This window comes from Calliphora vicina, chromosome 3, assembly GCF_958450345.1.
Source record: "Calliphora vicina chromosome 3, idCalVici1.1, whole genome shotgun sequence".
NCBI classification, from domain to species: Eukaryota; Metazoa; Arthropoda; class Insecta; order Diptera; family Calliphoridae; genus Calliphora; species Calliphora vicina.
Genome location: NC_088782.1, coordinates 32,336,974 through 32,458,869, shown reverse-complemented (window position 1 = coordinate 32,458,869; position 121,896 = coordinate 32,336,974). Strand labels below are relative to the sequence as shown.

General features: G+C 29.8%; 2 protein-coding genes across 2 annotated transcripts; both read left to right on the top strand.

The window, feature by feature from the left end:
* The first annotated feature begins 15,627 nt into the window (after positions 1-15,627).
* Positions 15,628-78,990, top strand: LOC135955381 (band 7 protein AGAP004871-like). The gene is made up of 9 exons (XM_065505732.1): positions 15,628-15,684; positions 22,047-22,143; positions 61,164-61,276; positions 61,381-61,453; positions 61,554-61,636; positions 72,150-72,353; positions 78,335-78,390; positions 78,535-78,715; positions 78,799-78,990. The coding sequence occupies exons 1-9, from the start codon at positions 15,628-15,630 to the stop codon at positions 78,988-78,990; spliced, it is 1,056 nt and encodes a 351-aa protein (XP_065361804.1).
* A 17,358-nt stretch (positions 78,991-96,348) lies between these two features.
* Positions 96,349-116,089, top strand: LOC135955380 (band 7 protein AGAP004871-like). The gene is made up of 9 exons (XM_065505731.1): positions 96,349-96,505; positions 96,645-96,656; positions 105,925-106,034; positions 106,168-106,240; positions 114,776-114,858; positions 114,979-115,182; positions 115,543-115,598; positions 115,680-115,860; positions 115,949-116,089. The coding sequence occupies exons 1-9, from the start codon at positions 96,349-96,351 to the stop codon at positions 116,087-116,089; spliced, it is 1,017 nt and encodes a 338-aa protein (XP_065361803.1).
* Positions 116,090-121,896: the final 5,807 nt, after the last annotated feature.

Here is a 121,896-nt window from a genome sequence, read left to right as displayed (position 1 = left end):
TTACAGGATGATACTCACCTATTTTTATTTGCTTGGACCAGTACTCAGGGGATGACCTTTATTTATGCAATGCAATGTGTTGGAACTAGGAAAATAGGTTGTGGGAGGCAGGATAGAAGGAGTAGTGTTTGTGAATATTTGATTTGAATTTTCCTATGTTGAAAGTGACAGTAAAGCCTTCAGCGGGAAGCTTATTCCACATACGGACTGTATGGCTAAAGAAGAAATTTTCCCTGTAATGCGTTTCACTATCCACTGTCCAGTCGACCACGAATGGATGAGCCCTTGCCGAAGAACGTTTCGGGAACGAGTTCCCCAATTTCTGCAGAGCACATTCCATTGTAGTATCAGTAGTGAAACACAAACCACATTACGACGATGTTACAGTGAGTCAATAGAGCTGGATACCCTACTGTCACCGTTAAGCACCTTTGCCCTCTCCTGTACGCGGTCGAGTAAGAGAGAGTTGTATTCCGTTTTAGAAAACCAAGATATGGAATGCTTTTTACGACATTTAAAAAATGTGTTTTTGGTCCAACGGGTGGTGTAATAATGCCCGTAATTTTAATAAATAGATATCTATCAGTGCTTAGTTACTTACGGAGTAAAAATATTTGGTAATTTTTACCCGTAGATATTGCATTGAAATTAATGCAAAGTTACCTTTTAGGTAAATTTATCTGCTGTGTAATTTACACATTAAGTCTTGCGTGCATTAATGTGAACTGTGTTCGCACAAACCCATTCGGAGATTGTCACAAGGTCCCGATTAAGGCAATCATTCATGTTTTGAATCATTGCACCAATCTCAGACAGGACTGGGGGTCGATTCTGGTTCTGTGAAACGGTGAAATGAAAAGTTTTTTCATTATTTCACAAAGTTTCTGATTCTCGTTTTTGTTTTCATATGAAAAGAACAAGTAGAATAAAACAAATTGAAGAACGGGAATCGCAATTTGTGTAATTGTAAAAAAAGTTAATATGAAAAGTTCTTATGAAAACGAAAATGAAAAGTTTTTTTTCATTTCATCGTTTCACAGAACCAGAATCGACCCCCTGGTCTATAATTGAATAAATATGAATGGCAAATGTTGCTGTCATCTGTAAAAGAATAGATAGGGTTTGAAGTTTGATGTAGAAGGTCGTTTAGCCCTTCGTTACTCGCAACTGATCTAGTTGATATAGGCAAAATTGTTTTTATTGTAAATTTGTTTAAACACCCTAAATTTTAAGCTATCTTTTGATAAAATAATATTTTTACTGCATTTTTTTTTGTATTACTCTTTTAAATACATTGCATTTAATATTGTTTTTATGTTTTCGAAATAAAAAATGAAGAGATTATTTTCAAACGCGCCTTTCTTTTATTGATATCAATTTGATACATTGCGACTAGTCTCGATTGAAAATGATTGCGACTAACGGAGGGTTAGAAAGATTAGAAATAGAGTAGTATAAAGAACGGAGCCATGCGGTACCCCTGAATTAATCTTGAACTCATTTGAGTCCCTTCTACAACAACACTTATAGTGCGACCTCTGAGAAAGCGCACCATGCCACAGCCTATCGAACACCTTAGAAATGTCTAGAGCCATCATTATACTTCCGCCAAAACGATGAATGGAACGACACCATTTTTCCGATAAAAAGGCTAGCAAGTCTCCAGCAGTGCGTCCTCTACGAAAGCCATACAGCAGGTCGCTGAGTAGATTGTCGGACTCTAAATTTTTCACAAGATTTTGGTTAACCATACTCTCCATAACTTTGGAAAGCGCAGAACAAATTTCTATTGGGCGATCATATTCAGGGTTGTTAGCCTCTGCCTTTTTAGGAATTGTCGTTACATTAGTAACCTTTCAACATACAGGAAATTTGCCGGCATAGTAACTGATACTCCTTTGATCTCGGGTAGTGATTGATTGCTTTCTGGTAGGTTCGAATTATTTGCAAATAATTCAGCCAAAATGTTAGGTTTGTCAACCGGGTCAGTGCATGTTTGGCATTTTTGATATTACGCCAGATTCTGAATGCTGCCTATCTGGTAGGGTATTCGAATTATTCGAATAAGAGATTTTAACTTGTTCGAATAATTCGATCACACGTTTAAAATTAATCGAATTATTCGAATAATTTAATTTTTTTTTAAAAGTAAAGAATGAAGTTTTGATTTCGGTTTTTTAATATTTTATTGTTAAAGAAAAACCAAAAATAATGTTAAAGTTAACAATTCAAGTATTGATAATGTTGAACATTCGAAAACGAAGTCCATTATTAAATTTTCAACAATAATATTCCGATCAGAATAACTCCCGAACAATCTACAATACAATTGACTAGCAAACCCTTTAGTTTCCGTTTTGGAGCTATGCTTTAAAAAATTTGAGCTAGTTGGACATGATCCTGAATTCAAATACAATATAAACGTATTAAGAAATTTTTTATGTCGTTCATTAATTCGTTTTTTAAATTGAGTAACTAATTCTTTAGTAAATTAATTATACACTATTTCTAAATTATTTACAACAAATTGTATTATACATCAAGCTCTATCAACGTTGCCGAATCTTTGCTTAATAAAGTTGGCTTGGGGAATTACACAATAAAGGGAATCTGTCCAAAGTTTGATATCATTGTCAGTGAACGTGGCTAATTTGAAGTCAGGCAGTGCATGATTGACGCATTTACAATGTTAGACAAAGACGAACTCCATGCTTTTCTTGCAACAAAACATTAGTTTGCAATATTTGTCTTTATCATTCGATTTATACACTTACGTATATATTTTAAGATCATGGCCTTCATGTATTTCAATGTAATCATTATAAATATCATCCTCAATATCATTTTCGACGTCCGTTTCAAAATCACATTCTGCATCACATTCAACTCCACTTTAATCTAAGTTAATATTTTGATTATTAATTGCAAATCTTCTAATACTTCGGCAGCTAAATAACAAATATTTTATTCCGTACCTTTTATTTTCATTGGATCAAGTCCTAAGTTAAAAATTGTGAAAGATTTGTTTTTTGAATTGTAACTTCTTGCAGAAATATTTATATATTTATAGAAGGAGCTATCGGAACACTCATCTACAGTGATCGAAAGTCCCTTTGTTTTTAGTTATTTGTCGAATTTCAGAGTAATTTTTGTGAGTTATTTAAATTTGAAATTATGAAAAATGTTAAGCAATTTAATAAATTTAATTATATATGAACATTCGTTTTATTCGATTATTCTACATAGAATTGTTCGAATTATTCGTTATTCGAAAATGACCATTTTTAAATTGTTCGAGTAATTATTCGTAAGAAATTATTCGATTAATCGAACTATCATTAGTCGAATGAATACCCTACTATCTGGACATGATTCCAATTTTGCACTTCTGATTAAACCAGGATTAATCCATAGTTTTAATCGAATTTTTTTTAGTTGGAATTAAGGTTTTTATCCCCATCAATTTCTCCGCTTTTTGATTAATCCTGCTTCTTGCAAACTTTTTGAAATTATAGCTTGAGTGATATATGTAGGTTAAAAAACAAGTAAGAAAGTATGGTCGGTCAAGCCCGACCATATAATACCCTACATTAAGTAAAAGAGTAAAAACATTTTTCTTTTAAAATTTCAATAATTTGTATTATTGAGTGATTTTCGGAAGTGGGCCTTATATGGGGGCTATGACCAATTATGGACCGATCACCATGAAATTAGGTCGTGTGATTTGTGTCTATATGAAAGTATACTATGTTGAATTTTGTGAGTATACCAACATTTTTAAGCGATTTATGCACGTTAAAGTGATTTTCGGAAGCGGGTCTATATGGGAGCTATGACTAATTATGGACCGATCGTAATAAAATTTGGTGACATGAATTTTGTATATATAAAACTTATTTGGAGCGCAATTTGTGGAGATACATTTATAAATTAAATATTTATGACCGATAAAGTCCAATTTCGGAAGGACATTTGTATGGGGGCTAGGTGAAATAATGGACCGATTTCAGCCAGTTTCAATAGGCTTGGCCAAAAAATAATATGTACCAAATTTGATCGAAATATCTTCAAAAATGCGACCTGTACTCTGCGCACAAGGTTTACATGGACAGCCAGCCAGCCGACCAGACAGACGGACGGACATCGTTTAAAGTGATTCTAAGTCGATCGGTATACTTTAAGGTGGGTGTTAGACTAATAATTTTGGGCGTTACAAACATCTGCACAAACGCATAATACCCTCCCCACTATGGTGGTGCAGGGTTTTTAGCTTATTTTTCAGCTATTTGTGGGTCGATTATTCCAGAATTTATTTAGCAGTGTTAAGGGTATATATAAGTTTGTCATTCCATTTGTAATTTCTAACTTTTTAATTGCGATACCATAAAATAATTTATATATTCTGGTTCCTTATAGATGTGGTGTCCGTCTGTCTGTTGAAATCAACTTTCCGAAGCCCCCTAATAACTTACAAACATGTTGTAGCACACTGTAATTATAAAATAAAATGCCTGATGAATTTATAACTCTAATAATGAATTTCTGCCAGATTCGCTATCAAGGATTAGTTTTATTTAATGCTACAACCTGATAAAACAAAACAATTTGCCAACTAAAAATCTTTAAACAAAAACATTATGTTTATACTCGTGTACATTTTTTTCAACTTGTATTTCCCATTTAAATCATTGGCACCACTTCCACCACATTAAATCTATTAACACTGTCGTACTTTCACAACAACAACAAAAAAAAAACGTAAAGAATAAAATGAAAAACTTCTTCTCAACTTTTACCTTGTGTTGCGCACCTTGTACTTTTTTTTTTTAAACGTTTCTAGTTTTTTGTGTGTGTTGTTTTCTTTGCCAACATGCCAACTTTATACCAAGTGCACTTACCTTTAATGACACAATCGTGTACAAGACCCGTATTGGGAAATAATGTCTAATAATACTCGTACGGTAAGAATGTGTATGTATGTTTGTTAAATGAACCAAATACGTTGGAGCAAAAAAATGCGTCATTGCAATCAACTTCACAGACTCGCATAGACACATTGGTGGAGATTGCCCTGCAGTTCTGATGACTGCTATATAAGTGTCGACAAAGTATTTCTATTTTCTATTGAGTAAAGTAGATTATCTTATATACACCAAAGTATACTTTAGGTAAAATAGAAAAAACTTTGTTAAAAAAAATATTTGGGCGCCACCGTAAAATGGGCGTAGCGCTTGGAAAACCCTTTAGATTAAAAATTTAACCTCACCTAGGTCTTTAGAAGTCACATGATTTTCGTTTTTAAGTTAGTTTTCATAACGTTCTGATATTGGTGTGTTAATCCAAATTCTATTGAAAAATTAATGTAAAAAGTGCTGCATGGTTCGAAACAACACAGCTGCATGCACTACATACAACAACACTACGTCATGGACTTTAACAACAAAAACCAACAACTACAACAACAACGACGGCAGCAACAAAACCATGTTGAAAAATAAATATTTTTAACCTAAAAATCAGTGATGCTATTAAAGTGAATGGTTCGTGAGGTCACAAAATGACGTTGTTTAAAGGAAATTGAATGAAACTTTTTTCACTCTTTTATAAGTTTGAGTGTGTGATTGTGTGTGTGTTTTAGTCAACACATTGTGTTGCACACTTTGTACACACACACACATTCACATACAAGCCCACCACGACTACACTCACACAATTCTACTTAGTATAACATTTATTTTAAAAATGGCTTAAAAATTCAAGAGTAAAATGGAAAAAAAAGGGTTAAAAAGAAAACAAAAACGACAATAACGATGATGCTTCGTTAAGCAAATATTTTGTACGAGTGTTTGCGTGTCTGTTTGTGTGGCAAATTTATAATGAAATGCAACAACAATAAAAAAGCCGAATTTCTCTTTTTTTGTTATTCGAATAGGCAATAAAGCACGTGTTATTTGATACCCTACATGAGGTATTAAGTGAAAATGTAAAAAATATTTTTTTATTTCAAATGAATAAATAAATAAGCTCACTTGGATCCATTCAAAACTGATCTCATGGTGATACCAAAGAAGTAAACAGCAGGATACTTATCCAACATCCGCTGTTTCCAATATTCTCTGATGAAGGAATAGATTCGTCTCATATTCATGATTGATAACTCATCTAAACACGAGAGGAAAGGGTTCCAAGGATACGTTCTCTCAAGTTTGTTAGAGCCGGGAAATTTCAGAATAGGAGGGAAACACAGTTTCCTTCTCTTCTTCGTTTCGACAGTTTCTACAATAGTCGGTAAACCATAGGCCCATTCTTCTAGTATGTCCTGAAATAAAAAATACAATTAGCCTTGTTTGCTCACGAAGGATTTCTATAAATAGATTAGTCCTGTCGGACTAAGATTAGACGTAACAGATCGACCTCGCAATAATACAGGTGGATTCATTAATCCACCTACTCTGTGCAGTATCGTATAGTTTCTGCTGTACAACCATCTTACATTTTCCAAGGAAAATAATAGAAAAGGATGAAAAGGAGTCAGTCGCCTCCTCAGCCATCATATTTCCACTTCTGGTCAATTCGTCTGCTATACAAATATTTTGATTAAAGGTAATGAATCGCAGATTCTAAATGTTTTTTCCGCTTTTCGTCAAAACAGGATATAGCACAGAAAAGTATCCTTGAACAAAGGATATCAAATAAAGTTAATAATAAAAATTATTATTAACTTTATTTTCAAAACAAGCCTTTAGATAAATGCTCTATAATTATATTAGAGAATTTATATGATGTCGCGATATTTTCAAGATGCAGGACTTTTTAAACATTTCTAAGTTCGAAATTATAAGAAATTGCCGCATATGAAACTTGAATTGATTTTTTAAAATTCTTCATGATTTGGAGATTAGTTTAACAGCTTTCAAAAAAATTTCGAATTTCGTATCGAATTTTCGAATATAATATTCGATTGTCATCAGGTTCATGCATGATGCAGAGTACATTTAAACGTTTTTTAACAAACACAAACTGAGAAGCAGATACACCCAGAGTCTATGGCGTCAATCGAACCCGCAACCCATAGATTTATAGGCCAGCATAGTATTGTCTAGTCTATCGAATTTTCGAACATAATATATCATTGTAAACAGATATAAGCAAGGATATTCAATTAATAGGGTTTCTGGTTTAATCGGTTAATCGAGCAAATAACTAATCGGGGTTTTGATTTAATTGGTTAATAATCGGTTAATTTTAAATTATTCGATTAACCGAATAATTTCTATTTATTACTTATTTAAATATTTTATTAATAAAGAGAACAAAAACTTAAAAAAACAACAAAACTAAAAAATAAATAATTTTCTTTAGTTTTAATAAAACTTGTCTTGGAAATAACTCTTTAGCTGATTGTAGATGTTGGAGAAATTGAAAGTAAGGCATGATAAAGAATATTCAATATCTCAGTTCTTTTTTTATTGAAGTCGCTTTTGGATTTTTTTTTTTAGATTTTGATAAAATACTCGTTTAAGTAATGTCTGCTGTTTCGTCAATTATAATGTCCTCATCCGACAAATACATGTAAATTAAATAAGTCAGTTGTTATACTCGCTAAACATGTTTCTTGGATGTTCGAAAAATATGTAATTTTACTTTGACATTTGTATTTGAATTAGAAAAAAAAAATATGTTAAAGTGCAAAAAAAGGAATTTCGGTTAATCGACACAAATTAATCGGTTTATTTGCTATTTGAAAATCGTCAATTTTGAATGATTTGAATATTATATCCTTGGAATATGATTGTTAATGGACAATGCTTCGGCTCTCGGTCTGCTAACGACTTATTATGGGAATGCAATTCGAGGAGATGAAATAATTGCTTCCAACGAGTCAACGCATTGGCTCTATTAGTTAAGGCTAGCTAATTAATACAATCAGACAAAATAAATGCTTTATCTAACGACTAATCATGGGTAAATATAGGTAAGGATTCAATCCACTCTCGTCGGCTAACTACAACTTATTGGCTATGACTAGCTAATGAGTACAACACGACGAGATAAATGCTTCGGCTCTAGGTCGGCTAACTACGGTACTTCGATTCTTGCTCGGTTTGTTCACGTTTTTCTTCCACATCTTATATTAAAATTCACTTAAACTCTTTGGGAATTATTATCAAAAATATTATTTGAGCAAAAAAAATTAAAAAAGGGCCCATTTTAAAAAAAAGTTTTTGGTTTTTGGCCAAAAAAAAGACAAAAATTTTATGTTTTGAGTTACAAAATATTTATTTTGATAGACACCCCACTAAGCGACCAAAAATGTCTTCAAGTAAAAGAACTAAGCTTTCTTTTGAGAAAAAGGGACCATTTTGAAAAAAAAGTTTTTGATATTGAAAAATAAAAAAATTCTTTTTTTTTTAATTTTTTTATGGAAAATTGAAGAAATTGCTATCTAAGCTATTTGGTATATATTTTGCTAAGAACAATAGGTAATAAGTTACATGGATGATAAAAAACACATCGAGCCCTTAGCGCCAAATTATCGTAAGCGACAAAACACAAATTTTACAGGAGAAGGTTTTATTTGATTATTTTGAAATTTATACATAGAATTAAAAATGTTATGATGCGATATAATATAATTTCGTTCAGGCTATTTGTCTATTTTTCAAAAATATTTATAACTTTTGACAATTAAAAATTCATGGAATACTTTATTGAAAAATATGACAAAAATTTTTTTTTTATTGAATTTTTGCATAAATACCAATTTTTCGAATTGAAATTAAATTTGTATTAATAAATAGTTTTTAATGAAATTTCACAATTATGTAGATTTTTCTATTCAAAATGGAAAAATAAAAACGAAATTTGAAATTTATTATCAGTAATTCTGCAATTCCCAAAAAAGTGTTGAAAAATTCCAAAAATGGTAATTTTTAGTTTTTTGGCTATAATATCCATATTAGGGTCTGAGTAATCGGAATCCTTTACAAAATAATTTAAAGCATATTGGGCCATCCAAAATCGTTTATTATATTTTGATATCGAATATGCGATTTGAGAATTTTTGCCCTATAGTTTTATTTTACATAAAAAATAGGTTTTTTTTGAAAGGACCTGTCCCCTCGGTAACAACAATTATGAAATTGGTTTTCCTTTAAAATATTTTATGAAAACTTAGCTTTCAGAAAGTAGAAATTCCTTATACATCCTCTTAGACATTTTTTGCGATAACTTAAAATGAATTAAAGTCCTTTTTCCCAAAAAATTAGCTAAAAATCGTTTTTTAAAAATTTCTTAAATTCAAATGCATATAACTTTGGACTTAGTCATTATTTTTAAACAATTGTTTTTCCATTTGACACATACATTTGTTGTTAGTCCAATAAAGGAAAACTGGAGAAAATCGGGAAATATTTGGATAAGCTGTTATCAAAAAAATGAAAATTTAATTTTCAAATGCGAATATCTCCTAAGCTATAATAGATAATTGATAGCTACGACAAGGTTTTTTGTAGTGCTCGATGAGAAGATTCTACTTGTATTATGTTTTTGAAATCGGAACTCAAACCAAGAAATAATATCGTTTTAAAAATGTAACACACCCGAGGTGTCCTACTTTGAGGGCCCTTGGTCGCGCCCCTGGTGGGCCCATGAGGTCCACGTTCAAAACTTAAATTCGATAATACTTCTTCTTTGCGCATGTGAAATTTCATTCAAGCCAATCTAACCATTTAGAAGTTACAGATTTATTTCCTTATTTTTTTTCTATCCACTGTGTGTCGCTTACGATAAAATTAGTTTACTGTAAAATATAAACATTGACTTACGATAAAATCTTACCCCCTATAATTTTGATATTCTGAGAACGCTAAAACATCAGTCGGTCCATAAAATTTTAATTTCTGCAATAAAACAAAAATTTTAAAAATGTCGCTTACGATAATTTGGCGCTAAGGGCTCGATATGTTTATCATTTAATTTAATCAATTTCGGGCATATTTGCTCATTTTGTAGCTGAAAATCATAAAAATAAATGAAAAATTTTCCAAGGAAAATTTCAAAGATTTAATTTGAAAACATAAAATATGAAAAAATCTTATTATTTAAGAAATTATTTATAAATGTCATGAATTGAAATCAATGAAATCAAATCATAATATTTATGTTGAAAAAATTGAAGAAATTGCTATCTAAGCTATTTGGGATACATTTTGCTAAGAACAATAGGTAATAAGTTACATGGATGATAAAAAACACATGTTTGACCAAAATGTCAAAATTTGACACCTTGATTTCAAAAGTTGGTTCACTGAACATGAAATCCACATATCGATGGAAAGTTCGTATCTGTTTTTTTTTTTCAAAATCGGGCTTTTTACATAATATGGTAGACAAAACTCAAATATACCTCCCTTAAAAATTTCAGTTTCCTATGTTGACGAATAACAGATTTACAGTAATTATAAAAAAAGCCCTAACTCATTAAAAGAGTCGTTTGAAAGAAAAACCCCTAACTCATTTAAAGTTGAAAGCATATTTTTTGGTTTTTATAAACAAAGAACTTTTCTAAAAATATTTTTTGATATAATATCAAAAATTTTAGTTGTTTCTCCTGTAAAGTAACTAAAAGTTGAGATACAACCTTTCTATATTAAGTTATTGATATGTATATTTTTTAATAAGAAAAAAATTCTATTTCAGTAAAATTTCTATTTTGACATTAGCAGAGCTAAACAAATTAATAAGTATGAATATAGCCAACTTGCTTTAACATCCTGTAAAATACCAATATTGTAGATACTTTTTCAAAACAAAAAATCTTATTTTATTATAAATCTATAGTTATTTGTTAGAATTTATTTATTGAGACATAGTAATAACTTCCAAAATGCTATACAATCTAACAATAACGAAAGTCTCACCGTAGTGCCCATAAAAATGTCAACAAATTGCTCAAATCCAATGGCTTAATCCTGTACAGCATCCGTTTGTCTTCGATGGCCAATTGTCGTTTATTTAACATTAAAGGATTGTTTGCCAATTTTTCTACTATGTAGTTGTTGTTGTTGTTTTTATTATTGTATTATTGTAGCTGTTGTTGTTGTTGTTGTGAGCCAATACTCGTACGAGTGAGTACTACTTACTCATTTTCATTTTCATTTATATTTTTTGTTTTTGTTGTTTTGGTTTATTTGTTCGTTTGTTAGTTCGTTCGTTCATTCGAATTACGATGCTCTCAATATTACAACAAGATGTTTATTGGAGAGTGTATTATACGACATAAGTGTAATTGTATTGTTCATACAAAAATGTACAGGGTGCGAGTGTATGTTGTTATGTTTGAGTTTATGCCTGATAAACCGATATATTTATACATTAGGGTGTCCTCTATTTTGTACTTTTGATTTTTAATACTCCCTATTGATACCACATGTCGATGGTGTCCATATCGTCCAACTAGGGTCAAAAGAAGTTGGTAATCATCGACCTATTTGCTAGAGATACAATTTTGAAAAAAAAACATGGTTCCAAAAATGTGTTGCATGCATTTTTGGGCAATTTATGACATAAATGTGAGCAATATTTTACAAAAAATTTAAAATATTTCTGGATTATTTTACAAAAATTGGAAATCTTTTCTGGAATAATTTTAAATCATAAAATCTATTAGATATACCTTCTTCCACGGATTGTGAGCAATATTTAACAAAATATTGAAAAAAAAATTCAAAATATTTCTGGAATATTTTACAAAAATTTAAAAAAAATTAAATCTTTTTTGGAATAATTTTAAATCATAAAAGCCTTTAAAAAGAAACATAAAAAATCAAAAATTTTAAAAAATATTTTATTTTACTTCCCATAAAATTGATTTTTCCACAAATTTCAATTTTGCTAACCCATAAGTAGGCACTTAAAAGGCATAGAACCCTTTTCAAACACTTATTTCATAGGTTGGTCAGTACATGCCTTTTAAATTTTTAAATTATCTCATTTGGTTCAAAAGTTATGATTTTTGCAACGAAAAACTTCAAATGGCACCACTGTGCGTCGTTCTCAAAGAAATATGAACCGATAACGTTGATAATTATCGATCTATAGAGCTTTCCGTTGACTGTGATTGCCTGGCCAACGTCGCACAGTGGTATGAGAAAAAAAAAAATGGAAATAAATCTGTAACTTCTAAACCCTTAGTCCGATTTTAATGAAGTTTCACAAGCGCAAAGGGGAAGTGTTGTTGAGTTTAAGCATTGAATCTGGACCTCATGAGCCCACCAGAAGCTGAGCCAAGGGTTCCCAAAGTAGGACACCTTGGGTATGGTCAATTTTAAAAATCATCCTATTTCTATTAAAAAATTCATGGAATACTTTTTTGAAAAATATGACAAAAAATGCTTTTTATTGAGTTTTTGCATAGATACAAATTTTTCAAATTGAAATAAAATTGTTATTTATGAATATTTTTTAAGGAAATTTTACACTTATACAGATTTTTTTATTGAAAATAGAAAAATAAAAATTAATTTTGAAATTTGTAATCAGGAATCCCGCAATTCCCAAAAAAAATATTGAAAAATTCCAAAAATGGGATATTTTCGTTTTTTGGCTATAATAACCATACCAGGGGCGGGGTTATCGGAACCGTTTACAAAATATTTAAGAACATATTGGTCCATCTAAAATGGGTTACTATATTTTGATATTCACTATGTGATTTGAGAATTTTTGCCCTAAAGTTGAATTTTACATAAAAAAGAGGCGTTTTTGGAATGGACCTGGTCCCCTCGGTATCAAAACTCAAAACTTCTTTTTCATTTAAAATATTTGATGTAAAGTTAGCTTTTCAAAAGGTACAAATTCATTATACATCCTTTTAGAAATTTTTTAGATAACTTAAAAAGAATAAAAGTACTTTTTTCCCAAAAAAAATAGCGAAAAAGCGCATTTTTTTATTTTTTTAAATTCAAATGCATGTAACTTTGGACTCAGTCATGATTTTTAAACAATTCTTCCTTGTTTTTGATATATATATCTGTTGTTAATCCTATAAAGGAAAAATGCAGAAAATCGGGAAAATTTTATAACCGTGGTCATCAAAAAACTGGAGTAGGGTATGTAAAAAAGTTAAAAATTTAATTTTAAAATGCGGATATCTCCTAAGCTATAAGAGATAATTGATAGCTTTATAGTTTTATATAGTGCTCGATGAGAAGATTCTATATATGTAATTTTTTAAAAATCGGAACACAAACGAAGAATACGATCATTTTTAAAATTGACCATACCCGCAGTGTCCTACTTTGGGGACCCCTGGCTCAGCTTCTGGTGGGCTCATGAAGTCCAGATTCAAAACTTAAACTCAACAACACTTCCCCTTTGCGCTTGTGAAACTTCATTAAAATCGGACTAAGGGTTTAGAAGTTACAGATTTATTTCCATTTTTTTTTCTCATACCACTGTACGTCGTTTTCAAAGAAAATGTGGGCCGATAACACCGCCGGACGAAAATCCACACCAAACTGTAACTTCTTCATGATGTATTGGACGTTCTTGGATCTCTCGCGGATTGGCTTCGTTCCAAATTCGACAATTTTGTTTATTGACGTATCCATTCATCCAGAAATGTGACTCACTGTAAAATGGGAGAAGCATGTGGAACGTTGTTTGAATAGAACATCCATTTTGATAAAACAATTTTATCATTTGCACATGTTGTTGAACGTTAAATCCATTCATTTTGATTTGGAAAAACTAACTGAATAAATGACAGCTAATTCAACGGATGTAGCTTCCACAATATGGCCGATATCAGATGTTAAAGTTCGAAAGTCACTATTGGAAGATCCTTTATTAAAAAAGAAATATTTAGTTGTCAAAACTATAATTTTTATGCCCGTATTGACCATTGATAACACGCGAATATTAAAAATAAAATTGACAAACGCGACCCCTATGGGGCCCCGGATCCCCTGTTGATTACTGTTGCTCTAAGGGCCTGATTCAGAAATACGAAATCATAGAGAGTAGACATAAAGCGGAAACTCTCCTGTCTAAGACCTAACAAAAAAATTACTCAAAATAATCACACATACGAGTGTTGTTTTTGTTTTCACATAGTTTTTTCTACTAATACATTCTCACCACTTAGGTTTCTGACAACTGAGTTAGGTCTTTGACAGGAGAGTTTCCGATCTATTGGTATTCTCTATGGTTTTAACATTTTTGTATGAATAACTCTCATAAATTATTTGAAAACTGAGTGATTTTCATACAAAAAATTGTTTTCCTTTTGTGTTTCTGAATCCGGCCCTAAATGTTCTCCGATTTTGCTCAAATATTCTGCAATTGTTTTACACATGACGACCAAAATTTGGAAGCAGCGAAAGTCCAAAAAGTGCTAAATAAGGGCCACTCTATTAAACACACAACTATATTATATAGACGAACAATACAAAAACCGAATGAATACTTGGGACATTAATACAACGACAGTCCTACAAACAAACACAAACTGCTAACAGCATCATTGGCGCTGCTATAGTCACATCCTCATCAACACCACTAGAATATGGTGTTTCAAACTATCAGATTCAGTTTGTTTCGTACTGTGGCAGTGGGCACTTTTCTGAGCCATTTAGTTTTTTTTGTTCAGTTTTCCATTGAAAGGAAAACGAACCAGGAACAAATCGTGCTCATCGTAGTTTTGTGATGTGATTTTTGTGTGCTTTTGTTTGGATTTGAAAAATTTCTTCAATTATGTTCCTCTATATAAATGTAGTTATTGCAATAACTCTCTAATATTTGTATTAATACACATGTCTATGTGTGTAGTGCTTCCACTTAATACTTTAACAGTTTATATGTCTATGTATCTGTGTTTCTCTATGAGAGTGTATTCATTTGAAAATTATTTCCTTATGTTAAGTTAATACTTCCTGTCATTGTACGCAATTTTTTCCTTTATTTTTTTCCGTGTTTGTGTGTGAATAATGATGTTATTATTTTCGTGTTCTGTGGTCGATAACGTGTCATTATGATTGTGCATGATTAACCTCTGTCAAGTTGACATTTAAACAACATGCTGCGGGTGTTTTTGTTTTTATATTAACTGTGTAAAAGTGTGTGAATTTATAACTGTGTTAGAGAACATTGCTGCTAACACACATTCGCCGGAACATTCGCAATTGCCAATTCAAGTGAATTAAGTGAGTAAGCAGCCAGACAACCAGACAGTAAACCAGCCAGCCATTGAATCAACCAACAACACCAGCCAATAACAACAACAACAAAAGCAGTCATACCAAACAACAAAAACAAATATTACAGTGTGTGTTTTGTAACGAGTGCAAAAGTGCTATGAGAGTATTGTAATTCAAACAATTTCACCTACACTTTACTCAGACACAAACACACTCCTACAAACCCTCACACACACTCACACATACATATGTATGTGTGTACATAAATTACCGTTAGATCAACAGGTGGCATAGTCTGTGTGCCTCGGAGAGAGTGCATGTGTTTAAGTGTTGCGTTTTCCATCTAAAATCTTCACCGCTTCGAACTACAACATGTTGTAAAATTATTTTTTCTCGTTATTTTCATTTCCATTCCATCCAAACTAATATGTTGGAAGAGTTTATTGAAAAATTACCCAATATTGACAGTGATAAACGTTACGAGGTATGTATACATCTATGTATTTCTATTATATATGTATGTGTGTTTGTATGTATTTAGTGTATGTGTTTGTGTCGTTTTTAAGCTTTATAAATCATTTCAAGTAGTATTGTCTTTAGTTTTGGTTGTGCATATGTATATGCAGGACCATGCATGTCTGCATGTATGTAATAGAGCGATTTATTCTAATCGATGTTTTCTATTTTCTCTATTACCTATTGCCGATGTATGTAGTTGTAGCCAGTAGCAATGAAAGTGATTTATTTAAATCACCTATAAAATACAGTGAGTGACAATGCAAGAGAAATAAAAATAATTATTGTAAGCAATTTACAATATTTAGAGATTATTAAAGAATTAAAACAAGTTTTCTTTCGGTTTTTCTAATTTGAAATAAATAATTCTAAACATATCATTAATTCTATAAGACATCATCAAAACAAATCGACTTTGGGTCTTCCGATTTTTATCATATTCGGTAATTACATATTCCTTAGAGTCATTTGGACATTTACATTTTTATTTCCTTTAATTTCGAAAAACTATCGCTTTAATTCGCGATTTTAATTTTTGGAAAAATTAAAAAAAACAAGTAATAGAGCTATATTCGAATCTTATATACCCTTCACCAAAGTATACCTTAACCATAAAAGCCTAACATAGATTTTAAAAATCTGTCTCTCCAAAACGGCTAAAATTTTTAGTCAATTCAGTAGTCAACTCCAGTTTTTATACCCTACACCACCATAGTGGGGAGGGTATAATGCGTTTGAGCAGATGTTTGTAACGCCCAAAAAATATTAGTCTAACACCCACATTAAAGTATACCGATCGACTTAGAATCACTTTCGATAAAACGATGTCCGTCGGTCCGTCCGTCTGGCTGTCCATGTAAACCTTGTGCGCAGAGTACAGGTCGCAATTTTGAAGATATTTCGATAAAATTGGGTACATATTATTTTTTCGGCCCAAGGTCCAATCCTGTTGAAACTGGCTGAAATCGGTCCATTATATCACCTAGCCCCCATACAATTGTCCTTCCGAAATTGGACTTTATCGGTCATAAATGTTTAATTTCTATATATTTATCTCCACAAATTCCGCTGCAAATAAGTTTTATATATACAAAATTCATGTCACCAAATTTTGTTACGATCGGTCCATAATTACTCATAGCTCCCATATAGACCCGCTTCCGAAAATCACTTTAACGTGCATATATCTCTTAAAAATATTGGAATACACACAAAATTCAACATAGTTATCTTTCATATAGACATAAATCACACGACATAATTTTGTGGTGATCGGTTCATAATTAGTCATAGCTCCCATATAAGGTCCACTTCCGAAAATCCCTCAAAAATATAAATTATTGAAATTTTAAAAGAAAAATGTTTTTGCTATTTTACTTAGTGTAGGGTATTATATGGTCGGGCTTGGCCGAAAAACAACTAGTAGTGTTATATTCGACTGTGTCAAATCTTGTATACCCATCATCAATATGTAACAATAACATTTTCTTGTGATATAAGGGTTGTATGGGTCAATTATGGGCCGGTCCACAAAAAAGTTGGTAGAAAGCTTTGTTTCTGTTCTATTTTATCACGATATTAATTATTATAAGATAATTATGAATGCTCATTTTACATGTGTAACAAAAACAAAACACATTGTACACTCAAAGTACACGCTTGTATGCACATACAATTTTCAGAAAATAAACGAATTCACTTAATTGTGAATAAATGCGAAAATAATCCATCGATTTTTATGATCGATATCTTATTTTGTTCCTATTAAATGTGGCTTTGCGATGAAGCAATAAATCTAAACAATTTCTGCCGTTTTCGATTTTTCATGATTTTTTTAATACGTAAAAAATATGTATATTTTTTTTGCTTCAATTTGTTTTATAACTCCGAAACTACTGAGCCGATCAAAACGCAATATATAAACAGACTTAATGCTACGTAAGTTTGAACTTTTCTAAGTTTACTTCAATATTATCGAACAAACCCTTTTTGAGTTATCATAGATTATGTGGAGAAACATCTAAAAAAATTTACAATTTTAGAGAAAAAATTTTTTTAAAAAAATATATCCAGAGAATTTAAAAATTTTACCATTATAGTACTTAGGTAACCATGATGCATCAAATCTATATAGTGGTTAGTGAAGCCTTTTTTTGCTGTTGACCTGTGTTATTGATAAGATGAGCAATGTAGAACATAATTTTTTTTTAAATTTATATGGATCTTAATCAATCGGATGGAAATTGCAAATTTTGATATTTTTTGAATTTGATTTTACCATCAATTCTAATTAATATATTATGGAATGTATACACAAAATTATTAATTTCATAAAAAGAAACATCAGAGATTATTTTTTTAAAATGAAAGTTCTTCTTAACTGTCCCATCATCCAACTGTCACAGCCAGATGATTGTGGTGTTTTCCACCCTACAAATAATAGACTTTCTGAAGTGTAAAAATGTCCCAATGTTTTCAAAATTAAAACTAATTTGAGAGTTTTTGGACCTTTTTAAATAGAAGAGTTTTTGTAGATTATTTAAAATAAAAAGCGAAAAAAATAAGTCCATGAAACTCAAATAAGAGCTTAGAAAAGTGGAAACATCGGTATTTCCAACACCTGTATATAAATTATAAATGCGATACAATAACCGCTTTAGTAAATTAAATTTCACATACAATAAAATTAACTTAGTAATATCATTCTTATATATAAAGAAAGTATGTACTTTTAAGTATGTTATTGTCCACCAATATTGATGAAAGATATATGGTTTAAAAGGTTATTTTCTCTAGATATGCACAATATAAACAATTTTTTAAAAATAATTTCGAAAAGGAGTTGATATAATTTTTGCTTATATGACCAGTATTTCGATATATTACAAACGGAATGATAAAATCAATGTAAACCACATCTTATTTGTTTATGATGCAATATTTTAGAAATGATCTTACCGCAAAATTTAAAATTTGTTCAAATACACTAATACCTAGGTTTGCGACGCTAATTGGGTCAGGAGAAACACGACGCAGATCGATTTCCGATTTTCCATACATTTGTATTGACTTTCATTTAATTGGTTCCGAGATTCATAATTTTAGCTGAAAAAATTGATTTTTCGATACAAAAATTTTTATTTTAAGGACGCAAATCGAAGTACAAAAATGTGAAATTTAATAAAAATCTGCACAAATTTTTTCTTATCCAAATGTCAAGAAATTCTTTACAAAAAGTTACATGCTTTCAATTTCATATTATTTCTCTTATAGAAAACTTAACTTAAATATGTACAGAGAAAACAGATTCATGATAGCAACCGAATTTGTTGCCTATCGAATGATTCTACATTAGTGACCTAATTTTGTAGTTGTGGCTACAAAATTTTAGAAGGGTTAATAAATGTTAAGTTGCTTCAACCGAAATTCTTCTGTATCAACTGACTTTCTTTCTGTTGATAGAACCGACAAATTCTATGTTTGCAACCGAATCATTCGGTTGCTATTACGAATCTGTTTTCTCTGTGTGTATATATAAAAATTAACTGATGTAAGGAAATCCCTCCAAATTTGTACAATTTTGAAGAAAAATTTCAGATTTATCTAAAATTTTCTAAAAAAGCAAAACCACGATTATAAATACACTAAAAGTAAATAAGTGAAGACAATGGCAAAAGTTATCAGCCCATTGCTTAAAATATTGTTCGATCTATGTATATAAGTTTGAAAGCTTATTATGATATATTATACCGTAGACTGACGATAGAGCTAATTTGTATTAACAGCACACTAATGTGAATTAAAATTTAACCCTGACAGACGACAGTTTTTGCATTTAGTAAACAATTGTTTGTTTGGAAACTGTTTAATGTTGAAAAAATTTTTTGCAAATCGGTAAATTATCTGCTAGATGTTAAGCTTTTCCCAATTAATTGCTACATAAAAAACTCAAGGTAGACGTGATATATATCTCAGGATAGGGGATTTTGTCTTTTTTTCCAAAATATATATAACATTTGACAATTAAAAAATTCATGGAATACTTATTTGAAAAATATGACAAAAAAATGCTTTTTAATGAGTTTTTGCGAAGATACAAATTTTGCAAATTGAAATTAAATTTTTATTTATGAATACTTTTTAATAAAATTTTAATTACATTTATATAGATTTTTCTATTGAAAATGCAAAAATAGAAACAAATTTTGAAATTTGTTATCAGGAATCTTGCAATTCCCAAAAAAGTGTTGACAAATCCCAAAAATGGGATTTTTTAGTTTTTTTTGGCTATAATATCTATACCAGGGCGGGGTTATCGTAACCTTTTACAAAATAATTAAGAACATATTTGGCCATCTAAAATGGGTTACTATATTTTGATATCGACTATGCGATTTGAGATTTTTTGCCCTAAACTTGAACTTTACCTAAAAATAGGTGTTTTTTGAATGGACCAGGTCCCCTCGGTATCAACAATTTTCAAATTTTTTTTCATTTAAAATATTTGATGAAATATATTAGCTTTTGAAAAAGTATAAATTCCTTATACATCGTCTTAGAAATTGTTTGCGATAAAATAAAAAGCAAAAATGTACTTTTTTCAAAAAAAAAAAAAATTAGCGAAATTGTTTAAATTTAAATGCATATAACTTAGTCATTATTTTTGAAAAATTCTTTTTCTATTTGACACTTACATGTCAGTTCAATAGAAGAAAATTGGAGAAAATCGGGAAATACTTGGATCCGCTGTTATTAAAAAACTGGAGTAGGGTGGCTAAAAATTTTTAAAATTTAATTTTCAAATGCAAATATCTCCTAAGCTGTAAAAGATAATAGAAAGCTACAAGGAGGTTTTTTATAGTGCTTAATGAGGACATTCTATATATGTTATTTGCTTGACATTGGAATACAAAGGAAGAAATAGGATCGCTGTAAAAATTTACCATGCCCGAACTATCCTACTTTGGGCACCAGTGGTCGCGCCCCTGGTGAGCCCAGGTGGTCCAAATTCAAAACTTAAACTCTACAACACTTCTTCTTTGCGGATCTGAAATTTCATAACCAAGCGGGCTAACAGTTTATAAGTTACAGCTTTATTTCCCTCTTTTTTTCTATTCTACTGTGTTACGTTTCCTTTAAAAATAGTAAATAATTTTCCTACAGCTGATTGATTTAGACGGTATTGCCATATTGAAATCGCTATATTAAGTATAAATTCAGTTTGATTTTGTGTATTTACGTCAAAGCTAATGCGCATTAGGATGGGGATAATTCACAAGTTAATTTGAATTAAGATTGCTAATGCATATTAACGCTGTCGTCTGTCCACGCTATTAATCCGTTTGTTTTTTACTCTAATTCGTATTTAAAATTTTTTCTTTAAAAAAATCACTAAATCATTAAATTTCAGTTTTATGGTAAATGTTATTCTGAAAATTTATGGAATAAATTGTTTTCTCTCAAATATTAATCTTCTAGACCTAATTAACATCAATCCTTCAGGAGTCTGACAAACCGTGACTTCTCTTGAAATTTGTAATGCTTTTATTGTCTCTGTAAAATTACCCAGTTAAAAATGTATTTTTAACAGAAACTTTCGTATGAGATTTTATTAAATTAGGAGCAGTTTTACTAATATTACTTTCTCACAAGCATGAGTAAACAAGAGTATACTTGTTATGATAAATAATTACATATTAATCATACGCATAGATGGTCGATGGGGAAAATACTAGAGTTAATTTTAAAATGTAGATAAAATAGCTATTTCCATTGCCGATTTAAATGAAATTTACCACAGACCACAATGTATGCATCATATCATTGGAAATTCGATTGGATATCCTCTCAGATCCACAAACATGATGTCTTGAATATTGAAAAATAAAACTGCAAAATTTTATAAAAGTGAATATTTATAATTGTCCATAACTTGAAAACAATACAATATACTACTCTAGTTTTGATTTCATTTTAAAGATACAGATATTAGCTTTAAGGGAAATGTGCAAAATTTTTAGGAATATATATTTTATTAGTCTGTTTTACATTGTCACTTACTGTAACTCACTGCAAACGAGTGGCTGTTTGAGAAAAAAAAGAACATTAAACTAGTGTGTTTGTCTGATAATGTGTGACTGTTAGTGTATAAGTCTGTGTATCTGTGTGTTTGTCTCTAACACTCATTGATTACAAAGATTAATGAATTTATAAATTGTTTGTTTGATTCTTTTCTTTATATAAGTACATTTATTTTGTTTCCTACTTCTGCTATTAATTTATTTATTGTTTGTGTATTTTTTTCATACCTTTATTATGGTTTCTATCAAGGATATTTCACCAGTGGAACAGCACACAATGGCATCGAATGGTATTGACAATATTGCCATGAGACGTGATGATGAGTACCGGAATCGTATAATGAGAAGTAAGTGTATGCTAACAATGTCTTTCTTGTAACTACAAGTATTTTATGATTATTGACAAATGTCAGATAAATAAAACATATAAAATAAAAACACAATCATAATCCTTAATTGATGATTGTACTACAATTTAATTTATTTTGTAAAAAGAGGAGAGGAATTGATTAAAGAAAAATATAATAAAGGAAGTTATAAAGATAAACGAGCGAGTAATTTAGATTTTGTAATAAAAATAAGTAATAATTTGGTTTAGATGGTTTTGGGTATAGGTAATAATAAAAATAACAATAATGTTAAGAAATTTATAATATATTGAAGTTGTAAGACAATATTTGTCAAAAGAAGTAGATATTATCGGATCAAAACAATGGAATATTGACATAAATAATAAAAACAATGCCAGTTAGCCCATGAAATTATCGGAATCGTATAATAAGGGAAATAGCTAGACTTTATGGGGAATAGATTCAAGGTTAAGGAACTCCTATCTAGCCAGACGGATTATAGACCTTGATAAATATCTATTTTAAAAATATGGAAATGGAAATTGTATGTTAACGAACACATGAATTTTAAATTTGTTTAATAAAAAATTTAATTCAAATCTTATGGCAAAATATCAATAAATTCTAAATAATTCAGTAAATTGTAAAAACCCTTAGGGCCAGCCTCACAGTCAAAAAAGTCTATTGAGCACAAATGTTTGGCTATGTATAAAAAATATGTATGTCCTACTTTTGTCACGCTCAGTGGTTTTGTATACAAAGGATTTTGAAAGGATATACATGTTGGTTTGAATAACAACATCTTCTTAAAAAATATAAAGACAGTATGTATTTCTTATTTATACATACAAAATGTCATCTTATTTATTATGTCTCAACAATGATACGTTTACTATGTTATATTAGGGTGGCTTTTAGTTTGCTATTTTTGGATTTTCAATGCTTCCAGGTTCACAAATTGTGCTCCTTCATATAACAATAAAATGCTGAAAATTTGAGCAATAAGTAATATTAAATACGGATTAAAAGCGTTAATTTTTACGTTTGTATCAATTATGGGTTACTAGGGTATTCGACTAATGATCGTTCGATTAATCGAATAATTTCTTACGAATAATTATTCGAACAATTTAAAAATGGCCATTTTCGAATAACGAATAATTCGAACAATTTTATGTAGAATAATGGAATAAAACGAATAAATGCTCATATATATTTAAATTTATTAAATTGCTTAAAATTTTTCATAATTTCAAATTTAAATAAGTAATAATGACTCACAAAAATTTTATTGTTTCTGAAATTCGACAAATAACTAAAGACAAAGGGACTTTCGATCACTGTAGATGAGTGTTCCGATAGCTCCTTCTATAAATATATAAATGTTACTGCAAGAAGTTACAATTCTAAAAACAAATCCTTAAAAATTTTTAACTTAGGACTTGAACCAATGAAAATAAAAGTTACGGAATAAAATATTTGTTATTTAGCTGGCGAAATATTAGAAAAAAATTTTAACTTACATTAAAGTGGAGTTGAATGTGATGGAGAATATGATTTTGAAACGCTCGTCGAAAGTGATATTGAGGATGACATTTATAATGATTACATTGAAATAGATGAAGGCCATGATCTTAAAATATATGTATATAAGTGATGTTATTAACCGCGTACTTAAGTGTTGCAAAATATTTAATAAATTGAATGATAAACACAAATATTGGAAACTAACGTCTTGTTGCAAGAAAAACATGGAGTTCGTCTTATACATGATTTTGAACATCGCTGAACATCTTTGTCTAACATGGTAATACACTTTTTGCGTATATGTAAATGCGTCATTCATGCACTGCCTGACTTCAAATTAGCCACCTTCACTGACAATGATATCAAACTTTGGACAGATTGCCTTTATTGTGTAATTCCCCAAGGCCACTTTATTAAGCAAAGATTCGGCAACGATGATAGAGAAATTTGTTTTAAATAATTTAGAAATAGTGAATAATTAATTTACAAAATAATTAGTTACTCAATTTAAAACCCGAATTAATGAACGACATATAAAAGTTCTTAATACGTTTATATTGTATTTGAATTCAGGATCATGTCCAACTAGCTCAAATTGTTTAAAGCATAGCTCCAAAGGGTTTGCTAGTCAACTGTTTTGTAGATTGTTCGGGAGTTCATCTGATCAGAATACGTTGAAAATTTAATGATGGACTTTGTTTTCGAATGTTTTTTAACATTATCAATACTTGAATTGTTAACTTTATCGAAATTTTTTGTTTTTTCTTTAACAATAAAATATTAAAAAACCGACATCAAAACTTCATTCTTTACATTTTTAAAAAATTTAAATTATTCGAATAATTCGATTAATTTTAAACGTGTGATCGAATTATTCGAACAAGTTAAAATCTCTTATTCGAATTATTCGTTTTATTCGAACAAGAGAAAAATCGAATAATTGGAATACCCCATGGGTTACCATGGGAATCAATTTTGGCAGATTTTGAGGAAATTGAATTATTGATCACAAATTTATTAATATTATGTCTTAAAAAGTAAGATCGTTATATTCGGCAGTGCCTAATCTCATATACCCACCATCAATGTGTGACAGTAAAATATTTTTTTTTATATATTTCTTCAAAAGTTGGTAGAAATATTTAGGTTCATATAAAACTAGCTTATGTCCAATTTCATCACAATTTATAAGACAATTATGAATATTCAAGTAATTTTTTGAGGGGACCTTGTATGGGGACTAGGACTGATTTGTGAAAAAATTTTATCTGAATTGCCGCATAATCAACATATTTATGACTGCTCAAATAGTATTCCGGGGGACATTTGTATGGGGTCTAGGTGAAATCATATTGCCCAATTTCAATACAAAACAAACTTTATCAATAGAGAGTATTTGTTAGCCAGCTAGCTAACAAATCGTGTCGTGTTTTCTGCAGACAGACAAACGGACGGACATATCTAAATAGTCTTACAATCTTACGATGACCCAGGAAATATATACTTTTGTTGGTCTAAAATGAATATTTCGATGTGTTACAAACGGAAAGACAAAATCAATATTATTGGATGGTGGGTATAAAAATACATTACTCCAATATTTCGAGTAACGTAAACTCGAAGATTTTATCATCACATTATGAGGTCTACGTCAATTTCTACTTCATTTCGCATTAAAACTATTATTCAGGCAAGGATCCCGGTCAAACATTTGATGGAGGGAAATAAAGTAAAATTTGTTTTACATTTTTCTTTTTATACCCTTGTATACCAAATTTTTCATTTGCGATCCCACAAAGTATATATATTCTGGATCGCTATAGATAGCGGAATCGATATAGCCATGTCCGCCTGTACTTCTGTATGTTGAAAACAACTTTCCGTAGCCCCCAAAAATAATTTAAAGACATGATTCATACATCAATATATCGGGAATTATTCCGGCTCGGTTGCTATTTAAAATCGACAAAATTGGCCCACAAATTGTTGAGACTGGGATAATCTCGATTTTTGGCCTATATTTGATCTATATCTGGAATCCAGATTCTGGATTACTAAGTCATTAAGACAATATGGATATCCAATGATTGATATTTAAAGTCCATTGCAACGAAGTATATAAGGCTATAGTAAGTTGGACCTGCATAGGGTCAAAACCGGGAAAAATATTTTTTAACCCGAATTTTTTTTCACAAAAAAAAAAATTTGTCATAAATTTTTTTTTCAATAAATTTAAAAAAAAATTTTATAAATTAAAAAAAAAAATTTCAAAATTTTTTTAAAAACAAAAATTTTAAAAACTTTTTTTAAAATAAATTAAAAAAAGATTTGGAAAACAAATTTTGAAAAACAATTTGGAAAAAATTTAACTTTTTGTTTACCAAAAAAATATTTAAAAAATGTATTTTAAAGTATAATTTGGTGAAGGGTATAAAGATTCTGCACTGCCGAATATAGCTATCGTACTTGTTTATATTAAAACTTTTTGGGAGGCAAATTTCCTTTCCCACCTGGATTTAACTAGACTATAAATGTATTGTTCCCATGGTATACCTAAACGATGCACTACTTTTCATAGAAAATCCTGGAAGTTGTTGTTGAATCCATGGGAACAATAATTATAATATCCTTTTTTGAGATATCCAAAGATCCAAAGGTCATTACCAAATATTGGATGTACTTTTGCTGAGAAGATATTTACACCATGTTTGTTAAAATCTAAATATGCGTTCCAAAGTTATTCAATCCTGAACATTTCTAATTTTTCACAAAAATGTAAGAGATTTCCAAATTTAGAGGGCAATAAAATATGAATATAAAATGCATTTAAGAGCAGAATATGTGCTTTGAATTTAAATAAAATCAGAGATGGTAAAAATCCAACCTGCATCGAAATAAAATTATCCCCAGATAAGGGTTATCAATGTTCTAGATATTTTAAATGACGAAAATGGAAACTGCAAAGCCAAAGAAACAATTTGAAATTAAATATTAGAAAATAGGTTACGAAATATTATTTTAATAAACCTTTTATCAAATTTGTAGCCAAAATCAAAATTTGCTCAAAATCCATCAATTTCAAATCGGTCCCGACTTTAACCCATTATACAATACATCTGTTAAAATGTGCGTTTTTGTTTCCCATTTAGTGTTTATTATCAGTGACATAATAAACACTAAATGTTATCAAATAATAAAATTTGAAATTTGAGAAATTTTTTTTGTTAACAAGTTATAATGAAGGGCAGAATTTATATTAAAAACTAACAAAATAATCACACATACGAGTGTTGTTTTTGTTTTCACATAGTTTTTTTTACTAGTACATTCTCACCACTTAGGGTGTTGACAACTGATTTAGGTCTTTAACAACAGAGTTTCCGATCTATGTATCCGATCTATTTATTTATCTATGGCTAAAACTATTTTTAATTGGATTTTTTTCAACATTTAAGTTTTTAAACTTTTTCTTCAAATAAATTTTGCTGAAATTTTCAGCAATTGCTTTTTAAAAGACGTAGGATAATTTTTGATCTTATGAGTTTCGAAATTTGAAAAGTGTTTGTGCCACCCTATTGTATTTTTATTATAAAATCCATGAGTAACATACCAAATTTTAAATGACCTTATTAAAGGATTTGTTTTTTATTCTTTCCACACATTTTGTTTTATCCTTGAAAAGTCATCAATATATGAACATATACATATATTGACCTCATAATATATGTGTATGTATGTATATAAAAAAAAGAGTTAAGCTAACAACATGTATGTATTTTATTATAGTGGAATTAAGGAAAATAAAAAATATATAACAAGGGGCAAAAAATTATAGACTATCGTTGTGACATGACAAATAAATAAATGAATCGACCAACCTCTAGCAATTTTTGTCACGTACTCATACATACAAGAATTTTAAATACTCAAATAAATAAAAAAAAATAAATAAACACAAACACAAATGTATAGCAAACTTATTGACAAAATATTAAATGTTAACTATGAAAATAAATAATAAATGTGTGGCACATACAGTAGTATATGTATGTTCTAGATGAGTGTTTGTATTTTAAATTGAAATGTTACAAATGACATTTTTTTCTGTCGACGTTGAAATAAATCATTGAAAAGCAATTTGTGTAGTGTGAAATGTGTCAAAAAATTTATGGTTTGCAGTTTTGAAAACAAGCTGACAAAATAAAAGGAAAATTTGTTTTAGATTGATCAACATACATGCATACAGTACATGTTTGAAAATGTGTATATAAAGCAGGCTTGAAAAAGTTTACCACTTCATCCAGATGAAAGAAAATTAAGATTGGTTCAATTTAAAATTCCATTCGAATTTTATAGGGATAAAACGAAAAAATGTCTATAAAAATCAAAATTAATTTTACTCTTCTGAATTTGATAATATTTATTTCCATATTTATCATACAAAACTCAAACTTTTAAAAATTTCGAAATTCGCTTTAGTTTAGTTTTTATATAGATTCAAAGTTCATGGTTTTGAATAGAAGAGTGCTTTTAATAACTTTAAAACCGTTTGTCAGATTTTATAATTTTTAATCTCATATACTCATAGAAAAACCATCGTTCCAGTGATGAATTTCGTCATTGAATCAATGAATTATTTCATTACAGAGTGTTTCAAGGACTTTATATTTTATGAAATTTATTTTTAGCTTTTATTATATGGAATTATTTTATTGATGGAATGAAATTAGTCATAAAATCAATCAAAATAGTTCACAAATGCAATGAAACATGTTCATTGCACAAACTAATTTATTTCATTAAAAACATGATACTGTTTCATAGATTCAATGATGAAACGAAATTTGTTTAATGATGCATTTAATGATGGATTTTCATGTATCTTATGAACTTAGATCATTGCAGTAAATAATTTTTTCATTATACTAATGAAATATTATTGGGTTTATTTCTAAAAAAAATACGGGATTTACAATAGATTTACTAATATGGCATTTTCAAAGTTACATTAGGGTGGCCCTTAATAAACAAAAGTTGGATTTTTGCCAAAATCACGGCCCAGTTTGGTGAACATTGGTCAAAACAATCAACCTGAAATTTTGAGATGCAGGGGAAAAAATGCAATTTTTTAATTTTTTGTAAATTTTTGCCATTAAAAAATTACTTTTCGCTGGTTTAACATGCAAAAACTCTAAGTCCACTTTTTTTATAAATTGAGATTTTAATGCAGTAATGTACAATAAGTAAAAATACATTGTTTACAAAGAAAAAAATTGAAGTTATCTCGCTTTTTGTTGTTGTTTTGTAATGATGAGCAAAAGCGCTTAGTCCAATTTATCACCAGAAAAAGTCCCTATAAAAAGCACAGTTCAACCATTTCTGTCAAATTGTTCAATGACATGTATTAAAACAAGTAAGAACAAGTAAGAGAGCTATATTCGGCTGTGCCGAATCTTATATACCCTTCACCAAATTATACTTTAAAATACATTTTTTTAAATATTTTTAGTAAACAAAATTTAATTTTTTTTAAATTGTTTTTCAAATTTTTTTTTTTGGAAATAGTTTTTTAATTTTTTTTTCCAAATTTTTTTACATTTTTTTTTTTGGAAAAAAAATTTATGACAAAAAACATTTTTTGATGAAAAAAAATTCGGGTTAAAAAATATTTTTCCCGAATTTTGACCCATTGTAGGTCCAACTTATCGACATCGTTGCAATGGACTTTGAAATATCTATCATTAGATATCCATATTGTCTATATTAATGACTTATAATCCAGATATACAGTGGTGGCCACCAATTTAAGACAAATACTTGAATTTTTTTCATCAACTGAATTTTAAGTGCGATAGAGCCAAAATAAAAGGACCTCTAAGGGTATGAAATTTATTATTAATGTTTCTAGTTTCTGAAAAATGTTTGGAAAAATCGGTAAAACATATATGGACAAAGATATGTGGAAATACGTTGACCCACCTCAGCGAACATCCGCTGTTAATAACATGATATGACCGAAACTAATGGAACTAAAAATACGAAATTTGTTCCGAATATTTTATAATAATAAAATTATAATGATATAAATGTGAGAAAATATGTTTATTTAAAAAAAAATTTTTTTGGTAAGTTGTAGAAAAATTGTATGTGTTCGTAGTGAATATGTATGAATTGACACAGTTGAATAAAACACACTTGTGTGTTAAAACAGTCCTTATGCATACATATTTGTGGAAATATTTGGAAAAATAATTGAGGTTGTCCCGGTTTTTTGCTCATATCTCCGTTATTTATGGACCGATTTTGCTGATTTTAAATAGCAAACTTCTCGAAAGCATGTCTGACAGAATTATTGAAGATTTGGATCCCGAAGATATCTGGGGTCTTCAGAAAATTGATTTCAACAGACAGACAGACATGGCTTAATCGACTCCGCTATCTATAAGGATCCAGAATATATATACTTTATAGGGTCGGAAATCGGTAGAAATTACAAACGGAATGACAAACTTATATATACCCTTCTCACGAAGGTGAAGGGTATAAAAATGGTCTGTCTACCCTACACTAAGTAAATGAGCAAAATAATTTTACTTTTAAAATTTAAAAAAGTTATTTTCGGAAGAGGGTCTTATTTGGGTTATTAGTCATAGCTAATTATATTTGCATTGAATTGTATGTGTAACCAACATTTTTAAGAGATTTATGCTCGGAAGCGGGCCCATTAATTATGACTAATTATAAACCGATCGGCATGAAATTAGGTGACATGATTTCCATAGTATAAGGTATTTTGGGAGGACATTTGTATGGCAGCTAGGGGTAATAATGGATCGATTTCAGCTAGTTTCAATAGGCTTCGTCCTTGGGCCTAAAAAAGTGTATATACCACATTTTATCGAAATGTCTTCAAAATTAATCGACTCATTAAGTGATTCTGAGTCTATCGGTATAATTTAAGATGGGTGTTAGGCTATTATTTTTGGGCGTTACAAACATCCACGGTGCCGAATCGTATATACCCAAAATTGTACTTTAAAATTCAAATTTAAAAAAAAAAAAATTTAAAAATTTTTTTTCTAAATTGTTTTTTTTTCAAGTTTTTTAATTTTTTTTTTAAATTATTAGTGAAAAACAAGTAGGAAAGCTATATTTGGCTGTGCCGATTCTTATATACCCTTTTTAAACAAGTTGTTTCCAATTTTTTAAATTTTTTTTAATTTTTAAAAAATAAAAAAAAAAAGTATGACAAAAAAAATGTTTTGATGAAAAAAAAAATCGGGTTAAAATATATTTTTCTGATTTTGACCCATTGTAGGTCCAACTTATATACATCTTTGCAATGGACTTTGAAATTTCTATCATTAGATACAGTGTTTAAAAAACTAGACTACAAGTAGCAGTAGCAACGAAAAAACACAAGTAGTCTAGTTAAAAAATTAATAAAAACTCAGTTGAAGTAGCAGCTAAGTAGCAGTTGAGGTAGCAATAAAATAAGTCAAAAATAAAAATCTTCAGCCAAAAAAGTATATTATGTGTTGTTGTTGTGAATGTGTATGTTGGTCGTGTTGTAAACAAAAGTTCGGCTTTTTTGTTATACACACAGAAAACACGATCTTTCTGTTAGCAACCGAACATCTGAGACGAATAAAATCGAATAATTCTTTCAAACTCTCTCAAAACAAAAACAACACACAGTGTTTAATTCTGTCAATTTTGGTGTTATGACTGAAGATTTTCTTTTTTGACTACTTTTATTGCTACCTTAACTGCTGCATCAACTGCTACTTTACTGCTACCTTAAAAATTAAAACTCGATATAGAGCAGTAGCAATGATTTGTATTTTTATGCTACTACTCCATTTACAATTCATGTTTTATTACTACTGCTCTGTTAAGAGTTTTATATTTTGAAGGTAGCAGTAGTTTAAAAAAAAACAAGAAAACGAAAAAAGACAAATGCTACTGCTACCGCTACATACACTTTTTTGAAGCAGTAGTTGTAGCAACAGTTAAAAATTTGTTAGTTATCGTAGCTTTTTAAACACTGATTAATGACTTAGTAATCCAGATATAAAAACTAGTAAATAAGAAATGAAAGACAAGTTCTAAGAAAAAGACCTAAGTCTATAAAAAAATACAAACTAAGCAATAGAAAAAGCTCTAAGTCCAAAAAAAATACAAAAAAGGCCATTAACGTGTGTCAAGCCACTAGAACAAGAAATGTATGATAAAAATTAACATATTTTGAGAATTATTTTAGTTTAATAATTCTCATTTTTACTTAAAATATATTCATATTTACTTGTATATGAGTTTTTGGCTTCGCAGGATACCGTTAAACTATTCGCAGGTATGACCAAAAAAATTTATTTTTTTGTAAACTCTATTTTCAAATTTTGTTAAACAAATTTCAGAATTTTTTGCTTATCACATTATGATTTATTGAAAATATAATAGAAAATAAAAATATGAAAAAATTTTGAAAATATTTCCTATAGCTTTTCCTTACCTGCGATTTAAATTTTCAAGTAAAACCAATTACATATTTGAACATATTTTGGCGAATGAGCTGAATTTCCTTACTGTTTTTTAAGTAGAACCTATTCAGAATATTAGAGTACAGATAATTCTAAACATACTGTGACAGTTTTACTAAAATTGGAAAACGTCAAGCCAAAGGTAAAATTGTTCATTACTTAGAATTTCTAATGGAAATATAGCGAAATTGTATATATTTTTGGGCCGATTTTTGATGAAACTTAAGAAAAATATACCATGAAGTCTAGTATTTATAATAACAGTTCAAAGATGGAAATTAAACCTTAATGGAACTTGGGGTTAAAATGCCACTCAACTTTCACCCGGTACATAGATTTATTCTCACTTAGTTAATGAACATTATAGTGTAAACAACAAAGTTTTTTTTGATACGAAAATGTAGAATTTTGTGCCAACAAATCGTCATATGCGGGAAGTTTTGTTTTACTTCTTTAATTTGAAATAATGTGCCGCTGAAGCACACCGATTGCTCACCAAAGCTTATGGTGAATGTGTTCCTTCAGTTTCAACGTGCGAGCGATGGTTTGTTCGGTTCAGAACAGGTGATATTGACACGGCCAAGAATTGGAGGGATACGCCGTGCAAAATCATTGGGAGCTACTTAAGCAGCAATTCAAAACGTTTGCGAGCTGCAGGATTTATCCAAAAGCAGGGAAATTGGGTATTGAAGACGAGAGATCTTGAAAGACGATTTTCCATGTCCGAAATGATGTTTGAACACTATAAAGGAAAATCATTTTTGAACCGAATCATTACTTGCGATGAAAAATGGATCCATTACGATAAGAGATCGTACATGAAGCCCGGCCAACCTAAGATAATGCTCTGTATATGGTGGGACCAAAGGAGTCCTATCTACTATGAGCTGCTGAAATATTGCCAAGCCATCACATTGAACCTGTACCGAACGTAACTGATACATTTGAAGCGAGCATTTGCGAAGAATATGCGGCCAGTCATGAAACCGTAATATTCCATCATGGCAACATTCGGCCACATGAAATGTTTTAATTTTCTTCATTTTTATTATTTTGCAATCAGATCAGATCTGTGATCCATTTTTGATAGATTGCAAATTGATGAAATGAAATTCATAGTAAATAATTCTTAATAGGGGATATGTCCATTTTGTGAGTGACTTTCTCATATCTTCGATTACCGAAAAGGACTTAAACTTCCGATATTGTCGACGCACAATTGTGTGCAATTTAATATACACAAATATGTTTTATTTCTGACGACGAATAGTCGTTGCGAATAATTTGTTGGTCGTCCCATTATTTTGAGAGATATTGCAACTTTAACACCTTTAACCCTCTATTGTGTTACAATTGTATCTATACCTTTTCAAACAATAAACTGAAGTATAATCTGCACTTTATCTACCTTCATTACAATAGTTAGTTTTAGCATTAAATATAAATACTGCCTCAGGATTTAAAAACATCAAAATAATATTTATTTAACTGTTTTGGCACTTTTTAGTATTTTAGCTTAATTTCTTTAATAGCCGCAATGGAACAAATAACCTAAATTCTATTTCAACCACTTACAATAAAAATTGTGTCGGTATACTTTTGAAAAAAAAAAACAAATATGTTCATAATTTCTAGCGTTTTTATTTGACTTGAATATTAATAATATCCTTTTCTATTATTTTGCTATACTTTTTCTTTCATTTGATGAATAAAAATAGGTTTCAATTCAACAGAAGTCACATTCATACAGACAAGCAAATATATAGAAAGAAACAAATAGACACACTTACACATAATGTACATATTGCTTAAAGGAAAACTGTTTATATCCATGTTTGTATGTAGATATGTACGTATGGGTATAATTTAAACAAATGTTTAAATAAATATTTCTTTCCAAAATAACTATGCCTGAGTACATGAGTTTAGAACATGTTTGTGTAGAAATTTTTGCTACTTTGCCACAATCCAATTTTTATAAACCAACACCTTTGATGTTATTTATGTTTAGTTTTTTTTTTCTTCTTTGCTTGCAACACCCATCTGTTTGTTGGAGTGTGTATCTGTGTTTGCATATGTGTGTTTGTTAGCTACATACCAGTGGGAAAATTTTGAAAGGGCTTCAGTTTGTAGGCCTTTAAAAATACCTGTATACATATTCTATAAGAACCGATACTAAGTCCACTCTGCTTTTTCTCAGAAAATGTTCTAGAAGGACTTTGCTTGCCCTTCTATAAAACTGCATAAAATAATAAAACGTAGAACACAAGCATAAAAGGAAAAAAAATTATTTAATTTCAATGTGTAATTTGTTTATATAGTAGATCAGGATTAAAAACATTCATTTAAAATATTATCGTTAAAAAAAACGCAAAAAAACATTCTTTTTAATTTTGATTTTTACAAAAAAGTACTTTTTTTTCTTTATTTTTTAACAAAAGGTTCTTTTTCCAATATTAAAATGGTTTTATATCAAACATCCTTAACATTTAATGTGACGACTTATGGCAGTTAGATGTATCTATTGATAAGTAAGAAACTTGTTACCATTTCCAGGTTCATGCAGTTTGTTAAGGGGGCGAAATAAATAAAACTCATTTTCCCAAAAATTTTAAATGTGCGAAAAAGTACCTTTTGTTTTGCGGCTGCAGATTTGCAGATGTTTGTAACGCCCAAAAATATTAGTCTAACACCCACCTTAAAGTATACCGATCGACTTAGAATCACTTTCTGAGTCGATTAAATGATGTCCGTCCGTTCGTCCGTCTGGCTTGTCGGCTGGCTGGCTGTCTATGTAAACTTTGTGCGCAGAGTACAGGTCGAGATTTTGAAGATATTTCGATCAAATTTGGCCCAAGGACCAAGCCTATTGAAACTGGCTGAAATCGGTCCATTATTTCACCTAGCCCCCATACAAATGTCCTCCCGAAATTGGACTTTTTCGTTCATAAATGTTTAATTTATATATTTATCTCCACAGGTTTCGCTCCAAATAAATTTTATATATACAAAATTCATGTCACCAAATTTTATTACGATCGGTGCATAAGTAGTCATAGCTCCCTTATAGACCCGCTTCCGAAAATCAATTTAACGTGCATAAATCGCTTCAAAATATTGGTATACACACAAAATTCAATATAGTTAACTTTCATAGACATAAATCACACGACCCAATTTCATGCTGATCGGTCCATAATTGGTCATAGCTCCCATATAAGGCCCACTTCCGAAAATCACTCAAAAATATAAATTATTGAAATTTTAATAGAAAAATGTTTTTGCTCTTTTACTTAGTGTAGGGTGTTATATGGTCGGGCTTGACCGACCATACTTTCTTACTTATTTAAATCTAATAATTTTGAATAAACAGAATTTTTACTTTTATTGAATGCGTGAAAGTCGCATAGAAAAACTGCGGCTTAAAATATTATCAAATTAATATGTATATTAATCTAACCAGAATTGTTTAGCAAAATGCCAATAAACTATGTTTTGAAGACTATAGATAAGGTGGTTAGTAAAATGACCACTAAACCGCAAAGAGTTAAACGCTAGCTTCAGTAGACCATTAATTAAGCATTAATTTCCAGGCCTTTTAATAAAAGTTTTTATGCAGACATTTTATGAAACATTTCACGGTAAGTCTCCCTACAGGCCTTCAATGTAAGATCTTTTTATATTCCTTCTTTAGTAGGCCTTCTATCAATCTTCTAAAATCGTTGATAGGAGGCGCTAGATTTGCCTCCCATGATACTCCATGTAAAATTTAAACTATTTTGCAATGCGTAAGGGTATCCTTGTGTCTGCAAAATAAGGCCTTTAGGAAGGCCTCTTTACCCGTATATTTTTCCCGCTCGGTTTTATTTTTGTGCTGTTTAAAAATGTCAGCTTAAACATGTACTTGTCACATGTTTTTTTTTTGTTGCAGTAGTAGTAGTAGTATTAGTTGTTGATGTTGTTGCTTATTACCATTATTCTTACGGGTTTTTTGTTGTTTTTTGTTGTTTTTTGTTGTTTTTGTTGTCTTATAAAAGTCTCAGCCTTTCATTCCTTTTGTCCTTCAAGGAAAACAATTTTAAACTAAAAATGCTATTGTAAGTAATATATGTATGTATATGTATTATACAGTAGTAGGAGTGAGTATGGAAACGAGTTTAAAACAGTAAAAGCTTTATAAATAGTATGGAAAAAAAATATATATTTAAGAGAAATATTGATCACTTGAATTTAAACAATAAACGATATCAGCTTACCTTTTAACAATAGAACAACTATAGCAATTTAGGGGGCTCTAGAATTTGAATTTTTATATGGATAGTGAAGTCGAAGATGGGGTGTTCTCCCCTCTACTGCTGCTGATTGTTGCTAACTCGATTCTAGTCAGCTTCGGTTTTAACCCCCACGTTTTACCAACATTTGAGAATTCCAAGTAAGAGTCCTATCAAGTGTAATCCCAAGATATTTTACCTCCTTAGAAACCCCAGTAGTTAAGCAATTCAATATAGGCTCTATGAGTCTAATAACTCTAACTTTTACGCTTAACATACTACTAAAACAAGTAAGAAATATCCCTATAATACCCTACACTAAGTAAAAGAGCAAAAACATTTTTCTTTTAAAATTTCAATAATTTATATTTTTGAGTGTTTTTCGGTAGTGGGCCTTATATGAGGGCTATGACCAATTATGGACCGATCACCATGAAATTAGGTCGTGTGATTTGTGTCTATATTGAATTTTGTGAGTATACCCACATTTTTAAGCGATTTATGCACGTTAAAGTGATTTTCGTAAGCGGGTCTATATGGGAGCTATGACTAATTATGGACCGATCGTAACAAAATTTGGTGACATGAATTTTGTACATATAGAACTTATTTAGAGCGGAATTTGTGGATATACATATATAAATTAAACATTTATGACCGATAAAGTCCAATTTCGGGAGGACATTTGTATGGGGCTAGGTGAAATAATGGACCGATTTCAGCCAGATTCAATAATCTTGGTCCTTGATCCAAAAAAATAATACGTACCAAATTTCATCGAAATATCATCAAAATTGCGACCTTGCCAGCCGACCAGACGGACGGACGGACATCGTTTAATCGACTCAAAAAGTGAATCTAAGGCGATCGGTATACTTTAAGGTGGGTGTTAGACTAATATTTTTGGGCGTTACAAACATCTGCACAAACGCATTATACCCTCCCCACTATGGTGGTGGGGAGGGTATAGAATGAGAATGAAAACAAGGAACAAGTGTTTAAGATTTCTTGTTCTTGTTTTTCGCTCTAAAGGAGTACAAATGTCGCGTTCTGCATCGTGTAAATACCCATATTTAATTAGCGTGTGTTAGTTAAAATTGTGTTTACTGTTTAGTACATATTTCAGCTTTCTAAGTACATACACTATTCTTTATATATATATACACATCATCATTAATATTCACACACATTCAGTTTTTAAATAATATATAGGCCTACAGCATTCATACAACATTTTGTTGTTGTTGTTTCTCAAAATGACTTAATAAAAAATTATAGGACATTTACCTCAAGTTAAAGGAGACACATAAGAAAGAACCAGAATTCATTTAATAAAAAGAGAATTTTCTATGTAAAATGTTTAGTGTTTTGCTTTTGTTTCTACAGACTGTTTCATGTTATCGGGCATACCAGAATCTTTTTTTTTTTTTTTGCTCTCTCTCTTCATAATAATATTTCTACTTTAGTTTTGCTTTAATGTGAGCATCATTTATCCTTAAGGCTGTGACAGTGTTTTATTTTCTTGTTTTAAAAAGAGTTTCATTTAGTTGCTATTTAGTTTAGAGAAAGGAGTTAGGGAAAAGGAGTATTGCTTAATCCTTTACAACAGTTCATAGCAAAGACAATCGAGTCATTGTTTTATGAACCTTTGCTAAGTTTAGTTTTCTTTAGAAAAAAGCAGCAGCAGAATATGAAGAAATTAAACCGAAGAACAAAAAAAAAAAAAGAATAAAAACAGTTGGCAAAGTATTTATGAAACTAATAAAAGTATATTGCTGGAAAAAGTTGAATATTTAAGGTAAAGGAGGTAGGAAATAATGTTGATAAATAATACAATAAATAGTTTATACAGTTAGTTTTAACTGGAGTTTGGGTAATATAAATTGTTAAGTTTTAGAAAAAAAAATGTTGATTTTAGAAGAAATGTAATAAAGTGTTTTAAGTATCAAATGCACTCTGTGTAAAGAGCTGATAAAACCTGGAAACCTTTAAATTTTATGATTATTTTCAAAAAAAATAAAAATCAAATAAATAATAAGCTTTGCATATTAGTAGAAGATTGAAACAAAAAAATACATGTAGGAGAATGTTTCATGCAGTTGCCCTGTAGTATACTGCCCAGTAGGGTGTATTCCACTTTTTTTCGAATTCGGCATATGAGTGCTAAATAGGATTTTCATTGCTGAACTACACACAACCTCAAAAATGAGTAATCCATCGATTAAAATTTAAAAGTTTTTTGAAAAAGTCAAGGATATTTTATAAATTTGTAATGCTAAATACACTGGCCGTACAAAAACAAACCGTTCAAATTTAAATATCGAAGCAGAGCTTTAATGTGTTGGTGAAAGTTTAGGATCATCAGTTCGACTACGTGGATAAGAATTTCAAATTTCAAGAAGCTCGCTACAGCGTATACTCATTAAAGATCCATTATTTCACCTAGCCCCCTTAAAAATTTCCTCCCGAAATAGAACTCTATCGGTCATAAATGTTTAATTTATGTAGGTATCTACACAAATTCTGCTCCAATAATATACACGGAAGTCATGCCACCTAATTTTATAACGATCGGTCCGTAATTAGTCATAGCTCCCATATAAGGCCATCTTCCAAAATCCACTTTAACCAGCATAAAGCTCTGATGTCGGTATCCACATAAAATTCAATAGAAATAAGTCTCATCTATATAAATAAAAATCAAATGTCGTTCGTTGGTAATTGCATCACTACAGAACGACCAGATCGATTTAGATACATTTTTTTTAAAATGTTGGTCGTAGCCCAACTTAGGTTTTTACGGAATGAAAAATTGAAAATGCCCACTTTTATGCCCACTTTTTTCAATTTATCTGAAATCGGAAAACGGCTACATCGATTTGGCTAATTTTTTGTTTAAATGATCATAATAATATAATTTTAGTTTTTACTGAATGAAAAATTTACCACCCCAATTTTTTTTCGATGTATAAATAAATACGCTAATAACTTGGCCAATAAGCGTTTAATCAAGAGAATATCTAAATTCGCTAATAACTTGGCCAATAAGCGTTTAATAATGAAAAGGAACTCGATCTGTGATCACTCATATTTCTGAACAAAAATCGATTTTTTTTATATAAAATCTCAAAATATCTAAATTTGCCTATATGGGGGATTTCATGTCAAGTGAACCAACTTTTGAAATCGATGTCTTCCGATCGGGATGAAATTTGCACCAAGGTTAGCTCTATTAGATAGTAACTCAGACACAATTTTTCAACAACATCGGTCGAGAACTCTCTGAGTTATAGGGCTATTTCTTCGATCTTTCGAAAAAAAATATTTAAAAAAAAAATAAAAAATTTTTAATATTTTTTTTCCGAAATCAAAAACTTTTTTGACTTTTTTTTAAAATATCCCACTCGCATCCCACTAAGGGACTAAAAATATCTTAAAGGAATGGACCTAGGCTTTCTTTTGAGCAAAAAAAAAAAATTAAAAAAGGGCCCATATTGGAAAAAAATTTTGATTTTGCAAAAAAAAATTAAAAAATTGTATGTCTTGCGTTACAAAATATTTATTTTGATAGATATCCTACTCGCATCCCACTAAGGGACTAAAAATATCTTAAAGGAATGGACCTAAGCTTTCTTTTGACTACAAAAATTTTAAAAAAAGGGCCCATTTGGAAAAAAAATCGTATTTGCAAAAAAAAAAAGTCAAAAATTGTAAGTCTTGAGTTAAAAAATATTTATTTTGATAGATATCCCACTCGCATCCCACTAAGCGACCAAAAGGGTCTTCAAGGATAATATCTAAGCTTTTGTTTGACCTAAAAAAAAAGATTAAAAAAGGGTCCATTTTGAAAAAAAAAAGTCAACAAAGTTTTTGATTTTGCAAAAAAAGTCAAAAATTTTATGTTTTGAGTTACAAAATATTTATTTTGATAGATATCCCACTCGCATCCCACTAAGCGACCAAGTAGGTGTTCAAGGAAAATATCTAAACTTTATTTTAAGAAAAAAAAAAAAAAAAAAAAGGGCGTATTTTAAAAAAAAGTCAAAAAAGTTTTTGATTTCGGAAAAAAAATATTAAAAATTTTTTATTTTTTTTTTTAAATATTTTTTTTCGAAAGATCGAAGAAATAGCTATCTATACTATTTGGGACACATTTTGCTAAGAACAATAGGTAATAAGTTACATGGATAAGAACAAACCCCTGTTTGACCAAATTGTCAAAATTTTACCCCTTATAACTCAGAGAGTTCTCGACCGATGTTGTTGAAAAATTGTGTCTGAGTTACTATCCAATAGAGCTAACCTTGGTGCAAATTTCATCCCGATCGGAAGACATCGATTTCAAAAGTTCACTTGACATGAAATGCCCCATATATAAAAACTCAAAATATCTAAATTCGCTAATAACATGCCCAATAAGCGTTTAATAATGAAAAGGAACTCGATCTGTGATCACTCATATTTCTGACAAAAACTCGATTTTTTATACAAAAACTCAAAATATCTAAATTCGCTAATAACTTGGCCATTAAGCGTTGAATCAAGAAAAGGAGCTCGATCTGTGATCACTCATATTTCTGAGCAAAAATCGATTTTTTATATAAAAACTCAAAATGTGTACGTTGATTTACATGTATTCTGTTGTTGCAAGACTTAGGTTTTTGACAACAAACTATGTACTGTATGAATAAAAATTATCATTAAATTATACGTTTTTTTTTCTTTTTAACTATTTTTACCCTTTTCAAACCGCTTCTCACAAATTCACAAATCGAACACAAGCATTTTTTTTAACTTGGACAGGACAACGTCTGTCGGGTCAGCTAGTATAGAAATAAATCACACGACATAATTTAATGGCGATTGGTCCACAATTGGTCAAAGCTACCATATAAGGTCAACTTCCGAAAATCATACACGAAAATAAATTACTGAAATTTGTTTGCAAAAAACAGTAAAAAATATTGTGTAAACCAACACACTTTAAACGTTCAACTTGTAAACATATGTCACGTAAATTAGACCTTGGGTGCTTCGAGAATCGTAAATGCTAAAAATAGGGGCCGCCTTACTAACCATGCACAGCGAAGAGTTTTCGTTAGATGGATTATTTAACCTCAGCAATTGAACTATCCACAACGTGTCACAGTTTTGATCAGATTTTGGGCTGGTGGTATCATTGGATCATAATTTGTATGACATGAGACTGGTGCTCGACGTGATAACAGAGTTCTTTATTCTTGAAAAATAATAAAAATCAATATCCTTTGATGTTGATTGCAAAATAGATGTTAATAAGTATAGATGTTCTGAAATGTATTTCTGATTTGTTCTTGTTTTTATACCCTTCACCATGAGTGGTAAAGATATACAGTGAGCCTCAAAAGTGAGTAAACACCAGTGAATTCTTTGATTTTTTTAAGATCATAAAAATCATTATATTCCGACTTAAATCTTCTTTTTTCAGAACCGATTCTATTATTCAACTCAATCTCCATCAAATCGAAACTTTTAAATTTTAATCGATGGATAGATTTTAGGATTTTTATTATCTTAAAAAAAATCAAATAATTTTTGGTGTTTACTCACTTTTGACGCTCACTGTATGTATATAATTGGGTCATTCTGTTTGTAATTTCTACATTTTTCATTTGCGACCCCATAAAGTATATATATTCTGGATCGTTATAGATAGCAAAGTTGATATAGCCATGTCCGTCAATCCGTCTAAGGAGTGAGATCGAAAAATTCTTAACATACATATATGTTTATAAAAAAGAAACCACTAAACTTACAGCTTTAATTTTTTTTTTATTTGATTGAAATTATTATTACAATTTACAAAAAAAATTATTTTTATAGTTTTAATCACTAGTGATGAAATTTTGAACCTTTTTCGGAAACCCTTCCATTAACGTTTTTATAGTGCTTTCTGTCACTTTGCTCGAACATGTAGTCCATCTCCGTTTAAAATCTACCACACTTTTGGACACCTTTTTTGTACTCTTCAATTCTCTTTTAACAAGAGCCCAATATCTCTCCACTGGCCTTAGCTCCGGGCAGTTTGGAGGATTTGCCTCTCTTGGTACAAATACCACATTATTGTTCTTGTACCACTCAAGGGCTTGTTTGCCATAGTGACAGGATGCCAAGTCAGGCCAAAAATAAGTGGACACATTATGAAGTCTTATGAATGGAAGCAGCCTTTTTTGTAAACATTCCTTGATGTAAATTTCGGTATTTATAGAGCCCGTTGTAACAAATGAGTGGCTTCTTTTGCCGCAACTGCATATTGCTTGCCATACCAAGAACTTTCTGGGAAATTTTGTCTGCTTTTGGGTCCTAAACTTTTCTTCAACATTCCCTCGAGCATCAGCAACATAAAATTTTTGACCTGGAAGTTGCGAAAAATCTGCCAGAACATACGTTTCGTCATCCATTATGCAGCAAGAATATTTTTTTATAAAACTTGACTTCAATTTCCGTGCTCTGTTTTTGGCCTCTAAATTTTTAGTAGCGTTCCTGTCAGGAACTTTTTGAGCCTTGTATGTTTTTAAACCTGCATTAGCTTTAACTTTTCGTACCAAATAGTCCGAGCACTGAGCTAACCGGGCTGCTTTCCTACCGGATGTGTTGGGAGCTCTTTTGAAAATGCGTTCTATTTTTTTGGCTTTAGAAACATCATGTGGACCATTCCTTCTACCTGAACCAGGTTTTCTATCAACTGACAAGTTCTCCCGGTACTGTTTAATAACATTGGAAACAGTTTGACGGCAGACCTTTGTATGCTTGGCCAACTTTTTGTAAGACCAAGTTGGGTTTTGTTGAAAATATTTAATAATTTCAGTACGCACTTTTTTCTGGTCACTCATTTTAATCAGATTAACAAAAAAATTAATATAATTGACATTACACATAATAACTGACATGTTTTTCAAAGGTAACTTGATCAAAAAAAAATTCAAATAATACTTGGGATAAAAAATGTAATGAAAAACGTGTGTTAAGAATTTTTCGATCTCACTCCTTATGTTGAAATCAACTTTCCGTAGCTCCCAAATAACTTACAAACATGATTGATACATCAATATATCGGAATGCTTTCGGCTCGGTTGCTATTTAAAATCGTGAAAATCGGCCCACAAATGGCTGAGATATAAGGAAAACACCGGGTCAACTTCGATTTTTGGCCCATTTTTGACCTTATCTGGATTACTGAGTCATTAATATAGACAATATGGATATCTAATGATAGATTTTTCTACGATGCACAGTGGGTTGAATGGTACCCAAAGTGGCGATTAATTCATAGAAGCCGTAGTTTTAAAATATTATATTTTTTATTGATGAGTTATTATAAGCACATAAAAACACAGCCTTTTAGAAAAAAATTTTTTTAAGCGCATTATTGTTTTTTGGAAAAAAATACCTTTTTCACAATTTATGCTGTAACTTTGGAATGGAAAGCGATAAATTATTGAATAAAATTGGAAATTAAAGAATACTTAATGTGCTATAAAAAAATTCAAAATATAAATTTATTGTATGTATTTATATTAGTATAAATTTAATTTAAAATCCAATTTTTGTTTTACACAAAATTGTATAAACTTACAAATTTTTTCAAAAAAGTCATAAAAGAGAATATTATAATTTTTTAGTACTGAATAATCATAGATCCATAAAAACACAGCACTTTAGAAAAACAAAAAGTTTAAAAAAAAATATTTTTAACCCGTTAAATGCATTATTGTTTTTTTGGAAAAAAAAGACCTTAGTTCACAATTTATGCTATAACTTTGGAATGGAAAGCGATAAATTAATGAATAAAATTGGAAATTAAAGCATACTTCATGTGCTACTAAAAAATTCAAAACATAAATTTATTATATGTATTTACATTAGCATAAATTTAATTTCAAATCTAATTTTTGTTTTTCACAAAATTTTATAAATGTACAATTTTTTTTTAAAAAAAGCCACAAAAGACAATATTATAAATTTTTGTAATGAACAATCATAAATACATAAAAACACAACTTTAAAAAAAATGTAAGAAAAAAATGTTTTAACCTATTTTGTATCAGAATATGTTTTTTAGCAAGAGGAGTTCTTTCACTATAACTTAAATAAGTAAAAAACCTCAATAAACCCGCACGATTTTTTTTCTGTATATAGAAGCTGAAAGTTCATATTTTAAGAGCATTTAATGGAATTTACCCGATCTCGGACTGATTTTTTTTAAACTCAATCTATATATCGAAAAAACCCCAATAATGGAGAACTTTAAAAAAAATCTTAAAAAATATTTTCAAAACATTTATCTAAACAAAAATTATTTATTTATGTTCTCAAATACCTGAAGTTGATGGTTCCATTTTAATATTTCTACTTTTAACAGATTTAACAAAAAATATAAGCTCTTGAATTATCACAATTTTCAAAAATTTGTAAAAATTATTTGACTTTGACCGCTCACTGCCAATAAAGTAAGTTACTCACAACTGTAATTTTAGCAGTTTGTGATGTATTATTTAATGCACTTTAACCCAATACCAAACATGACTGAAACAGATAAAGTTCAGCTGTTGAATTAATCGCCACTTTTGGTACATTTCAACCCTCTGTGCGATGTATATACATAATTCTAAAGTAATTTGGACCTACAATGGGTCAAAATCGGGAAAAATATTTTTTAGCTAGATTCTTTTTACCAAAAATAATTTTTTGTCATACATTTTATTTCACTAATATATTTAAAAAAATAAAAAAAAAAATTTTGGAAAAAAATTTTGAAAAAAAAATTTTTAAAATTTCAAGAACAATTTTGAATTTTTCTTTTTAATTTTGTATACCTAAGTATATTTAAAATTTGTATTTTAAACTAAAATTTTGTGAAAGGGATATAAGGTTCGGGACAGCCCAATATAGCTCTCTTACTTGTTTTTTTTTTATTTCCCAAAACTTCTGGACAAAATTATTAAAGAGTAATATTTTCTAAGACATTTCAAAGTCATAAATATTTCACTTTATTTTAATTTAGAGTTTTTAAATGATAAATTAATTATTCAACATATAACGAATAATTAAAAAAAAATCTCCATAATTTTACGAACATTTCTGTTCCGAAATTGTTCGCTTTTGCGAAATTTCATAGAAATTTTTTATAGTTTTACCAATTTTAATTTTTAATTTAAAAAAGTTGTGATATTTTTATATTAAATTTATAAATCTGCATTTATTACTATTTCATAAATTCAGGGCTACAACATTTTATATATTTTATGTATATGAAAAATCATAAAAAATATTATTCTTCAAAAAGTAAAGCCATATTTCATTGTTGCGAAATAACAATCAAACGGAAGACAGAAAGACATAAGCAGTTAAACTGCACAGTGGCTATAAAAAAGTATATTATATAAATTTAAAATTATGAAATATACATACATATATTTCACAATATTCATTTGCAACAGATTCTTGTAGTCCTAAAATAAATTAAAAACATGATTAATAAACGGTCTTCCAATAGGGACTACCGAACTTTGACAGATGATAGCTCATGTCACATTGGAAATTCTGCAAGAGCGATTTGAGGGCATGTTCATCTCACTTGGAGGTGATGTGAACTGGCCACCGAGATCATGCGATTTGACCCCATTAGACTTTATGTTGTGGGGTTTTCTTAAGTCTCATTTCTATGTGCATAAGACAAAATCACAGGGGCCCTCAAAGCCAACATAATCCATAGCAAAATGACATCGATAGACCTTTGAAACGAATGAAAAATGTCGATGATATTCCAGGCACACTAACTTTCATTTATATTTTTAAAGATAGGAAGCGCTTCATGATATACCCTTTAGCTTAATATATAAGAATATACTTCCGAGAATTATGCTACTTTAATTCAGAAAACAAAATGTTTAAATAACTGAGACAATGAAGCGCATTTTTCCCCTTCTACCATATACAAAATTGTTTATTAATGTTTTAAAATAACAATAACATTTTCATGTTTCTCACCACTGTAGCGTACGTGTATAATAGTGATTTATTCTATCAAGCCTTAGACAAACGTATGAATCTACTCTTTTCTTCCTCCAAACAATTGTATGAATACAAGTAACTATGAGTGCAGCAAACAAACAAAACAAAAAAGAAGACAAAAAGTAATGACAATCATTTTCTAGTGAATGTTCATTTTATAGTTGAACATTTTTTTTATGCTCTACATCACTGGTTAGAGGGTACATTAATTTCATCCTTCCGTTTGCAGTACCTTGAATTGAATATGTGAATGAACGTTTTTCAATTTGATGATAAAATAATTCAGACAAATAATAGAAAAGAACTAAAAAAGTTTTATATTGTGCTTGTTATTTTGTTAATTCGAAAAGTTTATTACTGATGTTTTTAATTGATTGTAATTTCAAATGTTTTTTTAGGGAATTTTAAATTAGTTAAAAGATTATAATAATTTAATAGGAACTAACAGGTTTAAAATTAAAGTACATTTCCTTTATTGGGCTTTTAAGAAGAAGGTCTGATGAAGAAGGCCATCTTCATTAGATGATATGTAAATCGATGAAGAAACCAGTTACTGTTCAGAATAAATTAGTTTGTTCTTTCCAACTTCTATTTGTTCTCATTTGATTTTTAAACTTCACCTTAAGATAAGAAAACAACTGCTGTTTATTTGCATTTCAGCATATATCTAATATGCAGTGTACTCAAACTCTTATTCGCATTTAATCGAACCTATACTATAATCCCATCATGTAGCTTCAATTATAATAACACGTTGTTTTTTCTTGGTTTAATATTCCATTGTAATACTCGTCTAGTAATTATAAATGTTACAGAAAATTTCTTAGATACCCACATAATAAAGTGATGCTTAAATTTTCTTCTTTAAATGCTTGACTTTCAAATAACCCCCCACCACAACCACGCAAACTATAAAAATTATAGTTAAATGTCGGTTTCTTGTTCAAATCTGTTTAAACAAGCACTCATAACACATCAAATTTATAGAGCCAGAGCATTTAGCAAATGGACTGAGTGCAGTTAAATTAGTGCAAACATTTGCACTGGTAAATTATTTAACACGCAGTTACTGTCACTGATAACTATAAGTTCTTAAATAGATTGGCATCGCACAGTCTTCTAAACTACTACACCATTTCCAATTGTATTTCAGAAGTTTCTAATTGTATTTCAGAAATTTCCAATTGAATTTCAGAAATTTCTAATTATATTTCAGAAAATTCCAATTCAATTTCAGAAATTTCCATTTATATTTCAGAAATTTCCATTTATATTTCAGAATTTTCTAATTATATTTCAGAATTTTCCATTTATATTTCAGAAATTTCTAATTGTATTTCAGAAATTTCCATTTGTATTTCAGAATTTTTATTTTATACTTAAAAAGTTTCCAATTGTATTTCAGAATTTTCCAATTGTATTTCAGAAATATCCATTTGTATTTCAGAATATTCTAATAGCAATACCAATGGATATTTCTGAAATACAAATAGAAAATTCTGAAATACAATTTTAAAATTCTGAAATACAATTAGAAACATTTTAAATATAAATTAAAAATTCTGAAATACAAATGGAAATTTCTGAAATACAATTGGAAAATTCTGAAATACAATTAGAAAATTCTGAAATACAATTAGAAAGTTCTGAAATACAATTGGAAAATTCTGAAATACAATTAGAAAATTCTGAAATATAATTAGAAATTTCTAAAATATAATTGGAAATTTCTGAAATATAAATGGAAATTTCTGAAATATAAATGGAAATTTCTGAAATTGAATTGGAATTTTCTGAAATATAATTAGAAATTTCTGAAATTCAATTGGAAATTTCTGAAATACAATTAGAAACTTCTGAAATACAATTGGAAATGGTGTAGTCCGATTGCAAAATGATGTATGAACGAATCGCAGAGAGGAAGATATGCTTTAATAAAATAAAAGAATACAAAGTGAGATATAGGGTGTCAAATTTGACCACATCGCACAGTGGAAAATGTTTGTCATTTTCGGATCAAAAATCTCTAACATTTGAATGGATGAGGGAGGATTTTTGTAAGATTTTTTTTTGTTTAATATTTGGGACTTTAAGCTTTAATATGTATTTTTAATCATAAAGATCGTATTACTATAAAAAAAAATTATGAACGGTTAAAAATACATTTTTAATTATTTTTTTTTAGTTTTTGTATAAAAGTAATTGTACTATAGTACCTCTAACTCACATATTTTTAGCCCGATTTTAAACAATTATGGAGAGGCATCGAATAAATCTTTCATAGTTTTTATAAAAACTTTTACATTATTTTTTTTATTTTTTTAAATTCAACAATGTTATTTTATTTTTTTTCTATGAAACCTTATTTTTTCTGAACAGTGTTTTAAAGATAATTTTATATAGCCAAAAATGAGACATTAGTTGTTTAAATCGGTTCATATTTGCAAAAGTTATTAAACTTTTTCGAAGAAATTTACCTTGTAAATTAAAAATTGTACAAAAAAATTTTTTTATACATAGTTTTTTGTTTTTATACCCTTCACCTTCGTGAGAAGTGCATATATAAGTTTGTCATTCCGTTTGTAATTTCTACAATATAATTTGCAACGACGAATATAAGACCATAGTATGTTGGACCTATAGTGGGTCAAAATCGAAAAAAAAAAATTTTAAATTAAAAAACAAAAAATTTTTTTTAAATTTAAAATTTAATAAAAAATATTTTTTAAAATTTTAAAAAAAAATTAAAATAACAATTCGAAAAAATTAAAAAAACAACTGGAAAAAAATTAAATTTTGTTTACCTAAAAATATTTAAAATTTGTATTTTGAAGTAAAACTTGGTGAAGATTCGGCACAGCCGAATATTAAAAACATAAAAATTTTGCATAAATTCAATAATTGTACGAAAAGTATCACCAAAAAAGTCTCCGTACAGTTAACTATTTTAAGGCAAGGAATCCCAATATTAATCTTAATTGCATTTAATATTTGGTAGGTGCTCCTTTCTGAACAATTGCTTCATTTTAATGGCTGTGCATGGAATGGACCAGCTTTGTTGTTGTTAGGAAATCTATTTTATACCACTCTTCCATTATAACGCCTTTTAGCTGATCTTTACTCGTTATATTGTGCTGCCGAATCTTTCTTTCCAAGTGATCCCATAGATGCTCAATCGGGTTGAGATCAGATGATTTAAGTGCTTAGGAACATTATGAATAAGACATTCCTTTACTAATCTAGAGGTGTGTTTGGTGTTCTTGTTGAAAGCAATACAAACGTCCCAAGCCTAATTTTTCAGAACTTTGTTTTAAGTTTTCTTTTAATATATTAAGGTATGCATATTTATCCATCGTCTTTTTAATAAAATTAAGATTTCCCACCCCAGATGAAGCCATGCAACTCCAACCAATTACGTTACCTACTCCATGCTTTACGGTTAGCGTCAAATGCTTCGGATCCATTTCAGTATTTGGCTCTTTCCATACCATTTTTCTTCCATTAGAACCAAAAATATTAAATTTACTTTCATCGCTAAAAATAACTCGATCTCAAAATAAAAAATCTTTATCAATATGCCCGATAGCGTTATCCAATCTATTTTTCCTGTTCACTTTTCGAACAAGGGGCATCTTACGGCTTACTCGACCATTGTATCCATTTAGTTTAAGAGCGTTTCTTACAGTTTGGGGGTTTACCGTTAATTTATACTATGAGTGTGTCTGTACGGAGACTTAATTGATTCAGTGTAGCTCTCTTACTTGTTTTTATTCATATGAGCTGAGAGAGAAAATACTATAAAAGGTGTTAATGAAAAGTTGAATTACTTTTACAATTTTCATCCCGTGACAAAAATTAAAACACTGGTTTGTTAAGAACTAAATTTACTGTTGATAATATTTTTTCTTAAATTTCTGAGTTGCTCAACATTTTTGCTTGCCATTTGTTTATAGGCACCAAAAGGCAGCTAAAAAATTAGCTGTCTTTTAGATAATAGGTTAAACTTGAATTCTATTTTAAAACTAGATCGGTGGAAAACGGAGCCGTAGTTAAAATCCTAGTCAAAGTTGAATAGGTAAGCCAAAAAGCATTATATATTTCAAATGAATAAATTTAAAATCTGCCAACAACATATACAAAACTCATAATAAAAATAGAATTTGGACAAGATGCCCTTTCAACAAGGTATAATAATTCTAAAAAAAATACTTATAAATATTAAAAATACGTCCTTGAATATGGTATAATTTTAACTCTTCAAATCTTTAAAATCGAAAGTAGTGTGTTCTATCGCAATTTTCAAAGACTTCTGTTGACATAATAACTATAATTTCGGCAAATAATTATTGCCTGACATCTTAACTTTACGATACAACTTATTTTATGGTTAATTTCAATAATTTTCAAAAATCAATCATGAGATGCATACACCTTATATAATCCACTGTTCATCGGGTTAATAAATCTATGTACAGTTTGTAAGTTGTGCAAATATGATCAGATTTCAATGAATAAGACTTTGTAGTAAAGCAAGTGTGAAGGTAAATTAACTACAGTTTATTGACCCCTTAGCCCCATTTTCACAATGTCTGGTTATCGTTATTCGTAACGTACTTCCAATTAATATAATTATACCCTACATCACCATATTGGGGAGGGTATATTGTTCTAACACCTTAAAGTATACCATTCTACTCAGGATCACTGAGTCGACCTTCGGTCCGTCCGTCGATATAAACCTTGTAATCATAGCTTAGGTTTCTATTTGAAGATAATTCGATAAAATTTGGCACAAACTTTTATATTGCCCCAAGAAAGTTGTCAGTGACTGAGTCCTGGCTGGATCCTTTCAACCCGTTGATACAATACATGCTATTTTTATTTCCAAGATCCTATAAAATATTAAAGAGCTTTATTGGTGCTCAAATTTGACTGAACTCATCTCTTAGATAGTAATAATACAAACTCACTTAAATGCATACAATGTGTATCTATGTACATGTGGATATAATACATAGATTGTTCTGTATGAAAAAGGGATGGGGTACATGTTTTATATTGTATTTATAGCAGATACAACACAAATAGATGAAGAACGGAAGGACGGACGGACAGACACACCGACATAGTGGCGTGTATTTAATACTTTTTTCATTGCTACGTGCTTTGCATCATAGAAGTATTAATATTCTTGTCTGCATTTGTGTTCGTGTGTATCTGTGAGTGTGTATTAGAGTGTGATTGCATAAATGTTGAAATGTATGTGCATTAGGGTGGGCCTAAATATAGCACTTTTGGAATTTTGCTGCTCCGTTGTCTGAAAATCAAATGCTGATCAAATTTGAGCTAAATCGGATAACGTTTAGAGGCTGCAGATTTTATTTGAATTTTCGTGTTTGAGAAAATTCAATTAAAAATAGTTTTTGTATTTCATTTATCCATAGATGGTTAAATATAAAAATTCACTGATATAACTTGATACAAAAATTTTTCTTTAAATAAAATTTAAAAAAATTAAAGAATTATTTTCGATTCTAATAACCACTAAAATATTTAAAATGCAAATATTAACGATTGTACCTATTAATGGTTAGGTGTGGAGCGATTTCTTAAAAAATAGTGGGTTTGCCTCATTGCAAATATTTAATTTCAGATTGATTCATTTGATGGCTTATTTATGATTTTGTAATTTTAAATTTCTAGGACATTGTGAAGACATAAAAGTAGAGGTCTACACTAAAAACTATTTGTATTAAAAACAAGTATGAGAAATATATTCGGCTGTGTTGAATCTTATATACCCTTCACCAAATTATACTTTAAATTAAATTTCTTTTAAATATTTTTAGGTAAATAAATTTAATTTGTTTTTTTCAAAATGGTTTTTAAATTTTTTTTAAAAAAGTTTTTTCCAATTTTTTTTTGTAATTGTTTTCAAATTTGTTTTTAATATTTTTTTTTTGTAAAAAAAATTTATGGGAAAAAAATTTTTTGATGAAAAAAAAAATCGGGTTAAAAAATATTTTTCTCGATTATATATATATCGTTGCAATTTACCTTAAAATATCTATCATTACATATCCATATTGTCTATATTAATGACTTAGTAATCCAGATATAGAGGTTGTCCCGGTTTTTTCCTTATATCTCAGGCATTTGTGGGCCGATTTTGCCGGAAGAATTCCCTATATATTGACATATGAATCATGTATGTAAGTTATTTAGGGTCTACGTAAAGTTGATTTCAACATACAGACGGACAGACATACGGACATGACTATATCGACTTCGCTATCTATAACGATCCAGAATATATACCCTTGCCAGTCATGGTGAAGGGTATAATAAAACAAGTAAGAAAGTATGGTCGGGCTTGACCGACCATACTAAGTAAATGTGCAAAAAAATTTTTCTTTTAAAATATCAATAATTTATATTCGTGACAGATTTTCGGAAGTGGGCCTTAAATGGGAGCTAAGACCAATTATGGACCGATCACCATGAAATTAGGTCGTGTGATTTATGTCTCTATGGAAGTTATTTATGTTGAATTTTGTGTATATACCAAAATTTTTAAGCGATTTATGCACGTTAAAGTGATTTTCGGAAGAGGGTCAAGCCCGACCATATAATACCCTACACTGATTAAATGAGCAAAAACATTTTTCCTTTAAAATTTTAATAATTTATATTTTTGAGTGATTTTCGGAAGTGGGCCTTATATGGGAGCTATGACCAATAATGGACCGATCACCATGAAATTAGGTCGTGTGATTTATGTCTATATGAAAGTTAATTATGTTGAATTTTGTATGTTTACCAACATTTTTAAGCGATTTATGCACGTTAAAGTGATTTTCGGAAGCGGGTCTATATGGGAGCTATGACTAATTATGGTCCGATCGTAACAAAATTAGGTGATATGAATTTTGTATATATAAAACTTATTTGGAGTGGAATTTGTGGAGATAAATATATAAACTAAACATTTATGACCGATAAAGACCAATTTTGGTTGGAAATTTGTATGGGGGCTAGGTGAAATAATGGACCGATTTCAGCTAGTTTCAATAGGTTCTTGGTTCTTGTGCCGAAAAAATAATATGTGCCAAATTTTATTGAAATATCTTCAAAATTGCGACCTGTACTGTGCGCACAAGGTTTACATGGACAGCCAGCCGACCAGCCAGACGGACGGACATCGTTTAATTGACTCAGAAAGTTATTCTAAGTCAATCGGTATACTTTAAGGTGGGTGTTAGACTAATATTTTGGTCGTTACAAACATCTGCACAAACGCATTATACCCTCCCCAATATGGTGGTGTAGGGTATAAAAATAGATGAACTTGTTCGTTAATGTATTGTTTTGCACTCTATTTTCACCAGAAGTTTTTAAAGCAATTTCATATATTTATTACTTATGTATCATAGAGTACATATCTGTCATTTATTAGCTTTTAGTACTTAAATATTATAGTGTAAACATAATCACTTTCTGATATCTGTCCGTCCGTCTAGCTGTCCATGTAAACCATGTGCGCAAAGTACTGGTCGCAATTTTAAAAATATTTCGATAAAATTTAGCACATACAATTTTATCGGCCTAAGGACCAAACCTATTCAAAGTGTTGGAAATGGGCCCATTATTTCACCTAGCCCCCATACCAATGTTGTCCCGAAATAGGACTTTATCGGTGATAAATGTTTAATTTTTATAGGTATCTACACAATATTTGCACCGAATATGTTCTATATATACGGAATTTGTGTCATCTAATTTTATGATGGTCGGTCCATAACTAAGTATAGCTCGCAAGGTCCTATACTATTTAGAAAGAAGTTATTGGAAAGTTTTGTCTCACCCGCCTTATAGTCCAGACCTTTCCCACGCACGACTAATATTTGTTTTGATCGATGTAGAAGGCTCTCTCTGGAATACACTTCACTTCAGAACAATGTATCCAAAATTGGCTTGATTCGTTTTTGGCCTCAAAAAATGAGCTGTTCATTTGGCTCTGAATCCATATGTTGTCAGAAGGATGGGAAAACAGAAAGATCGCTAACAATTGCCAATACTTTGAATTAATTTATATTGTACAAATGTTTCAAGTTATACACCCAATATAATGATTCACCATTATAATGATTGCCATAAAAATATATTTATTTACTACAATCATATACATATATGATTTTTACAATCATGTGGATATTAAATTAAACATAGTATGGTTGTTGCAATCATATAAATAACTATATTTGTTCTCTATCTGCACTTTGACCCAAAACACGAAACAGTAAATAAAATGTGCAACCTCAAAATGTTATTCGTTTTAAACATTTCATTTTTAGATAACTGAGATTAATTTTATACCTTGATTTTATCGAAATTGGCAAAAGTGCAAATTAAGGGCCGCTCTAATGAGCATCTCCGCTTTTAGTGTATGTGTGTATTTCCTTTTTTTCGTTTTGTTTTATTGTATTACTGTTATGTAGTTGCTGTTATATTTTCCGTTATTTTTTTTGGGCTTGTTGTTGTTGCTGTATTTATGTGTGTGGTGTTGTTGTTGTTGTAGTTGGTGAGTGTGCGAGTGCTGTTACAATTTCTGATAACTGTAACTTTTGTGCATAATTAAATAATGAAAAATCAGTTGTTTGCTGCACACAGTATTGTTAGGATCTCTCAACCGGAAATCACAGTGACCGAAATACTTTTTTAGTTTAAAAAACTTTATTGTTATGTAGTTTTTTCTTTTGTTCACTTGCTGTGAATTTAATTTGAATTGTTCGTTAAAACTCAATATTTGTGTGAGGGTTTAAGGGGATGATGCCCAGTTTTGTTTTGAAATAAATATTTGTAATAATTGTTTGTTTGCTTGTTTGTTTGATTGTTGAGAGTTGTTTTCATAAACAAATAAACACATTCATACATGAGTGAATTGAATGATTTTCGAAATGTGTGTGTGTGTGTGTTGATGAATGTTGATTGTTTTTAAATAAACGGAAATGAAAAGGAAACAAAATAATAAAAATTATGGTGATTTAATTGTTTTATATACAAAAATCCATAAAAAAGTGATGAGCACTTTTGGCACCAGCACTTGAAACCCCAGCCGGTAGGCACTTAACACTTTAGCAATTTAAGTGGAATACGTATAAAATAAATTAAAAACAAGTTGACCATAGATTGATACATATGACTGCCGTTATGGGTAATAAGTTTGGTGAGTTCAAAACACATAAATCTGTATTGAAGTTTATTTTTGCTTTAATTTTATGATTTTTATTGTTTAAATTAAAAATAATTCTACTGAATACTAGAAAAATATGGAATATTGTTATGAGTCTTGCAAAAATAGAAATAATCATACGTGCTTTGTTAACGATTTATTATTTCATTTATTTATTTAAAATTTTCTTGGCACTGAACTATAAATGTTCTAAATTTTTAATGGAATACAATGTGAACGCTCTTAACAATCAACACACATGCAGTTAAGTGGTAATTGCTTTAGAAAGCATAAATTTCAATTTACGATAACAGTTTGATGCTGTACAATGGGTCTTATTAACAGAGTATGTATGTTGCGTTGTGTTATGTATTCGCACAGTATGTGACCAAAATCATATGACTGCGTAACTAATGGAAATGTTAACAAGAATTTTGTGCAAATTATTTCATACTGGGTTATGTTGTGGTTTAATGATGTTGGAAGGGCTAGTAAAGTAGTTAAGTTATGAGGATTTAGGTAACAATTATTAAGTTTTTTCAAATTTCGAATTTAAATCCGCCTAATTGTAACAAATTTCGCAAAGAAAATGTTTTGAAAAAAATAAAACTTTTATGATGTTTTCTAAAAGTTTTACCGAGAACACTTTGTCTTTTATATTTCAAAAGAAATCATCTTAAACATATTTTTTGGCCAAATATTCAAAGCATAAAGCAATAAACATGGAGCGGAAACTAGAAAAAAACTGAAACACAAATATTAGTAAAATAATCACACATGCGATACATCACTTAGGATTTTGAAAACTGAGTTAGGTTTATGTTTCAGAACATGTGTGTGAACTTCAATTTAAAGCTTGTTAAATATTTAAATTAACGTTTCCTAATGATTTGAGGTCAAAGTAAAATTTTGTTAAAGAGTTTTGAATTTTCCACAATCTATTTCAGATTTATGTTTACTATCCTTTACCTAACAAGGTTAAGGTGTACTTAAATATTAAATTGGTATACTCTTCACCATGAGCAGTTTTCGCATTTTTCATTTGCAATTATATATAATCATACAAACATATTCTGGATGGTTATATACAGCGGAATCTATATAGACATGTCCAAATGCCAGAACGATTTACATGTTGTTGAATAAAATTTTAAAACAATGTGTACAATTTTTTTATTATGAAAAAGTGCAATGCAATTTTTATAAAAATTTTAGTTTTAGAAACTCAATAAATATGTAATAAACTATTTATTTATTAACAAAACTCAATGAAATTTTCAACTTTTTTTAAATTTGTCATTCTAAATAACATATTGTAAATAACTTTGTCAAAATATCAATGAGAATCCCGCAATTCCTAATAATTGGAGCGAAAATCCTAAAAGCATTATTATTATTGCATGTAAATCTACTACTATGAAATAAGTAAGTTTTCATGTAAAATTACATAATATGAGTAAATTTAAGCATAATATGTTTATCAAAATCAATTACATACTATTTTCAGCAAAAATACAAACAAAATGTTGTATTTTAAATTTTTATAATATAATAGGCATTTTATGTTTAAAATTACATATATTGTGCATAAATAGGGTAAAATAATACATGTTGTGTGTAAATTCAAATATTTGTTATAAAAAAAAAATTTTTTTTTTGAATTTACACACAACATGTAATTTTTTACCCTATTTATAGAAGGAGAAAAGTTTCCTATTATTAATGTAGGAAATTTACATGAAAATTTATTAGAGTGTATAGGGTCTACATTACATTCGGGTCTGTGAAAATAATTTGGCTGCTTTCAATTTTCTGATTCCAGCTTTGGGATTTTAGAACATGTGTCCCAAAGTTGAAATTTTGATAAAAAAATAGGTTAAATTCCGAAGGACGTAGGTGCGACATATTCCAAAATAGGACATGTTTTTTATACCAATATGTTCTCCGTAACAGAAAAACATAAAATTGTTATATGTATGTTCTTAAAGAAAGTTTTTTTTTTAATAAAAAAAAAACTTTTTGTATTTTTAAATTGAAAATTGTTTATTTTTATATTCATAATTAATATTGCTCTGAAATCTTTTGAATATTACTGGTAATTTAGTTGTCTAACTAACAAAAAATAACGGTCCAAAAGTACGACTTATAATTTTAACAAGTCAAGCCCGACCATAAAATACCCTACACTAAGTAAAAGAGCAAAAACATTTTTCTTTTAAAATTTCAATAATTTATATTTTTGAGTGATTTTCGGAAGTGGGCCCATATAAGGGCTATGACCAATTATGGACCGATCACCATGAAATTAGGTCGTGTGATTTATGTCTATATGAAAGTTTACTCTGTTGAATTTTGTGAGTATACAAACCTTTTTAAGCGATTTATGCACGTTAAAGTGATTTTCGGAAGCGGGTCTATATGGGAGCTATGAGTAATTATGGACCGATCGTAACAAAATTTGGTGACATGAATTTTGTATATATAAAACTTATTTGGAGCGGAATTTGTGGAAATACATTTATAAATTAAACATTTATGACCGATAAAGTCCAATTTCGGAAGGACATTTATATGGGGGCTAGGTGAAATAATGGACCGATTTCAGCCAGTTTCAATAGGCTTGGTCCTTGGGCCGAAAAAATAATATGTACCAAGGTTTACATGGACAGCCAGCCAGCCAGCCAACAAGACGGACGGACATCGTTTAATCGACTCAGAAAGTGATTCTAATTCGATCGGTATATTTTAAGGTGGGTGTTAGACTAATATTTTTGGGCGTTACAAACATCTGCACAAACGCATAATACCCTCCCCACTATGGTGGTGTAGGGTGTAAAGAGATAAATATCATACGCAAGCATACCTAGCCGAACGCTTTCCAAAAATATAAAAATCTTTGAAATCATATGGGAAACAAAAAATGGCCCAAAAAGAGGCCCATTTATAGATGAATGGATACGTCAACAAACAAAATTGTCAAATTTGGGACTCCAAGATGAGATCCAAGACCGTCCAATGCATTTCAAAAAATTCACGGTTTGGTGTGTATTTTGGGCTGGCGAGAGAGGTCTGTTACTGACTTCTTTTGTCCAGAGTTGGATTATATGATAACCAACGACATGTGGTCTCTACAGGACGGCGCACAGTGCTTTGTTCAATAAACAAAAATCAAAAACAAGATCATGTCTTTGATGTTAATGAAATTTATATTTTTCAATAGACAACTATATAACTCATTCGTGTAAAAAATACTTTTTTATAAATATCTCTTTTTGTCGTCACTAGAGGTCGCTAAAGTTAGTACATTTTCAACATAAATTTTATGGAGAAAAATATATTTTTTTTAAGGTTAACTAAAATCATTGTTAAAAGTTCGTTTTAAAAGATATAAACTCGCGATTGGGTGCAAATGAAAGAATATGAATGTGGAATTATGGAAAATTACTGTTTTTGTCAAAAAAGGTTTAACAGTTTAATCTGCGCAATTTTTAATAATTAACATTTTTTTTATTGTAAGCCTGAAATTCTAAAACTTTGTTGGAATATTTGTAAAATACGTGTTAATCTATTTTGATTATGTTTTACTATAGAATAGCCATAAGTATTATCTATAAGAAAATGTAATCATTAGTTGTCCTTTCGTATGAAAACTATTAAAATTTTGTTTAAATGTATAAATTACCATTTCGTAAATTTTCAATTTGATGGTTTGGGGAAATAGCTCCAGATTTTTTGTTTTTTATAAAATAATACCGTTTTTTCTTTTAAATAACTAAGAAATATTGCATTATTTAACAAAAGCAGTTTAATGGCATAAAGTGTATTAATAGGTCTTTATTTGGTTCTTGATGTATGTTTTTTTGCTGAAATCAACAAAAAATTCCAAAGTTTGATTTAATTTTGAAAAAAAACATGTTAATCAATTTTAATTTTTCTTTAATTTTATCTAATACCTATCTCTTATTTATTATAATGTGAAATCATTATTTGTTATTAGAACTTTCAAAAAAATTAGTTTTTGATGGCACCCATAAATAATACATTTTTACCGTAAATGTAAGTAACTCAATAATTGAATATAACCTACATATCCTTAGATTGAGATATTAATATGAGCTTCTGCTGATATTATGAACACTTAAAGTATAATCCAACATCCAGTTTCTAATATTACAGCTGAACCATAAGGCTATCAATATTTGAAAATGTCCGTCCATCCGTCCTTCCGAATTTAGAAAATATATAAAATATTTCAGTATTTTTTTTAAAAAAGGATATATGGCAGTTATGTAAATCCTTGCTAGAATTGAAATGTTAATAACTAAATTAATCTGATATTATAAGAGAACAATAATTTCTGAAAATGAATTATTTTATTCAGGTTCATAGGTTTTTTAAGGAAAAGGATGTATGGCAGCCACCCGAATCCTTGCTGCGATTGTAATAAAAATTTTCACAAACAACAATAACTTTATTAAAATGATTATAACCAAATTGGTTCCAAAATAAGAAACGATTTTTACGAATTTTAAAAAAAAAAAATTAGATGTTATACAGTATATTGAAATCTTGATGTCTTGGAATTATAAATATCCTTCCGATAAAATTTTCCTAACTTTGCATCTAATATTATAAGAGAAAACTAATTTCTGAAAATTAATAATTTCATACAGGTTTATAGGTTTTTTAAGGAAAAGGATGTATGGCAGACACCCGAATCCTTGCTGCGATTGTAATAAAAATTTTCACAAACAACAATAACTGTATTAAAATGACTATAACCAAATTTTAAAATGTTAGGAGTATAACTGTGAATTTTATTCAAAATTATATGTTCAGGATATATGGGAGGTACCCGTGTCCTTTCACGGATTTTTTCAAGAATTATATTTTTTCTTAATCTTACCAAAAGGTAATATTCCACTAATTTTTATTCGTCTCCAATAACTCCTTCTATTTTTGTCCATTGCCTATATGAAAACAAAGCACTGTGCGGCGTTACATGCCACACAGATCATGCCCCATTATACATTCTGCACGAGCGAATACTAAAGCAAACATTGATTTGAAAAACTCAGTCTGTCCTGCAAAACGCTTAAATACTTTTTTAAGTTTTGTTTTGTAACACGGTGTTATATTAATCATTCGTCCATTAAAAATTTATATAAACCAGCATAACACTACGTATGATTATTAAAAATATTTTAAATAATAATCATATGTCATGGTGTTCTACAATGCTTAAAGAATATATTAATAATAAAAAAATTGTAAAATTACTTGCAAAAGAATGCAATTTTAATTTCATATAAATATTAACTCTATAAAAATATTCATGCTGAAAAACATGTTTAATTTTACACCTTTTATTTCCCCCCTCATTTTCATTAACAGTGGAAGAAGAGTTGCAGGAAGATAAAGGCTCAACATGCAGTACACTACTGATACTGCTGTCCGTAGCTCTGGTCATTTTAACTTTACCATTTAGTCTATTTGTGTGTTTTAAGGTAAATATCAGTATCCTATCATGCATATTGTCATATGGAAATTAGCATTTATTTAAACAATTGTTAAATTTCATTTCGTTCGTAATTATGATTGTATGGCAAAGGTGGTGCAGGAATATGAACGTGCGGTTATATTTCGTTTGGGACGTTTAATGGCCGGTGGTGCTAAAGGACCTGGTAAGTGCATTTGTTTTATTGTTGTATTAAATAAAGTTTACTTAATAATAATTGCAATTAACACTTTATATACTTAAATGTTTAAAATTTAATTTTATAGGCATTTTCTTTATACTGCCCTGTATTGATTCTTATGATAGAGTGGATTTGCGTACCCGCACTTATGATGTACCACCACAAGAGGTAAATTTCTTTTAATTTGTATTTAAATCTATATTTACGTTTGAGTAATCAAAGTTTAAAGTTTTGTGTTTAAGGAATTATGTTGGAGTTTTCACTTCATTTAATATTAACCAAGTTTTTTTATTATTTTTATTATTATTATTTAAACAATCATTTATTTGTGCTGTGTGTTTTGTGTTCTTAAAAGTTTTGTTTTACAGTTTCTGAGCTGTTGCAAATCCAACAAATGTTTGTCTGCACTACTTATTTCCATCTTTTCATTAAATCAAAATCTGGGCTTGTGTGCCATTTCGCTTAACTTTTTTGTTTTTGTTTTTATTCACTTCATAAATATTCACCAAGTTTTTTATTTTTCCCTTGCCTTATTGTTTGTTTGTTATTAAAGTTGTTTAATATATTTTTTTTGTGATTCTGTTGTGGCTTGTTTATATTTACAATTTTTATTAAAGCCACACTGTCTACTGCCATACATACATTCTGTATCGCTTGTTTCCGTTTTTACGCATATTTTTGTTTATTTTCTGGTGTGTACAAAAGTTTTCGTTGATTTATGGATTTTTGGTATGAAAAACTATATAAAAAAATTTAATATTAGGGATAATCTTTCACTGGGGTCAAGGTTCAGCTAAGAGATGGTTTAATCTGTATTTATGTTTAGTAGACTATAGAAGATTTACAGTGTATTGAAAGATAAAAGTTGGTTTTATCGAAGCAAGAGCGATTTATAATGTGGGTGATGAATATTTGTTAAAGTAAAACTTTTTTAAATCAATTAACTTTTAACAACTTAAATTAAAAGCTTTTTTAAATTCACAACTTATACGTAACCTGATTTTCACAGTTCATTTAATTTGAAACTTTCTAATGGATTTTAAAAGAGTAATAACACTGTGCCAGTGGAAAACTGTCAAGCTGGATACCCGGCGGATTAACCTTAGTCGAGTAATTTGAAGCAAGTGGTGCTAACATGCTCTTGTTTTCGAGATATACCGTTATTTCGAAAATGGAAGAGGTTGATAAACATATATTCGCGTAACTCAGAAACGGTTTAGCTTATTGAATAAAATAAAAAAACCGAAATTCTGCAATAAAATTTCCTTTAAGTAGGACTCAAACATTTATTTAATCTTCGTGTCGATTTAGAAAATTATTTTGAAACTTTCGAATTTTTTGTTTTTAAAACGGCATAAAAAAAGACCTTTCTAACGAAATTTCTAAAACAAAAAATATATTTTTAAAACGACAGCGCAGATTAACAGTTTCAGTATAACTTATAGTTAATTTTATTGTGGAATTTCGTTTTTTTAGTTTATTCAATTAGTTAAACCGTTTTTGAGTTACGCGAATATATGTAGTGCAACCTCCTCCATTTTCAAGATAACGTTATATCGAAAGCTGACATAAAAAAACGATTAGCACCACCGGATTCAGTGTACTCGAATTAGGTTAACTCGCCCGATTGACATTAACAAAAAAGTGTCAATTTAGAGCACAGTGTAATTAATAGTGATATAGAAACTTCTTCTTCTAACCGTTCTTTTTATACCCTACACCACCATAGTGGGTAGGGTATAATGCTTTTGTGAAGATGTTTGTAACGCCCAAAAATATTAGTCTAGCACCCACCTTAAAGTATACCGATCGACTTAGAATCTTTATGAGTCGATTAAACGATGTCCGTCCGTCAGGCTGGCTGTCCATGTAAACCTTATGCGCAGAGTATAGGTCGCAATTTTGAATATATTTCGATCAAATTTGGTACATATAATTTGTTCGGCCCAAGGACCAAGCCTTTTGAAAATGGCTGAAATCGGTCCATTATTTCACCTAGTCCCCAAACAAATGTCCTTCCGAAATTGGACTTTATCGGTCATAAATGTTTAATTTATAAATGTATCTCCACAAAATTCGCTCCAAATAAATTTATTTATATATACAAAATTCATTTCACCAAATCTTGATACGATCGGTCCATAATTAGTCATAGCTCTCATATAAACCCGCTTCCGAAAATCACTTTAAAATATTTGGATAAAATTTGGTACATATAATTTCGGCCAAGGACCAAGCCTATTGAAACTGCCTGAAATCGGTTCATTATTTCACCTAGACCCCATACAAATGTACTCTCGAAACTGGACTTTATCGGTCATAAATGTTTAATTTATACATGTATCTACACAAAATTCGCTCCAAATAAATTTATTTATATATACAAAATTCATTTCACCAAATTTTGATACGATCGGTCCATAATTAGTCATAGCTCTCATATAAACCCGCTTCCGAAAATCACTTTAACGTGCATAAATCGCTTAAAAATGTTGGTATACTCACAAAATTCAACATAGTAAACTTTCATATAGACATAAATCACACGACCTAATTTCATGGTGATCAGTCCATAATTGGTCGTAGCTCCCATATAAGGCCCATTTCAGAAAATCACTCAAAAATATACATTATTGAAATTTTAAAAGAAAAATGTTTTTGCTCATTTACTTAGTGTAGGGTATACTTTCCGACCATACTTTCTTACTTGTTTAATATTTTAAATGATTTAACTTGAAATATAAATAAAAAAGTTATCTGATATGCTTCTGAGTGATGTGAGAATGAAGAATATGAGACTTAATGGTATTAAAAATATAAAAGGGAATAACTAATGGTACTTTTTTGTACTTATAATGGTACTTATTGAATTTTCTGCAATAATGGATCTGGAAACGTGAAATTAAGCATCACACCCTGAGTGAGAATCTAAGGGGCAGACTTTACGGTACTTTTTTCTTTATTCTTCTGGTACTTTTTAAATAATTTATTGGGTGTATAACTTAAAAATGAGGGGATTTTTATTTTGGAACATTTATCCAATATAAATTTATTCAAAGTATTAGCCATTGTTAGTTATGATCTTTTCCCATCTTTCTGGCAACATATGGATTCCGAGCCAAATGAACGAATCAAGACAATTTCGGATATTCTGTTGTGAAATTAAGCGTATCCCAGAGAGAGCACTCTGCATCGATCGAAACTGACCACTTCATTCTAAATACTTTTAACAGGTATTGCAACATGTGGCCGAGCGTTGTCATGATGGAATATTACGGTTTCATGTCTGGCCGCATATTTTGATAGTTTTTCGGCCAATTCTCGCTTCAAACGATTCAGTTGCGTTCGGTGATGGTCTGGTCAGATTTCGGCTGCTCATTATATATAGGACCCCTCAGCGCCATGGATTGGCAGGAATTCCCATACGATCTCTTAAGTTTCGGGTTATAGATACATTTTTCATCGCCAGATATGATTCGCTGCAAAAATTATTTTCTTTTATAGCGTTCAAGCTCATGCTTTTGGCTGAATCCTGCTGCTCACAAACGTTTTGCATGAGTAGCTCCCAATGATTTTGCAACCACTTGTTGAGTTTGACAACAATCTTCATGGAATAATGCCTCCAATTTTTGGTCTTCAAACTTTTTTGGCTGGCCTGGGCGAACTTTGTCTTTCAATTCAAAATGATCACTTCTGAACCGAACAATCCATCTCTCGCACGTTGAAACCGATGGAACACATTCACCTTAATAAGCTTTCACGAGCAATCGGTGAGCTTTAGCGGTACTTTTTTTTTTAAATTAAAGAAGTAAAACAGTTATGTGGTTTAGTGTGGGAGATATTGGAATAGACTGTATATTAGTATGACAGGCGGCACTTCTGTCACTCAAATCGTACTGTAATTATTTTATTCTAGTGAGCAGGGTAACTACGATTTTGGTTCCTGATCTGATATGATATACCTATAAGGAGTGAGATCGAAAAATTCTTAACACACGTTTTTCATTACATTTTTTAACCCAAGTATTATTTGAATTTTTTTTTGATCAAGTTACCTTTGAAAAACATGTCAGTTATTATGTGTAATGTCAATTATATTAATTTTTTTGTTAATCTGATTAAAATGAGTGACCAGAAAAAAGTGCGTACTGAAATTATTAAATATTTTCAACAAAACCCAACTTGGTCTTACAAAAAGTTGGCCAAGCATACAAAGGTCTGCCGTCAAACTGTTTCCAATGTTATTAAACAGTACCGGGAGAACTTGTCAGTTGATAGAAAACCTGGTTCAGGTAGATGTTTCTAAAGCCAAAAAAATAGAACGCATTTTCAAAAGAGCTCCCAACACATCCGGTAGGAAAGCAGCCCGGTTAGCTCAGTGCTCGGACTATTTGGTACGAAAAGTTAAAGCTAATGCAGGTTTAAAAACATACAAGGCTCAAAAAGTTCCTGACAGGAACGCTACTAAAAATTTAGAGGCCAAAAACAGAGCACGGAAATTGAAGTCAAGTTTTATAAAAAAATATTCTTGCTGCATAATGGATGACGAAACGTATGTTCTGGCAGATTTTTCGCAACTTCCAGGTCAAAAATTTTATGTTGCTGATGCTCGAGGGAATGTTGAAGAAAAGTTTAGGACCCAAAAGCAGACAAAATTTCCCAGAAAGTTCTTGGTATGGCAAGCAATATGCAGTTGCGGCAAAAGAAGCCACTCATTTGTTACAACGGGCTCTATAAATACCGAAATTTACATCAAGGAATGTTTACAAAAAAGGCTGCTTCCATTCATAAGACTTCATAATGTGTCCACTTATTTTTGGCCTGACTTGGCATCCTGTCACTATGGCAAACAAGCCCTTGAGTGGTACAAGAACAATAATGTGGTATTTGTACCAAGAGAGGCAAATCCTCCAAACTGCCCGGAGCTAAGGCCAGTGGAGAGATATTGGGCTCTTGTTAAAAGAGAATTGAAGAGTACAAAAAAGGTGTCCAAAAGTGTGGTAGATTTTAAACGGAGATGGACTACATGTTCGAGCAAAGTGACAGAAAGCACTATAAAAACGTTAATGGAAGGGTTTCCGAAAAAGGTTCAAAATTTCATCACTAGTGATTAAAACTATAAAAATAATTTTTTTTGTAAATTGTAATAATAATTTCAATCAAATAAAAAAAAAATTAAAGCTGTAAGTTTAGTGGTTTCTTTTTTATAAACATATATGTATGTTAAGAATTTTTCGATCTCACTCCTTATATGGGTAATTATAGAAAATACCTCTTGTAAATTTAAAAACCTGAGACTGTATCTTCAAAAGACTGATTAAAGATTATATAAAATGTACACATGTATGATATGATAGAAAAATGTGAATAAAAATTAGAATTCAAGGCTGAGGTTCATTGCATAATCTCCCTTCAATACTTTTTTAGCGCAGCGTCTGTTGAAAAGATAACACTGTTTTTTCAGTCCGGCTTTTTAATAATATGATACAGTTTCTCAATTGCAAACGTACTAAAAACCTATCTGAGATTCGTTTCATATAAACATCAATTACTCTTTTTACTTGTTTTTAGTATTGATCTAATACCATTAGCTCATTGATTGGTATGGTCTTATCCAAACAAAGTTCCATCTACTCTACATGATTGCATGGCTACTAAACTTAAGTGCAAATATCTTGAAAAATAAAACCTCAAAATTAGAAATTGGTAGTGTATGTATAAGCCCAATATTCTTACTTGTTTGAGTTTTTCTACATGTAAATTTTAAAAATTAAGCCGGAATTGGGTAATATTTGCAAAATCTATACCCACATTGATTTCACTATCTTTCTTACATAACAATTGTTTAACAATTTTTACTTGGATATGAGCATTCAATAAATTTCAAAATTCATAGAAATCAACATGTATGATTAAAGTTGTTTTCATATAATTTTTTCATTTAATTTCTTCAGCAATTGACAACATGATTGACACTACATAATTGTAATAAATTTTTAGTTGTTATGGAATTGACCTTTAATCTTACGTTTGCTAAAGAATTGTTATTATAACAAAATAATCTATGAACTAAATATGTCAGTTAGTGGCAGTTTAAAAAAAAGCAGGAAAGTGTGTAATCAAAGTGGAATTTTATGTACTCTATAAGTGATAGCAAAACAATATTATTCAAATTTACTTTAATAGTCTTAAAATTAGTGACAAATTAGATTACTTCAGTCGTTAACAAAACTTCGGAGCTTGGTTATAAATCACTTACTTATATTTTATTTTTACAAAAAACTTCAATACTTTATTTACATAACTAATACTTACATACTATAGGCATACATTCATAAGCTTGTATATATTTTAAATAATAACACAATATTTCTTCTTCATTCATAAAATATACATTCATATTTAACTTTGATTTTTGAAATCAAAGTAATGGATGAAAAATAACATCAATAACAAATGAAATAGCAAAGCACACTGAATATTATTGTGATTTGGATATTCACTTTGTAAAACTACAACTGAATCCTTTTTTACAACCTGAAACAAGTATTAATAAATATTGAAGCCATGATAAATGATGATCTGCCCTAATACTCTTACTCATAACGCCTTCCCCCCCAAAAAAATCATAATAAAATGTATCAGTTTTCTTTAGTGATTTCATGATGCACAAAGTGAGATAAAAAAATGAAGGAATTATTCACTGAACTGTATTTTGTATTATTTGTATGTATATATTCGTATGTATGTACATGAATTTAAGTAAATACTTGTTTATATATATTGTACATACATATAAAGGGTGTTATTTATAGAGGCGGATAACTTTAAATTGAAATGAAACAGAGAAAAGAATTATTATGACTTAAAAATGCTGGATTTATTGTATATGGCGTTTTTAATAACTTATAAGATGTTTTGAAGGGAACATATCTGTCATTTATTTTCACTTAGTTATTGAACATTATAGTGTAAACAACCAAGTTTTTTTTGCTTCGAAAATGTACAATTTTGTACCAACAAAGCGTTATATGCGGAAAGTTTTGCTTTACTTCTTTAATTTGAAAAAAAGTGCCGTTGAAGCACACCGAATGCTCACCAAAGCTGAAGGTGAATATGTTCCACCGGTTTCAATATGCGAGAGAATGGTTGTTCTGTTCAGAAGTGGTGATTTTGATACGGAAGACAAAAATCGTCCAGGCCAGCCAAACCATGATGATTGTTGTCAAACTCAACAAGAGCTTACGAATTGAAGTCGATAGACCTTGAAAGACGATTTTGCATGTCTGAAATGCTCCTTGAACGCTATAAAAGAAAATAATTTTTACACCGAATCATTGCTTGCGATGAAAAATGGATCCATTAAGATAACCCGAAGCATAAGATATCGTATGTAAAGCCCGGCCAACCAGCCGAATCGATACCAAAGCCAAATGTCCATGGCTCTACGGTAATGTTCTGTATTTGGTGGGAGAAATCTGGCCAGACCATCACATGGAACCTGTTCCGAATGCAACTAGTTCATTTGAAGCGAGAATTTGCCGAAAATATGGTTGTCACAAACATATATTTGTTTACTGTAACCATATATATGGTTGATACAATCATGTGAATCATAAATTAACCATATTATGGTTACCACAAGTTTTGTAACACTATTTAAATGGTTACAGTAACCATGCCCAATTATATTTTTTTCTCTGCGTGCGAAGAACGCTCTCTCTGGGATACAGATTACGTTGGAACTTGATTCGCTTGAATCGTTCTTAGCCTCAAAAGATGAGTATTTCTTTTGGCTCTGAATCCATATTTATCCAGAAAGATGGGAAAGCATCATATCTAACAATGGCTAATACTCTCAAAATAAAGCTGAAAATTTGAAAACAATTTTTAATTCATACACTCAATAATTAGATAATTTTATGGCACTAATGTTGAAATATAATTTCCATCAAGTGGCTGCTGGTCCAATTTTCACACACCATTCGCAGTAAACATCCGGCTGTATTGAGGCAATAATACGTCGAAAATACGCTTCCAAGTGTTCTCTCGTTTGCATACCCCAGAGAAAATAATCTAATGTCGTCAAAACACATAAACGAGGCGGTCTATTAACAGGTCCATTTCTTGAAATTTTTCGTTCGTTCAATGTTGATAATATCAAGCGCTGTGTGATAGGTTGAAACCTCATATCTGCAATAGTAATGTCTTCCGATTGAGGCACAAGAAAGTTATATCAATCACCGTTGACTGTAACGTTCTGTAAAGATCGTTATTTGTGATGGCATATAGACCATTAATTCTACCGGCCCATAAAGTTTTTATACCCTACACCATCATAGTGGGGAGTGTATATTGGGTTAGTGCTAATGTTTGTAACGTGTAAAATATAGCCCCAACACTTACCTTAAAGTGTACCAATCTGCTCAGGATCACTTTCTGAGTCGATAAATTTGGTACAAGCTTTTCTATTGCTCCAAGAACGAAGCCTAATTTGATTAGAATCGGAACATTATTTCTCCTAGCACCTAAACGATTGCCCTATCTGAAAATAGTTAAGCTCTCATAAATATCCTAGTTATATAGATATCCAAACCAAATTCAGCAAAAATAAGTTTTATATAAGTCGAACTCGCCTCATAAAATTTTGTGATGATCGGTGCACAATAAGTCATAGCTATCATATAGGCCCACTTCCGAAAATCACCTTAACTAGCATAAATCTCTTAAAAATATTGATATTCTTATAAAACTCAACACAAATAAATTATATATATACAAAAGTCATATCACTAAATTTTATAACGATCGGTCCATAATTAATCATAGCTCCCATATAATGCCCACTTCCGAAAATCATTTTAATGAGTATAGATTTCTTAAAAGTTTTAGTATTCTAATAAAATTCAACACAAATCTGTTTCATATATACAGAAGTCATGCCACCTTATTTTATTGCGATTGGTAAATAACACTATGCACGAAATTTAAACTTTTTTTCTGTCAAGAGGGGCACCCAGCGGCTTAAACTAATTCGGGTACGCTGAATTCAGTGGTGCTAAACGTTTTTTTAGGTTAGCTCGTATTTTCGAGATATACCGTTATTTCGAAAATGGAGGAGGTTGCACAACATATATTCGCTTAACTCAAAAGCCGTTTAGTTTATTGAATAAACTGAAAAAAATGAAATTCCGCAATGAAATTACCTTCAAGTAAAGCTTAACATGTTTACAATCTTCGCAGTCGTTTTAGAAATATAAATTTTTTTTCGGCAAAAAATAAATATTTTTTTAGAAAAATTTCGAAATTTTTTTTTAAAACGGCATTAAAACTTGAAAAATGCATATAAAATTCTAAAAAAAAATTATATTTCTAAACTGTCGATTATTAAAGAATTTCGGTTTTTTCAGTTTGTTCAATAAACTAAACCGTTTTGAGTTACGCGAATGTTGTGCAACCTCATCCATTTTCGAAATAACGGTATATCTCGAAAATACGACCTAACCTAAAAAACGGTTAGCACCACTGAATTCAGCGTACCCGAATTAGTTTAACTCACCGGGTGCCCCGCTTGACAGTTTTTTCAACTAGCACAGTGTAATTAGAATGGTGTAGGGTATCATATGGTCGGACTTCATTACTTGTTTATGGACGTAATTGTGTTTCGATAATGGATTCTGGCTTATCATCGCACCAAATGCTGCAATTCTGTTCATTGACTAGGCATTTGACCAAAAGTGTGATTCTGAACAAAATGTTCAAATTAAATTGTGGGTCAATAGCGATGTTTCCTTCGTCCGATTCATTAAATGTACAGCGGGAACGATGATCGTGTACGAAAAATTGTCCATAAAGTGGATGAAACCAAGTTTAACTGATGAGCACGATGACGAATTGACACTTTTGGATCATCATCAATGCTACGCTGCACACCATTACATGATCTTTCGTTAAGAGTAAATGTATTGCGAAAACGATTCATGGTTTCTCGAATTAATCGATATCGACCCCTTTGCGCGAAATTTTCGTATGTCACAAATACAAAATTTTACAGGAGAGCTTTATTATTACATTTTTTTGCTTTGGCTGGTATCATTAATACCAAATTAAAAATGCTATACAAAAACCGATTTAGTAAATTAAATTTCACATACGTTAAAATTAACATAAGTAGTAATATTTCCATAAATATAGCGAAAATAGGTATAATATTTTACTATGTAAAAATGTAACATACGATAATTTCGCGCAAAGGGGTCGATATGATGGACTATTATGATTTCAAATCATATTATGATTGAATCATGACTTTCAAAATAAATTTGATCTGGTGTGAGTCTATTCATCATAAGTTTCCAAACTAAACTAACCTCCAAAAAACCAAGAACTGTCAAATCAGCTGTAATTTATAGTTCTCAATCTCAAAAAAAACACCCTTTATAAATGGTTATACATATATACATATTTGATGTTTGACTATACACTATATTAAATATTTATATAGATATTTACACCCCTGCTCAAATATTGTACTATTTCATTTCATTTCATTTAATTTTTTTTTTTTTTATTGTTTGTGTGCTTTGTGCAGCAAGGCACCTAAATATTACATGTATTTGTATATTGCATAAATGTTGTTGAAGGTATTTTTGTTTTATCTATATATTTGCTGTTATATCAGGTCCTTACTAAAGACAGTGTTACGGTATCAGTGGATGCTGTTGTCTATTATCGCGTCTCAAATGCAACCGTTTCCATAGCGAACGTTGAAAATGCTCATCATTCAACGCGTCTGCTGGCGCAAACAACACTCCGCAATACAATGGGTACAAGACATTTACATGAGATACTCAGTGAACGTATGACGATTTCCGGCACTATGCAGGTAAGTAAAGTTAAAGGAAAGTGTTTGTGTGTTGTTTGGTTTTTGTGTTTTCTGTTTTACATTTTAGATTTTGACAAATAGGTAGTGTAAGATGTGCTATTCGGTTAAGTGTTCATTTGTTTTTAAATTATATTTTGTTAAATGCATTTGGGAAAGTGGAACAGCGTTGATAGAGTGTTGTTAAGGATTTAAGAATCAAATTATAATATGAAATTTGTTTTAATTTAATGAATATTTTAGATTTTTGGGATTAAGTCAATGATATATAAAGTTTTTTTTTTTGGTAATTAAATATTTATGTGAAGAAAGGTACTAAATTTCATGGATTTGAAGTTATTTAGAGAAAAAAACGTTTAATTTGAACAAACAAATGTGAAAAATTCTTTTTAAAGACACAAAATTTTGTGACTAAAAAGCGGGAGAGGCAACCACTTCATTTTAAATACTTTTTAACAGGTATTGCCACATGTGGGCTAGCATTGCACAGAGGTTTAGTATTTTTTTTTTTTGGAAATAATTCGGTATCTCGGGAGATATTGAGATACTGTTACGAAATTCCCTATTTTGTATGAAATATAAGGAGCCGCAGAACAAAAGGTACGTTTTCGCACATTTAAAATCTTTGGGAAAATGAGTTTTATTTATTTCGCCTCCTTAAAAAACTGCATGAACCTGGAAATGGTAACAAGTTTCTTACTTGTCAGTAGATACTAGGGTATTCATTCGACTAATGATCGTTCGATTAATCGAATAATTTTTTACGAATAATTATTCGAACAATTTAAAAATGACCATTTTCGAATAACGAATAATTCGAATTATTTTATGTAGAATAATCGAATAAAACGAATAAATGTTCATATATATTTAAGTTTATTAAATTGTTTAAAATTTTTCATAATTTCAAATTTAAATAAGTAATAGTGACAAAAATTGTATTGTTTCTGAAATTCGTCAAATAACTAAAGGAAAAGGGACTTTAGATCACTGTAGATGAGTGTTCCGATAGCTCCTTCAATAAATATATAAATATTACTGCAAGAAGTTGCAATTCTAAAAACAAATCTTTCAAAATTTTTAACTTAGGACTTGAACCAATGAAAATTTTAAGTTAGATTAAAGTGGAGTTGAATGTGATGGAGAATGTGATTTTGAAACGGTCGTCGAAAGTGATATTGAGGATGACATTTATAATGTTTACATTGAAATAGATGAAGGCCATGATCTTAAAATATATGTATATAAGTGATGTTATTAACCGCGTACGTAAGTGTTGTAAAATATTTAATATATCTAATGATAAACACAAATATTGCAAACTAACGTTTTGTTGGAAGAAAAGCATGGAATTCGTCCTATACATGATTTTGAACATCGATGAACATCTTTGTCTAACATGGTAATAAACTTTTTGCGTATTTGTAAATGCGTCAATCATACACTGCCTGACTTCAAATTAGCCACGTTCACTGACAATGATATCAAACTTTGGACAGATTCCCTTTATTGTGTAATACCCCAAGCTCAATTTATTAAGCAAATATTCGGAAACGATGATAGGAGCTTGATGAATAATACAATTTTTATAAATAATTTAGAAATAGTGAATAATTAATTTACTAAAGAATTAGTTCAAATACAATTTTATATTGTATTTGAATTCAGTATCATGCCCAACTAGCTCAAATTGTTTAAAGCATAGCTCCAAATCGGAAACTAAAGGGTTTGCAATTGTTTTGTAGATTGTTCGGGAGTTAATCTGATCAGAATATTTCTATTGAAAATTTAATGATGGACTTTGTTTTTGAATGTTTTTTAACATTATCAATACTTGAATTGTTAACTTTAACGTTATTTTTTGTTTTTCTTTAACAATAAAATATTAAAAAACAGACAACAAAACTTCATTCTTTACCTTTTTAAACAAATTTAATTTATTCGAATAATTCGATCAATTTTAAACGTGTGATCGAATTATTCGAACAAGTTAAAATCTCTTATTCGAATTATTCGTTTTATTCGAACAAGAGAAAAATCGAATAATTCGAATACCCTAATAGATACATCTAACTGCCATAAGTCACCACATTAAATGTTAAAGATGTTTGATATAAAACCATTTTAATATCGGAAAAAGAACCTTTTGTTAAAAATTAAAGAAAAAAAGTACGTTTTTTTAAAAACAAAATTAAAAAGTATGTTTTTTATGAGTTTTTTTGTAACGATAATATTTTAAATGAATGTTTTTAATCCTTATCTCATATATAAACAAATTGAAATTAAATATTTTTTTTCGTTTTATACTAGTGTTGTATGTTTTTTTAAGTATAAATGTTTTTAAAACCATTTACTTAGTAAAAAAATTAAAAAAATGTTGCTGACTTGATTGTTTCTAGAAGATTTCAACCCAAATATTATAAAAATACCAAAAAACCAATTTTTGATAAGATGCGAAAAAGTACCTTTTGCGGCTCCTCATATATGAAAAAACGTAAAAATTTGTCAAAGGGTGCAAGGTTTGTGGAACTTCTAAGGTGTTAATAAATGCTTTTTATAAAATTATTTGATATTGGTGAAAACCTTTGGACGTAAGGATTGATATTTTAGTAAAATTAAATAATTCTATAAATTTCTGGGACGTCCTTTACCTTAAAAACTAAAACAATTATAATATGGTGATTTTCCACCAAGAAAAATAGAAAAAAAATGTAAAATTTTAACGGTTAAAGATATCAAAACAAAATTTGGAACTCACATACATAGACTGAAATGTTCGCAAATCAATTGTATTAGAATTTTTAACATTTTTTATTTTAAAATACCGAAATACGTACATCGCGGATAATGTGTTCCAAAAATTGAGTTTTTGTAGAAAAGTACCACAGTAGGTACTTTTCTACAAAAACTCAATTTTTGGATGTTATTTCCCGTGTGATAGTAAAAAAACTTTGTAGATATTAAAGAAGCATATAGGGTTATACAAATGTGAAGCTTTATTGAAGATCGGTGCTTTTAGAATTTTTTACTCAGATCTAAAATTTGTTTTAAAAATTGGGCGTTTAAGTGATCCAAAATTTATTTTACACGCTTTTGCATTAAGTTATCTTTCCGGATCATATAAATTGTATATAGTCCCGAAGAAATTTTTTTATTACAAAAGAAAAATTATATGGGTTTTTTATAGGGACGAGATAACTGTTAGCAAGTTGTTTTCATAGCTGATATTTTAAAAATAAATGTCGACCCTCCGTAGGCCCGCCATATCTAAAAAAAACATAAAAATGTCAAGCTAAATTAAAAAAAAAATAATTCAATAAACCTGAGACACGAGGTGGCCAAATATGACCTTCAGTAGCGCTAGGAAGCTGAACAAACGCAAATCAAACGCAACGCAAATCTCAGAAACACCTCAGCTCCAACCATGTGAAATTTCGTAACAATATCTCCAACAGTTCCCGAGATACGGAATTATTTATCCTGATGAAAAATGATTTCAACAAAAGAAAAAAGGTTTTATGTCTGGTCGCACATTTTGGGCGATTTTTGGTCAATGCCTGCTTCAAACGGATCAGTTGCATGTCTGGTCAGATTTCCGCAGTTCATAATAGATATATCCATATTGCTCCCACTAAATATAGAGAATGACCTTAGCGCCATTTATATTTGGCTTTGGTGTCGATTCGGCTGGTTGGCCGTGCTCTCTTAAGTTTCTGGTTATTGTAATGGACTAATTTTTCATCACAAGTAATGATTGTCTATTTGTCTACTGGGCCCTATTTCATAAACAACTTAGCAATTTTTCACTTTGCACTTATCAAATTTCATATATTGGCAAAGTGATAAGGGTTTATATTCTTTGCAAATCTCACTTTGCAATAAGCAAATTTTTGCAAATTCTTTGTTGTTTGAGCTATATTCGGATATGCAGAATCTTATATACCCTTCACCAAATTATACTTTGAAATAAAAATTTTAAATATTTCTTTAATTTTCATTTCAAAATTTTTTTGAATTTTTTTATGACAAAAATTTTATGTCAAAATTTTTTTTTTCAAAATTAATTTTTAAATATTTTTTTTTTAAATTTATTTTTTAATATTTTTGCAATTTTTTTGAATTAAAGTTTTGTAGTCATGAACAATTAATTCGGTCTCTATAAATTCTTGTTATAACCATCTTCACTACCGTCGAAGAAAAATTCACGATTTAACGTTTTTAAAGCTAATGAATAGTTATCTATATATATAAAAGAGTAAGGTTACTAACTGACTGACTTATTCATCATCGCACGACTGAAGCTAGAATCAGGAAATTTTAACTGTGGGTTCCTTCCTCCCCAAAACGATCCGATAAGAAGGGATTTTTGGAAATTCGAACATTTAGGGGATAAAAAAGGGTAAAAATGGGTAAATTCGGTAACCTTATATCTTCAAAACTATTAAAGATACAAAAAAAACTTAAAATTGCATGTTACTCCAATTATAAAATAAGCTGACAGGTGTATCGTACTTTTTCGAAATTCGAACCTTTTACGGTATAAAACGGGTAAAAACTGTATTTTGGTACTTTTTTGGCACCCTATGTATCTTTTAAACCCATAAACATAGAAACAAATTTTAAATCGTATTCTTTACTTATCAAAAAATAAAAAATATAAGTTTGGTACTTTTTCGAAGCGGATACTTCATGGTACTTTTTCTTTATTATAATGGTACTTTTTTTAATTTTCTATAACAATAGACTTAGAAACATGAAATTAAGCATACATACTAAGTCAGTGAAAATTCTAGATGGAGACTTTTTGGTACTTTTTCTTTATTCGAATGGTACTTTTAGTAATTTCTTCACCAATGAATCTAGAAACATGAAATAAAGCTTATATGGACCCGAGTAAGTGGGAATCCACAAGTGCCTGCTTTTTGGTATTTTTTTTTATATTACTTTTTGAATTTTCTGTAATATTCCATAAAAATATGAAATTAAACATATATGGTCCTAAGTGAGTGAGAATTCTAGGGGAATACTTTTTGGTACATTTTCTTTATTCGAATGGTACTTTTAGTAATTTCTTCACCAATGAACGTAGACATGAAATTAAGCTTATATGGACCCGAGTGAGTGGAAAAACACAATAGGTGGCTTTTTGGTCCTTTTTATATATTCTAATGGTACTTTTTGAATTTTCTGTAATAATGGACATAGAAATATGAAATTAGGCCTATATGATCCTAAGTGAATATTCAAGGGCATACTTTTTGGTAATTTTTCTTTATTCTCATGGGTACTTATTTGAATTTTCTATAATAATCGACCTAGAGTTTTCAAAAAACCGAAGAATTTCAAAACTGATTGGTTTCGGGTTTTTTTTCGGTTTTGTAATAATTTATTAAATATTAAGTGTTATAGAAACAAAATTAGTTGATAATATAGGAAATGCTATACAAATTTAAAATTTAAACTTGACGGCTTATGGTTTAGTGAATGCGAATTCAAAAGTGATAATCAATGGTACTATTTGTTTATTGTAATGGTACTTTTGAATATTTTATAATAATAAACCAAAAATTTTAAATTAAGCACTCAGATTATGAGTGAATTTGATTCCACAAAAGGTGACTTTAGTGGTAACTTTCTTTTGCATTTTCTATAATAATGGACCCAGAAATATGAAATTAGACATTTACAATTAGATTCACAAAGTGACTCTTAATAGTACTATTTCATTCTTCTAATTGGGGTGGCGAAGCGCACCGGGTCAGCTAGTAACCATATGAATTTGTAAGGCGATTTTTGACAAACTTATCAAAATTTGCTTTGCAAAAATAGAATTTTCCTTAATACAAATTAATTCTCTAAATCTCTTGCATTTACATTTGTTGCACAAACAAACTATAAAATAATATAAGACAAATTGTGCCGTCTTAAATTTCACTAAGAAAACTAAAATTGTAATTTATTTTGTCTACCATTTTATTTACCAGCTACAATTGGATGAAGCCACCGATGCATGGGGCATTAAAGTAGAGCGTGTGGAAATGTAAGTAATAGTTTTCTATAGCTATGTTACAATAAATATAAAACGTAAAGCAACAGAAATCTCTGCTTAAACTAAAGTGTTGCACATTTACAAATAAACACACAATTTTATTTACTTATTTATTTATATTTTGCACACTTTCAGCAAAGATGTACGACTTCCGGTGCAATTACAAAGAGCCATGGCAGCGGAGGCGGAAGCAGCACGCGAAGCCAGAGCCAAAGTCATAGCCGCAGAAGGTGAACAAAAGGCATCGCGTGCATTGAGAGAAGCCTCAGAGGTTATAGGCGGTTCGCCAGCTGCTTTACAATTAAGATATTTACAAGTAAAATGAATAAATATTTTTTTGTTTTCATATAAAATCATGAATAAATCATATGTTTTCTTTTATACTTTTATTTTTTACAGACTTTAAGTCAAATATCAGCAGAGAAAAATTCCACTATAGTGTTTCCCTTGCCCATAGATTTAATAACGTATTTCCTAAAATCAAATGATGCTGCCACCCACCAATTAGCTGAAGCTGCTGTGGCTGCCATGGATAAAATTGCCACGAAACAGGACAACGAAACATCAAACTCGTTAGAGAAAACTTCCTAAAACTATTTTATAACCTATAAGTAATTAGCCAACAATTAAATTTTATAATACAATAATATTTATACATAAACTATAGCAGCGACCACATTAGTTTAATTGTTTCTAACAGTAACAATTGATGAAATAACAATTTGCTTAACAATTTATTAAAACTCAGCCTGTAGTTTAGCACTGGGAAAGTATGTAGATACATTTTATAACTTACTTAAGTTCTACTTTAGTAAGAAATCCACATTAAAATTAAATTATATATTGGCAATAGTTTAACGTTCTATACCTAGTTTTAATAATAGTTTAATGTTCTTTCCCTTTCAGGCATTTTTATATAAAAAATCCCTTTAAACTTAAACTTATCAATTACTTAACGCTAACAAACTATTGTATCATGTAACCAATAATATCTATATCTCTGCATCTATCTGACTATTTAACTTTATCTATCGATTATGTTTAATTTATAAGGAAATAATGGACTAAATAAACAATAAAAACCAGATTGTAATTGCTGTTTTCATGTAGTTTTAGGACAGAGTTTTATTTTAAAAACATTTGATCCATCTTATGCGAATATATATTTTTACCTTTACCTATATTGGATATTAAGCTGCCATTTCTAACTGGCTGAACCGAGTAACATGTAATTTCATGGGGTCGATCAAAAAAAGTGTTAATAAATCTGAATTTACTAAACTGCTGGTCCGACTGGGAAATTACATAGTATAGAGGAAGACATAAGCTTTCAGAAAAATTAATTTGTGCCCTCTCTGCTAAAAAACAAGGTGAGATACAGGGGGTCAAAGTCGACCATCTCTAGTTAGGAAAACTCTCTACTCTACTCTCTTTAGGAGCTGTGGCTTAATTGTTATTTGTAGTCTGGGTTCGATTCCCAGCCGCTGCCAATCAGCAATATCAAATTATAATAATTATTAGTTTCCTGATAACTAGTATTTATCACAGCTCCCTCCTTTGGCGGTATAGCTTTGAAACGCCGCCGAAGTAAATTAAATAAATAATCACTGTAAAACTAGCTTTGCACTAATATGAAACATAGTTGTCAAACAAAGAGATATCTTCTCCTTTCACCATATTTCCTTCTCCAATCTATCCTCTTTCCATTAATGCCTGACTGAAACATACGAATCTGTTCAAATTTAAAAAAATATTACGATACAAAGCTACGAAAAAAGCTCGATCGGTGATCACTCATATTTCTGACCAAAATTCGATTTTGTATATAAAAACGCAAAATATCTAAATTCGCTAATAACTTGGCCAAAAAGCGTTTAATCAAGAAAAGGAGCTCGATCTGTGATCACCCATATTTCCGACCAAAAATCGATTTTTTATATAAAAACTCAAAATATCTAAATTCGCTAATAACTTGGCCAATAAGCGTTTAATCAAGAAAAAGAGTTCGATCTGTGATCACTCATATTTCCGACCAAAAACCGATTTTTTATATAAAAACTCAAAATATCTAAATTCGCTAATAATTTGGCCAATAAGCGTTTAATCAAGAAAAGGAGCTCGATCTGTGATCACCCATATTTCTGACCACAAATCGATTTTTTATATAAAAACTCAAAATATCTAAATTCGCTAATAACTTGGCCAATAAGCGTTTAATCAAGAAAAGCAGCTCGATCTGTGATCACTCATATTTCCGACCAAAAATCGATTTTTTATATAAAAACTCAAAATATCTAAATTCGCTAATAACTTGGCTAATAAGCGTTTAATCAAGAAAAGGAGCTCGATCTGTGATCACCCATATTTCTGACCAAAATTTGATTTTTTTATGAAAACTCAAAATATCTAAATTCGCTAATAACTTGGCCAATAAGCGTTTAATCAAGAAAAGCAGCTCGATCTGTGATCACTCATATTTCCGACCAAAAATCGATTTTTTATATAAAAACTCAAAATATCTAAATTCGCTAATAACTTGGCCAATAAGCGTTTAATCAAGAAAATCAGCTCGATCTGTGATCACTCATATTTCCGATCAAAAACCGATTTTTATATGAAAACTCAAAATATCTAAATTCGCTAATAACTTGGCCAATAAGCGTTTAATCAAGAAAAGGAGCTCGATCTGTGATCACCCATATTTGTGACCAAAAATCGATTTTTCATATAAAAACTCAAAATATCTAAATTCGCTAATAACTTGGCCAATAAGCGTTTAATCAAGAAAAGGAGCTCGATCTGTGATCACTCATATTTCCGACCAAAATGTGATTTTTTATATAAAAACTCAAATTATCTAAATTCCCTAATAACTTGGCCAATAAGCGTTTAATCAAGAAAAGCAGCTCGATCTGTGATCACCCATATTTCTGACCAAAATTCGATTTTTTATATAAAAACTCAAAATATCTAAATTCGCTAATAACTTGGCCAATAAGCGTTTAATCAAGAAAAGGAGCTCGATCTGTGATCACCCATATTTCTGACCAAAATTCGATTTTTTATATAAAAACTCAAAATATCTAAATTCGCTAATAACTTGGCCAATAAGCGGTTAATCAAGAAAAGGAGCTCGATCTGTGATCACCCATATTTCTAACCAAAATTTGATTTTTTATATAAAAACTCAAAATATCTAAATTCGCTAATAACTTGGCCAATAAGCGTTTAATCAAGAAAAGGAGCTCGATCTGTGATCACTCATATTTCGGACTAAAAATTGATTTTTTATATAAAAACTCAAAATATCTAAAATCGTTAATAACTTGGCCAATAAGCGTTTAATCAAGAAAAAGAGCTCGATCTGTGATCACTCATATTTCTGCCCACAAATCGATTTTTATATAAAAACTCAAAATATCTAAATTCGCTAATAACTTGGCCAATAAGCGTTTAATCAAGAAAAACAGCTCGATCTGTGATCACCCATATTTCTGACCAAAATCCGATTTTTTATATGAAAACTCAAAATATATCTAAATTCGCTAATAACTTGGCCAATAAGCGTTTAATCAAGAAAAGCAGCTCGATCTGTGATCACTCATATTTCTGACCAAAATTCGATTTTTATATAAAAACTCAAAATATCTAAATTCGCTAATAACTTGGCCAATAAGCGTTTAATCAAGAAAAGCAGCTCGATCTGTGATCACTCATATTTCCGACCAAAAATCGATTTTTTATATAAAAACTCAAAATATCTAAATTTGGTAATAACTTGGCCAATAAGCGTTTAATCAAGAAAAAGAGCTCGATCTGTGATCACACATATTTCTGACCAAAATTTGATTTTTTTTATAAAAACTCAAAATATCTAAAATCGATAATATCTGGGCCAATAAGCGATTAATCAGGAAAAGGAGCTCGATCTGTGATCACTCATTTTTCAGACCAAAATTCGATTACTTATAAAAAACTCAAAATATGTGCATTGATTTACATGTATTCTGTTGTTGCAAGACTTAGGTTTTTGACAACAAACTTAGGTTCTTTGTCTCTCAGTAGCGCTTCTATATATATTTTATTCTATGTCCTATATGAATAAAAATTATCATTCAATAATACGTTTTTTCAAACCGCTTCTCACAAATTCACAAATCGAACACAAGCATTTTTTTAACTTGGACAGGACAACGTCTGTCGGGTCATCTAGTAATAGATAATACTTTGAATAAATTTATGTTGTACAAATGTTTCAAAATAAATGCTAAAATTTTGAAAAGGTCCCGAATTTTTAAACCATACACCCAATATTTTAACCCAAATGTTGATTGGGGGGTATACTAGATTCGACATAGCCGAATATAACACTCTCACTTGTTTAGTTTTTGAATAGTCGACTTTAGTTTTTTATGAAAAGTTTACTTTTCCTCTATTTTTTATCTTTTCAACCATTTTTCTAGGTAATAGGCTTTTCGATCTTTTTGGGATAACGTAATCGAATTGTTTATCTTTTTCCGACTTTTCAACTTTTTCCACAAATTATTCGAATAATCGACTTTTAGAACCATACTGAATACATTAAGAATAAATATTTTCCAAAATAGACCTCTAAAAAGGTTTGAATTTTGAGCCCTTGTATAAGCCATGCCTTTGAGTAGATGTACCTGTGTAGCTATTCTATGAGGCATTATTAACAGGATTGCCTTATTGTAGATACAAAACTTTCAAAGTTTTTGTGAAGCCGGTTATTTGTTACTATTTTAAATATATCTGCACGTGCCGAAATAAACTGTATAATTACATTAATTAAATAGTTATTTTGATTAAACAGCACACAAACAATCTACCACAAATTTAATACTTGGTCGATTCACAAGGTCTCCTATCATATCATATTGTCATGATGTTCTAATATTTCTCAATGTTTTGAAAATGTTGTTATTGCCTTTCAAGCAAAAAATTTCCTAAAATAATACTATTCCGTATACGGAAAAAACTATTTCTTAAACCGTTTCATTCAAATATTTATCCCATATTGAACTGGTTTCAATTATTTCATAATTGAATGAAGTATTCATATGCTCAAAAACTAAATTTTCTGATATTTTCTATTGAATTTTGAGTTTTGCATTTGATAATTTTGACAATTGAATATACAATTTTCATTATTGGTTGAATTTTAAATACAAAAATTATTGAATAGATAATTTTCGTAATTGAAAACACATTTTTGTTATTTTTTGTGTTTTCAATTACCAAAATTATTTATTCAATAATTTTTGTTTGAATTGAAATATAGTTTTTTCTGTGTATGCTGTGTTTATTGTGTTATCGTAACCAACCAGCAGAGACCTGCATCGAATGCCTAAGAGCCAGTTAAGCCGACCCGCCGAGTCGTGATATATTACAACATTATGACAATATGACATGATAGGAGACCTTATGAATCAGCCAACTATGTATAAGCTCTTTATTTTAAATATCTACTGCGAATATAACTAAAAATTGTTTTAAGCAACAGCTTAAAGAAAATTCTCATACTTATAAATACAAATTAATTTAATGTACTTAATGTAAAACGGTTCCTTAATAAATAAACAAACGTGTAGACCATTAAATGGTTGACATGTGATTTCAAGGTTGCACCATCCCAAAAGGAAGGTTAATATTCTATAATAATACTGCGATTGACTATATCAAAGAAATTTTTGCAGGATTGTCGATGACAATAAACTACAACACAAAAATATTATTATTCATGTCATTAAGGCAACACCTTCCATTAGCCATAAATAGAAATAGAATAAAAGAAGACAAATAGCTAAGAAAAATGGAAAAACAGAGACGATTTGTAAGTAAGTAATAATTAAATTAAACAAATATTTTCAGCACTTACTGTGGGAAAGACTTTATTTCGATTGCTGGATAACACACTTTTGATATGAGTAGTTATAAATTAGTTTATACAGGTTTTGATAATAATGGTAATAAACATGATGGTTTGAGAGGTGGACACTTTGTTTTAGTTATATTTAAATGTTATAGATCAATACAATTTGATTATGGTTAGACTGTGGGATACTAAGTTTAATTTTGATTTGCTTACACCTAGCTTAACCCCTTTATCCTTTTTGATATGGCTAAGTGAGCTAGTTAGTCCAATAAAAACTATTTTTTCTTATCTCTAATTTTCATTAATAAAGGGTTTTTTGTGTGAGCCAGTCTAACATGCTAGGTACTTCAGTTGAAGTATACAACAACACGTCTAATCCTTTAAACGAAGAAGTCTAAAGACTTTTATAGAGCAAGTGTACATAGAGCGGAAACTAGAAAAAAAACTCAAACAAAAATATTACTCAAAATAATCACACATTCGAGTCTTGTTTTTGTTTTCACATTGTTTATCTTACTAATACATTTTCAGCATTTAGTTGTTTGACAACTGAGTTAGGTCTTTGACAGTAGAGTTTCCGCTCTCTGTATATTTTTATATGGTCCAAACAACCACATAACGGTTTTGTTTGATCAAGAGAATAGCCAAAGAAAATTGAGAGTTTATTTGAATCTATACTAAACTATTACTCTCATTCTCTCTTTGTCTACCAGTTTATTAGTGGAAAAGTTATATTAAATAATTAATGCAGTTGTTTTAATATTTGAAATAATAATTCCACACCTGAACACATTGACAAGCATATAATAAATATAATATTAGCTGTATTTATAAGGGGTGTTCCTGGTCACCACAGGTCCAATTATAATTCAAGGTTATTTTTTGTTTGTATTCTATTATAGCAGCAAGGGTACATTTTATTGTAAGTACTGGTATTTGTTGTTATTAAATTGATTAAGTCATTTTAATTTTAAAATGTCATCGATTGGAGAGAAATTAAAAAAGTATTTAGTAATGAAAATATTCAAATTCAGTATAGTGTAAGTAATGAATGATTCCAGTTAGAAATAGGGGAATTCAGTAGGGTAGTCATTATTTTCCAATTTTCGATGCTCCCAAGCTATAAAATAGTTCTGAAACTAAATTCAGAACATTTATTTTAAGATTTTGCATGTTTATCTAATTGAATAATTACCAGACATGTATTTGGTACTTTATTTAAATTCGTACACTTTAGGGAAGAAAACGGCTAAAAACTGTTTTGGTAGCTTTTAGACATCCTATGTATCTTTTAAACCATTAAAAATATAAACAATTTTATACTATATTAAATATTATTTTCTTATCAAAAAATTCCTAATATAAATTTGGTAATTTTTGGAAATTCAAACCTTTAAGGGACTATATTTATTTTCGGTATTTTTATACCCTTCACCTTCGTGAGAAGGGTTAATATAAGTTTGTCATTCCGTTTGTAATTTCTACAATACAATTTTCCGACTGGATCTGGATCCTTATAGATAGTGGAGTCGATTAAGCCATGTCCGTCTGTCTGTCTCTTGAAATCAACTTTCCGAAGCCCACAAATAACTTACAAATACACGATTCATACTGAGATATAAAGAAAAAACCAGGATAACATCGATTTTTGATCTATTTTTGACTTATATCTGGATTACTAAGTCATTAATATAGACAATATGGATATCTAATGATAGATATTTCAAAGACCTTTGCAACGACGTATAAAACCATAGTAAGTTGGATCTACAATGGGTAATCAGCAAAAAATATTTTAAACCCAAATTTTTTTTTTCACCAAAATTTTTTTTTCGCTAAATATTTAAATATTTAAAACACAATTCGAAAAAATTTTTTTTTACAAAAAATAAAAAAAAACAACTTTGGAAATAAAAATAAATTTTGTTTACCTAAAAATATTTAAAATTTTTATTTTGAAGTATAATTTGGTGAAGGGTATATAAGACACGGCACAGCCGAATATAGCTCTCTTACTTGTTTTTTCATAAAATAATCTTTTTCTATAAATTGACTGACACATAAATATCTTATATACACGCAGAGAAAAAACATGGTTCGACATGGTTACGACAACTGTACTGTGATCGTTGTAACAATATATTGTTGTCGTAAACATATAATTGTTGTTTTATTTAAATTAAACAACATTTTAGTTACTGTAACCATTAAATGTTATAAATATGAATATGGTTCACCGGATGGTTCGGACAACTAAATAATGATAAATAGGTAAACATATTATGTTATGTACAACCATTAAATGTTAAGTTTCTATACGCGTAGTCATAATATGTTTAAGATGTAAACATGATATGTTTACAACAACTAAATAATGATAAATAGGTAAACATATTATATTATGTAGTCATAATATGTTTAAGATGCAAACAAAATATGTTTACTTTTAAAAGTATTTTTTTCAACCATCTGGTGTTTGTCTAAACTGTGTTATTTTTACAAGTAAATTGTGAGTGTCTGTAATTCCCATTCGCTCTATAGTTTTATTTGTATATTATCTTTAACTTTGCTAGAACGAATAACAATAAATTTCAGTGAATTTATCAATAATATTTTAATTCGGAATTTAGTACCTTAAAACTAAAACCTATTAAAATAAAATTTTTTAATAATATGATTAATTTGGATCATAATATGATTATTTTGGGTCATATTATGATTGATTTATATCATAATATGATTATTTCAGAACATATGATATTTCATGATACCAATAATGATCATAATATGTTTTGGACTACAAGCTTAAATCTGATCATAATATGTTGCTCTTAGTTTATGGTTACCACAACCATGTTTTTTCTCTGCGTGTACTAAAATTTATTTGAATACAATTTTTATCATCATCACAATGTGGACAAAAAAGTACCCAAAACGGATAAAAACGGGAAAATACATTTTATACGAAATTCTAAAGACAATTTTGATACAATTTTAAAAGTTTAAATCAAACAAAAATTAAGTAACATTTTTTTTATTTCAAACTCGAGTACAAAATATAAGATTGGGCCAAATCTGGTTAAGCAGTTTGGTACTTTTTTAAAACGTATCTTTTTCTTGAGAAACTGAATATAACTGACATACTTATGGGGTAATAAAGTATGTACCATAAAGGGAGAACAGATTGTACTTTTTTGTTGCTCTATTGGTACTTTTTATACCCACCACCATAGTGGGGAGGGTATAATGCGTTTGTGCAGATGTTTGTAACGCCCAAAAATATTAGTCTAACACCCACCTTAAAGTATACCTATCGACTAGGGTATTCAATCGGTTAACCGTTAATCGGTTAATCATTCGGTGATCGGTCCCCATTAAGGCCCACTTCCGAAAATCACTCAAAAATATAAATTATTGAAATTTTAAAAGAAAAATGTTTTTGATCTTTTACTTAGTGTATGGTATTATATGGTCGCGCTTGACCGACCATATTTTCTTACTTGTTTTTTTATTCTAGAAGCATTATTTTCTGTAATAATTAGAGTGTCCAAAAAACCGGTTTCCGGTTTAACCGAAAAAGTGTGTTTTTGAAAAAACAGCATTCGGCTTTGGTTTAAAAAAAACGGTTTTTATGCAATGACCTTATTGTTTTTTCATCCTATTTCAATTTTGTGGACGCTAATAAGAAACGTGTTAAGAATTGTGTCCTAAATCCTCGGAAATTTTACATTTTTGAATTCTTAAGGCTCTATTTTTATTGAATTATTTTATATATTTTACGAAATATTATCAATTTCTATAAAATAAATCAATATTTTTAAAAATGGTATCAAAAGCTAAAATCTGGTCTAAATTCTGTATTTAGCTGCGAGAAAATTTAACTATCTTCACGACATCTAGATTAATCGAAGACTGCCGGGTATCTCTAAATGATATAGGGAGACATTCTGGGATAACGCTTATATCCTGGATACAATGGAAATCAGGGTAATTGTATAGCAGACGAATTTTGCCAGAAGTTGAACGATGATGATCGAGGAGGCAATTGATCCCTTTTCTGCTATTTGCTTGCAAAATGTAAGATGATTGTATAGCAGAAACTAAATATATGGGCTTGCACAGAACAGGTAGACTAATGAATCCATTATAACACATGCTAAAAGAATAGGTCTACAGTTTAACGAGACTTACCGCCGACAAATCATCAAAACTGGAGTAATATTATTTTGAAATTGAAAAGCCACAATACATTCCATTGTTAGAATTTAAAATTCATTGAAAAATAAATATTTCCAATAATTAATACAGAATAACAATAAAATATAAAATGCATTTTTCTGCAACAAAAAATTAAGTGTATAAAATAGTTTGGGACACTCCTTATTTTTTGAAAAGGAGACTAAATGAATAGAAGTATTTTTTGTTGTTAACAATTTACTTTGTATTTAGTCTCAGCTATGTGTATTTACATACGATAACACAAATATATAGGGGTATAACTTTTGAAACGTTTTTAAAAATTTGGAATCAGACCTAACCATATAACGTATAACTTGAGCATAAAAACTAAAAACTGTATCAACTTTGGAAATATTCAAAGAACGCTACCATTGAGATATAAAAATTAAAATATTAAAAACTTATAGAAAAATATTTGTCATTACGAATTATCATTACCAATATTTTTAATAAAACAATTTGAAATGATCTCAATACAACGAAGGATATTAAAATAATTCAAAATTATTAAAAAATATCCTGTATACCAGTAATTAGTCTGTGCGAAAGAGAGTCTTTCTATGGTTACACACCTAATATCTAAACTTTGTTTACTTGTAGAATGTTTTGTTATACAAATTAACTAAATCTGTTGTTGTATGTGTGTTAAATATACAAGTAAGTATAATGTCCTAATATGTATCTATGTATCTGTATTGTACTTCATTTACACCGTAAATAAATTAATGGTTACTTTTTATTTGAGATTTTAGTATTCATTCTATTGTCCTGTCAAGCAGAACTAACAATTGTAAGTGATTTACTCAGAACGGATATAACAATAATAATAAATAATAACAAAACATATACGAATGTAATGAAATTCAATATGCAATTTATTTAACGATTTAACGACATTCATATGCATGTACTTATATTCGAATAATGTACATACTCGCATGTATTTATTAATGATGAATGTGTCCTTATATTTGTTTGTGATTAATATTCAACGTATGCTGCCACCTTAAATGGAATATTTCCGGAAGTTATTTGCTTTAACAACAATATTAAATATACTAATTAAGAAAATATAATAAAAATATAAATAATTACCCACAATTCAAATTAAGAATAAGAGAATTGTCATGTGCCACATTGTGTGAAGTGATTTCAGAGAATTTATATGAATACAAATAATTTGGCATATATTTGTAGTGTAAAATTTTCGGACTATATAAATTGTGGATTAAATATTGGATTACTTACTGTTTATTAAAAAAAGGTATAAGAAAAGAAGAAACTTAAAATGACAAATAGACATTCAACTTTATTGGAATATAAAATAACGGTTTTTTATTATTTGATAAAATTAAAAGTTCAAAGTGCAAGTTTAAGTTGTTATAAACATTATGATTTTGGTATTTTAATCTGGTTTATAGATAACAAAGCTAACATTGTTTGTAATGTTTGTTTTTCTTTAACTGTAGCTGAAGTTTAAGCTCAAAACAAAAAATTGTGCTGAATCTGAATATTTTGGTAGTAAATCGTCCATTTTTATCTGGCTGATTCGCTTGATATATATGAGTAATTATTTTTGAATGATATACTCCAAAGATTCCTCACGGCCGGCGCTATGGAATTTCCGACAGTTGATAATGGCCATATTGTTCAAGCTACGTCTGTAAAATTGACTATCATTTATTCAGTTATAAGGCCCACTTCTGGATGAAATGCGTCTTATCTCCAACAAACAAAATTGTAGAATTTGGGACGATACCAATCTACATGAGGTCCAAGAGTGTCCAATGCTTCCCGAACAAGTCACTGTGTAGGTTTTGGTTCATGGTCTCTCATCGGACCATATTTATATGAGAATGACGCGTCGTAACGTCTACTTACTTTAACGTCGCAACGTTAGCCAGACCATCACTGTCAACGGCGAGCGTTACAATTCGATAATTATCAACTTCTTTTGGCCTGAATTGGATGGTATGGACACCAAAGCCATGTGGTTTCTACTTGATGCCGCTATGTGTAATACACCACATGTCATATTGGACAATCTGCACGAGCAATTTGAGGGTATGTCATAGCAAGTGGATGTGAACTGGCCACCCAGTTCGTGCGATTTGACCCCATTACAATTTTGTTTTGGGATTTTCTTAACAAAACCAACATAAATCATGCCATCGCTAAAATTCAGACTGATTTATGCGCCAGAGTCATGGAAAATGGTTTTTTGCTTCGAAATTTTGTGTCAATAAAGCGTCATATGCTGGAAGTTTTGCTTGACTTTTTTAATTTTAAAACAAGTAAGAGAGCTATATTCGGCTGTGCCGAATCTTATATACCCTTCACCAAATTATACTTTAAAATAAATTTGTTTAAATATTTTTAGGTAAACAAAATTTAATTTTTTTTTTTAAATTTTTTTTTTTTGAAAACAAATGTATGATAAAAAAAATTTTTTGATAAAAAAACAAGTAGAGAGCTATATTCGGTTGTGCCGAATCTTATATACCCTTCACCAAATTAAACTTAAAAATATTTCTTTTTGAAATATTTTTATTTAAACAAAATCAAATTTTTTTTTCCAAATTGTTTTTTAATTTTTTTTAAAAAAGTTTTTTCAAAATTTTTTTTTTTAAATTTCTTTAATTAATTTTTTTGGAAAAAGAATTTATGACAAAAAAAAAATTTTTGATGAAAAAAGAAATCGGGTTAAAAAATATTTTTTCCCGGTTTTGACCTATTGTAGGTCCATTTTACTATAGCTTTATATACATCGTGCAATGGACTTTGAAATATCTATCATTAGTATCCATATTGTCTATATTAATGACTTAGTAATCCAGATATAGGTCAAAAATAGGTCAAAAATCGAGGTTGTCCTAGTTTTTTCCTTATATCTCAGCCATTTGTGGACCGATTTTCTCGATTTTAAATAGCGACCGAGCCGGAAGAATTTCGGAGATATTGATGTATGAATCGTGTATGTAAGTTATTTGGGGGCTTCGGAAAGTTGATTTCAACACACAGACGGACTGACGGACATGGCTATATCGATTCCGCTATCTATAACGATCCAGAATATATATACCTTATGGGCTCGCAAATGAAAAATGTGGAAATTACAAACGGAATGACAAACTTATATATACCCTTGCCACTCATGGTGAAGGGTATACAAATTCGGGTTAAAAAATATTTTTCCCGATTTTGACCCATTGTAGGTCCAACTTACTATAGCCTTATCTACATCGTTGCAATGGACTTTGAAATATCTATATTAATGACTTAGTTAGTAATCCAAATAGGTCAAAAATCGAGGTTGTCCCGGTTTTTTGCTCATATCTCCGTTATTTATGGACCGATTTTGCTGATTTTAAATAGAAAACTTCTCGAAAGCATGTCTGACAGAATTATTGAAGATTTGGATCCCGAAGATATCTGGGGTCTTCAGAAAATTGATTTCAACAGACAGACGGACATGGCTTAATCGACTCCGCTATCTATAAGGATCCAGAACATATATACTTTATAGGGTCGGAAATGAAAAATGTAGAAATTACAAACGAAATGACAAACTTATATATACTCTTCTCACGAAGGTGAAGGGTATAAAAAGTAACGCTGAAGCACACCAATTACTCACCAAAGCTTATGGTGATTGTGTTCCATCGGTTTCAACATGCGAGAGATAGTTTGTGCGGTTCGGAAGTGGTGATTTTGGCACAGAAGACAAAGAACGTCCATACCAGCCAAAAAAGTCTGAAGACCAAGAATTGGAGACATTACTCCATGAAGATAGTTGTCAAACTCAACAATAGCTTGCAAAATGAAAGGGAGCTACTCAAGTAGCAATTTCAAATTTCAATCATTACTTGCGATGTAAAATGAATCCATTGCGATAACCCAAAACGACAACAAAGCCAAATATCCATGGCGCTAAGGTAATTTTCTGTATTTGTTAGGAGCAAAATTATCCTATATATTATGAGCTTCTGAAATCTAACCAGAGCATCACAGGGAACATATACCGAATGCAAATGATTCGTTTGAAACGATTTGTCCAAAAATGATTAATAAATGTGGCCAGACATGAAACCGTAATATTCCAACATCACAACTCTCATGTTGCAATACCTGTTAAAAAGCATTTATAATGAAGGGATTGGGAAATCTTGCCTCCTCAGCTTTGTAGACCAGACCATGCCCCGTCCGACTACTGTTTGTTTCGATCGATGCAAAAAGCTTTATCTGGGATACGCTTCACTTCAGAACAGAGTATCTGATATTGGCTTGATTCTTTCATGGTCTCAAAGGATGAGCAGTTCTTTTGCATCGGAATCCATGTGTTACCAAAAAGATGGGAAAAGGTCATAGCTAACAATGACCAATATTTTGAATAAATTTATATTGTACAAATGTTTAAAAATAAAAGCTAAACATTTGGAAAAATTCTGTAATGTCAGTACTATCATGGACAAAATAGTACTATTTGAATTTTTTCCAGAATTTAAAATTTTGTATTTGAGATATTCATATAATTTTTAAGGTGTAAAATAAGGGCACCCTATATATTTAGTGCATTATTTGATGAATTATATGTAAATTGTGCAACTTTTTCTCATTTTTTATAAAGAAAAGTTTAAAAATGTTCATACTTATATGTATAAATGTTTATCTCGTTAAAATAACATTATTTTTGTGCAAAGGACAAACAAGTCATATACAAAATTATTCAGACATTGATTTTTGTTAGCTTACATATGTTAATATATGTTTTGATGTTATGTAAATACATATGTACTTAGTAGAAAAATGCATTAGGATGGTACTTTCTTATGGGAATAGTATCTGTTTAATGTAAAAATTTATGACTTTTTTCTTTACTATTAATAAACTACCCTAATGTTGTTATTTGAACTAGTAAATATCTCGTATCTTTTCATCTTACACTCTCAACGATTTAAATAATTTATAAGATGTGTTATAAAATTTGTATAACGATGTGCTGTGCTTAAGTTTTACCATATAATAGGACAACATTTTAGAAATGTGCTGGCTATATACACCAACTTATCAACATTCTGTTACAGTAAAGGATTCGGGTCATTGGAAAGAAATAAAATAAAATTGTAGTAAATGGGATCTCAAATGTAATTTTTAATACATTTTATAAATAATCTGATTGATGTAATAATTTTTAGTTTAGCAGTTTATATTTAAAGGGTATTTCATTAAAATTATATAAAACAAAATTAGATTACATCGAAATTTGTTATATCGATGTTATTATGTATGGAATACAACATCGCGCAAATATCCGTCGGCGTGCATCTGAATTGTTCAATTTTTCATGACTCTGTCGCATAAATCCGGCTGAATTTGATCGATTTCATTGGCTTTGCTGTTGTTTGTGAATTATTCTAACGGGGTCAAATCGCAAGATCTCCGTGGCCAGTTCACAATACCTCTACATCACAATGCCCTCAAATCGTTTGTGCAGAATGTTTAATGTGTCATTAGCTGTGTTTCACGTAGTGCCATCCAGTTGAAACCACATGTCGATCGTGTCCATACCATCCAATTGAAGAAGTTTGTAATCATCGACCTATGGCGCTCGCAGTTAACAGTACGCCGATTTGAATGAAATTTCACAAGCGCAAAGAGGAAGTGTATTCGAATTTAAGTTTTGAATTCGGACCTCATGAGCCCACCAGGAGCGGGACCAGGGGTTCCCAAAGTAGGACACCTCGGGTATGTTCAATTTTTAAAATGATCCTATTTCTTCGTTTGTGTTACGATTTAAAAAAAATTGCACATATAGAATTTCCTCGTCGAGCACTACATAAAATCTCCTCGTAGCTATCAATTATCTCTTATAGCTTAGGAGATATTCACATTTGAAAATTTAATTTTCAACATATTTACCCACCCTACTCCAGTTTTTTGGTGACCGCTGTTCCAAATATTCCCCGATTTTATCCATTTTTCTTTTATAGGATTAACAATAGATCCATATATCAAATAAAGAAAGAAGTGTTTAAAAATCATGGCTGAGTCCAAAGTTGAATTAAATTCATTTGAATTTAAAAAAATTAAAAAAGGCGATTTTTCGCAATTTTTTTGGGAAAAAAATACTTTTATTCTTTTTAAGTTATCTAAAAAATTTCTAAGAGGATGTATAATGAATTTGTACTTTTTGAAAAGCTAACTTTACGCCAAATATTTTAAATGTAAAAAACATTTATAATTTTTGATATCGACGGGATCAGGTCCATTCAAAAAATGACTATTTTTTATGTAAAATTCAACATTAGGGAAAAATTCTCAAATCGCAAACTCCATATCAAAATATAGTAACCTATTTTAGATGGCCCAATAAGTTCTTAATTATTTTGTAAAGGGTTCCGATAACCACGCCCCTGGTATGGATATTATAGCCAAAAAACGAAAAAATCCCATTTTTGGGATTTTTCAAGATTTTTTTGGGAATTGCGGGATACTTGATAACAAATTTCAAAATTTGTTTTCATTTTTCCATTTTGAATAGAAAAATCTACATAACTGTGAAATTTTATTAAAAAATATTCATAAATAAAAATTTTATTTCAATTTGAAAAATTTGTATCTATGCAAAATTCAATAAAAAGCATTTTTGGTCATATTTTTCAAAAAAGTATTCCATGAATTTTTTAATTGTCAAAAGTTATATAAATTTTTGAAAAGTAGACAAAATCCTCTATCCATTGATGTATAACATGTCTACCTTATGTTTTTTACGTGTCAAATAAATTAGGGAAAACTAGACAACTCGCAGAGGAGATTCTATTTGTGTAATTTTTTTTAAATCGTAACACAAACGAAGAAATAGGATCATTTTAAAAATTGAACATACCCGAGGTGTCCTAGTTTGGGAACCACTGGTCCCGCCCCTGGTGGGCTCATGAGGTCCAAATTCAAAACTTAAACTCGACTACACTTCCTCTTTGCGCATGTGAAATTCATTCAAATCGGCGTAAGGGTTTAGAAGTTACAGATTTATTTCCCTCTTTTTTTATTCTCATACCACTGTGCGTCGTTCTCAAATAAATATGACGCCACCAGCCTAAAATCCAAACATTGACTTTTTTGTGATGAATTGGACGCTCTGTGATCTCATGTAAATTCGACAATTTTGTTGACGTACCTTTTCATCCAGAAATGGACCTCATCGCTGAGGATGCTTTTGATTAAAATTAGGGTCAGAGCTGAGCACCCATTTAGATAAAACAATTATATCATTTGCACATGTTGTTGAACGCTATAGTGAATTGGCAAAACAAAATGAATAAATGAAAGCCAATTGAACAGATGTAGCTTCAACAATATGGCTGCTATCAATTGTCAACGTCCCTATTGGAAGATCCTTTAATTTAAATTCCAGATATATTACAAATATTTCTGTTATTTTTATACCATGATCAAAAAAGATTGCGAAATATATAGATTTTGCACTTGAAAATATATGTTCTCAAACAAAACCCTCTACTGTTATTGTAAATTCACGTATTACACTAAATGTTTTATTTATAACTTAAGGATTTTCTGGTATGTTAAATCGATGCATACATTCATACCTAAGTACGTGTCTGTCTGTCTGACTGTGTATCTGTGTGAGTTTTGTTGATGCCACACTAATGTTTGCTGATTTGTTTTTCTTTTGAACTTTGGGTTTATTTGAAAAATACTTAGTTTGTTTTTTTTATTTTCGGAATTTAATATTATGCATTTCTTTTTCTCATTTCGTTATTTGTGCAGCTTTTAGCTAGTAACTGTTCTCTGTAATGGATATGGATACACAGTTGCATCAACATATTACCACCATTTCGAATGGTGGTGGTAGTGGAAGTGGTAGAGGTGGTGGCGGCGGCATCGGAATTGGTGGTAATGGGGTTGTGTCTGTACAACGTGATGATGAGTACCGGGAACGTATGTTAAGAAGTAAGTTAATTGGATGGAAAATTTAATTAAATGTACATATATTTTGCAAATGATTTTATTTTACTTATTTTTTTTATTTTTTCTATTTTTTGTATTTGGTGTTGATACTTTGCCTGTGTTTTTGGATAATTATATGCAGTACGAAGATTAAGTAAGTAAATGATATACCTATACTTATATTTAAGATGTTTTTCTTTTTTTGAATTAAAAGTGAAATCAGTTTTAAAGGGAAAGTTATTTTAAATGAAATTTTATTAGGTTAGTTATGCTTTTAAACATTTAAATTTGTTTGATATCCTGTTCATGCATTAGCCTAGCATAAAACTCCTAAAAGTGTTGGTATCCCGACAAAATTCAACACAAATAAGTTTCATGGCGATCGGTACATAATTGGTCATATCTGACCATTTCTGAAAACCACTCACGAAAATAAATTATTGAAATTTTAAAAGAAAAATGTTCTTGCTCACTACTTATTATTTCTTTTAACATAATTACACACAATTTAAATAACATGTGTTATAATTTTGAAATATTTAAAATGTGTAAATTAAATGTATTATAATACGTTAAAAGTTTTAGTATTGCAAGGCCTTTGGCATTTTTTGAACTGAACACTACTAAATACGTACACATTTACTTGACTAAACTAAAAAATTAAGATAATTCTGTCTTCATATTTTATAAATAATTTTATTATTTTGGATTAACATAATTTTTATTGTTAAGTTTTTTGTTAATTTGTTCTTAAAAATACATATTCAAAAAACCTACCAAAATGCGACAAAAATCGGAACAAACCAACCAAACTACCAAAAGTCAATTTGTTAACTTAAAACTACCAATTTTGGTCCAATTGGATCAAAGCGGCAACGCTGACTGTATCTGAAAGCGGACCAAATTACCTAAAAATGGCCTGTTTTTTTGAACACTAAAAATCAGTTCAACTTTAAAGGGCTATATCTTCTGAACCAAAAATCTGATTGTAATAATAGTAGCATATTTGAATAAATATATCGGGTATTGTCATGGCTTAGTGACCATTTAAAACCAAGAAAAATTAAAACCTCAAAATTTTTTTTTATAGTTAGTTTCTAAGTAAAAGAATTAATACATTTTGCCACCAAATCAATTCCTATATTTACTTTACTTGTAACCTACAATATTCCTTTAGTTCACACAATACTATTAAATATGTTTGTTTTTAAAACAGCTAAAAGTCAATAAAAAATGCTGTCCTCCTTTACAAAAAGTTATTAAAATAATTAAGTTTTATTTTTAAATAAATAATTAAGTGGTTTCCGGTTAATAAGGGAAAAACCAAATGTTGTCATGTGGTAGAAATTCTATTGTCGACCTACATCAAAGTTTAACTATAAAAAAAACAATTTATAACAAGTAAGATTGATTCGGCTGTGCCGAATCTTGTTTACCCACCATCAGTATGTGATAATAAAATATGTTTCTGATATATGGGTTTGTGGGTTATATATATTAATGGGGGGTAGGGTCAATTATTGACCGATCCTCAAAAAAGATAGTAGAAAGAGTTAGGTTCACATAAAACTTGTCCATGCCCAATTTCATCACGATATTAATCATTATACACAGAGAAAACAGATTCGTGATAGCAACCGAATTTGTTGCCAATCGAATGATTCGGTTGCACACATAGAATTTTTCGGTTCTATCAACAGAAAGTCAGTTGATAAAGAAGAATTTCGGTTGAAGCAACCAATCTTTTGTTACCCCTTCTAATATTTTGTAGCCACAACTGTAAGATTCGTTTACTAAAATAGAATCATTCGATTGGCAACAAATTCGGTTGCTATCACGAATCTGTTTTCTCTGTGTAGGAATGTTCAAGTCATTTTCTGAGAAGGACCTTATATGGGGACAAATGTTGCCTGATTTTCGCCATACTTTACAATATACTTTCAGAGTAACTGGAGCTAATTTGTGAAACATTTAAGACTCAAACAGTCTTATCAACATTTTAGGAAAATTTCAGCCAGCTAGCTCCTTTTGTTTGGGCTCTATCCTATTTTCAACAGACAGACGGACGGACAAATGAACATACGGACGGACATAGGTAGATCGTCTTAGAATCTCATGAGGTACCAGGTTATATACAATTTTTCGTTCCACGTCCAATATTTCAATATGTTACAAACGGAATGACAAATTCAATATACCTCCCCATCTGTTTAAATGGTGGGTCTAAAAAATATCCGCCCTATTTGTTTATGAATTTGAATGTTAGCTATTCAAATTCTGTAAGGGAAAAGGGTATAATTCATAGTTTCGAATAGGATATGGATGTTTCCGTTTGTAACACTTCGTAGAGAAAATAATTTGGGTGTTTAGGAAATTCTAGCACGATAAAGATTATTCGCCTTTGAAAGCACGTTAGAGAATACACAAAAGAACTTAGGGGACAAAATTTGTCAGAAATATTTTTAAAAGTTGTATAAAACATACAGTGGTGGCCAGGAATTTAAGACAAAAATTGTTTGCTAAATTCCACGTGATTGTCAATTATTTTTTCAAATATTTCCACAAATATGTATGCATGAGGACTGTTTTAACACACAAGTGTGTTTTATTCAACTGTGTCAATTCATACATATTCACCACGAACACATAAAACTTTTCCACAACTTGACCAAAAAAAATTTTGTTTAAATAAACATATTTTCTCACATATCATTATATTTTTATTATTATAAAATATTCGGACCAAATTACGTATTTTTAGTTCCATTAGTTTCGGTCATATCATGTTATTAACACCGAATATTCGCTGAGGTGGGTCAACGTATTTCCACATATCTTTGTCCATATATATTTTACCGATTTTTCCAAACATTTTTCAGAAACTAGAAATATTAATAATAAATTTCATACCCATAGAGGTCCTTTTATTTTTTAATAAAATTCAAGTATTTGTCTTAAATTGGTGGCCACTGTATGTAGCCAAAAATTAGAAAAATCAGTTGAATGGAATATTTAATTTTGACTATAACATTGCGCAGTCAAACAAACTGTATTTAAACAAGTATGAGAGCTATATTTGGCTGTGCCGAATCTTATATACCATTCAAAAAATTATACTTTAAAATTAAAATTTTAAATATTTTTAGGTAAACAAAATTTTTTTTTCAAAATTTATAAAAAAAATGTTTCGAAATAGTTTTTTAATTATTTTTTTTTAATTTATTAGTGAAAAAAATTTATGAGAAAAACAATTTTATGGGTGAAAAAAATTAGGGTTTAAAAATATTGTTCCCGATTTTGACCTATTGTAGGTCCATTTTACTATAGCTTTATATACATCGTGCAATGTACTTTGAAATATCTATCATTAGATATCCATATTGTCTATATTAATGACTTAGTAATCCAAATATAGATAAAAAATAGGCCAAAAATCGTGGTTGTCCCGTTTTTCTCGATTTTAAATAGCAACCGAATCGGAAGAATTCCCGATATATTGATGTATCAATAATTTTTGTAAGTTATTTGGAAGAACGGAAAGTTGATTTCAACATACAGACGGACAGACGTACATGGCTATATCGACATCGCTATTTATAATAATCCAGAATATATATAATTTATGGGATCGAAATGAAAAATGTAGAAACTACAAACGGAATGACAAAAACTCATAAACAGTTAGCTTTGAATATTCCTCATAATTTATTTAATACGACCAACTATAGTCGCGTAGGGTGAATGACTTAATTAAATATGTTCCATAACAATTACATTAATGCTCTTTTTAGCGTTGTCAAATAAATGACAACACACACGCACAAATCCGCCTTTATTCATTTTAAAAGAAAATCAATTTCATTTGTTCACCATTTCAGAAAAAAGGTAGCATATTCTTTTTTTTCAACATTTTAGAAAAAACACACATGGTAAATTCCGAGAATTTTATAAGTAATTACTTTAAAGTACTTATCAGACTTATCAAATATGTATACTTTGTCATAACTACAACTACTGAAAATACTACAAATACAATAAGCAAAAAAAAAACAGGAAATTATACATAACAACTAAATGTATGAATAGACAAGTACACTAACTATAATTACAATAAATATGTACACATATAAACAAGAACATGCATACGAATACAACATGGTAAATGACATACACTTAGAATAATGTTAACAAAGGATATTCCAGCAAATATTATAGTTTGCTAACGAATTAAGAATGTTTTTTAACAAACACAAACTGCGTTGCTTTTTGCTTTATTTTTGTAGATATACCAAGATTCTCTGTCGGGAATCGAACCCGCAACCCTCATATTTATAGCCCAGCACACTATAGTCTAATTGAGCCCTTTAACTCTTATACAAATTTTAAACCACTGAGAATGATGTGAAATTACTTGCCTACTCAATAAAAAGGAGGATTAATTGTCATTTTCAGCAATACCTTTTACTAAAATTGTTCCCAAGACCTCCAATAAATTCAAAATGTGGAAATCAAATGATATATATAGGCCAACAGTATAAATTTTATTTATTTATATATATGTACAATTTTTATCAAATTGTCAGTATTTTGCTTTTATATGAGGAAGAACAATTCTAAATTTTGGGGTCATCAAAAATCGACAAATACCAAAGTAACGGACACCTTATTTTGGTGCAACAATCAATACCAGTGTTGAAGATAGATTTTGTTAAAAATATCATATTTAGGAATTGTGTAAATTTTTTTTCTACTTAACCAATTTTAATAATATTTAATACGAAACTACCTATGGTAATGATAAATATTCTAAATTAATCTTATTGATTTCTGGTATTGTAAATGATCGTGATTATATTTTACACAGACAGAATTATGAACACAGCTAAATCGACAAAGAATTCATAATGGCTTAAGGGCTAATGAAAAGGACATAAAAAGTATAACCTTTTCCAATATAGCCATAACAATTTGGTATTTAAATCTTCTACACATATCGACCGGAACTTCTCTTGATCAATTTTGTTGCAGTCACTGATCTCAAGTCCATCTAATTCTGATTAAAAATAGTCTTCATCAAGTAAGATTGTTATATTCGGCTGTGCCGGATCTTGTATATCAACCATCAATATGTGACAATAAAATATTTTTCTGATAAGGATTATATCGGGGTAGGGACCAATCTTCACAAAAGTTGGTAGAAAGATTTTCATCACGATATTAATTACACTTTGCTACAAAATAACATTTTTTGTCAGAACTTGAAAAGCCACCTAGTGGAGGTTGTAGGCCTAGGTGAGGACATACTAAAACCGTTTTCAAAGATTTTGAAACACCCTCAAAATTTTGAGTTATTTTGAAAAAACTGTTTTAGGGTAGGTCGTAGTACTTTAGTACTTCTAACTCACACATTTTTAGACCGATTTAAAAATTTTAAACAATTATGGATAGGTAAAGAATTAAGCTTTCATAAAATGTATGCATAAAATCTATATTTCAAGAAACTGTGTAAATTTTTATAAATAATTTCGCTTTCTTTTTTATTTTTGTCGTAATTTTTAAAATTTAACAATAGTTATTTTAATTTTTTTTCTGTGAAACTCTATTCTTTTTTGCACAGTAGTTTAAAGGCAATTTTATGTAGACAAAAACTATATATTAGTTGGTAAAATCGGTTTATACTTGCAAAAGTTATTAAACTTTTTCGTAAAAAGTTCAACAAAATATTCCTTGTAAATTAAAAATTGTACAAATATTTTTTATATATATCTACACAGAGAAAACATATTCGTGATAGCAACAGAATTTGTTCCCAATCGAATGATTCTACCTTAGTGACCGAATTTTACAGTTGTGGCTACAATATTTTGGAAGGGGCAACTAAAGTTTGGTTGCCTCAACTGAAATTCTTCTTTATCAACTGACTCTCTGTTGTTAGAATTGAAAAATTCTATGTGTGCAACCGAATCATTCGATTGGCAACAAATTCGGTTGCTATCACGAATCTGCCTTCTCTGTGTAGTTTTTATTTTTTCATATAGGCTGGGGGAGAAAATACTAAAAAAAGGTGTTAATGAAAAGTTGAATAACTTTTACAATTTTCATCCGATTTGAATAATTAAAAATATGTTTTGTTAAGAACTAAATTTCCTTTATACATTGGTATAATTTTTTATAAGCTTCCATAACAAAATAAACAAGGAAAAGCGACTAAATTCAAAAAAGTTGATAAATTTTGTTTTTTTTTTTAGATATTCTTAACAAAGACAATACTTATGACTTACAAATGTATCAAAAAATGCACGACATTTTAAAGCGTAATCAGTTTTCTTTCTAAGCCCATTAGATATTGCCCATTTCCAACACCAAACAAACCTTATCTACAGAAAGTATGAAAATGGTAGAGGGACAACAAACTATGTTGAGCTTGACTCACATTTTGCTTCATAACTACTTTTCTGCTGAGCCGATTTTGCTAATTTTCAATACCAACCAGCTTAGGGCATTGATAAACGTTCTAGGTGAATATTTTTAATTTCGATTCTGTATCATGGATGTGAATGTGATTTACACATACCACATATCGCCCGGATCAATGTAGCATAGTGATATAGGAAAAAAAGAGGGTAATAAATCTGTAACATCTAAACCCTTGGCCAGATTTGAATGAAATTTGACACGCGTAAAGAAAAAGTGATGTCGAGTTTATGTTTTGAATTTTAATCCACCCCTGGGTCAGCGGTCCCTAAAATAGGACACCCTATTTCTTCGTCTGTTTTGCGATTTCAAAAAAATTACACGTATAAAATCTCCTCGCCGAGCACTTGTCGTAGCCATCTTTTATAACTTAGGAGATATTCGCATTTGAATATTAAATTTTCAAAATTTTTACCCACCCTACTCCAGTTTTTTGATAACTGCGGGTTCAAATATTTCCCAATTTTAGGAAAATAATTATTTAAAAAAAGTTATATGCATTTGAATTTTAAAAATGTAAAAACGGCAATCGGAACACAGACGAAAAAATAGGACCCTTTTAAAAATTGAAAATACCCGAGGTGTCCTACTTTGGGCACCCATGGCAGCACCCTTGGTGGACTCATGCGATCAAAATTCAAAACATAAATTCGACAACACACCTTCTTTGTGCATGTCATATTTTCAAACAAAAAATCATTGATCATGGTGCGGTAATGATATTCATTTAACTTAACGCTTCGTTTTTGAAGTGAATTGGCCTCACACCAGCCAAAAAATGAGACTCATTGCTGAACAGATTTTTGCGATAAAAAAGTCGTCTATAAATTGCGCGTATCGGTGATTGATTTTCAAACTAAATTTGGATAATTTGGTAGCGTTGTTCTGGCGACAGTCTATTCATGATGATTTACCAAAGTATACTGATAATAAATGTCAGAAGTGAGCGCAGTTAGTTTGACAGTTAACAATATCGTTAGTTCCACAGAGCTTTAAAAAATACCGATTAATTGATTAAAGGATTAGCTCCATTATTTTGCGTTTTATATTTAACTAGGAAATAACTAAGTGCAGATTATGATTCCTTTGCAACTATAGAAATCAAATATTCGATAACTAAATAAATTGCAAATCATTTATTCCTCTTGTAAATTTCTCTGCAGATGTGTCATCAACCAACTGAAATTAAATATTATTTTTTTTAAATTCCTCCAAAAATAACCTTCATAATATATATGACAAGTTGTAGCTGGTCTTAAATTATTATACCCTACACCACCATAGTGGGGAGGGTATTATGCGTTTGTGCAGGTGTTTGTAACGCCCAAAAATATTAGTCTAACACCCACCTTAAAGTATACCGATCGACTTAGAATCACTTTGTGAGTCGATTAAGCGATGTCCGTCCGTCTGGTCGGCTGGCTGGCTGTCCATGTAAACCTTGTGCGCAGAGTACAGGTCGCAATTTTGAAGACATTTCGATGAAATTTGATACATATTATTTTTTCGGCTCAAGGACCAAGCCTATTGAAACTGGCTGAAATCGGTCCATTATTTCACCTAGCCCCCATACAAATGTCCTCCCGAAATTGGACTTTATCGGTCATAAATGTTTAATTTATATATGTATCTCCACAAATTCCGCTCCAAATAAGTTTTATATACACAAAATTCATGTCACCAAATTTGGTTACGATCGGTCCATAATTAGTCATAGCTCCCATATAGACCCGCTTCCGAAAATCACTTTAATGTGCATAAATCGCTTAAAAATGTTGGTAAACACACAAAAATCAACATAGTTAACTTTAATATAGACATAAATCACACGACCTAATTTCATGGTGATCGGTCCATAATTGGTCATAAGGCCCACTTCCGAAAATCACTAAAAAATATAAATTAATGAAATTTTAAAAGAAAAATTTGTTTTGCTCTTTTACTTAGTGTAGGGTATTATATGGTCGGGCTTGACCGACCATACTTTCTTACTTGTTTTATACTATTATTTTTTATTTTGATGGTTGACTGAATTGAACTGATAAAAATTTCGTTTACACCTCTTTATCGATTGCTGTGGTACGGGTGGCGACCTAAAATACGCAATTAAAATAAGAAATTAAATATTCAAAAGTCCCAATAAAAAACGAGACAAAACTAAAACAATTTAATTATTGATTAATCAGTGTTTAATAAATAATTTATTAAAATATGTAATTCACACACACACAGGTAATTCGAATGTCCTTATTTCTAACAGTGTATAGATTTACTTTAACTCTATTTATAACAACTTTTTCAAATCCAATGACAGACACACACACACTCATAGATACACACGCATACGAATACAAATACAACCCCAATTTGTTTATTGCTGTTGTCGTTATCCACAAATACACACTAACACTTACAATTATTTTGTTATAATTTATGGATTTTTATGAGTTCTACACATGAAATTGTTTAATACGACTATAATAGACATACAGCTAATGCCAGTTTATATCAATTGGTCAACGTGTTCGAATTCGAGTGGTCGCCAATAAAATGGATTCAACTCGCTGTTCCATTCATTTAAATTCAAAAGAAATAAATAAAGAAAACTAAAATTGTTACTAAAGATTGTTAAATAGTGTGAAATAAATATTGAATCAGATCAAGTCCAATATCAACAGATATTAGAGGTCTAACAGTTCATTTTAACCGCATACATATTTAGGTGTATGTGTGTGTGAGAGTGTGTGTGTAAAAACAGTTTGAATTTGTTTGTAGTTGTAGGATGAGTTGCAGCAGTGCATCAAGTATCAAGGCAATTATTGGTACTAAACCCCTGTTTAAATTCAATTAAATTCCATTATATTGGTTTTTTTGCTAATAAAATTCTAAACATTAATCATTTGCAGTTTATTTAATTGACATTTATTTTCCACATTTTCATGTTTTAGCCGAAGCAGATACTGGCGATAAAGCCTCAACATTTGGCAAAGTATTGCAATATTTGTCAATTTTATTGGTTGTACTTACAGCTCCTTTCAGTTTGTTTGTCTGTTTCAAGGTTAGTTATTGCTGTCGTTGAAATGTATTGTACTTTTTTTTACGAATTTGTTAAATTTAATGGTTAAAATGTGTTGTTTGTTTTTGTGTTTTTATCTTTTGCTGTTGTTTATTTTGTTTTTTTGTAATTATAGGTTGTGCAGGAATATGAACGTGCAGTAATTTTTCGTTTGGGTCGTTTATTACAAGGTGGCGCCAAAGGTCCTGGTAAGTTATAGACCATTAAAATATTCACACACAAAAAAAAACAGTTTATAATAATGTGATATTGCACTTTTATCTAGATAATAGATTAATGAAAAAGATAATGAATTTAAATGAGAAAATTTTCCGTATAAAAAGTATAATTTCGTAAAACAATGTGACTAAAATAATAACATTTTGCATATGAAATTATGATTGTGACGTAAATGGATTTAAAATGGCTAATACATTTAAAAAATTATGGTAATAAGTAGTTTTCACATTATTTGTTTTCTCTAGGGTATAATTGCATTATATATATTACAATATGAACTCAATACTCAAGGCAATATCAGATATTACAATTACAATTTGAAAAAAGACCCTGGAATAACCCTACTATCAACCAACTAGCAAGATGAGACTTAGGCAAGGATTTGCTCCGAATAAAAAGTTGAATAAAATCGAAAGGATTTCGTATTGCGGCTGGGTTTTCTTGTCTCTGTAAATTAAGGCTTTAAATTAAGTCTACAGTAACAATATTGAATATTATTCTGGTTAAAAACATAAACGTCTGTTTAAATTCTCTCACATTTTACTTCATAACTTTTTTTCCACTAAATCGATTTTAATTATTTTCAATACCAAACTGTTAAGGGCATTGATAAGCATTCTAAGTGAATATTTTTATACTCTACACCACCATAGTGGAGGGAGGGGGTATATTGGATTAGTGCTGATGTTTGTAATGTGCAAGAATATTGTCCTAACACCCAATATACTCAGGATCACTTTCTGAGTCGACTTAGCGATGTCCGATCATGTAAACCCTGTAATCAAACAACAGGTCGCAATTTTAAAGATAATTAGACAAAATTTGGCACAAAAAACGGATAGAATCTGTCTATTATTTCTTCTAGCCCCCATACAACTGCCCTAGCTCTCATAAATATCTTAATTATAAACATATTCAAACCAAATTTAACAGAACTCGTACTACCAAATTTAGTACCGATCGGACCACAATTTTCTATATCTCCCATATAAGCACCATTCTCGTAAATTTCATTAATGTGCATAAATCTCTGAAATATGTTAGTATCCAAATATAATTCAACACAAATATGACTCATATATACGTAAATCATCCCACTAAATTTTGGAAAGATCCGGCCATAATTAGTCATAGCTCCCATATAAAGCCTACTTCCGAAAATCGCTTTATAGAGCATAAATATTAGGGTATTCATTCGACTAATGATCGTTCGATTAATCGAATAATTTCTTACGAATAATTATTCGAACAATTTAATAATGACCATTTTCGAATAACGAATAATTTGAAAAATTTTATGTAGAATAATCGAATAAAACGCATAAATGTTCATATATATTTAAATTTATTAAATTGCTTAAAATTTTTCATAATACCAAATTTAAATAAGTAATAATGACTCACAAAAATTTTATTGTTTCTGAAATTCGACAAATAACTAAAGACAAAGGGACTTTCGGTCACTGTAGATGAGTGTTCCGATAGCTCCTTCTATAAATATATATATATTACTGCAAGAAGTTACAATTCTAAAAACAAATCTTTCAAAATTTTTAACTTAGGACTTAAACCAATGAAAATAAAATGTACGGCATAAAATATTTGTTATTTAGCTGGCGAAATATTAGAAGAATCGCAATTAATAATCAAAATATTAACTTGGATTAAAGTGGAGTTGAATGTGATGGAGAATGTGATTTTGAAACGGTCGTCGAAAGTGATATTGAGGATGACATTTATAATGATTACATTGAAATAGATGAAGGCCATGATCTTAAAATATATGTATATAAGTGATGTTATTAACCGCATACGTAAGTGTTGCAAAATATTTAATAAATCGAATGATAAACACAAATATTGCAAACTAACGTTTTGTTGCAAGAAAAGCAAGGAGTTCGTCTTATACATGATGTTAAACATCGTTGGACATCTTTGTCTAACATGGTATTAAACTTTTTGCTTATTTGTAAATGCGTCAATCATGCACTGCCTGACTTAAAATTAGCCACATTCACTGACAATGATATCAAACTTTGGACAGATTCCCTTTATTGTGTAATTCCCCAAGACCACTTTATTAAGCAAAGATTCGGCAACGTTGATAGAGCTTGATGTATAATACAATTTGTTATAAATAATTTAGAAATAGTGAATAATTAATTTACTAAAGAATTAGTTACTCAATTTAAAATCGGAATTAATGAACGACATAATAAAGTTCTTAATACGTTTATATTGTATTTGAATTCAGGATCATGCCAAAACGGAAACTAAAGGGTTTGCTAGTCAGTTGTTTTGTAGATTGTTCGGGAGTTATTCTGATCAGAATATTTCTGTTGAAATTTAATGATTGACTTTCTTTTTGAATGTTTTTTAACATTATCAATACTTGAATTGTTAACTTTAACGTTATTTTTTGTTTTTCTTTAACAATAAAGTATTAAAAAACCGACATCAAAAATTCATTCTTTAATGTTTTAAAAAAAATTAAATTATTCGAACAATTCGACTAATTTTAAACGTGTGATCGAATTATTCGAAATCTGTGATCGAATTATTCGAAATCTCTTATTCGAATTATTCGTTTTTCAAACAAGAGAAAAATCGAATAATTCGAATACCCTAATAAATATCTTAAAAATTTTGGTATTCAAATAAGATTCAATACAAATAAGTTTCATATCAAAAGAAAACTATTTACAATCATATGCTCGGTGTAGGGTATCATATGGTCGGGCTTACTCGAATATACTTTTTACTTATTTATTTTGAATTTGTATTTTTGAAGTGAAAGTGATACTGGCTAATTGGCAAAGCTAAATCGATTTAGAATTTCATAAGAATCAAAAAAATATAGATTTATGAGGAACATATAGGAATACATTTAAGCATTGCACCCATTCATGTGAGAAATATGAACAAAATCATAAAAACCTCAAAAAACTTTCTTTTAATCCATTGATGCAGCCTAATACAGAACCCAGGACAAACATTTTGAGAAACTAGACATTTATTTTAGTTGGGAGCATCAACAACTTAGTTTTCTTAATACAAACTGAGACACACTATTGAACATATGTATTAGGGTGATCATTCGAATACAAATTATTTGAATACTCGATGAAAAATTATATTTTTTATTTGAATGACTGAAATTTTTCAATTTAGAATACAAAATTATTCGTGCTATAAATGTCGATTAATCGAATACCCCAAAAAATTTATTTTTATGACTTAAAAATGCGATATCTTTGGAAGGAGCTTTTTATTTTTAATAACTTATATGTAAATCTTTAGGGACACATCTACCATTTATTCTCACTTAGTTATTGAATATTATAGTGAAAACAACAAGGTTTTTTTTGCTACGAAAATGTCGAATTTAGTACCAACAAAGCGTCATATGCGGGAAGTTTTGCTTTACTTCTTTGAATATTATGAATGTGTTCCATCGGTTAAAACGTGAATGATATGCTTTGTTCTGTTCAGCAGTGGTGATTTTGAAACGTGGTGAACGAAAGGCAAAGATCGCCCAGGCTGGTCAAAATAGTTTGAAAACCAAGAATTGGAGGCATTACTCCATGAAGATTGTTATAAAACTCAAAAAGAGCTTGCAAAATTATTGGGAGCTACTCAGGAAGCAATTTCGCAACGTTTGCGAGAACCGGCATTCATCCAATAGCAGGAAAATTGGTTGTCATCCGAAATGAAGCAGAGAGATCTTGAAAATCGATTTTGCATGTCCGAAATTACACTTGAACGCTATAAAAAAAGAAAATCATTTTGCACCGAATTATTACTTGCGATGAAAAATGGTTCCATTACAATAATCCGAAGTGTAAGAGATAGGAGAAAAAGTGTCGTTTTTGAGCAGCTGAAATCTGATCTGAAGATCACAGGGAACCAGCACCGAACGCAACTGATTCATTTGAAGCGAGCTCCCAGAATATGCGACCAGACATGAGACCGTAATATTCCATCATAACAATGTAATGCCTGTTAAAAAGAATTTATAATTATGTGGTTGGGAAGTTTTTCCTCATCTGCTTTATAGTCCGGACCGTGCACTGTCCGACTACTATTTGTTTCGATCGATTCAGAACGCTCTCTCTTGAATACGCTTGACTTAAGAACAGAGTATATGATATTGGCTTGATTCGTTCTTGGCCTCAAATGATGAGCAGTTCTTTTGGCTCGGAATCCATATGTTGGCAGAAATAAATTTTAATAAATTTATATTGTACAAACGTTTGAAAATAATAGATAAAAATTTGAAAAAAATATCGCATTTTTAAGTCAGAAACCCATTAATTTAACAAAAATAAGGTTTATATATAAATAAATCACACGGCAATTATGGAGCTACCGCCATGAGGTTAGCTCCATAATTGGTCATAGTTCCTATATAGGGCTCATTTCCGAAAATCTCTCACGAAAATAAATTATTGAAATTTTAGAAGAGAAATTTTTATTATTAAAATTTGTCTGGTTTTAAATATATTTGAGGACATTTAAAAAATGTATCGATAAGATTAAAATTAAATAATTTAACGAAATATTATTACCATCTGGAGTATAGAAGGCTGAATATAAAATTAAATAAAGCACCTTATTATACCCTTCACCTTCGTGAGAAGGGTATATATACGTTTGTAATTCCGTTTGTAATTTCTACATTTTTCATTTCCGACCATATAAAGTATATATATTCTGGATCCTTATAGATAGCGGAGTCGATTAAGCCATGTCCGTCTGTCTGTTGAAATCAATTTTCTGAAGACCCCAGATATCTTCGGGATCCAAATCTTCAATAATTCAATAAGTTTCCTATTTAAAATCAGCAAAATCGGTCCATAAATGGCTGAGATATGAGGAAAAAACCAGGACAAACTCCATTTTGAACCTATTTTTGACCTATATCTGGATTAGTAAGACATTTATATAGACAATATGGATATCTAATGATAGATATTTCAAAGAAATTTGCAACGACGTATATATGACCATAGTAAGTTGGACCTACAATGGGTCAAAATCGGAAAAACTATTTGTTAACCCGAATTTTTTTTCACAAAAAAAAAAAAAAATTTTAAATTTTAAAAACAAAAATTTTAAACTTTTTTTTTTCCAAAAAATGAAAAAAACAACTGGAAAAAAAATAAATTTTGTTTACCTAAAAATATTTAAAATTTTGAAGTATAATTTGGTGAAGGGTATATACGATTTGGCACAGCCGAATACAGCACTCTTACTTGTTTTTTAATTCCCATACTAAAAATTAATTTTTAATTTATTAAGGATTTTTATACATTAGAGCAACTCAATTGGTATGGAGAGGAAACAAATTATTTTCTTACACATTAAAAATAAACCTTTATTTGTTTTAGGATGTCTGCCAAGGTATTTTGGGTCAACACCATTTCCAACTGTATATCAGAAGTTTCCAATTGAATTTCAGAAATTTCTAATTATATTTCAGAAAATTTCAATTAATTTTAAAAAATTTCCAATTGTATTTCAAAACTTTCCAATTGCATTTGCATTTTTTTTAGTTTTTTGAAAATATTTGTATTTTCTTTCGAAACAACACACACAATATCGGGTATCATTCTTTCAGCAGCATATAACTATATATTTATCTTGTCCAAGTTTAACCTTAATATTGTGATATTCAATTGCTGAATTCACAAAACCCCTTGTATCATTGTATCGAGTGTATTATTGAATTCAAATACAATAGTGGAAGCTTGTTGTTGGAAATTTTTATACAAAAATTAAATACACTTATACACTTTTATTTTGTATGTTTTTAAAAAGTTGGATTGGTTTACAGCTATCAATTTCTCTGAGCACACATATACGGGTATATGTGAGAGAGTAATTTGAAAAAAATGAGAGTCGGTCTACTTGTTATACATACTATGCTTTCAAAAACATTCATACAATATACAATGGGTGTTCACAAACTAATAAACAAAAATTGTATTTAATACAAGATACACGATACAAATTGTTGTGAATTCAGCAAATATTTTATACAATTTTCCAAGGATTTTTTATGAAAATTTTTTTAAAGTAAATTCAAATATTTATTTAATATAATTTAATTTTCAATATTCGAACTAGTTGGCATGTTATCGAACTGTCAATCTGATAAATATCATGTTTTAAACATTGTCAATATCAAAATAATCGTTTTGTAAAGTTTATACTCGTAGTGTGGAAAAAAATTGGAATTTTTACATTTTATTCGATGGTATATGAGGAGCCGCAGAACAAAAGGTACTTTTTCGCATCTTATCAAAAATTGGTTTTTTGGTAATTTTATTATATTTGGGTTGAAATCTTCTAGAAACAATCAAGTCGGCAAAATTTGTTTAATTTTTTTACTGAGTAAATGGGTTGTAAAAAAATTTGTACTTAATAAAACGTACAACACTAGTATAAAACGAAAAAAAAAATATTTAATTTCAATGTGTAATTTGTTTATATATTAGATCAGGATTAAAAAGATTCATTTAAAATATTATCGTTAAAAAAACTCATAAAAAACATACTTTTCAATTTTGTTTTTAACAAAGAGTACTTTTTTTTCTTTTTTTTAGATGTATCTATTGATAAGTTGAGGCCCTATGTTCCTTATAGGAACTAAAGGAATTAATAATAAATTGATAACTAAGAAAATTGTTACCATTTAAATAAAACTCGTTTTCCTAAAAATTTTAAATGTGCGATAAAGTACCATTTGTTCTGCGGCTCCTCATATAGTAAATTAAAGTAAAAATTTAGATTGAGCAATTTTGTAACGCGGTACAATAAACAAGTAAGAGTGCTATATTCGGCTATGCCGAATCTTATATACCCTCCACCTTTGTTGTGGATGCATTATTATTTTTTATAATTAGTATATATGTATGTACATTGCCCACTTTCAGCGTACAGCATCCTAAATTTATCAAGAACACAAAAAACAACAACAACGCCAAACGAAACAAAACACCAAAAGAAAAAACAAAAACAAAATACGCAAGGCAATGAAACCAACACACATCCAAACATAAGTTTAATTGTATAAAAAACAACAACAACGCCAAAAGAAACAAAACACAAACAAAAAACAAAATACGCAAAGCATGCACATCCAAACATACGATTTGTTGCTTTTTTGTCAAAACAAAACCACATACGCAAAGCAAAAAAACCAACACACAACCGAACATACGTTTAGTTGTATAAAAAACAACAACAACGCCAAAAGAAACAAAACACAAACAAAAAAAAAATACGCAAAGCATGAACATCCAAACATATGTTTTGTTGCTTTTTTGTCAAAGCATGCAATACATTGTGTTTTTTGATGAAATTTTCAGAGGTTGTCTCGGATTTTTGCTCATATCTCCGTTATTTATGGACGGATTTTGCTGATTTTAAATAGCAAAAATTCTCGAAAGTATGTCTGACAGAATTGTTGAAGATTTGGATCCCGGAGATATCTGGGGCCTTCAGAAAATTGATTTCAACAGACAGACGGACAGACAGACAGACGGACAGACAGACAGACAGACGGACATGGCTTAATCGACTCCGCTATCTATAAGGATCCAGAATATATATACTTTATAGGGTCGGAAAATTATATTGTGGAAATTACAAACGGAATGACAAACTTATATATACCCTTCTCACGAAGGTTAAGGGTATAAAAATATCATTTAATTTCACGAAAAAATTGTATCATCTTGGAAATAAATACCCCTTTGCACTGGATTATCTCCGAATTATAATAAATTTTAATCTACGGTTCCACCAAAAATACGAGTTTATCATATCGAATGTCTGATTACATTAGAACTAGTACGGATATTGAAATTAGCAAACTATTTCTTAGCTCAAGTAAATTTTTAAATATTTCAATTTACTTTCGAAATAATAAACATTTTCGTAAATAATCCTTGAAAAATATTATAGTTTTTGGAATATCGATATATTAAGGGTAATTATAGCTTTGTGTGCGGCGCGAGGAGGGGATAAGAAAATAACTTTTTTACTCTCCATTCGAAATGAGTCGTTCTAATATATATATCTAGTAATTATGAATTTCTCATTTTCTTTTAATATTCATACCTATGTATAATATATTATATATATTTTAAACCTTCTAAATACCTTTAAATTTCAAAGAAAAACAAGTAATCTTATTTAGTCTTAAAATCATAATTAAATCACACCGTACTCCAAAATAACTACGACAAAATCCTTAAATCCTTAGACTATCAATTTGCTTACAATACCCCATTACTTAAACTGTATCTTTTAAACATCAACGTAATAAATTTACATAATTTTACCCTGCTCGTGCATGAACAACTAACATTTAAGTATTATGGAAATTCACTTTATTCCAGCAGCAACAAAAAAGTAACATTAAAAAGAAAAAGCGTAAAATATTCAAAGTTACTTACATTTTAATTTCTAATTTTTTTTTATCTGTTTATTTTCAGGAATTTTCTTCATTTTACCCTGTATTGATGCCTATGCCAGAGTAGATTTACGTACACGTACCTACGATGTGCCACCACAAGAGGTAAACCACAGGAAATAACAATGTTGAAATTTAAACAATAAAATTTGCACATAAACTAAGAGATAGATAGTAGACAAAAAAATGTATTTAAGCAACCATTTTGTTTGGTTTATTTTTTAGGTTTTAACCAAGGACAGTGTTACGGTATCTGTCGATGCTGTTGTCTATTATCGTGTATCGAATGCCACTGTATCCGTAGCCAACGTGGAAAATGCTCATCATTCGACAAGACTATTGGCACAGACCACTCTACGCAATACAATGGGCACACGTCATTTGCATGAGATTTTAAGTGAACGTATGACAATATCTGGAACTATGCAGGTACGTACTTGTTTGTATGGCTGAGAGTATATTCTCATACTATACTCGTAGATTTAATACAATTTCAAATAATAGAAATGGACACAACAAAAAACTGAAAGTGGACAAAAAAAAAAAAAAGAAAAGAATAATCAAATTGTATGGATGTTAGGGTGGTAGTTTGAAATCTGTAAAAAATAAATATCAAAATATTTACTTTTACTTATCACAATCTAATGCAGTTCAGAATTGTACTATTTTGATTCTGATATTGTATTTTAAAACAAAGTATAAGTGCCGAAGAATAGACGCCACCCTAATAACAAATTTCTTTAAACTTTATTTAATTTGCAAACATATTTTTTTGTCTATAAATTTCAGGTACAATTGGATGAAGCTACCGATGCTTGGGGTATTAAAGTCGAACGTGTTGAAATGTTAGTGATTATTTTCTATATATTTTGTTGCACCTCACAACTTTAGCAAATAAATTAAATCTTCTGAATCTTTTTTTTTAGCAAAGACGTACGCCTACCCGTACAACTGCAAAGAGCCATGGCCGCTGAGGCAGAGGCAGCCAGAGAGGCTCGTGCTAAAGTCATAGCGGCTGAGGGTGAACACAAGGCATCACGTGCTCTGCGCGATGCATCAGAGGTAATTGGCAATTCACCGGCTGCTTTACAATTACGTTATCTACAGGTAAATATACATTCATACATAATTTAATGTAAAACTAAAAATGAATTATTTATGCCATTGTTGTGTTTTGTTTTATTCTCACCCACAGACTCTCAGTACAATTTCGGCTGAAAAGAATTCAACCATTGTATTCCCACTACCCATTGATTTATTAACATATTTCATGCGCGGCAAGGACGCAATGGATCCACAATCTAAAAAGAATTTTGAAAATGTTCAGGCAGAATGAAAAAATGGAACTTCTGAATCAGCAGTTATACATTATTAATATTGTGTAGTATTTTCTATGGAGCAATTTTTGTTTTTGTAATAATGACATGTAATTTAATATTTGTACACATTTAGTAAAACATTGGTAAACTGGGATTAAGAATTTGTTTTTATTATACCCTACACTACCATAGTGGGGAGGGTATTAGGAGGGTTAGTGCTGATGTTTGTAACGTTCAAAAATATTGCCCACCTTAAAGTATACCGATCGACTCAGAAAGCTATTAAACGATGTCCGTCCGTTCGTCCGTCTGGCTGTCCATATAAACCTAGTGCGCAAAGTACAGCTCGCAATTTCGAAAAAAAATTTGGTACATAGAATTTTTTCGGTCCAAGGAAGAAGCCTATTGAAACTGGATGAAATCGGTTCATTATTTCACCTAGCCCCCATTCGAATGCTCTCCCGAAATTGCACTTTATCGGTCAAAAATACTTAATTTATATATGTATCTACACAAATTTCTCTCCAAATAAGTTTATATATACCGAATTCATGTCAACTAATTATACAAGGTGGCGCAAAACTAATCCTCCTATCAGAAAATGCTATAAATTTTGCGATTGGCCGCTAATGTCAGTTCTGTTTTGACATTTGTGTTGTAAACACATGCGAAATACACTTTAATAAACAGTGTTACGCTACACTGCTCCAGAACGCGGAATATTGCTGACTATTTATTTGACCTTAATCACCACCAATAGGAAGATGACGTAAATAAGCAAAATTTACGCTTCTGGGGCACTGAAGATCCGCGTGTAACTTACGAAGAGCCATTACACCCGCTCAAAGTCACTGTATGGTGTGCTGTTTTCGCTGGACGAGTCATCGGACCTTTTTTCTTCGAAGACATCGCGGGCCAAACGGTTACTGTGAATGGTAAGCGCTACAGAGCAATGATCAACGAGTTCTTTTTGCCGCAACTTGATGAATTCGGATTGGAAAACATGTGGTTCCAACAGGATGGTGCAACGGCACACACTGCACGTGCCACAACCGATATGCTGAAGGATGCATTTCCCGGGCGCCTAATCTCCCGTTTTGACGATTTGCACTGGCCAGCAAGATCGCCTGATTTGACCGCTCCAGACTTCTTTTTGTTTTTGAAGTCGCGGGTTTATGTCAACAAGCCTCAGACTCTTGCAGCTCTTAAATAAAATATCCGTCAAGAATGTGAGGACCTATCGTCGGAAGTTTTGGCCAAAGTGATGGAAAATGCCATAAAAAGGGCTCAAATGACAATCAACTGTGGCGGCGGCCATTTACATGATATCATATTCTCGACTTGATGTAAACACAAATTAGAAGACCAAATAAAAATAATCCACAAGAAGAATCAGAGTTTTTCATTATTTTTTTTAATTACAGCCAAAAAACATTGGAAGTTTACTTTTGCGCCACCTTGTATGATCATCAATCCACTTTCAAAAATCACTTTAACGAGCAGAAATCTCTTAAAAATGTTGATATTTATGTATGGAAAAATTTAAAACTCATCTGTTTCAAAAACGAAGAGCAGTTTTGTGTTAGGTTAGTACAAAAAAAAATTTTGACAAAAGTTTGAGCTCGATCGGTTAAAAATTGGCGTACCGCACGAGGGTTAAAGTTCGTGAGAACATTTACAATGGGAAAAATGCTATTTTTTCAGTATTTATACAAATTTTGACATTAAGTAATTACTTTTGCAATTTAGTATAAAAGAATCAAAATGTGTACGTAATTGTCGTTGTAATGAGATATAAAAGACAAAAATTGGTTAAAAAATTTTAAAGTTATTCAAAATTCCCCAGGCCATTAACGTTTCTCAGGCAACTGGAACAAGAAATGTATGAACAAAAATAACATATTTTAAGAAATATTAAAATAAAAGCACATTTTTACTTAAAATATGTCCGTTTTTATTTGTATATTAGTTTTTGGCTTCGTAGGGTACCGCTAACCTATTCGCAGGTATGACCAAACAAATTTAATTTGTTTAACGGCAGTTTCAAAACTCCATTTTCAAATTTTATTAAACAAATTTTAGAATCATCATCATCATACAGGGATTTATTATGAATATAATAGGGAATAGAAATATGCAAAAAATATGTCCATACCTCCTACAGTTTTTCCGTACCTGCGACTTAAATTTTGCGATTTTCGGGAAAAACTAATTTGTTGGCCATATTTTGGCTAATGATACCAAATCTCTCTTTAAGTAAAACCTATACAGAATATTATAGGCCAGTTAATTCTAAATATTCTCTGAAAGTTTTACTAAAACCGAACTACTTTAACCTTTAAATCGTGAAAGTCAAATATAAAATTTTACAATATTTGGAATTTCTGAATTTCTGCCGATTTTAATGCAAATTGCTAAAAATATACCTTAAGAGGTTAGATTAACAATAATAAGTAATAGCTCCCATATAGGGTCCGCTTCCGAAAATCACTTTAACGAGCATAAATCTCATAACAATTTTGGTATTCGCATAATATTCTACGGAAATAAATTTCATAATTTTATGATAATTATCATAGCTCCCATATCAGACCAACTGCGGAAAAAATTCATGAAAGTAAATTATTGCTTACGATATAATTGCGTTTTTTTAGTATTTCAAAGATTTCGAAAAATAGATTGAAAAATTCTTAATTAGGCCTTCCTTAATTTCTTAGCGTGCATTCTTTCCGAAAACTAATATTGTCATTTCAGCACTGTCGCTTCAAAAACATTAATACATACCATTTACTTTTAATGAAAATAATACATGATACAGTTGCATATTCCAGTTGCCAACTGCATTGAAACAAATTTAAATTTACAAAATAATTCAATATTTAATCATAAGCAACTTTAATATCAAACATCACGGTGCTACTGGGCGTATGATTTATTTATAATTTTCACTTTTATTGAAATAAAAAACACTCATACGTAATGATGTGCTGCAATTCTCTATAAACTCAAAATAGACCATTTTTCTTAAATAAAATAATACGAATGAACATTTATCATTTTTGTGCAATGTCAATAAACAATAACAAATGCCAGCTGTTTTCGAGGTCATTGTTAGATAAAGTTTTAGAACAAAAATATGTTTTACACTTAATCCTAGTTTAAAATTATAGCTTAGTAAGCAAATGTGTTAACTGCACTTTATATGAAAATTGAGAATTTTGATTTTCAAAATACTCCATTTTACGATTCAATTCTGTATTCATATTTTAAAAAGGTACTAAACTGTTTACCCGGATTTGTCTACAAGATATTTTAGTTTTTATATCCTTCACCATGAGTGCAAGGGTATGAAAGTATATTGATATCAACTTTCCGTAGTCACTAAATAACTTACAAACATGATTTATACATCAATATATAGGGAATTTTCCCGGCTATTTGTTTTATCTATATCTGGATTACTAAGTCATTAATATAGACAATAAGGATATCTAATGACAGATATTTCAAAGTCCATTGCACCAATGTATATAAGGCTATAGTAAGTTGCACCTACAATGGGTCAATATTTTGATTTCCGATTTTTTTTTTCACTAAAAATTTTTTTGTCACAATTTTTTTTTTCACTAATAAATTTAAAAAAATATCGAAAAAAATTTTATTTTTTTAAAATTGAAAAAAAAAAAAATTTAATTTTGTTTACCTAAAAATATTTAAAATTTGTATTTTAAAGTATACTTTGGTGAAGGGTATATATAGTGTTTATAAAAAACCGGTTTGTCGGTTAACCGAAAATTGGCCGTCATATATGTGTAGATGACATAAAATGTCCTATAAAGTAAACACAGCTTTAAAATTTGTAGTTTTAGTGGTTAATAATAAATAACTATAAATATACAAAAGTACTAAGTCCATTTTATTTTGTAAAAATTTCAAAATTATTATCTTAGTCAAATGGAATTGAGTATAAATATGTTACTAAATACATATATAATACTTGTTTGAATTATTGGTTTATTCAAAAAGTTCAACCAAAAAATGTAAATCATAGATTTTTTAATTAAATATTTGATAATTTTAAAATTTATTATCACCTCGACTTTCTGATATGAAACAGAAAGTCTCAAAAAATTACCCACTTCTTCTTAGCTGTGATTATTTGTCATTATAAATCATACCAAATAATTAATAAAACTCCATTATCAGAATTCAAAAATATCATGGATTTTAGAAAGTTTTTTGTCTCTCCTGTAATATTTCTGAAAAGGACTTTGGACAGTAAGCTAACGAAATGAATAATAAAATAAAATTTTAAGAACAAAACACACTAATGAATTCAAATTTATTGAAAGAAGGTATGTACATTAAATTCAATTTAACGTATGATAAAATTATCATTAAGTTTATAATGAATCATTATTAAGATTTAGCTTAACTTCTAGAATTATGCGGAATTAATTTTTAATAGCTTAATTTTATTCTGAAAAAGTTTTGCATTAAACTCATCGTCCTCTACTATTTAGAATCATTGTTATTCTTAAAAATATTAATCTAAAGAGGTTTGTATTGTAAATCAGCAGTTTAGGTTTCAAATCAGACCAATAATGTGTATACAATGAATATAAAAATTGCACAAAAACATGAGATTTATTAATTTTAGTTCCAAATATTAAAAACCGGCTAACAGAGTAATAAAAACCGGATAAACCGGTTAACCGAAAATCAGCATTTTAAATTAACCGGTTCACAAAAAACCGAGATTTCGAAAAAAAACCGGTTTATATAAGATTCGGCGTAGGCGAATATAGCTCTTTCACTTGTTTTATACTAAAAAATCGATTTTTGGTATGAAATATGTGTGATCATAGATTAAGCTTATTTTCCTTAAAATCGCAGTATCTACGAAGTTATTAACGATTTAAACTTTTTGAGTTTTTTTATACTAAAAATCTATGTTTGGTATAAAATATGCGTGACCACATATTTAGGTTATTTTCCATTTGTGTTTTTTTATAATAGAAATCGACATGCATGAGTCCTTATAATCGCAATATTAAAGATTTTATTAAGATATTTAAGTTTTTTGTACCAAACATCTGTTTATGAGAGACCACACATTGAGCTTATTTTGTCTAAAATCGCAGTATTTATAAAGTTATTATCAATTTAAGATATTTAAGTTTTTTGTACCAAAAATCTGTTTTTGGTATAAAATATGAGTGATCACCGATTGAGCTTATTTTGTCTAGAATCGCAGTATTTACGAAGTTATTTACAATTTAAGATATTTGAGATTTTAGGGATCACAGATTGTGCTTATCTTGCCTAAAATGGCAGTATCTACGAAATTATTAACAATTTAGCATATTTGATATTTTTGGAATAAAATACTAGTGATCACAGATTCAGCTTATTTTCCTTAAAATCGGAGTATATGAAGTTGTTTACAATTTAAGATATTTCAGTTTTTTTTTTGTACCAAAAATCTTTTTTTGGTATAATCACAGATTGGGTTTATTTTCGTTAAAATTGCTTTATCTACGAAGTTGTTAACGGTCTAAAATATTTTTATTTTTTTATACTAAAAATCTAGTTTTGGTATAAAATATGATTGATCACAGATTGAGTTTTCGTTAAAATCGCTATATAGTTGTTAACGGTTTGTTAATGTATTTCAGTTTTTTATAGAAAAAATCAGTTTTTGGTATAAAATATGAGTGATCACATATTGAGCTTATTTTGCCTAAAATCGCAGTATTTACTAAGTTATTAACGATTAACGAATTTTTAAGTTTTTCATACTAACAATCGATTTTTGGTATTC

Excerpts from the sequence above, each read along its gene's own strand:
- LOC135955381 (XM_065505732.1), top strand. The coding sequence starts at position 15,628 with ATGTTGGAAGAGTTTATTGAAAAATTACCCAATATTGACAGTGATAAA. Across the intron at positions 22,144-61,163 it reads CCGGAATCGTATAATGAGAA|TGGAAGAAGAGTTGCAGGAA; the intron begins GTAAGTGTATGC and ends TTTCATTAACAG. Across the intron at positions 78,716-78,798 it reads TACAATTAAGATATTTACAA|ACTTTAAGTCAAATATCAGC; the intron begins GTAAAATGAATA and ends TATTTTTTACAG.
- LOC135955380 (XM_065505731.1), top strand. The coding sequence starts at position 96,349 with ATGGATATGGATACACAGTTGCATCAACATATTACCACCATTTCGAAT. Across the intron at positions 114,859-114,978 it reads ACGATGTGCCACCACAAGAG|GTTTTAACCAAGGACAGTGT; the intron begins GTAAACCACAGG and ends TTTATTTTTTAG. Across the intron at positions 115,599-115,679 it reads AAAGTCGAACGTGTTGAAAT|CAAAGACGTACGCCTACCCG; the intron begins GTTAGTGATTAT and ends CTTTTTTTTTAG.